Genomic DNA, 144,179 nt, shown 5'->3' with positions numbered 1-144,179 from the left:
TAAAACCAATGCGAGAATCAATAAGATGCAACAGAGTATGAATAAACTTTGATTTCTTCTAGGATTTATATGATCTGGAGATTCAGCATTGAGCAATGATTCACATAGTACTACAAGGCCATAAGAAGGCTATTATAGAAGTGTTTAAACCCCAAACTGTTATCCTGTGGATAGGGGATTACAAGCCACAGCACTCCATTCTCCTATTCTCTGTTATATTGTCACTGGAGCTCCTGCAACCCACTTTCCGGGCCTCAGGCGCACCCATGCCCATCTCCGTGGCAGCTGCCCTCCCCGGCCTCACTTACCTCTCCACATTCCTGCTCCCGTTACAGTTTCCCATCACATGCGTTCCCGTTCCCTAGGGCGCACACGGCGGCGCTCAAAAATTCTCTACACCAAGCTTGAGAAATGTCAATTTCACCAATGGAGCCTTCCATTCCTCGGCTATATTATCTCCGACAGAGGGCTCCAGATGAATCCTGCCAAGCTGTTTGCGGTTCTACAATGGTCCATACGGATGTTCCTGGGTTTTGCCAACTATTACCGGAAGTTTATCTTGCCTTTCTCCACTCTTGAACCCCCATTGTGGAAGTTGATGAGTCCTCCCTAGGTGCAGGGGTGGTGCTCACCCAGAAAAGGCCAAAAGGCCGAAATCTCACTTTCGTTTTTTTCTTTGTCTGCGGAACCTTTTCTTCCGCAGAGAGGAATTACTCCATAGGAGATAGAGAACTTCTGGCCATCAAACTTGCCCTGGAAGAATGGCAATATCTTCTGGAGGAAGCTCACCAACACCATAAAAATCTCCTGTATCTCCAGACAGCCCATCTTAGCCCTGGGCAAGCCCGTTGGTCACTCTTCTTTTCACGTTTCAACCTTCTGATCCACTTCCGTCCTGCGGAGAAGAATATCAAGGCTGATGCCCTTTCCCATGCCTCTGATGTCATTGGAGAAGAGTTGGTCCCTTGGCATATTATTTCTCCCGAACAACTGGTTGTTGCTAGAGATGAGCGAGCACTAAAATGCTCGGGTGCTCGTTATTCGAGATGAACTTTTCCCGATGCTCGAGTGCTCGTCTCGAATAACGAGCCCCATTGAAGTCAATGGGAGACCCGAGCATTTTTCAAAGGGACCATGGTTCAGGAATAAAATGTGTTATTTAATTGAAAAAGAATGTCTTCTGATAAGTTAGCAGATGTATGCAAACATCTGCAATCTATTCTTCACTGTTCCGCGCATATATTATCTCCCGACAAGTTAACAGATGTGAAGAACAGTGAAGAATAGAATAAAACCAGTGAACACAGGATCATTTAAGTGAAAAACGCAGTGAAAAACACAGTAAAGAATAGATTACAGATGTTCGGCACATCTGCTTACTTGTCGGGGTGATACGTTGTCCCGGGATCGCTCCTCTTCTTCCACTGAAGTCTCCCCGTGCTGCCCGATGTCTCCCCGTGCTGCCCGATGTCTCCCCCGTGCTGCCCGATGTCTCCCCCGTGCTGCCCGATGTCTCCCCGTGCTGCCCGATGTCTCCCCCGTGCTGCCCGATGTCTCCCCCGTGCTGCCCGATGTCTCCCCCGTGCTGCCCGATGTCTCCCCCGTGCTGCCCGATGTCTCCCCCGTGCTGCCCGATGTCTCCCCCGTGCTGCCCGATGTCTCCCCCGTGCTGCCCGATGTCTGCCCTGTGCTGCCCGATGTCTCCCCGTGCTGCCCGATGTCTCCCCAGTGCTGCCCGATGTCTCCCCGCTGCCCGATGTCTCCCCGTGCTGCTTGATGTCTCCCTGCTGCTTGATGTCTCCCTGCTGCCGTTCCGCGCGTATCTTCCGACAAGTAAGCAGATGTGCCGAACATCTGTAATCTATTCTTCACTGTGTTCTTCACTGTCTTTTTCACTTAAATGATCCTGTGTTCACTGTGTTCACTGTTTTTATTCTATTCTTCATTGTTCTTCACTGTGTTTTTTTAATTAAATGCTCGATCTCGAGCAGGGGAAATACTCGTCCGAGCAACGAGCCGTTTCGAGTACCTTAATACTCGAACGAGCATCAAGCTCGGACGAGTATACTCGCTCATCTCTAGTTGTTGCCACTTCAGTAGATCTTCGCAACTTCCCCCGACAAGATGTACTGTATGTCTGACCGGCACTGGGAAAGAGGACATTGACTTGGGGACATTGGCTGGGCACCCTGGGGTGCAACAATCTGTGGCCCTCATCTCCCATTTCTACTGGTGGCCTGACCTGGTCAAAGATGTTGTGGATGATTTTGTGGGTTCCTGCACTTCCTGTGCCCGTAATAAGCCTTCTCTCCTTAAACCGGCTGGTCTGCTGCTGCCATTGCCGATAACCAGCCTCCCATGGTCGCACGTGGCAATGGACTTCGTCATTGACCTTCCGCCTTCACCTGGCAATACTGTCATCTGGGTGGTGACTGACCGGTTTTCCTAGATGTCCCATTTTGTTCCCCTTCAAGGTCTTCCGTCTGCCCCATGTCTTGCCAGTTTGTATCACATATTCTGGGTTCATGGACTTCCTCTATGCATCATTTCTGATTGGGGGGTTCAGTTTGTTCCTAAGTTCTGGTGATCCTTGTGTAACCAGCTGCAAGTGAATCTGGACTTTCCCTCCCCTTATCACCCACAGTCGAATGGTCAAGTAGAAAGGGTGAACCAAACTTTGGGCTGTTATCTCCGCCACATTGTCTCTGCCCATCAGAATGACTGGTCCAATCTGTTGCCTTGGGGCGGAGTTCTCCTATAACTCCCTGGACTCAGACTACTAGGGCAGTTCCTTTCTATGTTGTCTAAAAACAACTTCCACACCCTCCTCTTCCTCTGTCTGTTCCCTCGGATATCCCTGCGGTAGAGGAGTTTATGCAGGACCTCAAATCGATCTGGGGGCAGACTCGTCGGCCTCTGCCCGCACCAAGTTCCAGGCTGACAAAAAACGTAGGTCTCCTCCTGTCTTCTCTCCCAGTTACAAGGTGTGGCTATCATCCAGGTACGTCCGGCTTAAAACCCTGGCTACAAGCTTGGACCGCACTTTCTCGGGCCTTTCGAGGTGGTGAAGCGCTTAAATCCTGTGTCGTACAAACACGGTCTACCGTTCCGCTATGCGGCTGCCGAACAAAAAAGAATGCAGCATCGGCAGGAAACATAGATTTGTGGATGAACCTGTTCTGCAGATTCTCCTTAATATAGGCTGACATAGCCGTAGTCTTGGGTACGGACAATGGGTATACCCGACCTCTTAGCGGAGACATGCCTGGCAGAAGCTCTATAGGACAGTCGTAATGACGGTGTGGTAGCAGAGTCTCTGCTTGTTTCGCCGTGAAGATGTTGGCAAAGTCCGTATAAGCAGCAAGAAGACCCACCAGAGGCTTGGAGGATACCAAGCAGACATGGTGGACACTGGCTGAAGAAACGAGAGACATTGGCACTCTGGACCCCAGTGAAGAATCTCACAAGTCTGCCAGTTGAGCATTGGAGCATGTTGCTGCAACCACGGGAGACCCAACAGAATGGCAGACGTAGATCGGTCGAAGCACATAAAATGACAGTCTCTCCTTGTGCATATCCCCAACTTGCAGAGACAGAAGCTCGGTGCGATAGTATACTGGATTGCTGAGAATCTGCCGACTGATGGAGGAGATATCCAGCGGCTTCTCTTGGTGGACCACAGGAAGGTGATAATGGGAGACCAGAGCAGCATCCACGAAATTTCCTGCAGAACTAGAATCCAAGAAGGCTGCGGCTTGAAACTAAGTACCTGTCCCTGAGCTGAGTTGAACAGGCAAGTTTAGTCATGGAGAAGCTTTGGTCTCACCTAGGGACGTTCTTCCTTGAGGACGCTTGAGGACGGACTGGACAAAACTAAAGAAAGTGTTCCGTGCTGGCACAATAGAGGCTAAGGTTCTCCTGTCTTCGTCGGGCGTGCTCTTGGGGTGTCTGACAAGCTTTATCCACCTGCATGGATTCCTCAGCAGTAGACATGGAATGCAGCAGAGATGGTCTTTGGAAGACAGGGCAGGGCAGACGTCGGATCTTGACTTGAACTTGTTCAAGATGCTGCTCCTCAAAGTGCTCCAGAAAACCCCTTTTTAAAGGTTGCGATCAAGGCGACTTCATCCCAGGCTAGCTCAGAAGCCATGGTACAGAACTGAATCACATAGTGACCAACAGATGAGTCTCTTGACGCAAGTTCAGCAGAGCGGACTCAGCAGAAGATGCCTGGGCTGGTTCCTCAAAGACACACCAGGCTGAAGAGGAAAGACTCTTTAGACCATTCTGTGAATAACTGCATAAGCATGAGTTCAATGTGCAAGTCGCACTGAGTGATCAAGAGGTCAAGCATGTATAGGTTGTCAGGTGGCCAGTGCCAATTAGCTGTGTGCTGGCCCTTTAATTTACAGACAGCCAGCGCGCGCAACCTAGGAGACAGAGACGCTGAAGCAGGGAGACCGTTGCTGGAGCACGACTAGGTAAGTGAGGCTGCTGGCGTGAGGGGCACACGGAGGCACACGGGTGCACCTACGACACGAACATTGTTGCAGGAGCACCCTTGACAGGCAAGATGAGTATCTCACCTCAGGTCAACAGATAGCAGAGCTTATGGGGGCAGCAGAATGCCCTACTGTAATGAGGATGATTTGAGAATTTGTGGACACCCAAATCAACCACTACAAAAATCACTTTTGTCTGTGAGACGTTTTGTCTTTATCACATGCAGTTGATATGGAGAGCAGTGCAGTGCAGATCAAATTTACCATATATACCCCATGTACATATCTGATCACATGAAATCACAGCATACCATGAAATTCTGGTTCTCCCAATCTTCAATGTAGGCAGGCTGTGATCAGATACACAAATTTTAGGGGGAAATGGACATGAATGGCACCATGTAAAAAAATATGACACAATATTTCCTATACATAAACAGAGGATTTATATGTCTGTAGTTGAATATTGGCAGATGGTCCCCATCTCCTAGCAGTGAGATCTGTCAATCAAGAAGGAAGGAGGCAGGGCAATGCCTGAGATTTGAAAAGACACAACGCTGTCTGTTAAAATAAGGGGGAGTGGTTTACTGGCTGCCCAGAAGAAACAGAGTCATATTCGTGATAAAAGAGTAAATTATTCTAATTGCATATCAGAAAAATGGCTGTAATTAAGGTACAGTGCCCCACTGGCAGCTAATTTTAGTTGATATGGGGAGGATTTGTAACCCTTTACCAGCAGGCATTGTTGGTTTGGGGGCTAAAATTCTGGTAACAGGTCTTCTTGAAATACAAATTCAGGCAAAGAACAAACCTAAAGAATGTATCTTTTACATAATATATAGGAATATCAGTATATATAGCAAAACTTTTTTTTCTTTTCCTTTCTCTAGGAAATAAGAAATAAGTATGAAATAAAATAAAATATGAACAACTGATCTTAACTTTGCAGTTTCCAGCTAAATGGCTGAGAAAGAATAGTGACTGTGCACTGGCTGGTAAGATGTATAACTAACCGTATAGCTAATGACTGACAACTCCCCATTATGGGTGGCTTGGTAAGAAAGATTTGGAAGGCGTAAAAGTGATTCAGATATAAACCACTTCTATTGTGTCAAGGTTTTTCATCTCCTGCTCCTTCTGCTGCCAAGTTTGGCTGTCAAGGAAGATAATGTCAACTATTCATAAGCAGAAGCCATCGAGCCAAAGACTAGATGGGATCTAAGCCTTTTATCATCTTTTAAAAAAGCCTTTTAGAAATTAAAAAAAAAAAAAATTTAGACTTGAAATGAATTGTTGCTTGACAATACAAACAGAAATATTCCATATGAATTTATTTTGTAACGTGAAAACATAACATCTGTATCACGAAAGATACCACTTATTACAGGTGAAGCCCATATACACATAATTACAGAGATACAAAGGTGAGGCATCAGTCTGTTTCATCACATACTTTCCATTTTAGGGTCAGAAAAGATGAAAAACATGTCACATCACAGAAGAACAGTAACAAAAGAAAAAAAACATGAAATCTTAATAATGTCAAAAATTTGCCATAATCTTTGTGGTTGGAAGGCTGGAAAGCTAGGAGAAAATGTAAAATATATTCTTCTGATCTATAAATAATAACAAAGTAGCCCCTCCCAACTGACTGTTATTACTAAACTTGTAAGGAATACCATGACATCTATTATAGTAATACTTCAAACTACCGTGTACAAAACACGGGGTTAGTGAACAACACAGAACCACACATTTTCTTTGTAAGAACCAGTATCACAGCACAGCACAACACAAGGCTCATAGTTGCGCAACTTTTTGACCTTAATCGGCTTGTCACAAAATTGAAGACAGGAGCAATTTCAGCCATTGAAGAGTTACAGCTGGAAAGTAATATAGGCTATTAGCCTGCAAATTACACTTATATACGTAAAACCTGAACTTAAAAGGAACCTGTCACCACAATTTCGCAAATACAGCTACTGACACCCTTCTCTTAGCTAAAAATTGTGTCCCTCAGATCCACATAAATCAGCTTTATTTTATATTACCTAGCATCTTGGTCTTGCTTGACCCAGACCCAGACAGTGCCCCCTAGTATATAGCCAGTGCCTGCCCCCTTGAATATAGCCAGCAACCTCCTGCCTCCAGTATACAGACAGCAGCCCCCTATTATATAGCCAGTGCCCCTTAGTATGCAGCCAGTGCCTGCCCCCGGTATATACAGTGCCTGCCCCTTCCATATATAGCAAGTGCTTGCACCCCTAGTGTATAGCCAGTGCCTGCACCCCCACCCCGTATATAGTCAGCAGCCCCCTCCCCAGCCTATGGCATCGCACGTACTATGATGTCGGCAAGTGGCTGATGTAGTCATGTATGCGACGGTACCGCACAGGGAGCCAAAGACGGAGACAGAGCTGAAGACAGAGGACAGAAGAGGACCTGTGGGGGCATCGGAAAGGTGCGTACAGAGGTTTTTTTTCATTGACTCGAGCATAAGCTGAAAAACTCGGCTAATACTCGAGTATGTATGGTAATAGATTGTAATGACATGGAAATGCTGTGATAAGCTGTAGCAGTATTGAGCATATACTTAAAGGAGAAGGGAGGAATGGGTGAGGCAGCGTATGGGGAGGAGGTGGGCTATTTGTAGTGTGTGGGTAATGGGACTAATAAAAGAAGAAAAAGACTTTCTATCGGTGTGTCCCATGCTCTATTTTTACTAGTCAGCTTTTTTTGATCTGTGACAGTTTATCTATTTCGTGAATGGAAAAACCTCTGTTTTGTATCCTGCTGTTCCTTTTGGGGATGAGAAGACGTCCTTTGGTAAGGAACCCTACGAGGTGGATGGCCACTGACTGGCTATCCACCTACTGCATATTAAACACACATTTATATAACTATATACATAAACATACAGTTCACACAAACATTTATACACTCTTAAATACATACACCTACACATAGAGAACATACACATCACATATACACACACATACAGTGCCATATACAGACGTACAGCATATTTACACACCATACACAAATACATCACAAATACACACACACCCTGAATGTAATTGCTGAGCCATCTAGTTATGTGAAGCTGGGGGCACACCATGTGTTGTTTAAAGGAAATCTACCACCAGGATGAACACTGACATACTGGTGTGTACCCCCTCTGCCAGGATCTGCCCTACTTTAAGCTTCCTATGCCCTTGTTTTTAGGGAAAAAAAAGCTTTAAAAATTATGCAAATATTCCTGAGGGGTTCAAGGCTCCATTAACATCTCTGTAGCCTGGAGCCCCTCAGGCTCATTTGCATAATTTTAAAAGTGTTTTTTTTTTTTTTGCAAAAAACAGGGCATAAGATGCTAAGAGAAGAGCAGATCCTGCCAGAGGGGGCACACATTAGCATAGCAATGTGCTTGGTTTACAATCCTTGATTCTGGTGGTAGATGTCCTTTAAAGACATTTAGTGGAACAACATCATCTGTAAAGGTAAACAACATATATGTGGAAGCCAGCTCATCAATAACGGGATATAAACAGCCCCGGGCTTGGAGAAACTGTTGATACATCAGGTAGAACATAGTGAACCAGATCCATAGATCCAAATCCAGCAACCAGCAGGGCGGCAATAAAATATAGAGTTTATTCCAAAAAGAAAATAAATCCAAAAGGTGGATATAGGGACAGTGCATCATCCTGCACCTTTCAGCTAGCCCTAGTCATGGTCCTTTGTATCTTTTTACTTTTTGGAAACATCATTTAGATTTTAATTCCCACCGCTGGATGCTGGATTTTGATTTTCAAATCTGGTTTACAATACAGCATAGACTTCTAGAAATTTGACTATATTAAGGTTTCCTGCCCATAAACTCTGTTATTCATGTACATGGCAATAGGAAAAGCAGAGTATAATGATGACAAAATGATCATTACTAAATGTGGAAGTGGCATGGCTTTTAAATGGCACTTGGAAGGCTGAAGACTGCCTTTCCATTAGTAGCCTGCTGCTGCTATTGGTGGGGAGACTGGTGCCTACAGTCATGGGCATAACAAAGAGAGGCAGGGCGCCATAGTAGACTTCTGAATGGGGCCTCCTACCAACTCAGAAAATATGCACATGCTCCATTCTTTAGTGTGTCAGGTCATATGCCGGACCCCTGACACTGCAGGCCCCATAGCAAATGCTATGGCTGCTACCACTGCAGTTACGCCCCTGCCTGCAGTGCTGCTGCTTGTATGTGCACAACTGACAATCACTTGCTGGCAGATGTTGGTGCAGGTGCTTACTGTAATATGACTCTGTATTTTGCTACTCTATCTTTACCAGACATTTTGACAAAACTCAGCTTAAACGCTTGGAGATGTTTCCTTTAAATGCATGTAACAGCAGTGAATTACTGTTTAGCATCTGTACCAGAGAAAACTATCCAGTATTGGCTACTTCACCAAAGAAAATAGGCTAAAATACTATATAGAGGTTTCCTCAAAACTGTATATAACAGTTGGAGAGATTTCACAAGACGTGGCAGTTTATGTTGTAGACAGGGCTTTGTGTACATGGTGTCACGGGTGTCCCCATGACTCACGTCCCTGCCTCGCTCCGGTCCCTCTGTGCCTCTGGTCTTACCTCTCCATGCTCCTGCTCAGGATTCGGCAGCGCTGGAAGATTTAAAGGGTCAGCACACCGCTAATTGGTACAGGCCATATCCAGGCATTTTATAAAAGCCGGCCACTATTTGCATTCCCTGCCGGATCTTTGTGCTTCATGCTTCTGAGAAAGCTCCCCTGCGATATTCCTGCATTCCTGTCTGTTTCTGAGTTCCTGTTTTCCTCCTTTCCTGTTCCCATCTGCCTGGACCTCCCGTTGCTGACCCCAGATTGGACTTGACCTTGCATCTCTGCCGCCTGCCCTGACCCTGAGCCCTGACCTGGCCGCGAGATTGTCTCCTGCTATGATACCTTGGCCTCGCCTGCCACCGCGGGCTTGTCGCACCTGTGGAACGACCTGGTGGTATCCTGCCGCAGCAAGTCCAACCCGCTTTGCAGCGGCCTCTGGAGAAAACCAGGTGCCACTTAGATTCTGGTGCCAGGTGTCGGCTAGTACCACCTTCCCTGGTGGTCCAGAGTATCCACTGATCCTGAATGCTGACACATGGTTCTTTGTACATTAATAAAAGGATTAATATAAGTTAGGAACATGATTAGAGATGAGCGAACACTAAAATGCTCGGGTACTCGTTATTCGAGACGAACTTTTCCCGATGCTCGAGTGCTCGTCTCGAATAACGAACCCCATTGAAGTCAATGGGAGACTCGAGCATTTTTCAAGGGGACCAAGGCTCTGCACAGGGAAGCTTGGCCAAACACCTGGGAACCTCAGAAAAGGATGGAAACACCACGGAAATGGACAGGAAACAGCAGGGGCAGCATGCATGGATGCCTCTGAGGCTGCTTAAACGCACCATTATGCCAAAATTATGGGCAACAGCATGGCCATGACAGAGTGACAGAATGAAGCTAGATAGCATCTAAAACATCCAATAATTGACCCTGACACTATAGGGGACGGCATGCAGAGGCAGCGGCAGCAGCGGCAGGCTAGAGAGTGGCATGGCGACATACTCTAAATGGACTCAGGCTTCAAACCAATGGGTGGCAGAGAGGAACCAAAGGAGGTGAGCAAGAAGTGCTCAAATAATATCGGTACATGATAAAAGTTTGCCAGTATATTTTGTGGATTACACAGCAGGGTGGCGACAAAGTTAACATGGAAGCCATGAAAACAACCCAAAATTCTGCCTGACACAGCTCGTTTGATAAGGGGACCATGTATGGAGGCAGTGAACTAGTAGTAGATTAAAGGTGCTGCAGTTAAAACTATGTTAGTTGGATCTTGGCATGGAGCTGGCGCTCCGCTGCCAGACGAGCTTTCGCCAATCCAAGCCCCTGTCTCTAGGCTACTCCCCAAACAGCACTTTTGTATAAGATCAAGTGTAGTAGCGTTCTTATAAGTTTAGGATATGCCGGGTGAGGGGAATGTAAACAGATGCGCAAGAAGCGCATGATGCGCATGGAGCTGGCGCTCCGCTGCCAGGCGAGCTTTCGCAAATCCAAGCCCCTGTCTCTAGGCTACTCCCCAAACAGCACTTTTGTATAAGATCAAGTGTAGTAGCGTCCTTATAAGTTTAGGATATGGCGGGTGAGGGGAATGTAAACAGATGCGCAAGAAGCGCTGAAATAATATCCCTAAATGGTCAAAGTTTGCAAGTATATTTTGTGGATTACACAGCAGGGTGGCGACAAAGTTAACAACTTTGATGTGGAATGCCCTGTAATAGCTCTTGGGCGGTGTGCCTTTTATCGCCTAGGCTCAGCAGTTTCAGCACCGCCTGCTGTCGCTTAGCGACGGCACTGCTGCTGTGCCTAGAGCTACCGACTGATGGCGCCATGCCCACGGATGGTAATTCGGAGGAGGAGGAGGTGGAGGAGGGGTGGGAGGAGGTATAGTAGGCCTTTGAGACCTGGACCGAGGTAGGCCCCGCAATTCTCTGCGTCGGCAGTATATGACCAGCCCCAGGGTCAGACTCGGTCCCAGCCTGCACCAAGTTAAGTGTAGTAGCGTTCTTATAAGTTTGGGATATGGCGGGTTAGGGGAATGTAAACAGATGCGCAAGAAGCGCATGATGCGCATGGAGCTGGCGTTCCGCTGCCAGGCAAGCTTTCGCCAATCCAAGCCCCTGTCTCTAGGCTACTCCCCAAACAGCACTTCTAAGAACCTTTTGTATAAGATCAAGTGTAGTAGCGTTCTTATAAGTTTAGGATATGCCGGGTGAGGGGAATGTAAACAGATGCGCAAGAAGCGCTGAAATAATATCCCTAAATGGTAAAAGTTTGCCAGTATATTTTGTGGATAACACAGCAGGGTGGCGACAAAGTTAACAACTTTGATGTGGAATCCATGAAAACAACCCAAATTTCTGCCTGACACACCTCGTTTGATAAAGGGACGATGTATGGAGGCAGCTATATGGACGACTTTTGGAGGTAGCAATGGAGACAACGTGTGGAGGCTGCTATGGAGACAATTTAATTTGGATAGTGCCTGTATGTGGCAGTCCCAAACATTTTTCAAACCAGAGGAGCAGGTAGGTGGCCCTCCAGTAAAATGGAATAGATTGAGTGCCTGTATGTGGCAGTCCCAAAAATTCTTCAAACCAGAGGAGCAGGTAGGTGGCCCTCCAGTAAAATGGAATAGATTGAGTGCCTGTATGTGGCAGTCCCAAAAATTGTTCAAACCAGAGGAGCAGGTAGGTGGCCCTCCAGTAAAATGGAATAGATTGAGTGCCTGTATGTGGCAGTCCCAAAAATTCTTCAAACCAGAGGAGCAGGTAGGTGGCCCTCCAGTAAAATGGAATAGATTGAGTGCCTGTATGTGGCAGTCCCAAAAATTCTTCAAACCAGAGGAGCAGGTAGGTGGCCCTCCAGTAAAATGGAATAGATTGAGTGCCTGTATGTGGCAGTCCCAAAAATTCTTCAAACCAGAGGAGCAGGTAGGTGGCCCTCCAGTAAAATGGAATAGATTGAGTGCCTGTATGTGGCAGTCCCAAAAATTGTTCAAACCAGAGGACCGGGTAGGTGGCCCTCCAGAAAAATGGAATAGATTGAGTGCCTGTATGTGGCACTCACAAAAATTGTTTCAAACAGAGGACCGGGTAGGTGGCCCTCCAGAAAAATTAAATGCATGAAGTACTATAGCAAGAGCCAGTGGGCCCTGTCAAAAAATAGCCATTTTCCTCTGCTTTACTGTACAAAGAGGAGGAGAAGGAGGAAAATGAGGAGGAGGAGGAGGAGTGGATCAATTATTCAGGTTGAGCTTCCTTCACCTGGTGGAGATTGGAAATTCTGAGAAATCCAGCCTTTATTCATTTTAATAAGCGTCAGCCTGTCAGCGCTGTCAGTCGACAGGCGTGTACGCTTATCGGTGATGATGCCACCAGCTGCACTGAAAACCCGCTCGGACAAGACGCTAGCGGCAGGGCAGGCAAGAACCTCCAAGGCGTACAGCGCCAGTTCGTGCCACATGTCCAGCTTTGAAACCCAGTAGTTGTAGGGAGCTGTGTGATCATTTAGGACGATGGTATGGTCAGCTACGTACTCCCTCACCATCTTTCTGTAAAGATCAGCCCTACTCTGCCGAGACTGGGGACAGGTGACAGTGTCTTGCTGGGGTGACATAAAGCTGGCAAAAGCCTTGTAAAGCGTACCCTTGCCAGTGCTGGACAAGCTGCCTGCTTGCCTACTCTCCCTCGCTACTTGTCCCGCAGAACTACGCACTCTGCCGCTAGCGCTGTCAGAAGGGAAATACTGTTTCAGCTTGTGCACCAGGGCCTGCTGGTATTCATGCATTCTCACACTCCTTTCCTCTGCAGGGATGAGAGTGGCAAGATTTTGCTTGTACCGTGGGTCCAGGAGAGTGAACACCCAGTAATCGGTGCTGGAATAAATTCTTTGAACGCGAGGGTCACGGGATAGGCAGCCTAGCATGAAATCTGCCATATGCGCCAGAGTACCAACGCGTAAGAATTCACTCCCCTCACTGGCCTGACTGTCCATTTCCTCCTCCTCCAACTCCTCCAACTCCTCTTCTTCTGCCCATACACGCTGAACAGTGAAGGACTCAACAATGGTCCCCTCTTGTGTCTCGCCAACATTCTCCTCCTCTTCCTCCTCATCCTCCTCCACCTCCACCTCCTCCGATATGCGCTGAGAAACAGACCTCAGGGTGCTTTGGCTATCAACAAGGGAATATTCTTCCCCCGTCTCTTGTGACGAGCGCAAAGCTTCCGACTTCATGCTGACCAGAGAGTTTTTCAACAGGCCAAGCAGCGGGATGGTGAGGCTGATGATGGCGGCATCGCCACTGACCATCTGTGTTGACTCCTCAAAGTTACTCAGCACCTGACAGATATCAGACATCCACGTCCACTCCTCATTGTAGACTTGAGGAAGCTGACTGACCTGACTACCAGTTCTGGTGGAAGTTGACATCTGGCAGTCTACAATCGCTCTGCGCTGCTGGTAAACTCTGGATAACATGGTCAGTGTTGAATTCCACCTTGTGGGCACGTCGCACAACAGTCGGTGAGCGGGCAGTTGGAGGCGGCGCTGCGCTGCCCTGAGAGTGGCAGCATCTGGGCTGGACTTCCTGAAATGCGCACAGATGCGGCGCACCTTCGTGAGCAAATCAGACAGATTGGGGTATGTCTTGAGGAAACGCTGCACTATCAGATTTAACACATGGGCCAGGCATGGCACATGTGTCAGTCTGCCGAGTTGCAGAGCCGCCACCAGGTTACGGCCGTTGTCACACACAACCATTCCCGGCTTGAGGTTCAGCGGTGCCAGCCACAGATCAGTCTGCGCCGTGATGCCCTGTAATAGCTCTTGGGCGGTGTGCCTTTTGTCGCCTAGGCTCAGCAGTTTGAGCACCGCCTGCTGTCGCTTAGCGACTGCACTGCTGCTGTGCCTAGAGCTACCGACTGATGGCGCCGTGCCCACGGATGGTAGTTCGGAGGAGGAGGTGGAGGAGGGGTGGGAGGAGGAGGAGGCATAGTAGGCCTGAAACACCTGGAGCGAGGTAGGCCCCGCAATCCTCGGCGTCGGCAGTATATGAGCAGCCCCAGGGTCAGACTCGGTCCCAGCCTCCACCAAGTTAACCCAATGTGCCGTCAGCGATATATAGTGGCCCTGCCCGGCAGCACTCGTCCACGTGTCCGTGGTCAGGTGGACCTTGTCAGAAACGGCGTTGGTCAGGGCACGGATGATGTTGTCTGACACGTGCTGGTGCAGGGCTGGGACGGCACATCGGGAAAAGTAGTGGCGGCTGGGGACCGAATACCGAGGGGCGGCCGCCGCCATGAGGTTGCGAAAGGCCTCGGTCTCTACTAGCCTATAGGGCAGCATCTCCAGGCTAAGCAATCTGGAGATGTGCACATTAAGGGCTTGGGCGTGCGGGTGGGTTGCACTATATTTGCGTTTCCGCTCCAGCGTCTGGGGTATGGAGAGCTGAACGCTGGTGGATGCTGTGGAGGATCGTGGAGGCGACGATGGGGTTTTTGTGGCAGGGTCCTGGGCAGGGGGCTGACTAGCAGCTGACACAGGGGAAGGAGCAGTGGTGTGCACGGCCGGAGGTGAACGGGCTTGTTGCCACTGAGTGGGGTGCTTAGCATTCATATGCCTGCGCATACTGGTGGTAGTTAAGCTAGTAGTGGTGGAACCCCTGCTGAGCCTGGTTTGGCAAATGTTGCACACCACAGTCCGTCGGTCATCCGGTGTTTCCTTAAAGAACCTCCACACTTCTGAAGATCTAGCCCTCGCCGCAAGAGCCCTCACCACGGGAGCTTCACTAGTTGACAGTGGCGCTGATGCACCAGCTCTGGCCCTGCCTCTCCGTCTGGCCCCACCACTGCCTCTTCCAACCTGTTCAGGTCGAGGACTCTCCTCCGTCTCAGAAGCACTGTGTTCACCCGGCCTCTCAACCCAGCTTGGGTCTGTCACCTCATCATCCTCCGATCCCTCAGTCTGCTCCCCCCTCGGACTTCCTGCCCTGACAACAACTTCCCCACTGTCTGACAACCGTGTCTCCTCATCGTCGGACACCTCTTTACACACTTCCACTACGTCAAGAAGGTCATCATCACCCACAGACTGTGACTGGTGGAAAACCTGGGCATCGGAAAATTGCTCAGCAGCAACCGGACAAGTGGTTTGTGACTGTGGGAAGGGTCCAGAAAACAGTTCCTCAGAGTATGCCGGTTCAAATGGCAAATTTTCCTGGGAGGGGGCAGACTGGGGGGGAGGAGGCTGAGGTGCAGGAGCTGGAGGAGTGGGGATTTCGGTGACATGGGTGGACTGCGTGGAAGACTGACTGGTGGTGGACAAATTGCTCGAAGCATTGTCAGCAATCCACGACATCACCTGTTCGCACTGTTCTGGCCTCAACAGTGCTCTACCACGAGTCCCAGTAACTTCAGACATGAACCTAGGGAGTGTAGCTCTGCGGCGTTCCCCTGCTCCCTCATCAGCAGGTGGTGTCTCACCCCGCCCAGGACCACGGCCTCTGACCCCTGCAGTAGTTGGACGCCCACGTCCCCGCCCTCGTCCTCTACCCCTAGCCCTGGGGTTAAACATTTTTAAAATGAGAGTTATAACTTTTTTTTTTTTTTTACTTTTTTTTTTTTTTTTTTGTGTTTTTTTGTGTTTTTTGTTTTTTTTTGTGTTTTTTGTTTTTTTTTGAGTTTTTAGAACCAAACAATCCTATCCTATTGCTATGGCTATTTTCTAGCCAAGTATCAAAGGAAGCACACTACTATGCCAGATGAGATGACACTGAGTTATTGCCTAATAGAAATCCAACCCCTACTGAATTTTGCCACTTCAGCCTTTGCTATGGATATGTGCGCCACTAAGCGCAGAACACAGCGGTCGCAAGTCTCACTACAAATTGCTCAGAATTGGCAAGTACATGCACTGCAGAAACTACAGCCACCAGCAGATCAACCAGAAATCAAATATATAGAACGCTACTGTAGGCTTCAAGAAGCTATTTGTATTCTCCTATGGCTATTTTCTAGCCAAGTATCAAAGGAAGCACACTACTATGCCAGATGAGATGACACTGAGTTATTGCCTAATAGAAATCCAACCCCTACTGAATTTTCCCACTTCAGCCTTTGCTATGGATATGTGCGCCACTAAGCGCAGAACACAGCGGTCGCAAGTCTCACTACAAATTGCTCAGAATTGGCAAGTACATGCACTGCAGAAACTAAAGCCACCAGCAGATCAACCAGAAATCAAATATATAGAACGCTACTGTAGGCTTCAAGAAGCTATTTGTATTCTCCTATGGCTATTTTCTAGCCAAGTATCAAAGGAAGCACACTACTATGCCAGATGAGATGACACTGAGTTATTGCCTAATAGAAATCCAACCCCTACTGAATTTTCCCACTTCAGCCTTTGCTATGGATATGTGCGCCACTAAGCGCAGAACACAGCGGTCGCAAGTCTCACTACAAATTGCTCAGAATTGGCAAGTACATGCACTGCAGAAACTAAAGCCACCAGCAGATCAACCAGAAATCAAATATATAGAACGCTACTGTAGGCTTCAAGAAGCTGTTTGTATTCTCCTATGGCTATTTTCTAGCCAAGTATCAAAGGAAGCACACTACTATGCCAGATGAGATGACACTGAGTTATTGCCTAATAGAAATCCAACCCCTACTGAATTTTCCCACTTCGGTCTTTGCTATGGATATGTGTGCCACTAAGAGCTAAACACAACGGTAGCAAGTCCCCCTGCTAATTCCTCACAAAATGGTAAAAGATGCAAATTAAAATAAAAAAAGTAGAACGTTATTGTAGCCCTAAGAAGGGCTGTTGGGTTCTTTGAGAATCACTCCTGCCTAACAGTAAGCTAATAGAACACCCTAACGCTTTCCCTGACCAGCAGCAGCTCTCTCCCTAGCGGCATCCAGACACAGAATGATCCGAGCAGCACGGGCAGCGGCTAGTCTATCCCAGGGTCACCTGATCTGGCCAGCCAACCACTGCTATCGACGTGTAAGGGTACCACGTCATGCTGGGTGGAGTGCAGAGTCTCCTGGCTTGTGATTGGCTCTGTTTCTGGCCGCCAAAAAGCAAAACGGCGGGAGCTGCCATTTTCTCGAGCGGGCAAAGTATTCGTCCGAGCAACGAGCAGTTTCGAGTACCCTAATGCTCGACCGAGCATCAAGCTCGGACGAGCATGTTCGCTCATCTCTAAACATGATCCATCATGTGACTTTTATAAAGTATGACATAAAGAAGATATAAACCAGAAAAATGGAGGCCTACTAGATTGTGCCTAAGATTACTTAGCCTATAAGGAATGCTTTCACGTTACAGCATTCAACTCCAATGACTACACTAGTGATTTACCAGCTCATCGTATCTATGTGATAATGTTCTTGGAATAATCACAATGGTTAAAGACAAAACTAATTCTCGAACTAGGACAATAATTTTATCAGCAACCTGACCTGCTACATTCAATTCTTGGAAAAATTTTGATCTTGGAAATATAAAAAAAATTGTCACCACTGACAATCTTCAACTATTTGTTGAAGAAAATAAGTGTGTATGTATCTAGATGATACTTAGGCCCACATTTATCAAAACTAGTGCAGTATGTACTATGTGCAGTATGATTGTGGATTGTGCAGAGTGCTCCAGATTAATCAAAATTGGCGCATGGTCTTCATTAATCTGCACTGCTCTGGAAATGTGCACCAAATTTTTTTGTGCCATTTGCTCATGCGGCAGAATTGTGGCGCAGAAAGAATTGTGGCAACACGTCAGTAATAAATGTGGCGCAAACGCCGACTAATTTGTTTGCACATTTTTTTGGTCTTGTCGGACGCAGTGCAGCCGCGACACAAAACTGGTGCAGACACTTGTGGGCCAATGTGTTGATCTTGCTAATAATATAATGGATTCACTGTACAGGCGGTCCCCTACTTAAGGACACCCGACTTACAGACAACTCATAGTTACAGACAGACCCCTCTGACCTCTGGTGAAGCTCTCTGGATGCTTTACTATAGTCCCAGGCTGCAATGATCAGCTGTAAGGGGTCTGTAATGAAGCTTTATTGATAATACTTGGTCCCATTACAGCAAAAAATGTTTAAATTGCAATTGTCACTGGGGCCAAATTTTTTTTTTGTCTGGATCTACAATTATAAAATATACAGTTTCGACTTACATACAAATTCAACTTAAGAACAAACCTCCAGACCCTATCTTGTACGTAACCCGGAGACTGCCTGTATTAATCTCAGGATACAATTTATCAACTCACTTGTCTCAACAGATGTACAGTATATATCCTGTATACTGCAGCCCCCCTGTGGTTAACTGAGGAAATACAGTCAAGTCCTCTTCATTTGAAATGAATGAATACAACATGGATCCATTTGTAGAATCGGCTTTAGTAATTTTGTGTATTTTCTTTATTGTTTTTATGGTGATTTATATATAAATTAGGGAAGATATGTGTATGTTTACCATTTTAAAGGGGTATTCCCACAAAGACAAGATTCTTAAATATACTCAGCATAAGAAAATAACACATTCTCATTAACAAAAATACAGCATTTCACAGATATAATTCCACCTGTCTCTATCAGTCCTGGTGTATAAAATTTGGTTATGACCAAAAACTTCTGACTATGGTTTGGCAGATGTCTCTTACATGAATACCTTCTCTTGTGCTGCAGGGGGAGGGGCAGGAGGTGAGAGCACTACAGACAGAGGCACTTCCTGTCAGCTCTACAGACAAGATAAGCTCTTGATCCTAGGGGAGGGGATGACATAGCAGTGTTGACTTTGTGCTTTATTGATTTGTCGAGGTAGCAGAGATGAGTGTTTCATTGTGTCTTATATCCATCACATGACTCTGATCTGTCTCATCTCTGTTTTTCTATGTGTCAGATATTAATAGAAACATAAGAAGGTAAATGAAAAATCCCTGTACTATGATTATCTAAGCACATTATCAGCACACAGCATCTCATGAAGTGTCTGCTCAGCTAGTGCCCTTTCATACTGCTGAATATTACACCGATCATCACTGAGTGATAGGAGCAAAACAGCAATAAAATGGAGTAAAATTGTAAAAGAAAGAATTAAAATGATCTTTATTGAGTAAACGTCACTAGGGGATTGAAAACCAGGTGCCACTTGGATTCCGGTCCCAGGTGTCGGCTAGTTCCATCTCCCGCGGTGGTCCAGAGGATCCACTGATCCTGACAGTAAGATCCGGCCATGGATCCCGCCGAGGCTCCTCCTCCCAGTCAGCCTGATCTCGCCACCATTGTGATCCACCAGTCCCGGCAGATTGCAGCACAGCGGAATCAGCTAGAGCAAGTCACCGCCATGCTACAACAGCTACTAGCTACCCAACATCAGCAACAGTCTCCTGAAGCGGCCGCTGCGACTCCTGCTACCCCGGCTTATCTTCCTGCTGCTGAACCCAGGCTACGCCTCTCTTTGCCCGGCAAGTATGATGGAGATCCCAAGATGTGCAGGGGCTTCATAACCCAGTGCTCCTTGCACATAGAACTCATGCCGTCGCAATTTGCCACCGAGCGGTCCAAGGTGGCATTTGTCCTCAGCCTTCTTTCTGGGAAAGCCCTGGCTACTCCGCTTTGGGACAGAGATGGCCCGGTTATGTCTATCCTCACCGCGTTTCTGTCAGAGTTCCGGTCAGTCTTCGAGGAACCAGCACGAGCCTCCTCTGCGGAGTATGCATTGTTGAACCTGCGTTAGGGCAACTCATCTGTGGGAGAGTACGCAGTTCAATTCCGCACCCTGGCTTCCGAACTTGCTTGGATGATGCAGCCCTCATCACTACATTTAAGAAAGGGCTCTCTGCGCAGGTCAAGGACGCACTGGGAGCTCGGGACCTTCCATCTACCCTGAGTGGCCTCATCTCCTTGGCCACTCGAATTGACGTTCGGTTTAAGGAGCGCGCTGAGGAACTACGCTCCGAGTATCCCCAAGGCCGTGTTAGACGCCTTCCTCGCCTGGCACCAGTCTTCCAAAGGCCGCTCCAGCCCCCACCAGAATCTTCTGCTGAGGAACCCATGCAGGTTGACCGAACCCGGCTCACTCTACAAGAGCATTCCAGACGACGTCAGGAGAACTTGTGCATGTATTGTGCCAACCCACAGCACTTCGTCGGGACTTGTCCTGTACGTCCCCAACGCCCGGGAAACGCCAGCACCTAGGCTTCTCAGGAGAAGCATCCCTAGGTGTGAATAAAGCTTCTCCACGCCTGATTCTCCCCGTGCTCCTCAGCATTGGCACCGGTACTCCGGTCCAGGTTTCCGCTTTCCTGGATTCAGGCTCCACATTGAACTTTGTAGATGCTGCACTGGGTGCCCTGCATCACTTCCCGGTGGTTCGTCTTGAGAAGCCCTTGTCCATTGCCTCAGTCAGTGGCCAGATTCTCTCCGTGCCCATCTGGTTTCGCACTGAACCCCTGCTCCTTCAAGTTGGTGCATTACATAAAGAGAGACTCTCCTTTTTTGTGCTGCCACAGTGCACTTCCACTCTCCTGCTGGGTCTCCCCTGGTTGCAGCATCATGCCCCTGTTCTGGACTGGTCTTCTGGGGAGATTCTCCGTTGGGGTCCGGATTGTTCCTTACGCTGCATGACGGTTCCACATCCGCTCCCTGTCACGACTGCTACCTTGTCTCCCAAGCCTCTGGAGGGACTTCCAGCTCCGTACCTGGACTTTGCAGAAGTGTTTTCTAAAAAAGCAAGCCGAGACCCTTCCTCCACATCGTCCCTATGATTGCCCCATTTACCTGCTGCCTGGCTCTTCTCCACCACGGGGTCGGGTGTATCCGCTCTCGGTTCCTGAGACTGCCGCTATGTCGGAATATGTTAAGGAAAATCTGCAAAGAGGTTTCATCCGCAAATCCTCCTCGCCAGCTGGCGCTGGTTTCTTTTTTGTCACTAAAAAGGATGGCTCTCTCCGCCCCTGTCTTAACAAGGTCACTGTAACAAGGTCACTGTGAATCGCTATCCTCTGCCGCTTATCACGGAGCTATTTGATCGTCTGCAGGGTGCAAGAATTTTTTCCAAATTGGATCTTCGTGGGGCCTACAACCTCATCCGCATCAGGAAGGGTGACGAGTAGAAGACCGCCTTTAACACCCGTGATGGGCATTCTGAATATCTAGTAATGCCTTTCAGACTTTGTAATGTGCCAGCCGTTTTCCAGGAATTTGTGAATGATATTTTCCGGGACTTATTGTACAGTTGTGTTGTGGTTTACCTGGATGACATCCTTGAGTATTCTGCCGATCTGGAGTCCCACCAGTGTCATGTACGCCAAGTTCTCAGCCGCCTCAGGATGAACCACCTCTATGCCAAGCTGGAGAAGTGCCAGTTTCATCAGAAGAGCCTTCCATTCCTCGGCTACATAATTTCAGATAAAGGTTTGCAGATGGATCCTGCCAAGTTATCTGCGGTTCTTCCGTGGCCACGCCCAGTGGGACTGCGAGCTATACAAAGAGTTCTGGGCTTTGCTAATTAGTATAGACAATTTATACCACATTTCTCACCTCTGGTCGCGCCGATGGTGGCGCTTACAATAAAGGGTGCTAATCCCCGTGTCTGGCCACCAGCGGCAGAAGAAGCCTTCACGAAATTAAAAACTGCTTTTTCCTCCGCTTCAGTCCTTACCCGACCGGATACTGAAAAGCCGTTCCTGGTGGAGGTTGATGCCTCCTCCGTGGGCGCTGGGGCAGTCCTTACCCAGAAGAGTTCCAGGGGACGAACACTCACTTGTGGTTTCTTCTCCAAAACCTTCTCCTCCGCAGAGAGAAATTATTCCATTGGAGATTGGGAGCTTCTAGCCATCAAGCTGGCTTTGGAGGAGTGGCGTCATCTGCTGGAGGGAGCCCGATTTTCAGTCAGCATTTTCACGGACCACAAAAACCTTCAGTATCTACAGACGGCTCAGTGTTTGAATCCACGTCAAGCCCGGTGCTCCCTCTTCTTTTCTCGCTCTGACTTCCGAATCCATTTTCGTCCTGCAGAGAAAAACATCAAGGCTGACGCCTTGTCCCGTGCTTCTGATGTTATGGGGGAGGACTCTGCTCCGAGGCATATTGTTCCTCCAGAGAGACTTGTGCTTGCCGCGCCGGTGGACCTCCGGCAGCTGCCTCCCGGCAAGACTTATGTGCGACCTGGTCTCCGAAAGAGGATCCTGACCTGGGGACATTCTTCTCGTGTGGCTGGGCACCCTGGGGTGCAGAGCTCTGTGGCCTTAATTTGCCGATTCTACTGGTGGCCTGATTTGGTCAAGGACGTTCGGGATTTTGTGGGTTCCTGTGCCTCTTGTGCCCGCAACAAGCCCTCACGACTAAAACCTGCTGGTCTTCTGTTGCCGTTACCTGTGCCTACCAGCCCATGGTCTTATGTGGCTATGGACTTTGTTACGGATCTACCGCCATCTTCTGGCAACACCGTTATCTGGGTGGTGACTGACCGCTTTTCGAAGATGTCTCACTTTGTCCCTCTACCAGGTTTGCCTTCTGCTCCACGTCTCGCCAGCCTCTTCTTCCAGCATATTTTCCGGCTTCATGGTCTCCCTCGGCACATCGTCTCAGATCGAGGAGTTCAGTTTGTGTCCAAATTCTGGAGATCTCTGTGCAACCAGTTGCAGGTGAACTTGGACTTCTCTTCTGCCTATCACCCACAGACTAACGGCCAAGTGGAGAGGGTGAATCAGACTTTAGGTTGCTATCTCCGCCACTTCGTCTCTGCAAGTCAGGACGTCTGGGCCTCTCTTCTACCATGGGCGGAGTTCTCTTACAATTCCCTGGACTCCACTTCTGCCGGTTCTGCTCCCTTTTTTATTAACTACGGACTGCATCCTCGGCCTCCTCTTCCGTTACCCATGTCTGCAGATGTTCCTGCTGTGGAGGACCTGGTACATGATCTGAAAGCCATCTGGGAGCAAGTCCACACCTCATTGCTCCAAGCTACAGCCCAGACCAAGCATCAAGCAGACAAAAGACGCCGACCATTTCCTGTATTAGCTTGTGGTGATAGGGTCTGGCTGTCCGCCAAGTATGTTCGGCTGAAGATCCCGAGCTATAAATTGGGACCCCGGTTCTTGGGTCCATTTGAAATTCTCAGCCGCATCAACCCGGTGGCTTACAAGTTGCGTCTGCCTCCCAGCATGCACATTCCTAACTCTTTTCACGTTTCTCTCCTTAAGCCAGTCATCTTCAACCGCTTCAACTGACAAATTACTCCTCCTCCGGCACCACAAGCTGATTCCACCGATGTCTTCGAGGTGAAAGAGATCCTGGATACTAAGACAGTGAGAGGTAGGCAGTTGTTTCTGGTAGACTGGAAAGGATTTGGTCCTAAGGAGAGATCTTGGGAGCCAGAGGATAACATCCTGGACAAGAGCCTGCTCCAACATTTTCTCAGGCCCAAGAAGAGAGGGAGGCCAAAGGGCGCATCCGTGCTCCTCCGTGTGCTCCCGCTGCTGCCCCATCTCACTTACCTCTCCCGGCTCCTGCTCTTTCCCGGAATGCCGTGCGTGCGCGTCCCCGCCTCCTAGGGCGCGCGCGCGGCTCCTGCCGAAAATTTAAAGGGCCAGCGCACCGCAAATTGGTGCACTGGCTGAACACCTCACCTTTAAGAATCCTGCCTCTTCCTGTGTTCCCTGCCAGATCTTTGTGCCTCACAGCCTAAGAGAAAGCTTCCTGGTGATTATCTGCGTTCCTGTGTATTCCTGCGTTCCTTTGTATTCCTGCGTTCCTGTGTATTCCTGCGTTCCTGTATGTCTCCGCTCCTGAGTCCTGTGTAGCCGTGTTACCCGAGTCCCTCCGTGTTGCTGTGTTCCATGTGTCTGTGTTCCCGTTCCCACCTGCCTGAACCTCCCGTTGCTGACCCCGGATTTGGACTTGACCTCGCATCTCTGCCGCCTGCCCTGACCCCAAGCCTGGACCTGACTACGAGTAGGTACCTCGACCTCGGCTGCCACCGCGGGCTGGTCGCGCCTGGGAACGACCTGGTGGTATCCTGCCGCAGCAAGTCCAACCCGTTTTGCGGCGGGCTCTGGTGAAAACCAGGTGCCACTTGGATTCCGGTCCAAGGTGTCGGCTAGTCCCATCTCCCGCGGTGGTCCAGAAGATCCACTGATCCTGACACCCCCCAGGCCTTGTGTTCCATCCTTACCTTGTGTCCCCCGTTACCTGGCTGCTGCACAATGAAGTAGCCGGCAGGTCCTTTAGCTGGCAAGCTGTAGCAGCTGTATATTTGTATTTATAGCTGCTATAGCTCCCCCTGCAGCGAGACCTTGACCAATGTTATTAACGGTCCTTCAGCACACGTGTGAACAATGCACACGTTTTATCATGGCCCAGCTTTCAACTTTATAGTACCTACATTAGCGTCCGAGCCCCTATTGTGTATTTAGTGCAGGGAGACTATGCCTCTATTTTGTTACTTCTACAAACTACCCAAACAAAAAAAATGGGAAGGTATGAACCCTACAATAAGGATTCCCCCCTAAAACATTTGCCAAAAAGAAGAGGTACAACAATAAATACCTCCAGGTTATCAATCAACATTCACAGGCAGCTACCAGTCATGGGGGTGGGCTTCAGGGTCCAGCAGGTAAGCGTTCACCAAGTCTCCGGCCAGCCGATTCCTGCCTTGCCTTCTTTCGTTCAAAACCTCGGACATGCGCGTACACGTAGGGAGAAAAGCTCACTGCACACGTGCATGCACGTGCATGAGGCAGCGCAGCCGGATATCAATTAAGCAACGGCAAATTGCACAACATTTTTGGGGTCTCCAAGGCTCACGTATTTGTGCAAGGAAACGGGAAGGGACCTCAAGTGTTGGTCCATTACAACCCGCTCCACCATCTGAGTCAGGATTTCTGTCTGTAACCACGTCTTTGTTAGGTGAATGAGGTCATGCATCTGTGAACGTGGATGTTTCTCCATTTATAGTCCCAGTTGTGGACACGTTGTGCATGGACAGAGATGGTAACTCCAAGACGAGTTAGGATCTCCTTTTTGAGCTTTCTGTAGTCCATTGCAGGTGAAAGTATGCATTTTGAGGTTTACCTGTAAAGGAAAGGTGCCAAAAGTCCTGCCCACTTTTCTTTTGCCCATTCTTCTCGCTCAGCCATTCTTTCAAACGTGGTCAGGTAGGCTTCCACATCATCTGCCGCTGTCATCTTTTGGAGAAAAAGGGTATCCCTTGTGGAGTTGTGAGTAGCTTCAGCATTACCCAGGACCTGTCCAGCGACCCTGGTCAGTTTCAGCATAACATCCTTTAATGCATAACATCCTTTAGGTAGCATGGTATTCGTCTCCTGGGGTAGCCAGGCACTTTTCGAGACGCCACAACAACAGAGTTCATTTGGTTTAACTGGCCATAACCAGTTTTATTTTCCATAAAAAATAGCAGTCAAAACAAAGGAAAGACAAAAATAAATCCTAGGCTGTCTGGCCACTAACTAGACATCAGGCTCCTGACTACAAGAGACTGTGCCTACTGCACAGCCTCCCAAACATCACAGCAGTAGTTTCCCCATGTACAGAGAGCCCGGAGTGTTATCATTGGTCTCCTTAAAGGGCATCTACCACCAGGATGAAGGATTGTATGCAAATAAGCCTAAGGTGCTCCAGGCTCCATTAACATCTATGGAGCCTGGAGCCCCTTGGGCTCATGTGCATACAATCCTTCATCTTGGTGGTAGATGCCCTTTAAATTAGCCCAGTAGTCTTGTAGACCAGGCAATGAGGACAGCCAAAACACAGGTCCCTAGTAGGTTTTTCCAAAAACCTAAATACAGAGGAGTCTGCAAAGAACTGACATACATCCTGGTTGCTATTCTAGAAACCTGTAGATGTGAGGTACCTTAGGCAAATCTATACTCCATCCACCACTTCTCCAGACACTATATATAAGATACAGCTCCCATCCCTTTAACACCCTATGGATCACTTACAGGAGGCAAGGGTTGGGGTTCCATTACTGATGCCTCCCTAGGGAAGGGTTCACCGTGAGATGTCGGAGGAGGTGGTGTAGGGATAGGAAGACACTGGAGATTTGGATGGGGCATTTCATTTCCTGTCCCCACAGAGGTCAAGGAGTCTTCCTCCAGGTGGGGCCGTCATGGGGGTTGCAAGGGAAAAGTAAAGCGTTATTAGGACATAATGCTAAAATTATAGATTTCTAAATTCTGCTTCTAGCAATGGAATTCTAAAATCCACTGTACCCCCTATCCATACATAATAAACCACATTGTATTTCTGCACATGTACCCAGGCGACTTAAAGAGAACCCGTCATGCAAAATAACCCCCCTAAACTAAATATATTTTCATAAACTGCTATTATAGAGCATTGCCTCTATCTCTTCATTGTCCCTATACATGCCTGTAAACCTAAGCAATGAGGTCCTAAAGCTGTATGCAAATGACCTGTGAAATGTCCAATGAAGCATTAGCATATTCAAGCTGTCCACTCTATTCATGAGTGGGAGGCACAGCCACACCCCCAGTGCATGACTGACAGCCTGTATAATGGTGTGAGGCTGTATAATGATGTGCTTCCTGGTGCTGGCGCCCCCTGCTGCCTGTGTGTGCATGTGTGTATGTTTAGGAGAGATACAGCAGCTCCAGGCAGCCATGTTACAGCAGAACATGTCAGGTTCATGTGTAGCTGATGTCTGTGTCTCTCACCTGTATATTAGGAGGATGCAGCATGTCAGCAGATGCAGCACACACACTAGCCATGCTTTACTATACATTACACACAGACATGAGCAGGGGGAGGAGAGGGGAGGGGTAACAGGGGTGACATCACTGCCTCTGACCATGTACCAGCCTCATTTACATGATAAAGAAAAGATGATTTTACAATGAATAATGTATGAAATAACTAGATAAAGACTGGGATGGATCCTTGTGAGCTGCTCCAACAGGTAGAGGTGACAGGTGTCCTTTAATATGCCAATATCACAAATCAATATAATATAAGGCGCAAGGAACATATGCCACACAGGCAGGGCCGGCACCAGCACTGGGCATACCTGTGCATAAGGCTGTACATAAGAAATTCATCGGGGGTGAAGTTTTTTTTTTTATAAAATAAAATCACGAGGAGGCTGTGTGGGATGATAAACTAGGGAATATTTTAGGGAACAGGAGTCTGTTTTAGTTTCTGATGCTGTGTATATATGTGTTACTGGGGGTGCCGCTTTGTATATATGTGTTACTGGGGGTGACGCTGTATAAATAAATGTGTTACTGGGGGTGACGCTGTGTATATAAATGTGTTACTGGGGGTGAGGCTGTATATATACTGTGTACATATCACCAGCAACATTTACCCAGGGGCCCCCACAGCAAATATAGAACAAAAATCATCAGGAAGGGGAGGGGGTATTGAAGGCTCCACCTTCTGGTCAGTGTTGTAAGTGCAGGGAAACTACAGCCCTGCTCCCACTGAAGACGAGAATAATTCACCAGACCCCTGCAAATTCTAAAAACATACCTAAGGATACAGCATATCATGATGTTCCCCATCTTTAATGATAGCAATATCCAGAATGACCACAAGGTGGCACAATAACGTCATGGTTCACTTTCGGCACATAAGCTGCAGATGTTTTGAGCAGAGTGGAATGGAAAAATCAATGAGGTGATAAATACTTTTAAGTGAAAAAAGTTTTCCCCTGAAAAAGTTTATTAGCATCACAAAGCCAAGAAAAAAATAATGTCCGGCTTTAATGCAAGATTTATATTCAGTCAGAAGGTTGGGAAACTAATACTTGTACATGAAGTAGCAGCTTCCTAATGCTGTTTTAGGCGTCAATGCAGAAGCTGTGCAGGCCGCGCTCTGTTCCTGACACAAGTGAAATGGTTTATTGTACTTGGCTCATGTATTATATTTGCGTAGACCTGGGCTTGTTTGTATAGTCTGTGCGTATGTTTTCTTTATATCTCTGTTCTTTGGCATAGAAAGTTCCTGTCACTACCACTAATGTGAACGGTAAGTTTTCCGTTTGCTGACGGTAGAATTGGGTCACGTGACTCCTGTGAGGACTCAGGACTTCCTGTCCCATGTCCTGCTGCCTACCTGCGGATATAGGGACCTATTAGACATTACTGTCTGCACGCTACATCCTTCAGGACCACTGGTCGGAGGGTCGTGCGGATACATCTACACGTTCATCCAACCGCTCAAAGTGAAGTGCTACTGATGGAGGGGGCAACAGACTGGAAAATCTGCTAGGTCCCCTTTATTTGCGCTATTCATTTTCATTTTAATATTGCTGTCTATGATGACAGAACAAAGGCAAAATCTTCTACCACACTACACTAAAAGAAGCAAAACAGTAAATGTAACACTATAAGTGTCCATATATACAGGAGAAAAGTAGTAATACTGTGCTGTGCCCATATATACAGGATGATAGTAGTAATACTGTGCTGTGCCCATATAAACAGGATAAGAGTAATAGTACTGTGTTGCTGTAAGATTATATCAGATGGGGGGGGGGGGGTGTGAGACAGGGTAACAGCTTGTGAAGTTGCAGCAGCGAAGGGCTCTGGTAACAACCTCCCCCCACCACCTACCGGCCTTCGGATGAGGGGAACGTGTAAAAGCAGGTAAAGAACTATTTTACGAACTTTTGCATTTCATGCTCAATCTTATCATGTAGAGAGCGGTGGGCACAAGACAGAAAGCAGGAATTATCCAGCCCTACATCTTGTTCAGCTGCTTAGTATGCTGCTAAGTCTAACGAAAAGAAGCTGAACCCAAGAAGAAGTAAATTGTGGCTGAGTTAACTTTACATTGGTTGGTCTTCTTAACCTTTGAGGCTTATTATTACATTAGACTCCGGACCCGCTGAAGGACCTATATCAATGTAATATACTCCTGGCACAAAGTTTGGTTTTTGTATGCAAGTAAACACAACCTGATGTTTCCATCATAAGCCGTTCTGCCAGCTAATAACATTCAATGCCAGCAGTTGAGTTGATGACTAGAGATGAGCGAGCACTAAAATGCTCGGGTACTCGTTATTCGAGACGAACTTTTCCCGATGCTCGAGTGCTCGTCTCGAATAACGAACCCCATTGAAGTCAATGGGAGACTCGAGCATTTTTCAAGGGGACCAAGGCTCTGCACAGGGAAGCTTGGCCAAACACCTGGGAACCTCAGAAAAGGATGGAAACACCACGGAAATGGACAGGAAACAGCAGGGGCAGCATGCATGGATGCCTCTGAGGCTGCATAATCGCACCATTATGCCAAAATTATGGGCAACAGCATGGCCATGACAGAGTGACAGAATGAAGCTAGATAGCATCTAAAACATCCAATAATTGACCCTGACACTATAGGGGACGGCATGCAGAGGCAGCAGCAGCAGGCTAGAGAGTGGCATGGCGACATACCCTAAATGGACTCAGGCTTCAAACCAATGGGTGGCAGAGAGGAACCAAAGGAGGTGAGCAAGAAGCGCTCAAATAATATCGGTACTTGATAAAAGTTTGCCAGTATATTTTGTGGATTACACAGCAGGGTGGCGACAAAGTTAACATGGAAGCCATGAAAACAACCCAAAATTCTGCCTGACACAGCTCGTTTGATAAGGGGACCATGTATGGAGGCAGTGAACTAGTAGTAGATTAAAGGTGCTGCAGTTAAAACTATGTTAGTTGGATCTTGGCATGGAGCTGGCGCTCCGCTGCCAGGCGAGCTTTCGCCAATCCAAGCCCCTGTCTCTAGGCTACTCCCCAAACAGCACTTCTAAGAACCTTTTGTATAAGATCAAGTGTAGTAGCGTTCTTATAAGTTTAGGATATGCCGGGTGAGGGGAATGTAAACAGATGCGCAAGAAGCGCTGAAATAATATCGGTAAATGATAAAAGTTTGCAAGTATATTTTGTGGATTACACAGCAGGGTGGCGACAAAGTTAACAAGTTTGATGTGGAATGCCCTGTAATAGCTCTTGGGCGGTGTGCCTTTTATCGCCTAGGCTCAGCAGTTTGAGCACCGCCTGCTGTCGCTTAGCGACGGCACTGCTGCTGTGCCTAGAGCTACCGACTGATGGCGCCATGCCCACGGATGGTAATTCGGAGGAGGAGGAGGGTTGGGAGGAGGTATAGTAGGCCTTTGAGACCTGGACCGAGGTAGGCCCCGCAATTCTCTGCGTCGGCAGTATATGACCAGCCCCAGGGTCAGACTCGGTCCCAGCCTGCACCAAGTTAAGTGTAGTAGCGTTCTTATAAGTTTGGGATATGGCGGGTGAGGGGAATGTAAACAGATGCGCAAGAAGCGGCTGATGCGCATGGAGCTGGCGCTCCGCTGCCAGGCGAGCTTTCGCCAATCCAAGCCCCTGTCTCTAGGCTACTCCCCAAACAGCACTTCTAAGAACCTTTTGTATAAGATCAAGTGTAGTAGCGTTCTTATAAGTTTAGGATATGCCGGGTGAGGGGAATGTAAACAGATGCGCAAGAAGCGCTGAAATAATATTGGTAAATGATAAAAGTTTGCCAGTATATTTTGTGGATAACACAGCAGGGTGGCGACAAAGTTAACAACTTTGATGTGGAATCCATGAAAACAACCCAAATTTCTGCCTGACACACCTCGTTTGATAAAGGGACGATGTATGGAGGCAGCTATATGGACGACTTTTGGAGGTAGCAATGGAGACAACGTGTGGAGGCTGCTATGGAGACAATTTAATTTGGATAGTGCCTGTATGTGGCAGTCCCAAAAATTTTTCAAACCAGAGGAGCAGGTAGGTGGCCCTCCAGTAAAATGGAATAGATTGAGTGCCTGTATGTGGCAGTCCAAAAAAATTTTCAAACCAGAGGAGCAGGTAGGTGGCCCTCCAGAAAAATTGAATAGATTGAGTGCCTGTATGTGGCACTCCCAAAAATTGTTTAAAACAGAGGACCGGGTAGGTGGCCCTCCAGAAAAATTGAATAGATTGAGTGCCTGTATGTGGCACTCCCAGAAATTGTTTAAAACAGAGGACCGGGTAGGTGGCCCTCCAGAAAAATTAAATGCATAAAGTACTATAGCTAGAGCCAGTGGGCCCTGTCAAAAAATAGCCAGTTTCCTCTGCTTTACTGTACAAAGAGGAGGAGAAGGAGGAAAATGAGGAGGAGGAGGAGTGGATAAATTATTCAGGTTGAGCTTCCTTCACCTGGTGGAGATTGGAAATTATGAGAAATCCAGGCTTTATTCATCTTAATAAGCGTCAGCCTGTCAGCGCTGTCAGTCGACAGGCGTGTACGCTTATCGGTGATGATGCCACCAGCTGCACTGAAAACCCGCTCGGACAAGACGCTAGCGGCAGGGCAGGCAAGAACCTCCAAGGCGTACAGCGCCAGTTCGTGCCACATGTCCAGCTTTGAAACCCAGTAGTTGTAGGGAGCTGTGTGATCATTTAGGACGATGGTATGGTCAGCTACGTACTCCCTCACCATCTTTCTGTAAAGATCAGCCCTACTCTGCCGAGACTGGGGACAGGTGACAGTGTCTTGCTGGGGTGACATAAAGCTGGCAAAAGCCTTGTAAAGCGTACCCTTGCCAGTGCTGGACAAGCTGCCTGCTCGCCTACTCTCCCTCGCTACTTGTCCCGCAGAACTACGCACTCTGCCGCTAGCGCTGTCAGAAGGGAAATACTGTTTCAGCTTGTGCACCAAAGGCTCAAAGGGCCTGCTGGTATTCATGCATTCTCACACTCCTTTCCTCTGCAGGGATGAGAGTGGAAAGATTTTGCTTGTACCGTGGGTCCAGGAGAGTGAACACCCAGTAATCGGTGCTGGAATAAATTCTTTGAACGCGAGGGTCACGGGATAGGCAGCCTAGCATGAAATCTGCCATATGCGCCAGAGTACCAACGCGTAAGAATTCACTCCCCTCACTGGCCTGACTGTCCATTTCCTCCTCCTCCAACTCCTCCAACTCCTCTTCTTCTGCCCATACACGCTGAACAGTGAAGGACTCAACAATGGTCCCCTCTTGTGTCTCGCCAACATTCTCCTCCTCTTCCTCCTCCACCTCCACCTCCTCCGATATGCGCTGAGAAACAGACCTGAGGGTGCTTTGGCTATCAACAAGGGAATCTTCTTCCCCCGTCTCTTGTGACGAGCGCAAAGCTTCCGACTTCATGCTGATCAGAGAGTTTTTCAACAGGCCAAGCAGCGGGATGGTGAGGCTGATGATGGCGGCATCGCCACTGACCATCTGTGTTGACTCCTCAAAGTTACTCAGCACCTGACAGATATCAGACATCCACGTCCACTCCTCATTGTAGACTTGAGGAAGCTGACTGACCTGACTACCAGTTCTGGTGGAAGTTGACATCTGGCAGTCTACAATCGCTCGGCGCTGCTGGTAAACTCTGGATAACATGGTCAGTGTTGAATTCCACCTCGTGGGCACGTCGCACAACAGTCGGTGAGCGGGCAGTTGGAGGCGGCGCTGCGCTGCCCTGAGAGTGGCAGCATCTGTGCTGGACTTCCTGAAATGCGCGCAGATGCGGCGCACCTTCGTGAGCAAATCAGACAGATTGGGGTATGTCTTGAGGAAACGCTGAACTATCAGATTTAACACATGGGCCAGGCATGGCACATGTGTCAGTCTGCCGAGTTGCAGAGCCGCCACCAGGTTACGGCCGTTGTCACACACAACCATGCCTGGCTTCAGGTTCAGCGGTGCCAGCCACAGATCAGTCTGCGCCGTGATGCCCTGTAATAGCTCTTGGGCGGTGTGCCTTTTATCGCCTAGGCTCAGCAGTTTGAGCACCGCCTGCTGTCGCTTAGCGACGGCACTGCTGCTGTGCCTAGAGCTACCGACTGATGGCGCCGTGCCCACGGATGGTAGTTCAGAGGAGGAGGTGGAGGAGGGGTGGGAGGAGGAGGAGGCATAGTAGGCCTGAAACACCTGGACCGAGGTAGGCCCCGCAATCCTCGGCGTCGGCAGTATATGACCAGCCGCAGGGTCAGACTCGCTCCCAGCCTCCACCAAGTTAACCCAATGTGCCGTCAGCGATATATAGTGGCCCTGCCCGGCAGCACTCGTCCACGTGTCCGTGGTCAGGTGGACCTTGTCAGAAACGGCATTGGTCAGGGCACGGATGATGTTGTCTGACACGTGCTGGTGCAGGGCTGGGACGGCACATCGGGAAAAGTAGTGGCGGCTGGGGACCGAATACCGAGGGGCGGCCGCCGCCATGAGGTTGCGAAAGGCCTCGGTCTCTACTAGCCTATAGGGCAGCATCTCCAGGCTAAGCAATCTGGAGATGTGCACATTAAGGGCTTGGGCGTGCGGGTGGGTTGCACTATATTTGCGTTTCCGCTCCAGCGTCTGGGGTATGGAGAGCTGAACGCTGGTGGATGCTGTGGAGGATCGTGGAGGCGACGATGGGGTTTTTGTGGCAGGGTCCTGGGCAGGGGGCTGACTATCAGCTGACACAGGGGAAGGAGCAGTGGTGTGCACGGCCGGAGGTGAACGGGCTTGTTGCCACTGAGTGGGGTGTTTAGCATTCATATGCCTGCGCATACTGGTGGTAGTTAAGCTAGTAGTGGTGGAACCCCTGCTGAGCCTGGTTTGGCAAATGTTGCACACCACAGTCCGTCGGTCATCCGGTGTTTCCTTAAAGAACCTCCAGACTTCTGAAGATCTAGCCCTCGCCGCAAGAGCCCTCGCCACGGGAGCTTCACTAGTTGACACATTTGGCGCTGATGCACCAGCTCTGGCCCTGCCTCTCCGTCTGGCCCCACCACTGCCTCTTCCAACCTGTTCTGGTCGAGGACTCTCCTCCGTCTCAGAAGCGCTGTGTTCACCCGGCCTCTCAACCCAGCTTGGGTCTGTCACCTCATCATCCTCCGATCCCTCAGTCTGCTCCCCCCTCGGACTTCCTGCCCTGACAACAACTTCCCCACTGTCTGACAACCGTGTCTCCTCATCGTCGGACACCTCTTTACACACTTCCACTACGTCAAGAAGGTCATCATCACCCACAGACTGTGACTGGTGGAAAACCTGGGCATCGGAAAATTGCTCAGCAGCAACCGGACAAGTGGTTTGTGACTGTGGGAAGGGTCCAGAAAACAGTTCCTCAGAGTATGCCGGTTCAAATGCCAAATTTTCCTGGGAGGGGGCAGACTGGGGGGGAGGAGGCTGAGGTGCAGGAGCTGGAGGAGTGGCGATTTCGGTGACATGGGTGGACTGCGTGGAAGACTGACTGGTGGACAAATTGCTCGAAGCATTGTCAGCAATCCACGACATCACCTGTTCGCACTGTTCTGGCCTCAACAGTGCTCTACCACGAGTCCCAGTAACTTCAGACATGAACCTAGGGAGTGTAGCTCTGCGGCGTTCCCCTGCTCCCTCATAAGCAGGTGGTGTCTCACCCCGGCCAGGACCACGGCCTCTGACCCCTGCAGTAGTTGGACGCCCACGTCCCCGCCCTCGTCCTCTACCCCTAGCCCTCGGGTTAAACATTTTTAAAATGAGAGTTATAACTTTAATTTTTTTTTAACTTTTTTTTGTGTTTTTTGTTTTTTTTTGTGTTTTTGAGTTTTTAAAACCAAACGATGCTATCCTATTGCTATGGCTATTTTCTAGCCAAGTATGAAAGCACACTACTATGCCAGATGAGATGACGCAGAGTTATGAAACAAAATAAACGTAAAATAAAAAAGGAAAAATGGCAGACTGTGCCTAATTGAAATCCCCTACTAAATTTTCCCACTTCGGTCTTTGCAATGGATATGTGCGTCACTAAGCGCAAAACACAGCGGTCGCAAGTCTCACTACAAATTGCTCACAATTGGCTAGTAGATGCACTGCAGCAAGTACAGCCACCAGCAGATCAACCAGAAATCAAATATATATAACGCTACTGTAGGCGTAAGTAAGCCGTTTAGATTCTCCTATGGCTATTTTCTAGCCAAGTATGAAAGCACACTACTATGCCAGATGAGATGACGCAGAGTTATGAAACAAAATAAACGTAAAATAAAAAAGGAAAAATGGCAGACTGTGCCTAATTGAAATCCAACCCCTACTAAATTTTCCCACTTCGGTCTTTGCAATGGATATGTGCGTCACTAAGCGCAAAACACAGCGGTCGCAAGTCTCACTACAAATTGCTCACAATTGGCTAGTAGATGCACTGCAGCAAGTACAGCCATCAGCAGATCAACCAGAAATCAAATATATATAACGCTACTGTAGGCGTAAGTAAGCTGTTTGGATTCTCCTATGGCTATTTTCTAGCCAAGTATGAAAGCACACTACTATGCCAGATGAGATGACACTGAGTTATTAAAAAAATAAACGTAAAATAAAAAGTAAATGGCAGACTGTGCCTAATTGAAATCAAACCCCTAATAAATTTTCCCACTTCGGTCTTTGCTATGGATATGTGTGTCACTAAGAGCTAAACACAACGGTAGCAAGTCCCCCTGCAAATTCCTCACAATATGGTACTAGCTGCAAATAAAAAAAAAAAAGTATAACGTTATTGTAGCCCTAAGAAGGGCTGTTGGGTTCTTGGAGAATCACTCCTGCCTAACAGTAAGCTAATAGAACACCCTAACGCTTTCCCTGACCAGCAGCAGCTCTCTCCCTAGCGGCATCCAGACACAGAATGATCCGAGCAGCGCGGGCAGCGGCTAGTCTATCCCAGGGTCACCTGATCTGGCCAGCCAACCACTGCTATCGACGTGTAAGGGTACCACGTCATGCTGGGTGGAGTGCAGAGTCTCCTGGCTTGTGATTGGCTCTGTTTCTGGCCGCCAAAAAGCAAAACGGCGGGAGCTGCCATTTTCTCGAGCGGGCGAAGTATTCGTCCGAGCAACGAGCAGTTTCGAGTACGCTAATGCTCGACCGAGCATCAAGCTCGGACGAGCATGTTCGCTCATCTCTATTGATGACCAAATAGTGAGATGTACACACAAAATGTACATTCATATAGCTTACAAAAGCAATCAACGAGAAAAAAAACAAGTATTCCAGTATTTGCTACAAAAACTATAGGTTTCTTGAAGAAAGACGCTTCTATATGATCCCTTTAATGGAGAGAATGACAAGCAAGAAGCCTGCTCTCTATTGAATCCTATACAGGTAGTCCCTAATTTTACAACACCCGACCCCTAGTTACAAAAGTACATCTGGATGTTTTGTACTTTAGCCCCAGGCTAAAATGATCAGCTGTAACAGTTACCAAAGATGTCTGCAATGAATATTTATAGTTAATCCTTGTCCTTATGGTAACCCAATAGTTTTAAAATCCAATTCAAGGTTACAGAGACCAAAAAACATTTTAAAAACTCAAAACTACAAATTCAACTTAAAGGGGTTTTCCCACAAACTAAAGTAAGGCCCTATCCACGGTATAGGGCCCAACTTGCTCATCATTGGGGGTCTCAGTGCTGAGACCCCCACAGATCGCGAGGTCTGATAGACCCCGCGTCGCTCGGTCAGATTAATGGAGCAGAAGGCTGCACATGGCCGTTCTGCTCCATTAACCTCTATGGAGCTTGCAGAAATTGCCAAGCACTGGACCCCTCGTTCTCGTAATCTTTGGGGGGCCTCCCACGTATTCCCATTCCAGCAAATTAATGTTATTGTTTTTATTATAAAAAAGTTCCACAACTTTCCAATATACTTTCCATATCAATTCCTCATGGTTTTCTAGATCTCTGCTTGCTTTCATTCTATAGAAAAGCTTCTATATTTACTTCCTGTGGACAGAAATCTTCTCATGGTCACAAAGGTGCGCGACTCGTTATGACGAACAGCTCTGATTCCTCTCTATGATACTAATGTACAATATACTTGTGTGACCACAATTGCTGAGGGTGCGGTCACATGTCGCGTTTAACGCATGCGTTTACAATAGCTGGAGAGAGATTTGCCTAATTAAACAACTGTTAACATGTGTGTATACAAATAGCAACCATTAATGCATTGTTAACAAATATGTTTGTTAACGTAAACATTAACATTAGCGTTTTGTAAACGCAAGTATTAATAGCTGTTGCAATGCGTTTTTAGACACATGCGTTGAATGTGATGCATGACTGCACCCTGAAATGGGAATCCCCCTTTAACATGAAGTGAAACTTGACTTGGTGTTGAAGGCTCTGAAATCAAGAAGCTTCAGTGACAAACTGATGAAACTCACATCACCCGGTGACCTTTTCCTCCCAATAAGGAACTAGGAAGTTGTTAAGTGCGAATCATTCATCCCTTACACTTCAATAATTTCCTCTAAATTTTTATCTTGGGAGATTAGAACTGAAAGCCGAGAGGCAATTAGTCTGAAATGTTCTGACATAGGAAAGGATAAATCAATGCGTTCACTTCCTGAGTTGGCGGGGAAAAAAAAAAAAGATCTAGTCTAGCACTGTACAAGTAGAACTGAATTTGTAGTTTGGTTATAGACCTCTCTGCATGCTGGTTATGGAAAGTAACAGCTGGAAGAACTGCCTGCACGATGATGAAGCTGGCGCTGACCAGCATGTACGGAGTGCCAGAGGTCACAGACCTCATATACACTCAGTGATGGTGTTAGGAGAAAGATTCCCCCTTGGATCTGCTGCAAGTGATTTCACCTTAAAGGGAACCTGTCACCAGAAGACCCATTTTTAGCACTCCCCCAGTCCCCACAGAGCATGGTACATACATTGCCAAAGTGTTTTTGCATAAAAAATAGGTTTTACAGAAAAAAAAAAAAGTTATATTGTACCTTTCAATACCATGTTCTGTGTATAGGCACCCGTCACCTGGGAGTGGGGGGGGGGGGGGGGGGGGGGGAAAGTGCTCCTCCATGTGTTCTTTTCAAATAAATTAATAACTGCCATCACTCGGGATTGGCTGTAGAGGAGGAGCGGGTGTCGCTAAGCCAAGTGATGGGTGTTTTCATATATTTGAAAAGGACATGAAAACAGACTCCACTCCTTGAAAACTGCATCTGAAAAAAGGGTGATGGCACACATGGTGTTTTGAATGTTTTTGGACAGTTCTTGGTGTGTTTTTTGTAAGCTTACCATGCGTTTGGTAACGTTCTTGGAAGTGGGAGGGGGTTTGGCCAAAACATATGCGTTTCATTATAATAGCATATGCGTTTTGGCCAAACCCTCTCTCACTTGCGTTTTAGATGCATTTTAAAACATGACAAAAATGCCACATGAGAATCCGCCAGAGTCGGAGGGCAGCAATGCATCATAAAGGGATAGATTTTCCCTCTTTACTTCACATAGTGATTAGTCTTGAACTTAATTAACATTTACCAAGGATCCTATGTATGAACATGAAGTTATGTAGCCAGATGTTGAGCCATGGCTAGGTTGATCGCATGTGTAGCCCTAACATTTGCCACATGGACCTAACATGCCTATAAACCATCATGCACAGCTGCTGTATTCACACTTGGAAAAAATGTTATCCTCGTTCTCGTGTGGATACGTCAGAGGGATCACCAGTTAACTGAAGGGGGTCTGACTACTTGTGTGGTTCCCTTATGAATGAAATGGTAGGTCGGGATGTTTCACCAATGATTGTCACCTGAGCTGTTGCCAACTTGGTTAAAAACCATTAAATATAAAGTCAAAGCAAGAAATAACCCAGTAGTTGGGTAGAACGAAAATACAACTTTGTCTCCACAGTCTCTTGAAATAAGGGGCGCAATAGGTGGGGACAATTGCTGCAGTATAATAAGTGATCTCCAGTTTATTTGGGGATAGATGTATGCTACCAGGTGAGGGCACATATAGAGGCACCGCCAGTTACCTGAAAACAAATATTACCTGCAAGACATCACCGCTATTGAGCACGGGGTGTGTGAAAACAAAAACAAAGGCAACATAACATACAACACAACACACTTGTTTTGACATTTTAGGTAAATTTTTAGATAAAAAAAAATTCAGCATGCTACAGGTGAACATTTTGTTTCCAGCAACAGAATACACAAACAAAAAAGGAAGAATTGTGGGTTTAAAGTATTGTGAGGTGTCTTCTAAAAAGCCAACCCCCCCCCCCATTATATATCTTTAAATGGAACCTACCACCACGATTCTACCTATAAAAGGTAGAAAAAAGAGCTATCCTCACATCCCATCATCCACCTTCCACCCGATCTACCTTTATAGGTTGAATTGTGGTGGTAGGTTGCCTTTAAAGTCCTAATTAATGTGAATGAAATAAGACATGTATTTAGCAGTTTTCTGGATCTTTACAACAGATGGTCTTCCCCAGAATCCTTGCCCCACTGACTGGGCTGCAGTGATCAGGAAGAGCCGCAGCTTCTTTACGAGGCACCGCTCCACACAATGTATAGTGGAAGAGCTTACCCAGGGATTGATGCTACAAAATAAATTGCACGCAGAGGCTCACAATGATCAAAAACAGTGCAAATTGTACTACGTGCACTTTGCCTGTGAAGTGTTCACCACATTCATGGATTGTGTTGCACATTCATGAATTTGGCTCGGCAAGCGTGCATCATTTTTTTGTTGTACTTTGTTCATACTGCAGAATTGTAGCGCACGGTGCGACTAAGCACCAACACACCCCTGGTGCACATTTTTTCTTGTAAGGCACAGTGCAGCCGCGACACAGTCTGCTCGTTCTTTCTAGGGCAAGATCAGACAGAAAACTGGTGCAAACACTTTAATAAACGTGGGCCCAAATGCTCAACACTTGAATAGAGGCTTGGTGACCTCCAAGTCCAGAACTATACCGAAGTTAAATAGTAGTGTGAAAGGTGGGAGGGGGAAGCTACAAATTAAACCAGGAAAAAAAATCCTTTAAAAGCTAACAATACACTGTTAATAGCCTATATGTATTTCTCCTGACTTCCCCCCCCCCCCCCCCCAATAACATGCTCCAGCCAGTTCCCCAACTTCTCCCAATAACATGCCCCAGCCAGCTCCCTAACTTCCCCCAATAACGTGCTCCAGCCAGTTATCCTGACTTCCCCCAATAACATGCTCCAGCTAGTTCCCCAACATCTCCCAATCACATGCTCCAGCCAGTTCTCCTGACTTCTCCCAATAACATGCTCCAGCCAGTCGCCTTACAGACAGACACGTCAGCAAGGAGAATGGGAGACATGGCTGACTCACATACAATGAATTCCTTACATTTCTCAGCTTTAATTTTAACATACAAGGAAGAGAATAATTAAAGGACGTTCTAAGATATTCTTATTTTTTGTGCAATTTTGTATATGTGGGGTTTCTTTATAAAAAAAAAAAAAAAAAAAAAAAAGAGAGCTGCTACCCCTAGGAGCTCTTTTTTTCGGAATCGTACCGTTTGTGCAGTGTGTTTATACATTGCTTTTAAATAATCATTACAAAGGTGAATCCACATGTCTCGCTGACTTCAATGTGATTATGCGCCTATGACACATAAGATATATTTTTTTCCTGATCCACAAATAATTTGAGATAAAATGAATAAAATAAAAATAAATCTTTGCATGTGCAGCACTGAATCCATGGTAGCTACACACAAGCAGACTTCATAAAAAGTTTAGACAATACGTCATGTGAACATAAGCTAAAGGTATATCCTATATGCCATAAAACGCATTTGTTGGAAAATGTGCTTCACCCCAATATGCAAGGGATTATGTCAAAATCTGCCTTATAGATTCTAGGTAGATACTATTAAGTTCTTCAGTCGATTTCTTTCAAAATAAGGTCGGAATCAGGTTTTCAATCTATCTCTGAGCTTAAAGGGAACCTGTCACCTACTTTTAGCCCACTAGAGGGGCAGCCCCATCCAAGTAGGGAAGATATGTCCTTTCTAGATATGTCCTTTCTTGTTATGTGAAGTCTTGCCCATTTACCTAAAAAAATTATCTCCTTCAAAATCATGCAAGAATAAGCAGAAATGGTCATCTTTTGCAAGACAGGAGTCAGGTTGGGTTCCATAGAAGATTAAATAATTTTATCTTTGAAACCCCATCCAGTTTGTGGTTCTGTGATGTACAAAGATATGGGCCGGTCAAGTCATAGTTGGGAATCCAAAACGATAAAAACCAATTTCTCCTGACTCCCCCCAATAACATGTTCCAGCCAGTTCCCTAACTTCCCCCGATAACATGCCCCAGCCAGTTCCCCAACTTCCCCCAATAACATGTCTCAGCCAGTTCCCCAACTTCCCCCAATAATATGCTCCAGCCAGTCGCCTTACAGACAGACACGTCAGTGAGGAGAATGGGAGACATGGCTGACTCACATACAATGAATTCCTTATACATTCCTCAGCTTTAATGTCAACATACAAGGAAGAGAATAATTGAAGGACGTTCTAAGATATTCTTATTTTTTGTGCAATTTTGTGAGCTGCTACCCCTAGGAACTTTTTTTTTGTGTAAAAATCCAATATCCTCCTCTCTCTTAACTGCCTGCATCTCCACTTATGCAGCTAAAAGAAGCAGAGGTGTGATGCGATTTGAAAGATGAGATTCTTATTTTTAATCTCATACCAACTGCTACTGATACTCAGCTGCTATAGAACCCAAGATATAGGCATCTAAACTGACACTTCCCTCCCACGTCCTCTGGAGCCGACTCATCTATGCCCGGTTGGAGGGGCCGTGTCATTTATTGCCATAAACTCATAGCTTCATACTTCTGGTATCAGATAAAAGAAGATAATCTCATCTTTTTAATTTCATCAGGTGCTTTTGTGAACTATAGAACCTGAGATAAAAGAGTGTTACCAGCGTAGCGGGGAATAGGATCTTTATAGGCATCTTACATTTCCCAGCTATGACTATATCTCTGATTATGTAGCTCACTTATGCAGTTTGAAAGATGAAATTCTCTTCTTTAATACTGTACCAGAACCTTGGTTCTAGCTTCTGTATCCCAATATTTAGGTATCTGAATTAATGCTCCCCCTCTAGTCTATGGGTCTCATTTCTGGCAAAAGATGACAGTTTTCTGCTCATTTTATGTGACTCTAAAATAAAAATATCCTCCAGAGGTAAATGGGTAAGATTTCACAAAAAGAGGGAATTCTAGAAAGGACATTTCATATCATACCTTATGGGGCTGCTAGGTTAGTGGAGTAAACACCCATTATGGTAAACCTCCAGTATGGTGACAGGTTCCCTTTAAAAGGTTAGCTGCAGCGCACCAGACCCACAAGAGACACTAAATATGGTCAAGAGGAGATGGTGGGCTGTAATACCAACCTATTTGTAACCGCCTCCTATGGATATTATATGTACAGATACAAATAATGTTTGTAATGTTCGACATATTGATCCCAGTTTAGCACCAAAATAGAAAATGCATAACCCCCGGAAGGATACAAATTATGTTGTATATCATAAGAAACATCGCACATAGTTGTTAAATAGAAAAAAAAAATATTATATATAAATATTTTTACGCTGTACATTTTTCACAGTCCCACCCGACCCATTATATTCACATTTAATAATTTTTTTTTATTTTCTTTTTTTTTCTTAAAAAACATCAATCCAAATTATCTTTAAAATCATAAAATATATATAATATATATATATTTATATATTTGTTCTTTCGTTCATATTTAAATTATTTACAATTTTGAGGGGAGCAGGTTCCTTCAGTTTGGGTCATGAAGAGTCTGTACATGGTGAGGGGGGAGGAGGGTAGAGGTGGAAGTAGCTTCTTTCTGTTGTTGGGGAAGGGGGGCAGCTTTCTTCAGCTGACATGTATTGACTTCTGGGAGTAGGAGGTGGTGGGTATGGGTCTGAATCAGAATTTAAATCCATGTAATATTTATTAGCTTTCCATCTGCTTGTAGTGTAGTCGCTGTCGCAAACATCTGTGCTGCATGGAGTAGTTGGAGGGGCAATGCCCCGTATAAGATACGGCCTGAAAACAAACAAAACAGGTTTCTTTTTGAGAATAGTAGATAAGAAATACTTACATTAATGAACACGAGCGAAATGTAAAGGCAGCAGGGAAACTAAACATGTATTAGCAAGATGCTTTAAATTAGGAGGTTATTTTTATAACATGCATTGGTGCTTCCCCAGACAACCCCTTTAAAGCGTAACTAAAAACTTTCAACATTTTATAAATGAACAGTGTGGATAAGAGTAACCTTTATAATAAACTTTATTAAAGAAATCTGTTCCTGTGTCCTTTTTTCTGCATTTCTTCCCTTTAAACAATTGTTTAAATCATCTTTCTGTTCTGTATCCACTGACAGCTGAGAAAAGGAGCCTGATAAGGTGTCTAATGGCTTAACTCTTTACAGAGACAGTCCCTGGACAGTCTAATCTTAGAGAGCTACATCATCAAGTGAAATATTTTCTAAGAAAGAGTTAATCCTTAGTCTTCTTATCTGTCTGAAATGGAAAAATCTCAGTAGGCTTTCAGATGCACTGCTCACTACAGGAGAAAGAGCAGAAAATAGGCACAGAAAAGATGCTTTACTTGATGAAGTATATTACAAAGTTTACTATTAATATCTGCAGTATTCATTTCTGTAATCTTCAGAGGTTTAGAGATTGTAAGTGTCTAAAAAGTAGTGCAGTTTTAGAATGCCTAGTTTGGCTTTACACAAATGTTGGCTTGGCTTATGCCAGGAAAAAAAAGTAAATAAAAAAAATTCATCCTAAGAATAGTAACAGTCTTTAAAATAACCTTTAACACAAATGCAGATTGAATATAGTGCAAATTAAAAGTTACCTGTAAGACCTAGTGGTGGATGGACTATTTGAGGAGTAAAACACTTCCGTGTTATAGAAGGAACGATCTGTAGCTGGCGATGGGGGTGGGTTCAATATCTACAATAAAAACCAAAAGTGAATGATTTTGTTCCATGAAATCATCAAATTAATGAGAAAATTATTCTGTATTTTATCAGACTTCTTGATACAAGGTTCAATTGCGCAAGTTGCTCTTGCTCTTCTGTCAGGCACTCGCTACAGGTCATATGTTTGACATTTATATGTACATACACACTAGTGGCTATGGCACATGGAGAATATACATCTCATGTATAATAGTACAAGTGATGGAACGTTTCCACTTAAGATTATGTCGCTGAGCAGCAGAATGCCTTTTTCAGCCATAAAGACCAACTAGCAGCGGTTATGGAAATAGCTATCATTAAAGGGAACCTGTCACCAGAGACCTCATTTTCACTAAAGACAGGTTGCAAGAGGCCATCACACCTTCAGTGCAATCTGCCTTTGTGCCTTTTATAAGAATATGCATTATAATATAATTGTGTGTTATAACTTACCTTGCTCCTTGACAAAATCCTGGGGTAGTCACAGAAGCTGGGCTTTGGTTTGGATGGATTTTTAAAAAACAACATGTAACTTGTCTGTGTTACTCACTCCTCAGATCTTAGCCCCCACCTTTGTGCTCCAGTACAGCTCCCATCCCCACTGATGTCATCTCACCAGGCTGTGACCTCTGTGAAGAGGCCGGAGGGAGGAGCTGTACAGGAGCAAAAAGGTGGGGGGCTAAGATCTGAGGAGTGAGTAACACAGACAAGTTACATGTTGTTTTTTGAAAGGCATCCAAACCAAATCCCAGCCCCTGTGACTACCCCGGGATTTTGCCAGGGTGCAAGGTAAGTTATAACACACAATTATACTGTAATGCTTATAAAAGGTAGAAAGGCATTTTTGATGGTGTGATGGACTACTGCAACCTGTCTTTAGTGAAAATGAGGTCTCTGATGACAGTTTCCATTTAAGAAAAGATAAAAGTCATGTGTGCAGCACGTCTCTTAGGTGTGGGAGGTTTATAACTGGTGCCCTTATGTATCCTAACTAGTTTTATTATTTTGTCCATTTACCTGTGGGTAGAGGGTGGCCTTGGTACTTGAAGAGCTACTGGAGGAAGCACCGGTCACGTGATTTCGGTCATAAAGTGGAGCTCCACTACTACCACCGCCTATGATGCTCATGGAGCTGATCATTTGCTTTCCACAAGGTATACCTGAGCAGAGAAGAGAGGTCTTACATTAATTATATATGGAAATATTCTGCATGTGAAGGTTTATGTACTATGGAGGTGCTCTGCATCCAAATTATTCATGCAGTTGTAAGCAGATTTATAAAGCTTCATAATGTATAAAGCATATTACCCATATAGAAATCATAGACAGAAATCAAAAGACAATTACTCTATCCAATGAACAATTAGGATTGTTTTATTGGATCATAAAAGAAAGGTATTTAAAGTAATTCTACCGTTTTTATGTACTGTGAACCAAACATACCTCGAGAATGCTGTAGCTACACTGATGCAGAAACATATCTTGTTTAATCCCTGATCTGAGCGGTTTTGCTCAAAAAACAATTATAAATTTAAGGCCTTGGAAAAGCTGGGTGCAAACCTGAGCTGGAATACAGCAGTTGGTGCAATGATTAATTACTTCTGCCTGTCAGGGACAACACAGTCAATACAGCGTTCTCTGGAGCGGTTCATTGTTAGGTTAAGAGGAGAAGCCCTGTAGGAGCGACAGGAGCCAAATTGTCATAATTTTATTATTGTTTTTTTGAGCAAAACCACTAGGATCAGTGATTAAACAAGATATGTTTCTGCATCAGTGTATCTTCAGCGTTCTCAAGTTATGTATGGTTCATAATGCATAAAAGAAAATAGTAGATTTCATTTAAATCATTACATGTAAAGTTATACTAAATCTTTTTACAGAAATCAACACAGTGTTGAACTGGTCCACCAGAGAACCAGTGGGCCCCCCAGTGGACCCAAGCTCTATCCCAATTCTGGTCTCCAGTGTTACAGTATAACACAACCTAATTTAGATGCTACTAGGGTCTATTTCCTAGGGAATACTGAAGGGTGGGCCCCCCCCAAAAAAATTTCAATCTGTCACCGAACCAATAAACATAAATATACTAGATCCTCCTGCTTTTCTGAAGTGAATTTAAAATGGGCGAATTAAATAAGACTGGTGCCGATTTCCATAAATTAAACAGAACGCGTGATAAGGATAACATATCTAATATCCTTACTTTTGGCTTCTCCCACCCTTAGGTAAATTACTTTGTCATCAGCATTTAGTAAACTCAATTCCACTTCAGCTTCTGAACAAGAAATAAAAGATAAAATCAATACATGGTCTCCATATGGAAAAAGGTACCTTATTTATTACCGAAACACTTAACCTAAAAATGTATAAGGGTAAACAGGAAATATTGCCTCGTTCAGGAATCCTGCAGAGAACATAGAAGCTATTGGACTGTGCTGAGTTTTTGGCTTTGGAATGACAAGAGTAGACGGGGGATTTACACTCTTGGCATAGAAGCGACTCTCCTGTGTATGGCTGCAAGACTACTGGCTGGAGCAGGACAGTAAGTAGAGGGGTATGAGGGAGTTCCTGGTACACAGAGGGAAGAATTCTTTGACAGTTTTAATATAGTTCATCAGATAGGATTAAATAAGATTAAAGGAAAAAGTTTTGGGATAATTTTTATGCATTTTCTATGTTTTTTTTTTTTTTTTAAAGATGCACTTGACAAAAATCGTAAAACGAATACGATATTTTTATTCCAACAGTCAATGCAAAACCAAAGTCTGGGGAGTGTCCAAAGCTTAGCGAGTAATCCATATGACTCAGTGCTTTACATTTTATTGGATCACATTTCAGCTGATCCCATGGTTCTATTTTCCAGGGTATTTTCCAGCTGCCAGGGTAGATTCTTCAGGAGCTACACAAGCAGAGCCTTCATTATAACAACCGCTATCACAGTGTGTCTAACAGTAAAACTTCTTAACAGATTCATTGCCACTAAAGAAAATGAGTGAGAAGCTGATCAGATTGAGTTGGAATGAAATGTTTGATCTTTACCAAAGGAGTCTTAAAAGTGATATACAGAGCCCACGCTGTATGTTAATGTTACATACTAATTACATCTCTTAATACAGGTATTGGATTCATGATTAGTGCTCAACTCCTGATTCTGAAGCGTCAGTCATGATGCAATTCAAGAAAGTCAGTCACACCAATACATGAAGTAAAGAATAGAGAATTTTGGATTCAGAAGATCAGATCTCGCACGCTAAGCCATGATATGTAACGTGCAAGTATTGAGGAGAATCGATTTGATGGTGGTAAGGGGACTAGTCCCAAAATTCCCTCCACTTTTGACTTGGAGTGGAGAGTGACTTGCTTGAATTGCACCCTTGTTGATACTTTAAAATCCAGTTGCTTTTGTGATAACTTGATATAGTTGCTTCCCCTACTGAACGCTTTCAACTGTCTATATCTTTTTAGTGATATTTAAATGATCGAGACTTACCCGTGTAGGTGCCAGGCTGAGAACTTCTAGTTGTGATAAAGTTGAGAGGAACATGAGGAGTTCCACTTATGTATTCGTGTGGGAAAGGTCCATTCGGCCCAGTGTATCTCTGACACACTACCCTCTGGCACACAAAATACACCCCACCAAACACGAAGACACACAAAATAATTCCAATCACAGGTAGAATCGCACTGCTGTGTGAAGGAGTCTCCTCAGATGGGGTCCTTTTCAGTTCTTGAACGAAAAAAAAAAAAATTTTTGGTAATGATGTAATCTACAAATGTGTAGATTTTTTTTAAGAAACACAAGGTTGTCCAATGACTTATACCCATATCTAGACATGTGCTGCTTACCACAAAGGATATCTTCAGAGTTATCACCACAATCCACAAAGGAATCACACTGCTGCTTTGTGGTGACGCACTGACCATTGTCACAGCGGACCTGATTTGGTGGGCAGATCGCTGAAATATATACAGAAAACATATCCACTCAATATGAATCTGAGCTTAAGGCATTTATCATCAAGTTCTAAACACTAGACTGGAATAGCTTGTTCTTCACCAAACACTCCTTAGATATTTAGGCTGGAATCAGACAAAATACTCCATCGTCTACACAATTTTGCTAATAGCAGAAGTATTCATCCACCTTCAGACACGCAATAAGTAGTTCTCATCAACATAATTAACACTTTGCAGGGAATAGCAGTTTGTATACAGCATAGAGCTAGGAAGCTCATTTCCGCACCTTCACAGTCCAATTCGTCAGACTTGTCCTGACAATCATATTCTCCATCACACTTCTTCCGAGCATCAATACACTGACCCTTCTCACACTGGAACTGATTGTCAGAACAAAGCGGACAGTTCTCCTCGTCACTCTTGTCCTCACATTCTGAAAATCCATCGCAACGCCATGCCATGGGAATGCAGTCGATCTCGCCTGTGGCACATGTAAACTGCTCTGGAGTGCAAGTTGGTGGCTCTGCGCAACACAAAAGACAGATATTAAAAGGGGAAAAAAAAAAAAGCAGATAAAGATAGTTAACTGAGCACAAAAGCATATAAGCAGTACCTCCGCACGTCAATAGGTTTTCTGATAGGACAAAATGCACAGGACAGGAGCATCGAGGGGTGCCGTCTCCTTTGGCGATGCAGATATGAGAACACCCTCCATTATCCTTTGAGCATGGGTGTGCAGCTGCAAAATTACATTTGCAAATAAATGTAAGTTGTAGATGTAAAACACTGATATACACATCTGTGTGGTCCTTCATGCTTTTACACTACAAGAAATACTTTGGCTTGAGTCTAAAACACCCTCAATACCTACTTACTGTGGTCCTTCCTTTGACCTGCAATCAAATGTGACATGTGGCTACAAGAATGATCTACTTAGATGGACACAGGCAACACTCATTAGCAGTGGCTATAGACTGCTGGGATCTTAAAATGTTGTCCGAGTCCAGTTAGTTTCAATACTTAGCCTAGTATGAAAGGAACTTACAGAACTCCTTGGAGTCAAGAGGCTCAACTGCATGAATTCCAGTAAGATGGGTGATGCGACCTTGAATCCTTGTCCTTCGCAAACCATTGGTCTTATCTACTCGTTCAATCATCTGCTGTTGTCGGTCAATCCAATACAGATGATCACCCAAAACAGAAAGTCCCATTGGCTGAAGGATATTTGAATCTTCCAAAGTAATTCTGTTTGCTCCTGTAATAAGAAGGTAAAACATTTTAAAAGGTGAATTTCAGATATTTAATACTGATGACCTATTTATATCTTTGACAAAGTGCCTGAAGATGGACCATCACAATCAGATATTGACAAGCTATCCCAAGGTCACCCACACCAAAATCCTAGTAACACCTTATAAACAAATGGGACATGCTAAGCAACACATCTCTGTAGGTTCTTCAGGCTCAGAATTCCAATGAAATGTACATAGGATCCGGGAACATCCATTATGGATGGAGGAAAGGAGATTTGGACATATAAGAAGGGATACAGTATGAATAGTTCACTTATCGAATGTCTTGCCCCAAAAGCTAGTAATGGCATTAAACATTAGCAAAGCATCTAGCTCTTGTTTCAATGTGCCATAAACTGTTGTTACTAATAAGAGGCAGGCAACTGCTAATAAAACAAATAGAATTATGGAATGTATGAAGAGAGGAATAGATTCTCATGATAAAGACATAGTTTTGCCCTTATACAAATCCCTGGTCAGGCCACACATGGAATATTGTACACAGTTTTGGGCACCAGTGTATAAAAAGGACATAGTAGAACTGCAATGGGCGCAATCAAGATTATAACGGGAATGGGGGGGGTCATAAAATACAATGATAGATTACTAGACTTGGGGTTATTCAGCTTAAAGAAAAAAAAGACGACTGAGGGGAGACCTCATTACAATGTACAATACCTAAATAGTAAATCTCTAAATTTCATGAACGGTGAAGGGTGGGGAATTAATACTTAGAAAGACTATGTCACATCTTTACCAATGCTTTAGTCAGGATATTTGAAGAGTTGATTATGTGAGTTTTTTTTTATAAGTGGGGAATAAAAGAGTTAAAAGAGTATCTGACTACAGACTCCTCTATTGGTACTTGGTGGAAGATGTTTTTTGTGCCAGGTTCTGTCTTTTTCCAACCTTATAAAGACGGTCCCATACTTAAAGACACCAGACTTACAGATGCCCCTTAGTGACATATGGACCTCTCTGCCCCCTGTGACCTCTGGTGAAGCTCTCTGGATGCTATTACTTTATCCCCAGGCTGCAATAATCAGATGTAAAGCGTCTGTAATGAAGCTTTATTGATAATCCTTTGTACCATTACAACAAAAAAAATTATGCTACAATTATAAAATATACAGTTCCAAGTTACATAACAATTCAACTTAAGAACACAAACCCAAAGAACTTTTCTTGTACGTAACCAAGGGACTGCCTGTATACCAAGTCTAACAATTAATGTTGGAAAGCACAAATTTGTCGGGACCCTTGCTTTGGCAGTAAAGGTTAGTCTTGGACTGTGTTTTTTCAGTATTATAAACTATGTAACTAAAAACATGAAAAACAAAATATGTGGTCAAATGATATTCCAACCCAACCCAATTACCATAACGCCAACCACTGATTGACACTGAGCACTAAGCCAGTCTGTATTTTTTGCTTATCTTGAGAATTCCATTACCATTCCCTTCCTGAGAAGATCACCTAGAGGCTAGACTATGTGATGAAGTCCAGGATTAGCTCTGACACAACGTCAAGGCAGCCAACATGTTCAGAGTTCTACCAAACATCTCAGATTACCATTAATAGCTCTAGCTAAGTGATTATTTTATACGAAAAGGAAGTTTAGAGTTTTTTTTACTCGTAATTTCATTTCAATATCATATGAAATTGGTGGCTGCCATGAAAAACCATGCTCCTCAGGAGGTAATGCACATGCCTGAACTCTCCTTATACTCTAGAGAGAATCATGTCCAAGAATAACATAGGAATTCTGGAGGAAGCCAAAAGTGATTAAATAAGTTACACTAATATAGCCATCCAAACACAGACTGTTCCTCATTATCCTGTCCCTAAACTTCACATACTTCCTGCCGGAGGTAAGCTCTGGTGACTTAAGAAGATTGAGTACGGAGATGGAGAAATTAGGGGTAAAAACTACAGCAATATGTTGTCTCCTAGATACTAATGGGCCATTGAAGTAACAGTCAGTGAAGATGGTGCATAAGATCCCAGTACCCCTGTCAGTTTTGTACATATGACCTAGTATTCTTGGTATGCGCATATGTACAAAGCTTTTTCCTACATGTCAAGATGTTTTCCAGTGCCGCAAGGGGTCTTAATGAAGACTGCATAATTACTACAGCCCCTGGGGTTGTCATTGCATACTTGGAATTAATAAAAACCTTTCTTTCTATAGAAGTGCGGGTTTTTAGTTGCAAACTGCCAAATATATTAGTTAATGACATGGAACAAAGGAGAGGAGGGATAAATCATTCAATTTTCTTCTTCAAGGCGTCTTGCGTCCTTCAAGCATAAAAGTTCCACTACAGCGAGTATGCTCATTACATCCAGTCTTGGTTGTCAAGTAGTAAACAAACAAAACGCTAAACTCACGCTACTAACCCCTTAAAGCGGTTTTCCCCACGAATAAAAGTTACCCCACAGATCACTAAAAAGGGATCTAACCGAGTCCCACTTACCTCAGTCGGACCCCTCGTTGCTCCGTCAGAGTAATGGAGTAGACGGCAGGGCATGACCATTCTGCTCCATTAATCTCTATGGAGCAGAAAGGTCATGCATGGCTGTTTGCTCCTACGGAGCAACGAGGGGTTCATCAGAGGTACGCGAATCCCCATCAGACCACTGGTTTTCGTGATCTGTGGGGGTCTCATCACTAAGACACCCACCGATCAGCCAGATAGGCCCTATCCACAGGATAGGGCCTAACTTGTGTTTGTGAGAAAACCCCTTTAAGGACACAGCCCTTTTTCATTTTTTGGGTTTATATTTTTTCACTCTCTTTCAAAATTCCATAAAACTTTTTTATTTGTCTGCATACAGAGGTGTATAAAGGCCTGTTCTCTGCGTAACAAATTGTACTTCCTAGTGACTGTATTTAATATTCCATACCATGTATTGAGAAGGTGGAAAAAGTTTTACATGCAGCGAAATTGACAAAACAAAAAAAACGTTTGCACTATTTTGTTTTGGTTCCCGTTTTCGCAGCTTTCACTGTGAACTCCAAATGACACATCTACTTAATTCTTTGGGTCAGAACTATTATGAAGATACCAAATTTAGATAGATTTTTAAAAAATGTAAACCATTTGCACAAAAAAGAAAACAAAACAAACAAAAAACCCCCCTTCATTTTGCCATATTCTGAGGCCAATAGCTTTTTCATATGTTCTTATACGGAGCTGTGTAAGGCGTCGTTTTTGCTGACATTGCTAATTTTTATTGCTACCATTTTGGAGATGGTACGACCTTTTGATCACCTTTTATTAAAATGTTTACACGTTGCAAAATGGCAAAAAAAGTGGCGATTCTGACATTTTCCATTACGGGGTTCACTTCCGGGAATAACCATTTTTATATTTTTATAGATCGGGCATTTTAAGATGCAACAATACTGAACGGGATCATGATTTTATTTGTCGTCTGTCAGTCGGCTGTGCTTAAATCGGGGATTGCCTAGATTCTGTTCTAAGGCCCAGCATTGAGACAGTCTCTCTAAAGTGCATTTGTTCTGGATAATTTTCTGCAGCTTGATTTTTTGGGCCAGATTTACTATTGAAGATGCACCAGAATTCTCTAGCCATTACCACATGTCGTATACCACATAACAATTGTTTTCTATTGAGCCAAAGAATGGTGTGGATTCAAAAGCCATAACTATTTTTTCCCATTTACAGAGCCATATGAGGGCTGGTTATCTGTGAGACTAGTTATACTCCTTAGTAGCACTGTGTAATATTCTGTGCAATGTACTGGAAAGCTGGAGAGGAAAAAAGGCAGGTGCACCATTTTATTATGGGCCCTGCTATGAGACACCAAATGTATATAGTTTTGTTATTTCTTACTAAAAAAAAACATTAGCAAAATAAGAAAGGAAAAAAGAAATCTTGTAACACCAATAATTTTTTTTCACACTTATGCATATGGATATGTGCAAGGTGTCTTTATTTGTGGCATGATCTTTTCATTGATACCATTTTGGAAGCTGTAAAGTGTTGAGACGAGTCTGCTTTTTACTTCTTCTCAAATACGAGTCATATGCAAAGTGTACAGAATGTGGGGTCGGACAACATACAGTCCCGATTTCATGTGCTGCTAACGGTGGTGTGTAGCCCGCCTAAAGGCAAACAAAATTCTCACATGTCAAGTCTTAAGTATCATTTGTGGGCACAGCACAGCTGAAAATAATAAAAGAGAGTTTGGGTGCTGGGTCAACTTCCTATATTATCAGTCACTAATGATTATGAGCAATTTATCAAAACAGGTTTAGCATTTCTTTCTAAATCTGTTGCTTTGTTGCTAAATTTCTAAATATAAAATTTAGAAAGTTTTCTATTCCAGGTCCTGTGTTTGTTGGGAGAAATACAACATGTGGAGGATCTTGCATTTGTCCCAACCGGTGCGGGTCTGTCAGTTTCGGTTTTTTTCCATTTTGCAGGCCCTGCAGATATAAACTCATGCCTGGCAGCTGTGCAGCTCTCATGTTTGGCACTACATTCACTATAGTCTGCTGCTGAATTCTTTCACTTGTGTTCATTATTCGCTAAATAGGATGGATTACAAAACAAGCGTGAATGGATCAAACGGGAAAACATCATTGTCTCATTAAGCGATAGGAGTCTTCTCATCTCTTGCCGATCGCTCGCCTTTCATCTTTTTGCAGTAAATGATCACTAGCAGAACCAGGGATTTGGATCTCAAAGGGCCCATCCCAAACAGCAGAGGACCATTACCGATGGGCAACCAGAACTTGACTTTTTACGTACCAAAGTTTATGAAAAGTGTGCAAATGTATGCAAAAAAAAATTAAAAAATTAAGAAAACATATCTATTTCTTGAATAGAAAAGCAACAAATATTGTAGTGTCTGAATTACTTAACCCTGCTGTACAACTTGATTTTTTCTGATCCGAAAAAGAGGTTGATAATAGGGCCACATAACATGCCGACAATGAGGCTCTTGTGATCAGTAGCTCTTATTATTGATCAAAGAAATCTGTGACGTGCAACATTGAGATGTCGAATTTAAGCATTGAAGTCTTATAGATTGACATTAATAGGTTATCAATCTTCAATGATTGGCCATAAATCAGATTTAAACATTAAGATGGAAATTTCTGTGTTATAGGGGGTATAATTAAAACATAATGTGTGGGTGCAGCTCTGAGCAATATTGGAGAGGAAAAAACTTGTTTTGACAAAACTGGCCGGTAGTCCCAACTTTTTCAAAGGCCAGGAAGATTATAAGGGTTGTTTCATACGTTTTAGAACTTTTTGGGACTAATAAACGGTTTTAGTAATCTGAATAGAATTATTCTTGAATTAATCCCATGAATATCTGCCAGTTTTATTCAGATGAATGGGAAAGTAGCAAGAAGTTTATGCAGAAATGATGTTGTACATGAATATACTACAAAAAAATATCAACAGGAAATGATTAGCAAATGTAATGTCAAGCTAGAAGGATTGTAATAACCGTGACCAAGACCTAACTGCAAATGCTCTCTAGAATACGACTGACTAGCTTGTAAAAGCTCAGGTACCACCTCCGTTGGGGGGTTCAGTTTATTGCTTTAGACTCTTAAATGGCAAAGTATAACCGAACAGAAAGTTTTCTGTTCACCTTCCGTAATCATAAACTTCAATGTAAGGATGGTTACCTTCAGGGGTTGGTCACCTTGGAGCCCCGAGCTGTGCAGTCATTACTGTTTGTATTCCCTCTCCGATTGTTGGCTAGCACGTCATAGAGGCTTCCAGGAAGATTTAACGAGGCAAGTATAATAAGGGTGACCCACTTGTTAAATTTTCCTAAAGGTGGCCAACCCATTTAAGCTTCCGTTATAAATAGCTGGGGCGGCTGTGCTATTATTTCCACTATTTCATAATGGAGGGGGAACAAAACCTGCCAAACTTATGTGTTAACTTAGTGTTACTTGGTCCATCCCTTTAAGATGACCATATAACCATAAGTCATGGCCAACTTTATTTTGGGACTTTTTATTACTTTGTAGAGATCTATACAGAGAAATAAATGGAAAACTTCCGCTAACAAGCAGACTATGTGCGGTGGTGAGAACGACTATTGCAAAGCAATGGAAATCTGTTAGCCATGTTAATTCAGATTCAATAATAGAGAGTATGAATGAATGCCAACGCTACAAAATGTATATGTGGGAACAAGGCATAATAAGAAGTAAACATTTTAAAGATAACTGGAGTGCGTGGCTAAGTTTGAATATATGAACTTAAATATGCCGCTTCGACCATAGTTATGAGGAAACTTTGCATTAGATCATATATATCCTCCTGTTGTAGCAACCCGCCCCTGTATCTTCCTTCCCTGTTAGTATATTAGGATAGTAGTATACCATATACATCCTTTCCTTCTTTTCTTCTTTATTTATTTATTTATTTTTTTTAATTTCTTTGGTTAACATGTGCCATATTAAAGTATTTGGAGAAGTACGTTGAAGGGAGGATTTCTCCTCCCAAAACATATCTTGCCGACATTTTCATGTTTAGGAAATAATGTTGATCTCCTTTATATATTGTAATAATCAGCAACTTATTGTAAGATTCGTTGTTTTGTTTGTTTGAATTAATCTATGTATACTCATGATTGATCAATAACCATGTTTTTGTCATCAAAATAAATGGAAAACTTCCCATGGTTGATTTTCCCAGTCAATATTGAAACTCTTACCAGAGAAGTCGGAGCTCTCTATACGCTTCAAGTCTGCGTCCACCCAAAATAGTTTCCCCAATTTGTTGTCCACAACAAGGGCCACGGGCCTGATGAGACCAGTGGTGAAGAGAACTTCTCGTTCTGTCCCATCTAAGGCGGCACGTTCGATTTTGGGGGATCTTTCTTGCATGTTTGTGAAGTACATATATCTAAAAAGAAGGACAAAAATATATCACTTGCATAAGGCAACAGATCTTTTAATACAAGTGAGAAACAGAAAATCTGAAGGAGGGCACAATTATTCTTTACAGAGATACAAATTCTTCATCTGCAACAAAGAGCTTTGACTGTGTCCAATGACCAACTACTAAAGTGATTGCAAAATCTCCAGTCTCTGCACGATCACACATTACCGGTCACAAAAATAAAAACTTCTATTAAGGCTTCAGTCAGGCTGAGAAATCCCTTGTGCAATAGGATGCTGATCGCTTTCTTATGTACATAACAGACTGGAAAAAGACTGCAAATGGATCCAACGTTTTGTAAGACTGAATAGTAAATATATCCTGATAAGTCTAACATGACAGGTCAATCTTGTAAAAAATAACATCAACAGATTTCTTTATCAAAGAAGGTGTATTATAATAGTGTAAGTAAGCAGATGTAAAAGCTCCTAACATTGTGCAGGTAAAGACCTAGTCCTTAATGGGTTGTCCAGGATTTTGTGATTGTTGGCCCCTGTATGGATCAGCTGTTTAGGTCTGTAGTCCAGCCTGGCTATACAAGCAGTCCCTAGCTCAAGTACAAATAGGTTTCCAAGTTGAATTTTTTAAAAACATTTTTTTTGTCCCAGTGACAACTGGATTTTCAAAATTTTGTGCCATTATGGGACCAAGGTTTATCAATAAAGCTTCATTACAGACACAGCTGATCATATTTTATCCTAAAATAAAGTATCAAGAGAGCTTTACCAGACTTCACAGTGGGCAGAGAGGTCCGTCTATAAGTTGAGTGTCCTTAAAGAGAACCCTGGCCCAACCCAAGTAAAAGGAGTGTTAAAACCGCTAGGCCCGAGGAGGGGGTGACTGTCGTTGAAGCTTAGCAGTCACCGCCGGCATATGGTGTGGGAGGGGTGGGAGGGGGAGGAAGAGGAAAGGGAGTGCCTCGGACCACCCCCTCATGAATATGTCAGACCGCTGTAAGTGGTAAGGGCTATGTACTCCAGTGTTTCCTAGCTTTATCGGTATGTTCCAATAAAGTTAGCCCCCTTTGAGGCATATGGCCCCCTTTGAGGTGTTGCGACTAAGCTGCTATTGCAGCTCAGTTCCCACCAAAGTGAATAGGATGTAAACTGCAGTAACACTGCTTGGCCATTACACAGTGCATGGAGCCTTCTCCTTACAGCATAATACACTGTAAAGTACCCGGAAAGAGCACAGCTGATAACAGTGTTCCCCCTCTAATCAGATATTGCGGGTAGGCCGTCAAAACAAACAAGACCCAAGACCCCCATATGTTTGTCCACCGGTCAGAGTCCACAAATTATTGTTCCTAAAACAATCATAAGCGGAAATGTCACATTTTGTTAATGAAAACATTACTTTGTACCCAATTTGGTAATACCAGTAGGTTTCAATTGTTCTTTTCCTCCACTTTTAATTAGAAAAAATCCATTTGCTTTCCTCAAGGTTTTAGAAATTCATCTTAATAACGGAAATTAAAATGTACAAAGCTTTCTGCGGTTTGCAAAGTTGTTTATAAGAAAGCCAACATGTTTTTCTTCATCTGCTTAGTCGTCGTGTTGAGTGAATCATAAGATTTTCTTCAAAAATTATAGAGACAACCAAAATGCCTGCTGAATTCTCTAAACATATGTTTGACAAACCCATCTGTAGCTCCTCACCAGATGTGTCACACATGGTTCCCATTTTGCCCGCTTGTTTATCTGTCTTTAAGGACTTCACCAGCAGAACATATTGGAAAAAAAAAATGTCAAGTTTCTAACATTCAGCCCTGACAGGCAGAAAAGCATAACCAGACACCTAACAGAAGATGGGCTTCTACATGATCACATGGTGTTACAAATATCAACATGAAAAAGGTATAGCCAATCTTTATAGAGGACTGTTTCAATAAATTATTCTATTCACCCTGTCAGAGGATCAAAAAAAAAAAAAAAAAATAGCTATTCCCTCGCTGGGGGGTTTAAAACAACAAAAGTACTCCCCCCTCCTATGTGCTCACGTTCTCCTGCTGTGTCCATTGTCAGAACTCCTCACTCATGCCCCTCCCTCAGCCTCTCCCCTGCTACCTCAATAGACCACCACAAGCAATTCTCATTTAAACTCACCTCCTCCCCGGGTCTCAACCACACACTGCTACGAAAGAGACAGGTAACGTTTGAAAGCCTGTCATAATGTAAAAATTTCCATCCTGATGACAGGTTCCCTTTAAAGGGTTGTTTTTATTTTTTGTAATATAAACAAAAAAAGAAAACCCTTTAAATTCTATATTTTCAAATTCTAATGGCCCTAACAAATTTGCAAAGGTCAGCGTGCCACCTCCTGTGATGAGGTGTTCTTGGACATTGCCTGGATGCGCTAACCGTATCATCCATCATATGTGTATCCCATCATCTACTGTATGGTTCTTCCATTGTATTTGTATTGTAATGTAAAGGCTCAATATCTCAAACTAGAGCTGCTAGAAAGAAATGGAAGATTTTTTTGGAATCTGCAGCTCAAAAAAAAACATAACCCCCTCCTAATACATATGTACATGTATTCCCATCTTTAAGATGCTTATTCATTTTGGTTAATACCCAATCTCAACCTTACCCTCGTTCAGCATTCAGAGCAATAGCCCTCGGCTTGTCATGTTCTCCAGATAAAACTGTGCCAATGTAATCTCCGGAAATCCTCTTGACATGGATGCTGTTGGTGGCCTCACATGTCCAGTATAAGGTGCGACTGTATACATCAATGCTCAGATCATGGGGCTGTTTTTCTACAGATTGGCTTTGGTTTGGAGTGGATACTACAACAAGAGGCTGTAGAAGGAAAACAAAAATGTAGCGGATAAACAGAAAAATATACATAAAAATGATAGAAAGGAGCAGATTTACCATAGGTTTTATTGCACGGTCCTGGGCTCAGATACAAACATTAGAATAAGCTCCTCAAACCTACTATGTGCCACCTTTCACACAAAGGGGTTGTCCATTTTCAGAAAATGATTGATATTGTGTACAACTTTTCAATATACTTTCTGTATCAATTCCTCACTGTTTTCTCCATCTCTGCTCGCGGTCATTAAACAGGAAGCTTCATTCTTTACTTCCTGGGGCTATATAGCGGTCCCTGGTCATGTGACGTCACACAAGTGCATGGCTCGTTATATCACAGAGTAATTAGAGTTGTGTGTTATAATGAGACATGGTCACATGTCATGACCATGGAGCGGTTATATATCGACAGGAAGTCAACATAGAAACATCCTATAGAATGACAGCAAGCAGAGATCTAGAAACCGTGAGGAATTTATAAAGAAAAATGTATCGAAAATTTTTATTACTAACTTTTCATTTCATTAAACAAGCAATATTGTTTATTTGCCAAAAGTGGACGACCCCTTTTGACCTTTACGTCCTACATCATTTTATCATTACTCTACCCACATCTCTTTTTATTATTTTATCCCACAGCGCACATGAGGTAATATTTTTTACCTTAAACATGATGAACCCCCCCTCCACCCCTCAACTCCTACAAACCTCTATCACAGACATATATTATGTTAGGTTATGTTGTACAATAGAAACGTTTCAACATAGCCCTTCAACATAGCCCTTAGGGCCATGATCACAAAAAACATGAGAATTAAATACTGCCAAAAAACCTTAATTAAATATTAAGCAGAAAACACAAATCTTCCCATCGGATGCCAACCGCTGAAAATATTTTCTTATATTACTTGGCCGTTTCGTCTTCCTTGGCTCAATGTAAGTGGAGATTACTTGGCATCCATCCCAGAAAGAAGTGTCCTTGACCTCAGATGTAGTATTTGGCCCTCAGCGATTGAGCACAATAGAAAGCGAAATTAACCGGATGAGGAGCCGGTTTTGGAGGTCTAATAGCTGCACTTTACTTTCAGCCGTCCATTTCGATTTAATTACGCCAGAGAGATATGTAAATCAGACAGCAGATTCCAGTATTTTAGGTCATAACCTGTTGTCAATATTTAAAGGGGGTACTCCCAAAAAGGATAACATATTCTCTAAAAGCACAGGCAGTCTCATTGGAAGACACCTACTACTTCCTCCCATTGGCTATAAACACCCAATCCTCTCCATCAAACAAACATTGGTCAATTGCATTAAAAGGAGAGGTCATAAAAAAGCCGCTGTCATAAGAAGCAGCTCATGGCAAAGGGTCATACATGTTGGGTTATCGCCAGAAATGTCACTGAAACTGAGATTACTTTAAATGAGCATTTACTGAAACAGGGGATTGAAATATCGGCCTTCAAAAGGTCAGTATTTAATCTACTAGCCTCAGAAATCTACCTATAAGTATTCTCATCAAAAGTCACAAAAATGAGCTGGTGGAGAGATATTTTACCGGAGAGGAGACTCACTTGGAGGCTGAAGGAGAAGCATCCTTTCAGGCGCCCCTCTCTTGGTTCTATAGCACCTAGAAACATGCTATTGGTGTCGTATGAAAGATAAAATATAATCTACCATTTGCTTTTATACATTATAAACCAAACATACCTTGAGAATCCTGTAGCGACACTGATGCTGAAACATATATGTCATTTAATCCCAGAACCAAGTGGTTTTTCTCAAAAACAATTATAAGATTCAAGTCCTTGGGTGCAGACTGAATGCCGCACACAACAGAACTATCTGAACTGTCCAGACAGGACTAATCAACCTGAGCTGGATGACTCATACACAGCAGCTGGGGGATGGCACAGCTATTGATTACTTCTGTCCGTCAGTGACAACACAGTGATTTCTCATTTCCTCAGCAAATACTGGGCAGGAAAAGGCAGAAGCAGTGCATAACTGGGGTAAAGAGGAGAAACAGCAGGGAAGCCACAGTAGATACAGAGTCTCATTATCATAATTTTATAATTGTGTTTTCAGCAAACCATTCAGCTCAGGAAATTAACAAGATATGTTTCTGCATCAGTACAGCTACAGCATTCTCAAGCTATGTTTGGTTCATAATGCATAAAACCAAAAATAGTAGATTTCCTTTAAACATCAGGCTTGTGGTTCTGTGAGCTATAAAAACCAGAGTTATTAACAGCAAGGTGGGAACACATGGAGATTGGATCTTTAACTGCAGCTTGCATTGTCAACTTTAAGTGATTGTATCTCCAGTACTTTAGCCCACAGAGCCAAAAGCCTGTCTCTAGACACTATAGAAGCTAAAATAGGGGTGTCTGAAGTGACATTTCCCCTGCAGCCTCTAAACTTGACTCACCTTGGGTAAAATATGATTCTTCTCTACTCATTTGACTTGAAAAATTTTGTCTTTTTACCTACTTAAAAAAAATTCATTTTTAAATTTAAAAGAGGGAATCCTTGAAAGGACATTTCATAACCCAACTGTGGGTGCTAATAGATTAATGGGGTAAATACCAGCATCCTATAAATTAAGCTTCAACAAACACCCTGTGTGCGGCCATTACACCAAAGTACAACGGCAGTGTACAAAGTAAAGCGGCTTGAATGGAACAGAGTTGCAAAATAACCAATAGATGTGATGTCTCAAGCTTGTGAAGAAGCTGCGCTGAGTGGAATAACTTTGTGGCAGTGATGTTGTCGGGCTCATACTAAAGTCTGACAATGGCAGAATTAGCCACATCAGCCAAGTTATGCTTTCTAGGAAAGTAAGCAATGTCCTGGCTCTCACATTATTAGAAATGACACCTCCATACAGACAATTTTATAGCACCAATCTAGTACAGGGAGAAGCAAAACTGATCCTTTATGCAAATCTCAAGGTAAAGAAGAAAAAAATACAACCCCTCGCTCAATGTGATTTCACAGTATGAAATCTGTTCCATATATCATCCATTTAGGCCGTTAAATATGAAAATAAAGGAGCAATTCGGGTTGCTGACACATACAGTGAACATGGTCTCTCTCCAGCTCCATCCCAAGAGATCCATCTGTTCTTTGGCTTACACCCCATAAAATCTGGCATCCTTTCAACTCAGATTCATTTCAATTGCAATTCTATTCGAATGATGGCATGTTTGTTTTTAGAGCGTGTGAAATACCAAGCATGCAAAACTAATAACTTTGGGACTGGCCAAAATACCTCCACATGGAAAGAGTCTTTGATTTCTGTCCACTGAGACTTTACCTTTGAAAGAACCCAGCCTTGAAGTGCCATGCACAAAGGTCTAAGAAGTGAAAAGATGACTCCTGCTAAGGGAAGTATCCATTTCATTCGCGATATAACAGAGGGAAAATTCCTAGAAACCATTAAAGGGTTTTCCCACAATAGGCATTTATCACCCATAATAGAAATTATTGCATTGGAAAAGTAAATATGTCTAAAATGCCAGGAGGTTGCTGTTAGAACCCCCACAAGAACAGGGGTCCCCTTTTTCTCCATTCACCATTTATGAGCATGGCATTTCAAAACCCCCTTGAAAATTAGAAATGTGATCATATTAAAGGGAACCTGCTAGTAATAGGTTCCAATAGAGCCCTAGTAACTGACAGACTTTTAGCTAAAAATGGTTTCCCTCAGATGCCCATAAATTTAACTCTATAACCTTACCTTGCATATAGACAAAACGAATGCAAGTCAGATGGGGAATGGCGTCCTCGGGCTGAATCCAGCAGCTCCTCCCCTGCCTTGTCAGCATTTGGTAAATAATGTCATAACCAGGGTGACATCATCTAAGGTAATTAGCAAAATTAACCTCCTGTATGTATCTGATCACATGAAATCACAGCATGCCTGCATGAAGGATGGGGAGGAATAGAATTCCATGTAGGCGTGATTTCATGTGATCAGATACATGCATAGGATACAGTTTGCTAATGTTAGAAGGCTAAAGGAACTTAGATGTGGTCACTTGACATTACTTGCTGAATGCTGAGAAGGCATGGGAAGGGGGACAGCTGGATTCAGCCTAAATAAAATCACACCCTGTCTGACTCGCTCTAGAGGTCGCTATATGCAAGGCAAGGTTATAACGTTGATTTATTGGGATCCAAGGTAAACAATTTTTAGCGACAGAAAGGGTGTACGTTGGTTAAAAGGGCTTTATGGGAACCTCTTACCAGCTGTATTTGTGAAAACGCTGGTGACGGGTTCCCTTTAACTTAAAATAAACTCTGTCTATCTCTACATTGCGAACAATGTAGCATCTTGACTTGGAGTTTAACATATCATTCAGTATCAAAATTGGAAAAAACTGTTCAGCCAACTGTAAAAAAAAAAAAAAAAATCAAACATAGAAAAACCTTAGAACCTTCAAGTTTTACCTGTGTCCCATCATCCTTGGCCCTTTTAATGATATTCTGGCGCCCATCCACCCAGTAGATGAGTTTATCTAAAGGGTCATAGACAATGGCTTTCACATTCCTGAGGCCGTGGATTGGAAGAATGATGTCCGGACTCTGCTGTTCATCTACCAACATTCGGTTGATTGCCGTTTTCTGACTAAACAACAGGAAGCTGGAAGGCACTGGAATATACAACACGGGATGCCATTTAGTACTATGGAATCACTCCCTGGCCAATAATTATCAAGAAATTGATTTCCTAATTTAGCTTTCCCCAGTTTATATCAGGTCCTGATTTGTAGAGGAGATATAATAAGCGTTTATTTCTTAAGTTTTTCCATGACTTTATACTGAATGTCACTAGGAATGTAATTTTTAGGTGGTGACGGGTTCAAATACCCCATGTTATTTTGAATTTAAAAATGCCTTTTGTCAGCATTCGGAATCATTTCATTGGTTTATAATAGTTTGTTTTACATTACCAGGCTACTTACCAGCAGCGAGTGGCGAGTCCCTGGGGGAGGGGCAGTTTTTGTGTGCCTGCATGAGTTACCTATCCTCTACACTCATCCAACTCCCTCCCCACTTCCTGTCACGTGCATTGAGCAGGCAGGGGAGAGAGGGGGGATGGTGTGGAGAGGAGGAAGAATATATCAAAAAGCCTGAGACACAGTTGGTTGCATCAGCGTATGCACAGTCAGTGAATCGGGAGTAGTATGCCCCTGTCACACAGTACATGTGCTGAAGGTCTGCCACAAAACTAAGGCGATGGACTTGAAATCCATTGGGGTTTCCCCGCGCAGGTTCGAATCCTGCCGACTACGAATTTTTTTTTATTTTGTGTTTTGTTTCTAAATTTGTCTAACAACTGGGAGGAACACTGGGTGTGAATGAATTGCAGCTGCACTAGAATCAGTGGAGCGATCCAAATGATCCTTGGATCGGAAGGAAGTTGTGAATGTTCCACTTTAAACGTGAGGTCTCCTCTCATATGCCATTTCTGGTAGTTATTTGTCTTGTGTATATTTAGGCACATGGTGGCACTTAACAATATGCGCGCTGAATACTATCGTAATCAACAATGTTCAAGTCATTTCGAGCTGTAAATAAAGTCGTGAACACCCCTGGTACGTACAGCTGCAGTTCCTGTGGTTGGAGTCCAGAGTGTAATGAGAGGAGCAGCTACATCTGTATCCATTTGGCACAGCGAGGCAGAGCTGACTGCAATGTCCATTGTTCTGCATACACTCATTGGATCCGTCCTGCCGGGAGGAGTGGAATACCAGGATGTCCATAACAAAGTCCAAGTGACCTTGGATCAAAGTCCGATTCTTGCCATTCACTTTGTCTGCCCTTTCAATGCTGTGCAGGTTCCAGTCCGTCCAGTAGATGTAGTCACTGTACTGGGTAAGTCCAAAAGGGTGTGGCAGATCATCCGCAATGATCACCCTGTCATGGCCTGTTGAGTAGAGGGAGTCAAAGGTCATTTGGCAGCTTACAGAAAAACTCAAACATACCAAACACCACATATATGTGTTAAGTTACTTGAGATGAACGATACATAGAAGAGAAAACCTGTCAAAAATCCTTATGCAGGTTTTACAAAATACTTGCATTTTACTTGTAATATCATATTACTCTTTTATCTCCTCTAACTACTCTACTGTAACTACTACCTGCCGCTACTTCTTATTGAAAAGGAGAATGTAAAGATTTAGGAAGAACTTTTCTGCGATTCCATTTATTGTATTGCTGACCAGTGTTCTTCATTTTACTTTCAGTTCAAACAGTATTCCAAAATGTGTTCCCCTTACTTTATTTAACATGGTTGCTCAACAAGGATGGATATGATGATGGCCCTGAAGCACATTAATTGTAGAGACTGCTCTTGTTGCATCATAAATACAGCCATACAGTATAGAAGACTTCGGAAAACACAATACTGACATGAACCCTTATTCAGCCATACATCTGTCTGGAGACCAATGTTCACAACAGGGGTGGATTCATAGTGGACATAGAAAACAATTGCAGGACTAAATGTAATGTTCATGTAAAGATCAGGATCAGAGAAAATTGTTTATGTTATAAAGTGTTCCAACCCAACCCCAAAATATAACTATTGAATACGTAAATCTAAACTTTCTCATCGGGGGTTTAACGCAAGTCCTTCCAGATTAAATCAAATCAAAAGACAAGGGGGCACGGTCTCAGTCTGGAGAAAACAAGGTTTAATCACCAGAGGCGACAGGGCTTTTTTTACTATGAGAACTGTGAATTTGTGGAACAGCCTGACTCAGGGACTGGTCACTGATCCCTTCCTCATCCAATCCCCTCCCTTTGGTTGAACTTGATGGACATGTGTCTGTAGACTTTAACCCTAGAGGGTCTGATCATTCCTACCATAAACTCCAATACAGCAGGATTTCAGTACATGGTGGATTTGCTGAAGATCTCTTACATTATGGCACTGTAAGGAATCTTCAGAAATGACAAGGCCTGGAGTCTCTTACAGACTCCTGGAAGAGAGCCAAGATGTCAGTGCCCATGCACCACAAGAGATATACATGGCCCTGGCATTTAACTGGTTAACACAAGAGATCGGTGGTGCATAATGCAGCAAACACCCTGTATGCTTAAAGAGGTTTCAGCCGGGGAGCACTCTTCAAACATCCTTAATGATGTTAAGGTGCTAATACATTCAGATTCCAAAAGCTAGTAGAAAATATCCAACCCACGGAAGAACCTTAACTGCAAAAAGTTTAAGGAGTCTAAATATAACAGGAAAATGTGGCACATCAAATGTTCCATGCAAGATGAAAATCTAAACCCTCCTTATAAAGTGCAGAGTGTCCAAGTGCTAGCACATTCGTCATATGTGACCATTGGGAACATGTATGACCCTTCTGTGCTCCAGTCTGCATACAGCTTATATCACAGCTATATGTGAGGAATGACCATAAAACGCATGAAGTCATAATATTCTCAGACAGCCGCTGAAAGGAGGAATTAATAAAGTGCCATGAGACAACAGCTGGCTTTCTGCTTAAAACTTCGCCTTACATCATCGACTTTATATTTAGGTTGGGGTGCCATGTCTATTTCTTGTATAAAGTTACTGACAGAAAAAGAATATTCTGGTGCAATAAACTAATGAGACAATAGAACAGAATTAGATTCCATAGTATTAAGGGGGACCTGTCACCACAGATCTCCCCTACAATCCTCAACCAGTATTCTTTTAGTTCAGTTTTATTTATGCTTTATTTCTATAATTGCTAGAACCATTTGTTTAAAAATAACATTCATTCACTTGCATTCGGAAGAGAAAGTCAAGGAGGTGGGGGATCTCCAACATACAGTCAAGCTGGCTTGCCTTCTCCCAGGCAGGCAGCGCATGCACGGTGTGCCCATGATGGAGACCATTGCAAGCTGGGGCACACAAGGGCGCAACGGCCCACTGCACATGAGCGGAAACTCTGCTGGATTAGGAGTGTGGATTATGAGAGAAGGCAGGCACAGCTAGTCAGCTAGACTTTATCCGAATGCCAGTGGAGGTATCTGACTACATTCGCATGACCGACATGGGGATGTACATATGGCCAAATATACGTCCCCATAGACTGCAATAGGCTCCTGGCGGCGGTTCCATCTTTCCCCGTGTGCACGGCGAGTGACGTCACTGGATCTCTGCACAGAGGATGGGCAGGAGGTGGATGGGATGGGGAGGGGAGTAGTAATCATCAACCATCAGGGAATTTGATTGTAGTTGACCTTTAATAAATATGCCCCAAAATGTGTTAACAAAACAGTAGAAGTCTCCTACCCTGGTGCCATAAATCCTTACCTGTATCTATTATTTTGTGGAAGCATTTCACTCAGTGCCAACAAGTCTAAATCACAAAAACAATGGGGGAGATGTTTCCAGGGCCAAGGCCAGCGCTGGGCCCATATAAGGCTGTACATAATGAATCCATAAGGGGTGAGGGGTGCTTTATATAAAACAAACAAGACAGGGCTGTATGGGATAATAAACTAGTGAATATTTTAGGGAACAGGAGACCATTTTAGTTTCTGAATATTTAATGCTGCCACATGCATTCACTGCAAAGTGGCCCACTGAGGCTCTGTTGCCCAGGGGCCTACTGAAACCTGGAGCCGACCCTTGATGTATCAATCTGCCTACGCCAGAAAACTGAAGTAATTTTCATCAGAAATGCTGTGCGCCACATTTACTAAAGGCGTTAGACCGTTTTTTAGGCTGTTTACCGATTTCTCTAAAAAGGGTCTTGTCCTCGGTAACTAGGGAGAAATGAACAGACAGAAAATAGCCCGTATGCCAGAAAATTCAATATTGTGGTGCAGCAAACTAGACCAACTAATAGGAGATGCAAAGTACAACTCTCCAGTCTTATACTGCACCAAATTTATCATCCAGCATCAGACACAGGGATTACTCTGGGGCAGCAGAGTACTGGTCTAAAAACATTAATTAACATTAAAAACATTAATACATCTCCCCCATTAAGTACTTTGTCCCTTTTTGATCTGAGGTGAATTCGTTTTACCCAGCATGTTGGATGATTGAATCATGTTTGTGTCCAGGTCTGTCCAATAAAGCCTTTGGTCGGCGTAGTCAATAGTCAGATCATTGGCGCGGCCTAGTTTATCAACCAAAGTGATGATGTTGGTCCCATCCATGTAAGCACGGACTATCCTGGGCATTCCACCCCATTCTGTCCAATACATGTAACTGTAATGATTAGAAAGAAGAAATTAACAAAGTTTATACTACTACTACTCAACATGAATCATGATGGCACAAGCTGAGGTTCCAACACACATGTGAAGAAGGCCTAATATACCATAACAAGCAAAGAGTCACATTGAGACGTTGTGCTGGCCTAGTTGAGGAGGCATGGTCTTATCCGCAGCATGTTATAGAGCAGTGCTGTGCAGATTCATCTATAGTTTGTGAAGAAGCAGATTTATAGGTTTGTATTTTATGTGCCAAGGAGTCCAGTGGGTGGTCTCATTGAATACTTGTATGAGAAAGAATATAGAAAGGACTGTTCACACACTGAGAATCATCTGCTGAACTCCGAAGTAAAGAGAAAATATACATTTTAAGAAATAAGGTACCAGTTACGTTGGACTTTTCACACACTAATTTACAGTAAATTCAAATCTGCTCAACTCACAAATCAGACTGCATTTACAGTTTCCAAGCAACACTTGAGTGAGTGAATGAATGCAAATTGATTTCATAACTTAAGGGAGTTATACCACATTTGCAAGCTATCCCCAATCCTGAGGGCATAGGAAGCAGATCGGTGAGGGTCCGGCTTCTGATATTTGGAGTGGCAGGACAAGCAGTCCTGCTGCTCCATTTAGCAATACGGGAAGGTTGGAAATTTCCAAGCACAGCACTCTGCCATCTCAACACTTCCATTTATTACAATATCACTTGCAGACATGGTACAAGCCCTTTAAAATACTTTCTCCAGCATTTTTTGGATTTTTCATCTCCAATCTCCACTCCTGCCAAGCAAAAATAGGTTAACAGGATGCATCATTAATATTGTCAGTAACTTACCCCTGTGCTGGATCCAATGCAAGTGATCTTGGGTTTTCGAGATCCTTCCATACTAAAACTTGCCTGAACTGTCCATCAAGACGAGACACTTCTATGCGATTGGTACCAGTGTCAGCCCAGTAAAGGTTCTTTCCCATCCAGTCAACGGCCATTCCCTCTGGGTAGTCGAGACCAAACTCAATAACATGTTCTACCGAGCTCCCGTTCATAAATGCCCTGCTTATGGTCTGCAGAAACAAAGAAAAAAAAGAGCTTTCACTTTCAGAACTCCGTTATATCCAAGAAAGCGTTATGAGGATATGTAATTGATAATGCAGCAGATTATGGTACCTTAAGTGTAATATCTGTCCAGTAGATCCTATTATCGGACACATCAAAGTCCAGAGCTGATGCATCTTTAACACCCGTAAGTGGAATGGCCACATTATTGTTGTTGGTCTCTAAAGAAATCCTATGAATTGCTGCCCTACTTGTGAAAACCAAGAAGGCCTCAGGAATGATGCAGGTCTTCATGTCACTCAACAGTTCTAGACCCATTGGGCAGGAACATCGTACGGCACGGGGAGTGAAGAAACATAGGTGACTGCAGCCTCCATTATGATCTGCACAAGGGTTTGTTCCTGGAGTGATAGACGTAAATTACTAAATGCTGAAATTTTACATAAGAGTAGTTAACAGACTTTCAACAACAAAAGTTTTTCATACTAAGCGGATAGCCCTGATGGGAATAATAAAAGTCATTTCGGTAAAGCTCTGTAAATATGTAACTAATCAACAGAATTGTAGGCGGGCAAAGTTATAAAATGAGAAGAAAAAAAAACAGTCGATCTATAAGTTCCTTGTCGAAAATGTTTCTTGTACTGGGTTTTTTGTCAAGTATTATTCAGGATGCCAATAATAATAGTAGTAATAGAAAAATGCCACTGGTAATTAAACTAAAGTATACCTTAAAGAGGACCCTTCACCCATAAAAAAGGAGCTGCTTACTCCTGGTGCTACCCCATTCCGATAAAGCTAGCAGACACTACCACGCAGCACAATAGGAACGCTGGAGGCATTGCTTCTCCCCAAGACCACCCCTACTACGCCATAGGCCGTCACCGCCTCCTAGTCCGGTGCCCTCATTAATACGCCGGACCATTTTGAGCGTGGTCCCATGTTGCTATTGTACTGCGCGGCAGTGTCTGCTAGCTTTATCGGAGGGTTCCGATAAAGCTAGCACTGCTAAAAATGGGTGACAGGTCCTCTTTAACTCTACAATTATGTATAGGACACATTATGAAAAATACAACAAAAAACTACAACTGCCCGAAGCCAGTATCACACACGAGCATATTGCCATATTGCCGTAGAGGCCGGAAGGAGCGCTATCATGTATGCATGTTTTTTTTTTTTTTTTTTTTACACCAAATACAGTAAGAAAATAATCAGAAGATTGGAGAGTACCATCCATTTCCTATGGTTCTAGTTCAATGAATAAGTTTGCAATGTGTATACAGTGGACATAAAGCACCACTATATTCTTGAAGTAAAGTTGTGGTTATACCATATGTCTATTCTATGTATTAAAGGAAGAAACATTTTGGAAGAAACCAAGTCCCACTTTCAATTACCGTATATACTAAAGTGTAAGCCGACCCGAGTATAAGCCGAGACCCCCAATTTTACCACCAAAAACTGGGAAAAACTATTGACTCGAGTATAAGCCGAGGGTGGAAAACGCATTGGTCACAGACCCCCCCCCCCCCAGTATATAGCCAACCAGCCCCCTATAGTATACAGCCAGCCCAGCCTGCCCCCAGTGGTATACAGCCTGCCCCCAGCATTAAAAAAAATAAATAAACTTATATACTCACCCTCCTGTGGCCCCGATGTGCAGCGCTGCTCCCCCGATGTCTGCGCCGCTTGTCTTCAGGCTTCCGTGCCAGTCTTCTTTCTTCTGCTGGGCGCCTAGTATGAGGCGCGGACGCCTGAAGACAAGCGGCGCGGACGCCTGAAGACAAGCGGCGCGGACATCAGGGGAGCAGCGCTGCACATCGGGGCCACAGGAGGGTGAGTATATAAGTTTATTATTTTTTAAGTATTTTGTACTCTTGACTCTTGTGTATTGACTCGTGTATAAGCAGAGGGGACGTTTTTCAGCATATTTTTGTGCTGAAAAACTCGGCTTATACATGAGTATATACGGTATAGGTTTTTTTTCGAATAAGAAAAAAAGGACACTAATATTCTTTATTAAATGAATAATATTACTAAGTTTACTTTTATCTTCCGCACCATTGAGTTACACAATTTTTTCGAAAGTTTAGTTGCGTTGAGTAAAAAAACATTGTGAAAAACTAATATTCACTGCATTTCTATAAAAAGATAAATCCTAGTTAAAAAGAAAAGAAAAAACAGTCCTAAAACAGGACACACTACAAGATTGTGCCCAACATATAAGTACATTGATGTTTACTTGTAAAGCAAGCTGAGTAAGAAAACAAAATCCTTTAATTGTTAAGGGAACAAATAAAGGCTTCTCTTTGAAGGTGCATGTATGTACCTGCAATCTGAAGCTAATGTGACATGCTGTTGGACAATTATGAGCTTTTTCGGAGAAGGGGTGTGCGCTGGTATTGTAAATGATCTCTGCAAGTAGAAGTTTTCTGCTTTCTGTCCATCAGCAGGAATATTCCTAAAACCCTTTTGTGTCGATCCACAAAGCCGCCTGCAGACTATAGATGTTTAGTGCAGCTTCTACTTCACTAATGGACGTCTAGATTTTCAATCTGCACTGTGGGTCTGTATCTGCTGTGGATTTTCTTCCATATCATTTGGTTGGCATTTATCCAAATCCCATCCGCTAGAATTTTACTGGAAAAATGATGCAGATCTCCTCCCACAATTACACAGTGGAAAACCTGCAGCATTTACACCACCTTAAACCAGTTAGTATGTGCACATAATAGAGGTGAATGGAATATCCACTGTATAAATAAATATGTTCTGCTGGTGAAGTGCACTAAACTGATGTATACAGTATAAATGAACTGTCATCTATACAATACATAAACGTATAATATAAAGCATACTCGAATCAGGGTTTTTACAGTCATAAACTTACCAAAAGTATTGGTAACACTGGCTGCCTTCAGCCCCATTAGATCGGGCAGCTGATCGATTATGATTTCTCGACTTGCTCTCACTTTGTGAACCCTTTCAATGCTTCTCCTTTGCCAGTCCGTCCAGTATATGTAATCTCCAAGGAGGGTAAAACCAAATATATGAGGCAGCTTGTCTTCTATGAGGGTTTTTCTCATTGTTCCATCCACATTAATTACCTAACCAATAAAAGATATATGGAATGAGGACATGATCATAGAAGTCTCAATGTATCTCATATATAGAAACCTAAAAGCATAAAGTAACTTTTACAACATACAAGATTGACTTGTGTGAACAAGAGTCCTTGTGGGGCTTACAGTTTGGTGTGCTAGCTATGACAAACACTAGTAAAATGGGTTCACATTTCGTCATTTCATAAGGCAGAAGTGAGTCGCCTAGAACCAATTCCTTAAAGTAGTGTAAAAGTTCACACATCTGTGAAACGTACATAAACCATGAAGGAGTCAAACAAAGATTTAAGAAGTTACTGGTGACTTTCCAATATACCCCACTTTACAAAAGGTTTGTGGTTATACTCTTTAATCACCAGCAGCCATGTTTAAAAGGGAACCGGTCGGCACCTTCCAGATCATGTTTCTTTCATGGACCACTGTGGTGGCATCATCCAGAAAATTGAGATGTACATTGGTTGTATAAAGTCAAGGAGGTGGTGATTGTACCACTGAAGTCAAGCTCTCTCTTCCTCAGAAACCCCCTTCAGTGCAATTGATGGTCCGGCATCCAGAGACATCACTAACAAGATATCCTGAAGTCTGATGCAAGATGTCCATGAGGAGTTGTTCAGAGCTCCCTACCTTGACTTCAGTGTTAAACTCTCCGCCTCCTTGACAATTTGATTTTCAGGTAGATGCCACAACACTGGACAATTAAAAAAAAAAAAAAAAAAAAGGAAAACTAGAAGGTGTTATGCTGTTTGACAATATACTAATAGTGGCTTAGGCCAGTTTCTAATGATAGGTTCCCTTTAAGATGTTACCCAGTTCTTAACCAAACAAGGAATAAAGTCTTGAAATGTTAATCACTGTATATGGTAGTGGAGCAGCGGGAGTCATTATAAAATTAATTGACATTTTAGCAATTAGTTTTTGGTGAAACATGTTCTGACTGGAGAACTAGATATCTATCCTTTTGGGGACTTTGCTGGCTTTTGATGTAAAATTCAGAGCATCCAGCTCCATCTCTCTTGGCCGAAGAAGTCTCCAGCAAACAAGTCTATTCTATCAGAATTCATCTATCCCAGTGCTGTATAATATAAATATGGAAATAAGTTCCTCAGAGCAAATGACACATTTTCCTGCAGGCTTTGTTTAATTTCTCTCAATAAGTCCACCTCCAGCAAATAATGCCCTGTGGCCTCACAAACATGCCTCTTCATGCCGGCCATCCATAAACCAGCGGTGTACATTATACTACCTGATACCGGGATAGAATATTGCAAAAGAAAGAAAATGATTTTTTTTCTGTATTTAATAACAAGGATTACAGCTTTTAAGTCAGCGGGAATGGAAGACTATTGGGTAATTACGGATATTATAGCAGAGAGGCACCAGAATGTACCTTGATATGTCTAATCCTATTTTCCTTGAATGATGGAAACATGTTAAGCTCCTGGGAGCTGAATCACCACACCTTATACTCCGGTGGAGACTGACATGGGGCTTCTAGTGAATGAAATTTACACTCATCACCTCAGGGACAGAAAATGAATGGGTGTCTTACAGCAGAAAAACGACAGAGGGGTGTGGAGCTGGGTGATGTCTTCAACTACTACCGAGAGGAATCCGTCACATCTGATGTATTATCAATGAATGAAAATTGGGGAGAGGGTTCTGCAACAAACAGATTCTTTTCATTCTGGTCCTGCTTGTACATTATTAAACTGTTTTGCTGCCTTCAGATAAGACACTTTATACAATCTGTTCAGATCCTCCTGCCATATAATATGCTGCCTTCAGATAAGACACTATATACAATCTGCTCAGCTCCTCCTGCTCTATAATATGCTGCCGACAGACAAGGGTATGTACTGCTGGACATCACTAGAGCCTTTAAAATAGAGCAGCAAGTGAACCTTTCTTGCCTAAATTCTCTGGGCACTTAGTGGGAGGTGAAGGGAATGGAGAATGCACTAGACCGTGCAGCTAGAATGGTGCAGAGAAATGCTCACTTTCATATTAAAATTAAAAAAAAGTGAAGTGTACTTAGCAGACAGATTCCCTTCAACATAATTTCCCCTTACTAATCAGGACATTTTTGGAAATGTAAACTGTTAATGCAGATATAATTTATTGAATATTTGAGGAGTAAACTTTTTGTACTGATGCCTCATCAGGTTTAATATAGTGAGTGGCGGGGCCTACTCTGGTCACCACGGTCTCCACAGCTAAGCTCCATCAATAACAGGGGGGCATCAGAACCACTTTATTACCTAATGTTTGCCAACTTCCATAGGAAATGTAATGAATTCATTGAGCAAACAGAGCGGTTCTGAAGGAATTTCCTTAAGCAGTTATTAATGTTCATTCAGGGGAGAGTATGAAAACTATTTTTGAATGAGAACGGAAAAGGATAGACATTTGGCGCTCAGCAGGACATATCCTACATGAATCCATCAGCACATTTTACGCCGTGCCTTGAGATTTGGATTTAAAGCTTAGGGGGCATTAGACAAAGCTGTTTTCAAGTAATACTGAAGGGCAATCTCCGTACAGCCCGGCATCAGGACCCAGGATTTAGCGGTACAAGGATCAAAGATGACGGCTCAGTATCGCGCAAGGAGCAGAAGAGTATCGATGAGAGGATTAATGTTATTTGTGTGCTCTGGGGTCTCTACAATTTATTATTTGGTCTTGGGTCTCAATTTTTATTTATTGCCTGGATTGGGTAGAAGGGGGCATCTAGTCATCAAACTTTAATCTAATCCCTTTTTTTGAGAGGAGCAAATTGCACATCAGAATCTTACAAGGTTAAGACACCCTCTCCACCGCCCACCTACCTGTTGTAGTACTGCTTTAACTTGTACCAAACAATCACAACATTGAAGCAGGAGTTCAGCCACTACTGCTCCCCATGATGCCAAATATATGCGAGCCATAAACCGCTACATCCAATTCCTCTTTCACTCTTGACACAGTCACACAGGAGACATGAGCGGAGCAGAGAAACCAGCAAGTTTATTTTGAAAAATTTTCAAGTCTTGCACTATTTAGACGCTGTGGTTAATGTTCCCGGAGGGTCCTGTCCTCTCTATAACCTCTGCAAATCCATATTGAGTGGTTTTCTAGCAGTCTGTCTCCATTTATTAGACAAGTCTTCTGCTGATCGAAAATAAAGATTGGCAGCCATTCTTCTATGTGCAGTACAGTCCAGCTAAGTGCAGAACAGTTATGCTAGTTATTAGTCTTAAAGGGGTTGTCCCTTTCTTAAGTTTACCCTTTTAAAACAAAAAAATTCTATCTGTTCCCGTTTGTCTATATGGCACGTACAGACGTATTGTGGCTGTTCTTAGTATTGTAGATTACCTGGATGGACTTGTAGTTTATGCGGGCCATGTAGCTACATCTGCTGATGGCCAAGGTCCACTTTTTGGATGGTGGACCAGTCCTCATACATCACATTTGTATCGATGTGTGGCAGTATTAAATGTTCTCTTATATTTAAGCAATATGATCATTTAACCCTTCCAGATCATATATATAACCCTTCCATTTAATATTTTACAGACGAAACAGCTGGGAGAAAAATGTACGGCAGGTGCACAGATCTCCACTAAATCACGTCTTCTCTTGCCCTGAATCTCTATTGCATGTGTCTGCATCATCTCCACAAAACTCAAGGAGTAAGCAGAGGAAGCAATTAACCATCTATAAGGATCTTGTTACGTTTCTGCAAGAGATTTTCTCTCTGTTGCCACAAGACTCCAAACACAATGATATTTTTGACCAACAATTTACATATTCATAGCATATGGATTAGTAGAACACAAAATCATTCATCGCCCCCTACTTTGCTCTTTTACCAACTTCAACCAACTTTATTTACAAAAACACTTCAATAAACTTAACACAGTCCAACTGCCATAATTGTTTTAACTGCTTCTTTTATATTTTAAAATCATCAAAAAAAAAATAGTTAAAAAAAAAAAATAATAATCTGTGGGGCTTAAATGGAAGTTCAGCCTTAACTAAAAGGCATCCAAGACCCATAATAGTGCTTTAAAGGGACATGTTAAGTATGTTTAAAATAAATAGGAGGGGAATAGGAGGTGGTAAAAGGATTAAAGGTGTTTTCCAGGATTACAGAAATCCTACCCCCATTCCAGCTCTCGTGTTGCTCTGAGAGTTCCCTTTCATGGCCGGAAGTGTCTGAGGTTGATGGGACACGCTTCTGCCAATGAGTGGCCTCCACAGACCAATAAACAACAAATACAACCAAGTCATGTGGAAAACCATGGCAGCCACGCAGAGGATGAATAGTGTCCAGTGACCCCACGCTGGAAGTGTTGACCAGACGCAGACCCGTACTTGGACAGTGGCCTCAGATATTATGGTGGTAGTCCACATTCGAAACGTGCAAACAAATAATAAAAATAAATCCTTAGTGATGGTAGAAGTGTGGACCCCTATTCCAAACACGGAAAATAACCAAACTTCCCATTCTGATGCTGGTCTATTCTATCTTCTGGTTTTACTATGTCTAATATCAAGTGCCAGCCCAGGAGACAATGGCTGACTGTTGGAAGGCTGAATCTTCAGGGAAAAAAAATCAAGGCTTTGTACAAAAGAGCACCTCAGGCAAGCCTCCACCTTTAGGGTGTGGGCAAGAGCGCCCTCTGGTATTCCAGAAAACTACCTTAAGGGGGCGCTATCCCATATTTCCATTCTATAATCACAGCTAAAGGGATGATAGTCCACAGGAGAGTTGAGGCACTTACATCTGAAGGCAAATGAGGACCATTTTGGATTTAAATGTCCTACATTGAGGGGGGGGGGGGGGGGAAGGGTGATGCATCCGCCAGTCAGATGTCTTGCAGATTGTCAGGACTATATATTCTTAAGCGTTTATTCAAGAAAATACTATAACTTAAATGCAGAGTTCAATTGCATAGTTAGCCATGGATTGGGGGAAATCGCGATCCACATAGGGTCGGATTATCATTCTGTGGCGATCCACAAAATTTTGCCCCAGGGGCCCCAAACTTCCTAGTGGTGGCCCTGGAGGAAATGAGCTTCAGAAGCCATGAGACAAAACAAAGTTGTGGCGTGAACTGAATCTTTCAAGTGAAAGCTGTAACAGGATCCGTCCATATACTATATACCATTTACACTACAGTACTTGTGCACTAGTAAGCGGCAGGTCCCTCTCACACCCCAGAGTCTGTAAAAACATAAAAGGCATATATATGTATAAATATATACATGTAAAATGTTACTTTACAGTATATACACAATTGTAAGACAAGTGAAGACTGTAAGACTGTAGCTGCTTATTTGTGCTGCTACTCAGTGATGGGATGACATACAAATTTAGATAACTGTAGTATTCTCACATGGGAATCCCACAAGCCACAGGCCTATTCCGATATGGGGGAGAGTGTCATACTGGGAGAGGATGGTTTTGTCTGTGGCTCATTTACATAATTGCAGCAAAACTCAGATTGGATTCTATCCTGTCGTACACCAATGTTGTGGTCGGAGGCAGCTGACAGCTGCTGAGAAACGTCTTACACAATACATCCCATATGTGGGACAGATCGCACACTGGATGGCACAGGGCAGTGATAAAATGGCTCAGAAATACTTTGAATGCATCCAATTCCTTGACTCCACATCCAGCAGATGAATATAAAAAGGGTGGAATGTGACCCTTGATCCATGGGCTGTGAACGCCTGCCAGCGACTACACATTCTGCTATTAGAGCAGCATAATATAGGGACGGGAGACCTGCTCTCTAGCATATGGACCAAAGTAGGTTAGGAAGCCTATGCACAGCGTGGTGCAGAGAGACCTGAACAAACACGGCTCATGTCTTTCATCATGTGAAATTGTACTGCCATTGTTTTACCCCACCAAACACAAATTTCTCAGGCTGAGATCACACAGTGCATGAATCAAATTTTAAAATGATGCGAATGTGCCTAAAGGGCTGTGGGCGAGTTACAGAAATGCCTCACAAGCTGTTATACTGTACAGCAGCAGGTCTCAGTCTCTAGTGCTCCTTCAGAATGTAATAACGTGAATCTGCAGCACGGAGGAGCTCTGATAACACACCCATATAGCCTTTGTGGCTCATTTGCATAATTTTAAAAATGTAAAATTTTGATGGAAGCAAGCCATGGATAACAAATATAAGAAGATTACCACAGTCACGGTGCCTGGATCTATGAGTAAGTATCCCTGATTTATCATGATGGATTTTGTTGGTAAATTAAGCCCTGCTCAAGGCTGGCCAGGATATCTCTACATAATTCCAGCATGGGCATCTTTCCATGATTTCCGCCTTCAAAATTCCTAGACGCTCTACCTCATGTTTATCCTATCATACATGGACTTGCTAACCAACTCTTGATGTGCTGTAAACTTAGACTAGAAGTCGCCCTCTATAATGGCTTTCCACGTGATTTAACAAAAAATAACTTAAAAATTATGTGGCAAAATTCTATTTTTCTCCAACTGGCATTCACAGGAATTCAAGCAATTTTCCAATTAAAAAATCCAAAGCTCCTCGTAATACAAAACATGAGATAGTAACTATTTCTTAAGACTCATCAAGCTGAGCAGTTTGTGTAGGAAAACCCAAACAAGCGCATTCCTAATTTTGGCAGTATTTCCCCTTCTATTGGGGTCTTTTGCTGGACTTCACATACCAGCATGCCGCCTCTCCTGACAAAGATCCACCCAGGGCTGCAGGAGAAAGAAAGCTAAACAATACCAGATGCCATCAATCAAAGCGGGTTGCGCCATATTAGCATCAAAGAGTATTACTCAATCACTGTTAATAGCCCTCACTTTACTCTTGTTGAGGCCAATTTTAACATAAAAACAAAACAAAAAAAAAAACTTCCATAAAAAGTAAAACTGCATATATTAGCAACCTTCTTTAAGACAGGACTGTAGCATCTGAAGCCAGAAAACATAATAATAAACTAGGATTAGCGGGGGCGGAGGCTACTTTTTACATATCTTTCCGTTCTTATATACAACTTATAGCTATATATACAGGATTTCAAAATGCAGTCAGATCTGCAGGGAGTGTGTATAAAGCACACCATTACCATGGGTGTGAAAATGACCAGGTTCTACAGGAGAGCTACAGCTCAATCTTTATGGTTTGTAATTTACGGATCTAGAATCACCACTTCTAGGCTTAGGGGTCCAATGGGTGGTCACATTGACTGATTGACAATTCTCTCTCTACACACACACACACACAAAGGCGGCAGTCAATGTGTAGGAACTCTCAACAGACTTCTAACTCTCTGCATATTAGGAGTCCAGCGAAATGTACAGACAGTTTTAAACCGTAACGACTTGGCCCTTTTTAGATTTTTCACTCACCACCTTCTAAAATCTATAACTTTTTTTAATTTTTCCACATAAAGAGCTGTGTGACGGCTTATTTTTTGCGTAACAAATTGCACATAGTGATGGTATTTAAATATTCAATGCCGTGTACTGGGAAGCGGGAAAAAAATTCCAAATGCACTGAAAATGGTAAAAAAAAAAAAACGCATTTGCACAGTTTTCTTGTAGGCTTGGATTTTACAGCTTTCACTCTGCGCCCCAAATGACATGTCTACTTTATTCTTTGGGTCGGTACAATTACGGGTATACCAAATTTGTATAGGTTTTATAATGTTTTCATACATTTACAAAAATTAAAACCTGTACAAAGCTTTTTTGATTTTGCCATCTTCTGGCGCCAATAACTTTTTCATACTTTGGTGTACGGAGCTGGGGTGGCAGGTAATTTTTTGCAAAGTTTTCATTTTTATACATTTTTCAAAGTGGCAAAAAAGTGCAATTTTTTACTTTGTGCGCTATTTTCCGTTACGGGTAAAACGCAGTGAAAAACCGTTATTATATTTTGATAGAACGGGCATTTTTGGACGCGGTGATACCTAATGTGTTTATGATTTTTACTGTTTATTAATATTTATATCAGTTATAGGGAAAGGGGGGGGGTGCTTAGAATTTTTAGGTTTTTTTATTATAATTTTTTTTAAACTTTTTTTTAATTTTTACTTTTACTATTTTTCAGACTACCTAGGGTACTTTAACCCTAGGTTGTTGGATCGATCCTATCATATACTGCCATACTGGCAGCATTGCCGGCGGCGATTGGCGAGTAAAGAGGATGTTACCAGTAAGTCTTTGCTGCAATATGCAGCAAAGACTTACAGGCCGATGAAGTACGGCGCAAGTCGGAAGGGGTTAAAGGAAGGCTACCATCAAAATAGAGCATAGTAAATGGGAAACACCAATTATGCTAATAAGCTAAAATGGCTGGGGAGGGTTGTTAGAGCCCATCTGTGCTGTAGATTCACAGGCAGTTACACTGTGCAGGAGAACTTTCCCCTCCCTGTGTGAGATCATCAGACAGAGAGGAATTGGTGAGGATGCGGATAGGGACAGTTTAACAGCCTGTAAAGCAGCACGGATGGGCTCTGGCAACGTTCCCCTTGTCCTTCAAGCTCATTGCCATTAACTTAAAAAGTTGATTTTGTCAGGAAGAAGACCTAACATAGCAGATATAAGAGGATTACCAGTGTCCCGGTGTCTTGATCTATGAGTAAGGCTGCATGTGTGCTTGGGCAGGCACAAGTTGGCGTGCTGGAGAGGAGGGGGGTTGATTGCTGCTCACCCCTCCCCTCTTCATAGGAGATAGCACTGCCTGGCCATACATACAGGGAAAGATGGAGCAGGTTGGCTGGCACCTTTGGCCCAAATGCTCAGTTTAGTTCTGGTCTTCAGTGTTGAGGCCGGAGGTTCTATCCAGCAAAACACTGCGAGTGTGATGTGAGCTCAACGGATCATGCTTGCAAGCGTGCAAGGGGCCCAAGTGTCCCTGGTCTATCATGCATGATTTTGATGGTAGATTCCCTTTAAAGAAGACCTGTCACCCATAAAAAAGCACAAGGAGCTGCTTAGTAAAGCAGCGTTATATCAGAGATAGCCGTGCTAGGAGAGGGTTCTGATAACGCTAGCAATGTAACACAGATGCAGCAAGAGGACCTGCTTCCTCAGATGCAGCAAAATCACTGGCTAGTACCATCTAATGGCAGATCCAGTCCATTCCATGGCTTGTGACTGTGCATACAGACATAGATGTCAAACATAGTTCACAGTAAACCACGTAATATGTCCAACTACTGGACATGTAAGCCTAAAAGAAAAAGATTTTAGGTCAAGAAATTAATCTTGAGGCACTTACTCATAGATCCAGGCACTATGACTGTGGTAATTTGTTATGGCCTTCCTACAAAAATCAACTTTTAATATTATATTGATAAGTTAAAAGGGCTTTGAGTGTATTACTAGAGCACCCCCGCAGCTTCACAGGCTGTCACACTGTGCTGGAGCACTCCACTGTGTGGTGAGATTACATCCGGCAAAGGGGGGAGCTGATGGAGCACGGGGAGGTTACGGCAGTGTAACAGCCTGTGGAGCTACACAGAGGTGCTCTGTTAAAGCCCCCAGGAGCCATACAGGTACATTAGCATAATTTTATAAGGAAGTCATGGATAACAAATATAAGAAGACTGTGCTTGGATTTCGTAGTAAGTAGTGAGTTTGGTAGTATATTTCCTTTAAATATCCATGTGCACAGTCACAAGGTTTCCTTTAAGTATAGGATGTTTTTGGAGATCTGAGCCACATGTCAGCTACAATATCGATGTTGAGCAGGCGGTGGTGTAAATGACACATAGTTAATGTGAAGCTTGTCAAGTCTGTATAAAAGCTGGAGCAAAGGTGGGACGTATTTTATCAAGAAACTTCTTTTTGTATCTGTTGACGGTCTAATTAGTGAAAAGTAAATGTTAGGTCCAATAAGCACAAGTTATCAGCGTGTTATAAAGATACTTGCACACAGATAAAGGCTATTCGGGAGGAGGGGACACAGTTTAAACTCTTACCATCACCAGGAATGGTTGGAGGCAGGTCAAGTACAGAGAAAAGAGGGAGAAATACAGAGAAAGCCATTTAGAGGAGTTGCCTTTGAAGGGCTCTCCTGAATAGAGGAGGGAAAAAAGCGCTTGTCAGATTTGCGTTGAAGTGAAAGCCACTTGTGCTGGTGAAGGCTACAGATGGCGGAGAAGAGGGGGCGTTAATGAGTTCTAGCTGAAGTTCTATTATGCTTTTATTGCCTAGTAAAGGCAATGTCTGTTCCTAGGATTGTGAAAAGTAAAAATTTTCCCACAGTGTTGGAGTTTACTTTCAATTCTAACACACTATGCACAAATCGATTTTCTTCCTTTAAAGTAAAATTTACATAAATTTTTTCTCAAAATCATTAAAAAAAAAAAAAAATTCTCTGTGCACCTAGTCAATAACAACATATCCCAAGGTCTTCGATATTTTCAATTAAAAAGGGAGGGGGCAAGAAAGACGGTGCACAGTTACACTACGCAGACTTAGGATAAATGTGCATTGGTATAATTTTTGATGCACAAAATTTTACTGGTGAAGCCACTCCCCTTTTAGTTGGACACACCCCTTTATCAAAATAGTTGTAAAAATGCCTTAAACCCTTGATACTAAACAATTTTTTATTACATTATAAATGACTTTAAAAGATTTGCAAAATAAAATGTTAAATCTCTTCAAATACTATACAAGGTCCCATGCATAGAACCTTCTCCATGAGCCAGAATAGAGAGTTGCAGCAGCTCTCCAGTTTTATAGACCCCGCTCCATTCAAGGGAAAGATGTAATGTAACATGACCCGTAGCAGTCTCTGTATAGGAAACGGATGGATTTGGACTTGCATCTATTTTCAACCTTACTGACAAAGTACCTAGGATGAGACAACTAATGACCATAAGAATGGTGGTGGGATTATGCAGACAGCTAGGATGGAAGAAGGGGCCATACAAAAGAAATCTTGCCATTTACACGAACATCTGCCCAACGGGCCACAGCCGGACAAGCAGACATCCGGCGCGATGGAGGGGTGATCCCTCCCATCTCCATTGTAATCCACAGCGTATGGGGCCATGGCACACGAGGAAAGATAGGACATGTCATATGTTTTTCCTGCGTCTGGCACCGTATGGCTCCATGTAGGCACCATATGGCTCTGTGTCGCCATTACCATCTAAGGGGGACGCATGCTTGCGGCCGTACATACCGTATTTTTCGGACTATAAGGCGCACCAAAAACCCTTTGAATTTCTCAGAAATCAAGGATGCGCCTTATAGTCCAGTGTGCCTTATATATGAACCATACTTACAGACAACAGCTGCCTTGAACTGTGCACCGGTCTGCCACCTGCTGGTCATTCATCCTTATAATCAGGTGCGCCTTATATATGAACCTAGACATTTTAGCAGGTATTTATTGATATCGCGCCTTATGCTCCAGTGCACCTTATAGTCCGAAAAATACAGTACCTCCCCCATGCGGTCGTGTGAATGCAGTCTAAATCAAACGTTTTCCGATGATAAAGGGGTCTTGCTGATTTTTTTCATGGTGTCTGGCTCTTTACCAGACAAAACGGTGCAGAAAATTACCCTAATATGTGCAGCACTTTGAGAGGTTCACAACTTGAATTAATACTTGATTGTTAATAAAATATTCCGATGCCAAAGAATTCATCAAAATTACACAAGCTCACTAAAAGAGGACCTGTCACCCATAAAGTTAGTAGCTCCTAGCGCTATCTTACACTGCTAGTTTTATCGGAACCCTCCAATGACGTTAGCAGACACTGCTGCAAAGTACAATAGAAATGCCGGACCGTGCTGAAAACCGGTAAGCCATATTCATGAGGGGATACGCCTTACCACTTTGAACATGGTGCGGTGTTCCCATTGTATTTTTTTTTTTTTTTTAAATCGGCGACAGATCCTCTTAACCTCCTCACAGTGACGTTGCTTTAGTGGGTCCCTAGGTTAGTGGATGCAGCCCCTATCACAGGTAGGTGACCCTTTAAGATTTGTTAACATGGTTCTGTACTGCTGTGGTTCATGCATTTGGGGCAATGGAGCCTAGAGTAATAGGAACTTAGCTGGTAATCAGGGTACTGCTGAATTAAGAATAATAATTAATTATTATCATCATTATTTAAATAGTGCCATCAAATTCCGTAGCGCTTTACAAATGATATTACTGGGTCTTGGTGTGTTCTGGTGTCCGCCATATGATGCCACAACCTTTAGTGTAGAGAGCCACTAAAACGCGGTCACTGAAGAAGTGGGCTTATGTCATGAAACTTGAGTTTGATGTATTACTGCTAGGCTTAATTTATTCATACAAAGTACTTGGATGTGTGGTCCAGATTTTTATCCCAAAACGTTTGAAATATTTGGTGTGATTCAATTCAAAACAGGAATACAATTCAGGGCATCTCCATGCTAAATGGGCATGGAGAGGGCGTGAAGGAGGAGATGGGGCATGCTGTTCCCTGCATATGTGCTAATAACCTACAACACAATAAAGCAATGACTCCCCACGCGTGCTTGTGGCAACTCTCCGCTTTCCTCTCTGCTTGAATCTTGTAATCCCCACTAATCTACCGAGTGTCCATTAAAGACCCTCAAAGCACAAACGTGATAAGGCTCCCCTTCCTGACATGAGCTGTTCTCACACAGAATTACAGTGACCATGAATCTCTGCCAATTACCGTACACATCTATAAATCTTCCCTCACAAAGTGTAAAACCATATGTTGAAGAAGCGGACTCATTTTCCCAAGTGCCTGCCAAAGAGACAAGCGAGACATTTAGAGGCCGGGAACAATGTTGCCACAGGGTGCCAAATTTACAGGAAAAAGGCCTATAGGCTGCTGTCACGCAAACGTTTGACAAGTGTTGCCAAATGGCTCCATAGGCTACGAGTGCCGTGACTGAGCTCATTGTATTCTAGCTTAACACTGCAGATGGGAATTGAAAAAAAAAAAAAAACTAAATTACAAAAAAAAAAAAAAAAAAGCTGGTTTCTACAAGTAAAATTTTACACAAGCAGTTCATATTGCTCTCAGTCCTGGGAATCTTTCTGGAGATCTCAGACTCCTAAAAGAATTAAATGTTGCTGTTATTGAGATAGATATATATACATACATACATACATACATACATATACACACACACATATATAAATGTATAAATATATACACATTTGTATATGTGTGTGTTAAAAAAAAAAAAAAAAAAAATTACAAGACCTGAATCACCTGAGTTACATTTAGAGGAAACACTACTGACACTACGTCAACATGCAAATGACGATGTTTAGTAGAAAATAGTACTAAACGTTCCTCCTGAAGAAACATCCATGAGAGAACCCTTTCACATAACCTTTGTGGGGACGTATATCTGGCTGAACAATTTGTGGCTGGCTATCAATTCCCATAGACGCCTAAGACGTCCGTCCGTGGTATGATGAGCACACGGCCGGGTACAAGGCTTCCTATGGAGAGGGGAGGGGGGTGTAACGCTAATCCCCTTGCCTGGATCCCGGCCTGGGGGTAGCACACGTTTGTATGAGAGAAGCTGAAGAATGATACAAAAAAATGAGACCATGTGCATAATTCGTTATTACTTCAAGTTAGATTTCTTATAGCATCCGATTCTCAGCGCTTCATCTGTGATCAGCGTATGACACATGGAGAAAAAGAGAGCTTATCACACAGCTCAGCTTCTCTGTCTCCAACTTCTGCATCTGACAAAACAAGCAGCCATTTTACCAACCTCTATTTTATCTGTCCTGGCATCACCCCAGTAAAGTTTTCCTTCTTGAAGATCCAAAGCCAATCCATTAGGCCAACCCAAAGACGAGTTAACAAGAACAGTCCTTTCTGATCCATCTAAATAAGCAGACTCTATCTTTGGTTTCTCTCCCCAATCTGTCCAATACATGTACCTAGATAAAGAAATTAAAAAAACTCATTAAAATAATATATTTTGGAACCCCTGCCCCCCTTCCCAATTTTTAATGCTCATTACTTGTATCCAAAAAATACAACTTACTTACCCAGTTAGGGGATTTAACACAATGGCTCTTGGTTCATCCAGGTTCTCAGATATTAAGATTTTTCTGCACGTCCCATTAAGGTGGGTTACTTCTATACGGTCAGTCCCAGTGTCCGTCCAATAAAGATTTCGGGCCACCCAGTCAACTGCTATTCCATCAGGATGTTGGATCTCTGTGGTCACCAACGTCTGTGCTCCAGAACCATCCAGATAAGCACGACGAATGGCTCTCACCTCATCATCAGTCCAGTAGATGTATCCGTCCACTGGGTCATAGTCGATAGCAATGGCATGCCTTATATCATCAATCTGGAGTACGATATCTGTGAAATCCGGCATGTCTAAAGAGATCCTTCGCAGATCTGTCCTTCTAGCAAGCAGTAGAACATCATCTGCACCTACAATAACCAAAAACAGAACGACGTAATGATCAAAGACAATATTTTATTACAAAGTTGCAAGAAAATGCTTAATATTAAAATCTCGCTTGTCACAGTTAAGTTATTCTATTTTAAATAGGTTTCATCAAGCTGGTGGATGCAGGTTCTGAAATATGTTGAACGAGTAGGTTGTAGGTGTTCCGACAAATAACTCCTATTTTCAATCATCCCTTGAAAATAAGTGGATTACAAACCATCCAAAACGTGGTCATCTATGGGGGTAACGTGCAGTCAGTATGTAGCCTCCCAGCATCATAATCACTGAGGTAATAGCACTTATTCAATGTGTTGCTCATGAAGGCTACAACTGGGGGCAGCCTTTAATACTTGACATTTTCCTTAAAAGGGTTAACAGCTTTTCCTCATGTTTTTTTGTCCTGTGTGTTAGTATGTGTATCAATATACATTAATTAAAAGCTCTTCACTACTTGCTTGGTATGTAAAAAGTTTCCTCATCAGCCGGACCATAAAAGTGCTGCAGATGGAAGGTCATATAATATCCAATGTTCCATGAACAATCATCCTGCCAGGACCTTTAACTTATGGACAGACTGATCACATGACCCTCCATCTGCAGCCATTTTATGGACAGAGAATGCCTATCTGATGAGGTAAAAGACAGGAGGCTTCACTTTATATATATCTCCTAATATTCTGCAACCAAAACATTACAAAGACATGAGGTCATGTGGTCAACCCCATTGTAGCAACGGAGAGGGATTTACTACATTACCCCACAGCATAATCAGAAGGTCAGCCCCCAACTCTCCCACTAGTAACCTAAGAGGGGGTCTTAAGAGTTACCCATTAGATGCCCAAATGCTGGTATCAGGCAATTGCTCCTGCTTCAGGACGGGGATCGCATTTATAATTTACTTTTAACGGTTTTGGTGCTACAGATTCATAAGATTATTTTTGGGAGAAATAGAATTATAGTATCGCTTTTGGCTAAAACTGTTATGCATTTCCCATCATTTGAACGGCAGAGAAAACCCAATCTGAAGCATTCAGCAGAATGATAAAAAGAAAACTTCTGAAACCATTCAACAAAAACAACAAATATAAAAAAATCTGCATAAGAATGAACCACTGTGCAGTCTTCTAAACATAGCCCATCACACATACCGTACAATGGTGGGGGAGGTACAGAGAATCCCTCCCTGAGAGAATTAATACGCTTTTAAGTTACAAATCTCTGATCAAAGATGAAATATACCGCTACATTGTGCGACGGCGGTGTTTAATTATCATAAGCCATAAACAGCGTGTGAGGGACAGGGAGAACATGAAAGGGACATCAATCACATCAGCAAGGACCAAGGGATGAGGCTATACTCAAAGCTTCATTCATAAAAATATGGAAACCCTTGCTCTCTAGTGAAGCCGTCTCTAAATGATACAAAGTGATTCTATAAAGCTGGAATCACCAACTTGAAATCAATGGTGAGGTTGAGCATCTGTAGTAATGTTCACACTTCAGCCTCTCAAAGTGACTCATCTGAGGCACAAAGTGACTCTTTTCAGCTCATTTTCACATAAAAGAGGGAACTCTAGAAAGGACATTTCTTACCTTACCCTACACCTGAGGGTGTTAGTAGGGTTTAACAGGATAAAATCTGGTGATTGTGTCCCTTTAAGAATGCAACCCACAACTATGATTTAGGACAGTGGTGGCGAACCTATGGCACGGGTGCCAGAGGTGGCACTCAGAGCCATTTCAGTGGCTCTTTCTTCACCCCAGCACACAGCTTTCCAGAGAGGACTCAAGTCTTCCTCCTGTGGTCCAAAGCAGCGAGGACGTGCCATGCTCAGTGCCATTTTAAAGCGACACATAAAGAACAATGTAATTAATTATAATGATTTTGTTTAAGGAATTCCCTAAATCTCTGTTAGCACTCGACAAAGATAACAGATCTGTAATAGTATTTTCTCATAACTGACCCACTATTAGGAATACATTCTAATACAAGTAATGTCTAATTACTGGACACAAATGTGTGCACAGAAATAAGTCATAAACTGAAATAATTAATACTAATCTGTAAATTATTCAGCACCGCTGCCATCAATACTCCCCCATTAACATTTGTTTAATTTATCCATGGCAGACATTGTTTTGCTTGTCCCAAAACTGAAATGGGTTTAGCTTGTGCAAACCCCTTCTTTAAAAAGTTGGTAGGGGATAAAACTAAACTTTAAATAAATAAATAAAATAATATATAGTGCATACGATAGTAGTAAAATTTGCTACTTAAATAAATCTGTTCCCGTGTTCTCCTCCTGCCTTTCTTCCATATTTAAGTAGTTTGTGTAAATCAACTTTCTGTCCGGTATCCAATGACAGTCAAGTAATAAAGGAACCTCATAATTGTGTCTAATGACTTAACTCTTTGCAAACCAAGTACTGAAGAGACCCAACCAGGTCAAAACAACTGTCTACAGTTCGAAGTCTGTTCCTTCTGGTATAGATATGACATGATACAGGGTTAAAACCAAAGCAGTATAAGGCTTCCCGAAAGTCATGCTTGATGTTAAGGGAGCTGCCTTACAAGGTAGCTAATAGAGGCGTGGTTTTCCTTATCCTATCATGGAAAACTTATTTGCATGTTTTCCCAGAATCCCCCTAGTGGAGCGTCCATGTCTATACATTTCCACATACCTACACAGCGGACCTAGTTGGAAGTCTCCATAAGGAGTACTCTTACTTTCAGACCTCAACTTTTTGCAGACAGTCTCAGGATAGCCTAAATATGCTCTAGGTATGGATTCATTAGGCCTCCTTATTGGACAAGCTCTCAATACTTTCAGATACACTGCTCACTGCGAGAAAGAGCAGAAAAAAAGAACTTGCTTTACTTCTAGAAGTATTTTACAAAATTTAGTATTATCAATCTATTAATTTCTGAAATAAAAAAAAAAAAAGTTTTATTTTAGTAGTTTGGTTATGCTTAAAATACCTTGACTTTAGTAACTGTGTAATAGTAAGCAAGGAGAGGGGAACGGGTTCCCAAATGTAACAGCATGGAAGACCAAGCAGTCACAGGATGTTTACCGGTAAATAGAAACCCAAATAACATGTAATAACTTTAGGTCAGTGGTGGCACTCCGAGCCCTCTTTGTGGGCACCCACTGCACTCCAAGGAAGCCCAGAACGTAGTACTCTATGGGCTATTTCAAACTTTAACAATGTTGGCTGCCTGGGACTACAGGGTGTGGAGAGGGCTGGATTATCATTGGAGCTCATACTCTAGGCACCCGATTTTTCCGGTTCATGAGAACCTGGATGGAAGCTACAATGAGAATCTCCATTTTTCCTCTTTCGTTCTACTGTATTGGTGTCCTCAAGACGCTGATGCGGTTGAAGCAGTGAAAGGATAAAGCGGGAATGCTTAAATTACCATGTAGACACTTTACAATAATTAAGTGGGTTATGGTTGTAGTTTGGGCACTCTGTTTCTAAAAGGTTTGCCACCGCTGTTCGAGGTGAATTTGGGCATCAGTAACCATGAAGCTGGGAACGGAAGCAATGGGCTTGTGGCAGAACTTTAAAAATAGGCTATTTAGAAAGTTCTGTAAATTCTTGCTTTTATCAAGCGACGTAGAGACAACTCGAACATCCCCTTTAAATGCAACAGCATCCCTCTGTTTCTCAAGACTACCAAAGAAAAGCCCTTATATAGTAAAAAGCTGCAGATGAAAACAAAATTCATACGAATGTGGAAACTCCCTTAGATAATAGGCAAAATTATTTTCACACGTAATGCAGAAATGATGATTTTGTTTCGGCTCATTTGATACATTTTTTTATTTTTATTTGTAGCATTCAATTAATCTAGTGGAAGGAAGTCAAGCACATTCCCAGACACTACAGATTCGCCTGGGGTCTGTTTACAAAACGCATTCCAAGTGTTTGAAATCTGATCCGAAATCCATCCAATGCAATCATTCTGTACATAGACTGTACTGCGCCATCTGTAATAGCTAGTGGTCCCATGAGTAATAATCCATCCGATCTAACAATACACAAGACGAGGACAACTACCCTCACTCCTCACACAAATAACAGAAGGAGTGACAGCCAGACGGATTACACATCCCGTTATGGATTTCTGTATGCTTGTAGCAGATTCCGCAGTTCTGTACACAGATCCCATCAGTCCCTAATAAATATTTTAATAAATATCCAAAAACAATCAAACAAGCTCTGCCCCTGCTCCAGTGCATCTACAAGCTAGTGTTCACAAAGTAAAAACATTTTACATTATAGATCACTAAGAAACAGGATGCGTCCATCACATGATTATCACATGACAGATTTTTATCTGCTGGAAGCATACAATGCTGCTTCCTATTGCAGGACAGCAAGTAGACATCTAGAAAACTATAAGGAATGGATACAGAAATTATATTGAGAAGAAATGTATCATAAATAAACAAGATTCTGGTTTAAAAGGACACAGTCACCTTATTTTACTCAAAGGATCTTCTACCAGGATGAAGGATTGTAAACCAAGTACAAACAAAAAAACCTATTTGAGATTATGCAAATGAGGGGCTCAGGGTTTCATAGGTGTTAATAGAGCCTGGAGCCCCTCAGGCTCATATACATAATTTTTAAAGCCTTTTTGTAAAAACAAGGGCACAAGAGTTTAAATGAATTGCAGAACCTTTCAGAGGGGGCACACACCAGTAGGTTAGTTTGCTTGGTTCACAATTCTTGATCCTGGTGGTAAGTTTCCTTTAAACTACTAACCCTCTTAGGTAGGGTATGAAGTGTCCTTTCTAGAATTCCCATATTTTATGTAAAATCTCATCCTTTTATTTATGTAAGAAAAACTCCTCAAAAGTCATGTGAGAATGACAAGAATCACCTTCTGCCTGAAATGAGTCAGGCAAGAGGGTAAGTGTCACTTCAGACACCCCTATCTTCTGATCCATAGCACCTAGTCTGATGTGATCAGAGAGAAGAGATTCTTATCTTTAATATGACACCAAAGATGTGGTTATAGGTACTATGACTCTCTTCTAGATGGGTTTGGAGTAGATTTTCTTTATAGGCGTTTATATGTGCATTCTACTTCCATTTCCGATATGCCAACACTATATAGCTTTATAACATACACAGAATCATAGGTTGGCCATACCATGTAGAACAACAGATCAGAGAATAGGTATGAAGTCACGAGGGCGTGGACTGTAAGCCCTTTGAAGAGCCATAGCTGCAATTCATGAAGCAGACATGATGAAAATGAAAGGTGCTTAGCATATTTAATACTGGTATATTGCTTCGTTATAACATGGATAATAGGTTGTCAAGTATGAAACATTTAAAAAAAAATTAGGGGGGGGGAGGGGGATATTCTGCAAATAGTCATAAATGTGGCATAAAATAAAAACTAAAAGTTACCCCCAAAAAACCAAACACTATAGTGGAGTATTTCTTATATATATTTTTTTATTTTACACATGGACAAAATCCTATATTCTGTACAAATTTATATATTTAAGCCAAATATAAATAGATGTATCTAGAGCAGTATTACAGTTTCTATAGAACTAGTCCGATCCTCCACGGATACAATGAATGTTTCCCTGGGACTGTGAGAAAAGTACAGCCTGTAAACTAAAGTTAAGCTTTCTTTTAAAGTGTCACTCCACACCCCAATTTAAAGATTTCAAAAACAAAGGCAAAAAAGGCATTTGCTTCACAGAAGGTATGCATAAATTTTTTGCTAGACAAAAACATCCACTCTGACAATTTCACCCGGGCCCGTAAATTCTGAGAGGGTAGCTACGGACAACTATGGAAGGAAAATAAGCAGCGCTTTGGAGCAATTATACAGACTGACAAATGACTGCAAACCATTGCCGCTGCACAACGGAGCTGTTCACTTGTAAATGAGCTGTCCATGGCCTTGATCAAGAAGACTTGCTGGACGAGGCATAGAAATTAGCCGTTTGATTTCTAAAGCAAATGTTTACAGCTCACAGACATGTATATTAATGGCGTCAATGTCATCCTCTGACCTTGGAACCGCAGAAGAATAGGAAGGTTTAAATGGAAGGGCTTTGTTCCAGTTGTGGGCATCATTGTGTGTGCCTATAGAAAAGTGGGCAGTTCATGGGGTCATTTTTGCCAGAAAACAAAATCTTCTAAATCACAGCAAATAACAAAACTCTGATTTGAGTCATTTACCTACTAAGAGGCAAGTCAAAAATAGATGTTGCCCTTTTACATCATAACGTTCAATTCTGATACGATTTACTCCCCTGATGACAATCAGACTTTAGATATAAAGCAGAACTGGAACGTACGTTGTGTCCTAGCTGTATGCAGCATGTTATAGAGCAAGAGGAGCCAAGCAAACTGTACATAGTGTCCTAGCTGTATGCAGCATGTTATAGAGCAAGAGGAGCCAAGCAAACTGTACACAGTGTCCTAGCAGTGTGCAGTATGTTATAGAGCAAGAGGAGCCGAGCAAACTGTACATAGTGTTCTAGCAGTGTGCAGTATGTTATAGAGCAGGAGGAGGAGGAAAAGAGCCGACTGTGCATAGTATCTGTACCTGTATGCAGTAGGTTATAGAGCACTTATATCTGCACTATTTTGAGACATGTTTACTTTAAAAGAGCTTAATAACTTTGTAAGTGTCATTATTTCTTATGTATGTAAATATAGTATATCAAGCATTATATTACACATCATATTTATAAGACAAAAACATTATCTAGCAAGAACATATTGGACAGACAGACTTGTGGGAATAGGATTTGTTAACGCCTCCCCCTAAATGAAACGTTTATTCCCCTTACAGCAAATAACTGTTAAAGTTTGTATAGGGTAAAGTTAAAACGTTTTCCAATCTGTTTTGTCTCTATGAATTCTTTGTGGTTTTCTAGATCTCTGCTTGCTGTCGTTCCATAGGAAGCATTACTGTGTATAGTCAGTGGATAACGATCGGTTCAAGGCATTTTTTATTACAGTCGCTATGTTCACAACTGAAATGCCTAATGAACCCTAGAAAAAAAAAAAGACGTCCAAACAAAAGCCTGATGGGACCTTTAGGGCTTTGTTGGTCCCAGTACATTTACACATCTAGTTCTCTTATTTGTTGTTGTTCTGCTTTTATAAACGATCAACATTTCTTGCTGTAGGTGTGCCAAGTAAATTACATTCCTGCGATGTGATAAAAAAATACAACAGATTTACCTATTTTGCATGATTTTCCATCTTCCATTAGCATGACACCGGTAGGGCAGGCACAGCTGTAAAAGGGGTCTCTTGGTGACAACAGGCAAAGATGAGAACATCCTCCATTATTGTCATCACATGGTGTTTTAACTGGGCGAAAAAAAAAAATATATCAATATTAGGGACACATTACAATCAACCATGACTCATAAGTGCAACGTTAAAAAAAATTATTTAAGAAGGAAGATGGATAAGAAACATAAGAAGATTACCACAGTCACAGTGCCTGCATATATGAGCAAGTGCCCCTGGTTTATCTATGCTTGAATTCGATGACTATCCATCCTACCACACCATTCATCAGTACAGGCGTGTCAGAAACGGCTGAGCACAACACTGTGCCATCTCCGACCTAGACCGTAAATGGGAGTGCCGTATATATAGCCGAGAAATTTCCAACACTCTAGTGCAGTGGTGGCGAACCTATTGCACGGGTGCCAGAGGTGGCACTCCAAGCTCTTTCTGTTGGCACCTGAACCATCGCCCCAGCACACCAGACAGGACTCAAAGAATTTTCCTGCAATCCCAAACAACTTAAAAGATGCTGCTTTCATTGATATTTTAAAGTGATACTTATAGGCTACATGGGACTGTAGGAAGAGGGAGAATGAGTAGAAAGGGCCAAATTATCTTTGGAGGACCTCCTGCTGGCCCCACGATTCTCTGTGAACAGAGGGACACTGGAAAGAAGCTAAATTGATGCAAATTTTCCATCTTTTTTCTACTATGTTGGTGTCTGCAGGAGGCCAATATGATTGAACGTTGTTGAAGAACAGGGAACAATAAGTTAGTGCTTTATTTTTGGATGGCACCTCACGATAAACGAGGGGGCTTTGGGGTTGCAGTTTGGGCACTCTGTCCAGAAAAGGTTCGCCATCACTGCTCTAGTGCTATAGAATTGTCACAGCCGGTTGGCCATGCATCTCGCCAATCCATCCACTAGTGAGAATGAGACCCCGACCCTTCAGATTGCAGGGGGTCCCATTCTCAGGTGAGCTTCCCTACAGTCAAGCCTTTACTGATCAGCTTGTTATCCCCTACCCTGTGGATACGGAATAAACTTTCTAACTTGGTACCACCCCTTTCAAAAAAAGGTCACAAATCCACAGATAAAACTTACAATGTGGCTGTCGTTCCAGGCTAAACACTTGAATGTCCATTGGAGAGTAGAGTGCGCTAAGGATCTCCCTTCTTTTATCTCCGGTATGCTTATTACAGGCATGTATGGAGCGAGTCTGCCAATCAGTCCAATACAACATATCTCCTGCCAGCGTTAACGCAAATGGATGCGTTAGGCTTCCCTCGACAACCTTTTGCCTGTAAGTGGATTGAGCAGATCACAATGCATGAAAAGACAACCCCCAGCAGATTACCTTAGAAAAAGTTTTTGGCGCACTACTTATGCTTGAGAATGAATGCTGTGAACTTTAATTTCAGGAACATTTACATAACCGAAAATCTAAATATTTCATATTTTTGACTCTTCAAGCAAAACCACAAAAAAACTTAACAGACTTAAGTGTAAAATTCCTTTTAAAACAGGAACGATCCCAATATCTGCCCCCACAGAGAGTGACCCAGAGCTCTGCAGCTGTTTGCTTTATAAATACATTGTGAGACGCTGAAAATTGAATCTTAAAATGTAATTAATGGATTTTATACAATCCTACATTCTAGCATTTCTTCATTTTCTCCCTCTGTTTGCTCTGAGCTAGGACTCCTTGGAATTGTTTTTCCTTCTGTCAGTAAGGTTTGCAGAAGCTAATGTGAAAATTCTTGTGAAATTCCACACCAGAACAGGCTAAACAGTGGTGCTGAACCATGGGAAAGGGTCGGAGTTTGACTTGGTCACCACACCCTGAACTCTGCAGTTAAAGGCACTCCAGTCTTCAGACAGCGGGTTATAAAGTAGGAGCCCAGCAGATTGATATATAGTTTTCCTAAGAAACAAGTTATGCACTATCCACAGATCACGCGAACGCAGAGTCCGAGGTACCTCCATCATACCCCACTTCGCTCCACAACATAAGCGGAGCAGCCAGCCATGGCTGGCTAAGGGAGGTACTTTGGACCTTTTGGACCCCTCCTTTCTCTTGATCTGTAGAGGTGGATAGGGCCAAAATTGTTTTGTGGGAAAACCCGCAAGTCACAACATATAAATGCAGTAAATGGAAGGAACATGATTGTGTATAATCTGCTTGTTTTATAAAGAGCGTCTTGCTTAAATTTGGACTTTACAAAAGGGAGTGTTGCGCTCCCAAAACGTGTTGTCCCTTCCATTAAATGGTTGTTCCGATCTTGGTTGTGGCTGATCTAGTAAAATACGTTTGACAGGAGTTAATGAAACTCCAAACAGAAGTTAAATTGGTCATTTAAAGCAGTATACCATGTCGTTTCCATAGCTCATGTACACTTGGCTTCTTCTGTAACTCCCAGCCCACTGAGCATATGCTAATCCTATCTGAGCTGTGACTGCCTACAAGGGGGACTACCCCTTTAAGCTAGACCCACCACTTTTGTATTGAACATGAATAATCTCGTCAAGTTACTGAAATTGTGTTGGCTATGATACCAGCTTACTACTGGGTACATTTTCTATAGAGTGATTATGCTGTAAATAATTGACAACACCTACTGTGCCATTAAACTCATTGAGGCTACTATTAGTTTGGGCCTTAAAGGGGAGATCCAAATTATCGATACCTATCCATAGAATAGTGGGTTCCGACTCTCAAGACACCCACACCAGCCAATTAGGTCTAGAATCAACAAAGAGAACAGGGCCAGAATCATAGCACTGTTCTACATGTAGGGGCCAGGCTGAGTAATTGCAGCTTATATCCCATCCAAGTGACTGGTACCTGAGAACCGCCCTACACAAAGAAATTGCTATTCTAATGCAGCGCTGGAGTCACCGAAAGGGTGGGTGTCCCCAATTATCAAACCCCCACTGATCTGATATAAATTACTTTCTAAACTAAAAATAAAAGCAGAATTTACCTGAATGAACCATCCAAATTAGCTCTGTGGATAAAACTAAGTTTGGCATCTGCCCAGTACAGTTTCTGCTCATCAAGGTCAATAGTGAGCCCATTGGGCCAATATATTTCGGAGTCCACTATGATTTTGCGGGTGTATCCATCCATTCCAGCCCGTTCAATTCTGGGCGTTTCTCCCCAGTCAGTCCAATACATGTATCTGGGGAAAGAACCGATAAAAAGACTGAGTAACGAGACACAGATGAAAACAACAGCAATGAAACAGGTTACATACACGGTGTTACAGGGTCCATTCAGGAGTTTCATCCACAATGATCCGCTTTACACATTGCAGCAGGAGATTTACACTAGCATAAAAAAAGGGGCCCTCAAGTACTACAGGCAGTCCCAAACTTAAAAACACCTGACTACAGACGACCCCTAGTTACAAACGGACCTCTGGATGTTGGTAGTTTACTGTACTTTAGCCCTAGGCTACAATGATCATCTGTAACAGTTATCAAAGGCGTCTGCAATGAAGCTTTATTGTTAATCCTGGTTCTTGTCACAGAGACCAAAAAAACATTTGGCTGGGGTTACAATTATAAAATATACAGTTATGACTTACATACAAATTCAAGTTAAGAACCCATCATGTACATAACCCAGGGACTGCCTGTATTCATCCAACAAGCAGACAGTCCTGAGCTTCCAACCTGCTCCAGTCAACAAGTTATTCTGTATTATTAACCTTGACCAACTCATAGCACAAAAAAACCAGGAGGAAATATTTTCTTAATAAAAGGTAATCGGCATAAGTTGTGCAACACGAGACCAATCATAGCAAATGATGAGAAAGAGAACAGTAAGTGTTCTGTTGTAAGTTAGTGGTGCGAAAGGGAAGGAGGAAGGAAGGTATGCGGAGGATGGTGTAATGGTGTACCGAGAAGATATCCAAAAGACATATCTCCATGGGAAAGAAGTCCTACACGGAAAACACTGAACAACTATGAGCTCATCTACACACACACACGAACAATTGTATTCATAATTACCTCAGGAACTGTAGTTTTACGACCTGGGAGAGAACAGTGGGTGAGAAGATAAAAGTGAAAGCTTGGCACTGTAGCATCACTCCCAAAATGTCTTTAATTTTCATTTAATGACTCACGGCCAACTTATTCTTATAAAACTTGCTATGAGCACTTAGAAAAAGGTCTTAATGGTCTAAAGTGGCTGCATTAGGAGATAGCCCTCAGTATTACATCAAGAACTATAATGGATTGTCCCAGACGTCACATGCGTAATAAAACAGACGGGCCACCGGAAGCATTAGTGAGACCTCAATTGCTTCAGGAGCAAGGGACGCCCTGCGAAGGGGTCAGTACACTTTTTTCATTCAAATTCCCTCTCCGAAAATCTCAGGCAGAAAAGCCCTTTACAGGTTTCCCAGGAATTACTATTAAAAGGCTGCATTCACACAACCGTAGGGGGCATAGACACGGCCGCAAGCTTGCGGTCATACATATGCCCCCCCCCCCATAGGCCGGCAATGGACGCATGGAGCAATACGTTGCAGCTCACGTGTCCCATCTTTTCCCGAGTTACCGCGCCGTGCATCGCTATGGAGAGGGGAGGGGTCACCACTCCTCCCATCCAGTGCGGCGAACGCGGTCTAACAGAAAACTGAAACAAGTTTAAACTGATCCCAATTTGTAATGGTGTTTGGAGTTCTGATTGTTGGAGTCTTATAGGACCTCAGTGAATCTCAAGGAAAATCTACCAGTTCAAAGCTCACTGGACACAAACTAACTTTCCATGTGTCAAAGATCTCCAGCGCCTTCTAATGATCATGGCAGATTTTTGGTATTTCACTTAGAAATGAAAGGCAATGAAATTATTATTTTTTGGCCAAGCAATTTCACTAAGTTAAAACTATTTTACATAAGTATTGGCACTGTCAAGGATAATTATTACGGTAATTCTGATTAATTATTACAGCCATGTTCCAAAAACGTATGAGGCAAGTCTATAAATTACATAATGGAGCTGCCAAAAGGAAAAAAAAAGGTTTGTCGGATAGCCAAAAATCAATTGCTAGGTAAACCATTACCACAACTGAGGATATAAAAAGTTTTGCAAAAATTACAATAAATCTGGACAATCTTAAAATCTCACTAGGTCCTCTCACTTCAGAAAATAGGAGATCCTCCCCCAAATAACCATCATGCTCACTATTGAGTGACTGTTCTACTTATCCAGCTATGGTGATTGACTTTCCAAAGTTTTTGGATTCATTATAGTACAGCTGTAGTGACAAGTTCACAAATGGTCTCCTTTAATAGGAACCTGTCAGCAGAAAATGACCTAATAAACTGCTGCCAGTATATCGTCCAGAAGATAACACTTTCTACAATGAGGCCTTCTCCTTTAATTCTTCGCTGTGCAGATGGTCTCCGGACTTGAAATACATTACAATTATAAATATGAAGACGACTCGTAGGGCTCAGAGCAGTACGAGAGACATGTTCTGTATCTCGTTGTGCATACGGCTGGGGACCTGGTAGTTTGAGAAACCTCACTAACTGTGGTTGAGCTTAAAATAGAGGCCCCCTCTCACTAGCATATGTTCATTCCCCACAAGCCAAAATGCAATGTCAACAATCTCCACAAGACGAATCTGTTTAGAGTAACTTTTGTCAGGGCCGAGGAGATCCTCTATAAACAGAGAAATCACTTAGCATCACCTTGTGTACCTTCAACACAGTGAGAAGAAGCGGCCATGTAAATTAACATACAGAAGGAACTTAAAGGGCACCTACCACCACAAATCTACCTACCTTATATACTCGAGTATAAGCCTAGTTTTTCAGCACAAAAAAAATGTGCTGAAACCCCAAACTCGGCTTATACTCGAGTAAAAATATATAGGTTTTACCAGGTTTTTGTGGTAAAATTAGGGGCCTCGGCTTATACTCGAGGTAGATCGGGTGGTAGGTGAATCAATGGGACGTGAGGATAGCCCTTTTAAGGGCTAATCCTCACGTCCCCGCACTTTTTTGTAAACTTTTATTACCCTAATATGTTAATTTTGTTATGCGGCTACTTGGGCGTGGAGTAGCCGCATCTGAGGTTACACGAGGCGGCTACTCCACGCCCCGGTAGCCACTTTACCCCTCCTACTCACCGTCTGCGCGGGCCTGCTGTTCTGCGCATGCGCAGACGGAAGGATCGGCGGACGAGGGCGCGCAGCTGCGCGCCGAACATGGTGAGTAGGAGGGGTAAAGTTGCTACCGGGACGTGGAGTAGCCGCCTCGTGTAACCTCAGATGCGGCTACTCCACGCCCAAGTAGCCGCATAACAAAATTAACATATTAGGGTAATAAAAGTTTACAAAAAAGTGCGGGGACGTGAGGATTAGCCCTTAAAAGGGCTATCCTCACGTCCCATTGATTCACCTACCACCCGATCTACCTTTATAGGTAGATTTGTGGTGGTAGGTTTCCTTTAAAGACTTTGGTTTTAATATTTATGGAACTTAAACTTAAATACAGGCAGTCCCCGGGTTACATACAAGATAGGGTCTGTAGGTTTGTACTTAAGTTGAATTTGTATGTAAGTTGGAACTGTATATTTTATCATTGTAATCCCAGCCAGAACTTTTTTGGTCTCTGTGACAATTGGATTTTAAAAATGTTGGGTTGTCACAAGAATCAATATTAACACTAAAGCTTCATTACAGACACCTGTGATAACTGTTACAGCTGATCATTGTAGCCTAGGACTAAAGTACAATAAATTACCAATATCCATAGGTCCGTTTGTAACTATGGGTCATATGCAAGTCGAGTGTTCTTAAGTAGGGGACCGCCTTTACCATTGTTTTCTTAACTAAACAAGACAGAGAAAAAGAGAAAAAAATACATCCTTCACTCTCTGCACTTGGGTGTTTGGAGCTTCAGGACTAGTTGGCCATAATGATCACAATGTCGATAGGGTTGATAAAATTGGATACCAAGGGCTACAGCTTGAGCTTTGGTGCCCTCCAGAGAGGCAAGTACAGTATGGTTTTTTAATCTACATTTTAACAAATAATAATTATTATTATTCTTTATTTATGTAACGCACAGATTACGCAGCGCTGCACAAAGCTGCCAAAATGGTCCCTGTCCCCAAAGGAGATCACAATCTAATCAACCTACCAGTATGTTTTGTAGTGTGGGAGGAAACCAGAGGAAACCCACTTGCCCATTTCCTCCAGTTACAGAAAAGGTTGTATATTCACATTTACGAATGATACACTTTTCATGGGATTTCCAATTTGCAAAGCAAAACCCCAACCAATCGAAAATAATTCTGACAACCATTGAACATCACCTACCCATGAGCTGGATCCAATGCTATGGCCCGGGGCTGGTCCAAATCTTGCCAAAAAAGGACTTTTCTATAAGTGCCATTGAGGTTAGCAACCTCTATCCGGTTGGTTTCAGAATCTGTCCAATAAAGTTTTTTACCAATCCAGTCACAAGCCAGGCCATCCGGTGATACCAGGCCAGAGATGATGACACGCTGCGAGCTCCCGCTCTGGTTATACGAGATTTCTTTTATCGACTCCTCGCTGACATCTGTCCAATAAATGAGTCCTTGAGAGTAAAAGAAATCCACAGCAGCTGCGTCCTCCAGGCCGCTCACCACCACCACGGAATCCAACTTTGCTCCCTCAGGATCTACCAATCGGACGTCTCGGCGGTTGGCAAATAGAAGTAAAGGGGATCCTGAAATTACAAAAAGGTATTACCATTTTTTTTTTTCGCAAAAAGACACAGTTTTGTCTAAACATTCATTCATTCTATGCAATAACTCACTGGCTTACAAATAAAGTCCAGCTATATGTGAACACAGCATTCTATAGGTCAATAGCTTATGGATATACATGTGATGGAAAAGCCTTTACCAAATTCAAACACAATTTAACCTGAATACCCCATGGCATCCGTACCTTTCTTACCCCCATGGCATCCGTACCTTTCTTACCCCCATGGCACCCGTACCTTTCTTACCCCCATGGCATCCGTACCTTTCTTAAAGGAGTTTGCCCATGGAAGAAAGCTCTCAACATTTCAATCCCCTAGTGATGTTTACACAATAAAAGTCATTTTTAATCCCCTTACTTTACAATTTTACTCAGTTTTATTGCCATGTTACCGCCTATAACTCAGTGATATACAGTGCAAGAGTGGTAATCTCTAAGCAGACCCATTATGATCCCTGTGTGCTATGAGATTCAGTGTTATGAAAATGTACTCAAATTATCAGGGTGCAGGTTTATATAAACACTCATATAGCTTCTGAACTTTGTACTGGTATGTGACATAGAGACTGATCAAAGATGAGAGATGATGAGATCCATGACATGGCATTCTCAGCTCTGCTATAACAGTGTTTCCTCCGTGTCCTCCCACACTCCAAAACATACTGGTAAGTGGATTAGCTTGTGAGCCCATTGGGGACAGGGATCAATTTCACAGTAATCTGTGTGCGCTATATAAATAAAAGGAATTACTATAACAGCCATGACATACACTATTAGCTCTGCTATATGCCTGATAGACCTTATCTGTCTGTAGCTTGCAGCTTTACTCTCCTCACAATGTGTTGCTTGCCGGCAGTAAATCTGTGTGTGTGAGCTTGTCTTGGAATGCAAGGTTGGGGGCTGGAGGCAGAAAGGAGCTCCGTGCAGAGTCAGACAGAAGAACATTATGTCCTCCTGACCCTAAAGTTAGAAGATTCATGGTCCGATACAGGGGTAGCTGAAATTGTGTACAGCAGGACTGATAGAGGCAGGCTGGAATAATATCTGTGAAATGCTGTATTTTTGTTAACAGTGAATTAGAGAATGTATTATTTGGTTATCCTGAGTATATTTAGGAATCTTGTCTTAGTGGGAATAGTATCATACCCATTCCCCTGCAACAGATTTAGCACTCTCCAGTAGTTTCAGTGTACCCTCTTACGTTCTGTATTCCTTTCTGCATCTCCACAGTTATAGTGCCCTCTTGTCCAATAGCTTCAGTGCTCCCAACCCCAAGGACACCGGTACAGTTGAAAGAAGAGGAAACTGAATGAAGTGTTGCTTTAAAATAGTGCCGAGCATTGCGTGTACTGTTGTAACTGGACTGCAGGAGGATTTTGGGAGCCAAACAACCTGTCTGGCGAACTCTGTGCTGGGGCGACAATGCACATGCCCACCGAGAGCACCCATGCCATAGGTTCAGCAATCCTAGTCTAGGCCCTTATTTTTTGCAGCAATTGCATCATTTTCCTATGGTAAGCCATGATTTCCTGGATCTGTAAGTAGTTGTTCCCGATTTACCATGATGCATTTTGATGGTAGATTTCATTTCACAGGAAAACCTAAATGTAAATCTAAATTGGTTTGGTTACCCGTGCAAAGGGAACACAAAGTACCTGCGGTGGCACAAGATGAAAAGAAAAGATACAAAGTGAATGAACAAGTGACTGATTACTCATCCGCACTGTTTACACATAGTAGGATATGGCCTACATGGTGTAAAATATAATCACTGTACAAAGTTCATTTAGGGTTTTATCATAAGCATCCGGTAATAAACAAAAAAAATTATATCAAACATAGGGCGAGGTGCAACAAGCAACCAGACCATGAAAAATGTCACACACAAGACTACATGTAGTCCAAGTGTCAATGGGCGGCTTCGCAAACACCAATCCGAAAGACTGAATCCACATCTAGCAATAGGGCTGGACCTATGGAAATTAAAAAATGATGGCTACAACTTCTATCATGCAACGAAAAACCATCTGTGACAAGCGAATGACTGCAACTCATCGCGCCGTGAGAAATCGTCTGTGAAAAAACTTGGACATCAACATCCCTTTAATCATGGCTGACGTGCATAGGGCTCCCTCGCTTTTTGTTTTTAAATGGACACGTGCCATCTGTAATTTTTTTTAAAAGGATCAGTTAAAAAAAGTTATTTTAAAAAAAGTGTATCCTAACGAACAGCACTATCCAAGAGCTGTCCTGTTTTGTCACTGATCCATTGACTGCTATTGGACAGATCTGACGAGGACATGCTTTACTTTTTGATGGAACAGATACAGTCTTTGGCTAGATCCATTGAGAAGAACTGCATTTAGTGCATGAATGTCACGTGGAGCTGCCCTTACTGGCGGGTACTAGCCTCTGCATACCAAAAACACCTGTCATTATACAGACCTTCTGACTCAATTGTCTCACCATCACAATTTGACCTTTGTCAAACTCCCTCAGAGGCTTACACTGTTACCTGGGTTTCCTACTTCCAAAATATCAACAGGCCTATAGAAATAGCAACCAAATTTATTTCAACTGGCAACAAGCACCATTATCATTGGCTAATCCATGTTACATTGACACGGCCTTATAACAGTAATGGCTGGTTGGAATATTTACACACATAAAAAGGTGGAGGTTCATCAGAAGGGTCTGAGGTAAAACTGTTCTAGTTGCCCATGGAAACCAATCAGAACTCATCTTTCAACTTATAAAACAGCTGTGGGAAAATGGAAGCGGAGCTTTGATTGGTTGTTATGGGCAACTAAAACAGATCCGCTCCTTCCGATAAATCTCCCCCATATACTATTAACAAGATTTACCAGAAGTGTCTGAGATTGGTAACCAATCAGAGCTCAGCTTTTATTTTTCCACAGTTGTTTGTAAAATTAAAGCTAAGCTCTGATTGGCTTCCATGGGCACCCAGAACAGTTCTGCTCTCAGACACTTCGGATAAATCTATATCTCTATGGCTGTACACGCATAGTAGTTTGTGTGCCAGACAAAGCAACTCATGCGGCCAACATGTACTCAGGTGAAGGCGTTATGCAGTCAACTAGTAATAATGTAGGCGGCAAATGAGGGAAGAAGGCAAAAAGCCAAGAGCTAGACAACACTTGTACTATTAAAGTGAGAGCACTGAAGAGCAAACGGTACATCCACGTTTACTAGATTTCTCCACCAAACAATTCATCATTGTTATACAATTCACAGTGTATCTTTTTTTTTTTTTAAGTTCTCTACGAATTGGAGCGATAAAAGGGAAAATCAGAGTACACCTGGTGAGAGAGAATGTGTAATCTGCCCCCAAACAATGATCTCATAGATATCAGGCTACACAGGCTGCAGGATAACGGGGGACGTGTCCCGAGACCAATGCATGGGTACTGGGGAAACATCAGTACACACCAAAATTGGAATCAACAGAATCTGGTGGTTAAGCAGGAGAAGCAGAGACACAGGGAGAGAGGCATCAATGCTTCTGGTGTAAAGCACTGAAATGAATGCAAATTGCATACTGCAGCTACACCACCTCCACGTCATGTAGGTGTGCCCGTCAGTAGAGTGGGTGGGTGGGTAGGCATGGGGGGGGGGGGTAAGGTAAGCACATTAATGGGTAGGCAGTTGGACCCACAATCGTCTAGTTATCCTCTATCCTGTGTATTGCATACAACTTCTAAACTTGGGGCAAAAAAAAAATGAAATAAAATAAATAGTACAACGTTCATTTACCCAACAACTGAAATACAGGAGGGTATATAAAACAACTCTAAAAAAAAAGATTTCATTTAAATTATAATTATTTCAGCAACTCGCACGTGTCTCTATGAATTGAAAGCTATGCACCGTCAAACCTGCTGAAAACCTCAAGCTAAAATATCTAGAATGGATTATAATCAAATAAAAGTCGATCAATAGGAAAAAAAAAAACAAAACATAAAATTACGTAGTGTTCATTACTAAGTTATGATGGGTAGGGCACCCAATAATACTCGGTACACGGGAGCTTGTCAATCATGTAGGACAGGCCGTCACTCAGAGAGTATGCCTCGTCTTCAGACTCCTAGTGTATCACTAAATGACTGACAATCTTCCATGTCAGCTCAATAATAGAGGACAGGCTGTCATTCACAGATCTTACCTTACCTGCAGCCTCGGGATAAGTTATAACAATCTATGAGAACAGGGCCAGTAAAGAAATATATACAATGTGTCGGATTTACTTCAGACTGAATGTCCTCAATGTGAACAGCGCACAAAGTGCAGTCCTCCCTTTGAGTGCATACAAGGTAGATGCCAGTTCTAAAATCAAACATCTATTGTTTGATCAGAAGCCACTGGCACTCCGGGTTCTTTATACTTCAAGCCAAGGGGGAAAACAAGGCTGATCAAAGCGCGCAAGCACGGGGGAAAGACATCACTGCCAGTCAATAGTCTGTGCAAGACCCAAACATCTGGATTCATCATGCATGAGTGCAAAAACAGTAAAAACACTTTCATTAGCTCAAAAAAATAAAACTAGGTGTGGATTTTCCAGGAGGAGAAAGGTGTCAGGAGTCTCTTTACGCCGCTAATATTTTATACAATGAGTAGAACACACAAAAATACTCTATCTGGATATCACCATTGTTCTTGCTTTTACTATGGGTGCAGGTGGTAGATGACACCCTCCCCTTTATACTCCGGTGTCACGCAACTGCGAAACAGCACATTTAACTTGAATACTATCCCAGGAAAACACCGGCGTACAGGCAAAGAGTTCCACAAAAGGAATCTTGCTTCATTGTCTGCAGGTCATTAATTCCAATTTTATTCAGTATCTAAGGCTCTTCCTTACTATGGTGGTCTACAAGGACTATATGTCAGAAGCGGGACTGCAATGTTAGATCCCCCACTCACATTTCTATCATTTATTATTTTTTTCTGAAAAACTTTTTTTTTTTTACAAACATGATAATGGTTACTCAATGAAAAATCCTTACTTATTCCTTATGGGAGCAGATTTGACTTCATGTCTATGGGATGACATGATGTCCATAGAGGGGACACATCATGTGAACCAGACGGCCAACTGGCCTGCTTGCTATATGATCAACGTCCCATAGTAACGGAGACAGATGCTAAAAGAGCTCCAAAATGCACCAGGGAGGAAACTGTGATAACTTCACAGAATATTGCTTACATAAAACTAACAAAAAATACATGGTTACATGTTCTAGTCGTGGAAACTATGTGTTGAAAAAAAAAAAAAAAAAAAAAGTTGGTTTGCAGGAGGCCTTTAGCAGAGATTCAATGCTGAATATGTATTTAAAAAAAAAAAAAAAAAAAAAAAGATTAAAAAGGGGTTGTCCACTTTCAGTAAATAAATGATATATACAATTTTCCAATATACTTACTATATCAACTCCTCATGGTTTTATAGATCTTTGCTTCCTGTCGGCTTATGGGAAGGCTTCTATGTTTACTTCTTCGGGAACAGAAATTTGTCCATAGTCAAGTGGTGTCACACAAGTGCACAGCTCTCATTACTTTCTGTGCACTTGTGTAACATCACATGACCAGGGAAGCTTTCCATAGACTGACAGCAAGCAGAGATCTAGAAAACTGAGGAATTGATACAAAAAGTATATTGGAAAATTGTATAAGTGATATGGTGTAACCAGTCGTGGGGCACAATTAGTGTGCAGCATTTTCGCCCAAGAGTCAGAACAGAAGTCTACTATGGTGTACAGCCCCGCAATGCAATAATGTTTATGCTCGAGCAGCAATAAAAGTTGCCGTCACTGGATCAGCCAAATATTTTTCTTTCCACGATAACCAATAGCTTTAAACAGAACAAAAAACACTGTAAATAATAACAAGTGAGTAGATCGCAACACGCAAAACCTGGAAAAACAAGTTACAACAATTAGTGAAGGCAGCCATTCTGGAACAATAGTCTCTTATTTCACTTACTGCCTCCAATCTGTTCACCTTTCAGCGGATGCCGAAAAAAGACATTCCATTGAGAGGGTGGGAGGGATGGGTGGAGCGCGCCAATCTTCAGTGCATGGTAAGCCACAAGGTATGTGTGAACCTGATCACACAATATACTTGAACCTAGAGACCTGTTCATAATAAGAGCAGATGGGCTTTGTTCTCTCTCGGAAAAAAAAAAAACAATAATAAAAAAATTATAACAAGGAAATCAGGTCAACGATGACATCAAGAGAATAATTTCTGGGACCTCTTACAGTAGCACATATTCCTACTAGTAACCCACATAAAAGTAGTGATCAGATGACAAATGAGATGAGCACTAGGCCATTCACACAGGCCATGACTTCCTGCAATCCACTTCCACTTGTTGGCTTAAAGGAAAATCAGCCACCAAAATCCATCACGATAAATCAGGGACACTTACTCATAGATCCAGGTACTGTGACTGCAGTAATCTTATGTTTGTGACCCATGGCCTCCTTTCTCTGTAAACTCAACTTTTACATTTATGCTAATGAGCCATAAGGGCTCTGGGGGAGGGGGCATTACAACATGCCCCTCTGTACTGCAGCTTCGCTGCCTGTTATACTGTGCAAGGAGCACTTCCTCCTGTGTGCTGAATTTTCCTCCGCTGATGTGAAAATACAGAAGGCAGTGTAACAGCCTGTGAAGCCAGAACACGGTAGAGCTCTTCTGGTTTATTGGCTTCATCAGAACGGAATAACAAATATAAGAAGAATATGTCTGGATCTATGAGTGAATGTCCCTGGTTAACATGCTTGATTATGATGCTAGATTTCCATCAAGCAAAAGAGCCTGTGGATAACTTGGATTCTATAACATTCAGCGTAACCTTTTATTACTGTAGCAAATTATTGCCCACCATAGGCCACTTCAGAAGTGAGGACTGACAAAACAAAAGAAATGAATGTATACTGTAGATCATTCTTCCTGGATAAAAGGGAAGCGCAAAAGAGTTTGTAAAGAAAAGGCCATAAGGTAAGATCTGTTCACAAGACTCCTTTATACAAACCCTTTCAGTCGAGAGCCAGAATAGAACACCATCCAGCTTCTTGGATTACCAGGAAGGCTTAAGAAACAGACTAAACTGCCACATTCAGATGCAAAAATGGGGCCCAGCTGTTATTTTTACGCATTGGAGATGAAAGACCTGCTTGAATAAATATTTTTGGAGCCCATGTTAAGTCTAATATGATCTCCAGACACATACTAACCATCTCAACACCAAGGAACCACTTAGTATCATGTGTGTAAAGAAAAAAAAAAAGAAAGAAAGAAAACAACACACACCACACATTAGTAGGGAGTACTATCACTCCTTCTACAGCAGTTTTCTGGCGGAGAAGCAGTGAAATATTGCAAACCCGCCACTTTCACGCCATGTGGGAATGGAGAGGGCGGTCGCGGGACCGCCTGCGCTCTTTTGCAACTTGGCCGACATGATGTATCCGACACGAAGTGTAACATATAGTAACTGAAGAGCAATTACACAAAACATGATAGAAGGGAACAATAGTAAATAAGAGGCTAATGGAAATAAACAAAAAACTGAAAATAAGCTAAATCGAGGTACTAAGATCTGGAATGGATTGCAGACTTTTAAAGAAAGTCTACCAAAACCTACTATCAGAAGTAGAACTGATGGTAGATTTGTCTTGCCTGCCCTCTGCCCTAATCTGTAATTTAATAATCCTAGAACCTAATTTATTAAAATTTATTTTAGTAATATAAATACAAATTACCTGCAGAGCCTACTGGGGCGTGTACTAGCCCAGCCCGGGCACTGGGAGCCAAGGCTACTCCACGCCTCAGTAGCCTCTGCAGTTAATTTACATATTACTAAAATTAAGCTTTTTATCAAGCTAGGTTAGGTTTTAAGATTATTAAATTACAGATTAGGGCAGAGGCAGACAGGAGGAATCTACCAGATCTACGTCTGATATTGCTCATGGTAGGTTTCCTTAAAAAAAAAAAAAAAAAACCTGCCTTGTGAATTAGAACATGCAAAAATTTGGGGACAACTTTATAACTCCCCACTCCCATTCCATTGCCTTCAGTAAGGTCATAGAGATATTGGACTCCCATTTTCACATTACATTTTTCCCAGTACCTAGGGCAACTATGGATATACAGGGTGCAGCTGTCAAGCCCAGCACCCAGCAGAGCAAGGTAGTACAACTTCGGAATCTGGTACCGTAGTGATGGGGTTTCCCAGGAATCCTATAACCATGTTGTCCGCATACTACTTTTTGAGACTTCTTTGCCGCAGTAGTCTCAACTGAGGAAAAAAAAAAAAAAAAAAAGAGGCCTAAAGTGGACTTTCACCTGAAGACCATGTGTGGTGAAATTTAGTGGTAAATTTTGGTGGTATTGTTTTGTAACTTATCTGTCCTAGGGTAAAACACTTGTGCAATAGAGCATGAAATGGAACATGACACAATCCTCAGAACCATATCTGACCACATCTCTGTTATACTTTGTAAGAAGCCATAATAAACCTTCGTGTATGCGTTGTGATGCCAAGTATTGGCAAGACCACAAATAGTCACAAGAAAGCAAGAATAAAATAATTTCCAAAATGTGTTTGTATACAGAAACCGTGACAAGAAACCTCCATCATTCTCCAAGGGTGAATCACGAATGTATTAGAAAATCCAGAAGACCGAGGTGCCTCCTCTCCAGATGTATAATGAATTTATTAGATCTACATAAACAAATGTGCCTGCAAAAGTCCAGGCCGTAAAATCTGTGTTCCATTAACAAGTCAAGCTATTAAAAGAAACATCTGTGCAAAGTCTGTATCCCAGAAAGTAAAACAGGATACCACATTGTCTAAAAATACAGCAGAAACCAGCAGTGCCACTATGTTTATTGGCTTGTTAAGCTGAATGAACACAGGCTTTGTGTGGCAACGCGCTGCCCATCTCTGCCATGTTACAGGACATTCCCTCCTTACGTTGTAGGGGACAATCCAAAAAAAATGTATTTTCTGATGGGTTGGTTCGACCAAGAATCTCCTCAACCATAGTCAAAAACGTAGCTCAAAATAGCCAATCAAGGGCAGAGGATTTCAAGCATAAAGTAACACAAGAAAAATTTAGTATGAAGTTTTAAAGGGAACCCATCACCAGATTTTCTCAAATACAGCTAGTGACAACTAAATGGTTTCTCATACATTTCCCATAAATCAACTTTGACATCCATGGAGAAGAACCATTTTGCATTTATTGTACAAGCATTTATTTTGGGTGGGTTAATTTGTGTCAGGTTCCCCTTTCTTACACAATCTCAGGTATTCTAATAATTTCCATAGGCTTCTGAGTGAGCGAGTGGAGTGAGTGTGGTATAAAGATCTTCCTCAGCAGTTCTGTCCTTAATTGATGACACATAACATATACATTACAATAATAGTAATAATTTCTTTATTTATATAGCGCACACAGATAACGCAGCGCTGCACAGAGATTGCCGAAGCGGTCCCTGTCCACAATCTAATCAACCAACCAGTAAGTTTTGGAGAGTGGGAGGAAACCGGAGAACCTGGAGGAAACCCACGCAAAGAGAGAACATACAAACTCTTTGCAGAAGTTGACCCTGGGACTTGAACCCAGGACCCCAGCGATGCAAGGCATTATATACAAACTTCTTTGGGGAGGGCACTTCACAGTTAGTAATGAGTGACTTCATAGACGATTGGTTGTCTCATCATCACATGCTCATTGCAAAAGCAGGTAGCACTGTAGCATCATTTCCCCATAGAAGGCTGTGATAGTTCCAATCATGCTCAGTGGATCTGTGACATTGGTAGCAGAACTTCTCTGTAGCAAGTCTGACCCAATCTATTCATAAAGATCTCAGGGTGACAGAAGGACATCTCGACCCAGAAGGGCCATTTCAGGAGTCAAACGCAAAACCAACATCATGGGATATAGTGATTTTCCCGATTTTCTCCCAACAGCTGAAATACAAAGATTTCCATATTTGTCCAATATGAGTATTATACAAAGGTCATATAATGCAAGGCGTCATTAAAGGAAGATCGTACAATGACTTATCAGGGAACAAGTGGTCGTTCTGCCATTGTCCAGATGCAGATTTCCACAACAAATCAACTAATTTCAGATCACTTTAAACCAAATCTGAGTTTTTGGCGTTGAATTGATATTCTGTTATTATTCTCTACTTTACATATTCATTTCAGAAAAAAAGCCAAGGAGAAGCAAAGGCCCTGGTGAGCTACGCTTATTCATACCGCAAATATGTACATAGGTTCATGTAACCACATGCCAGCAAAATGCTGGAGACTCCAACCAAGTCAAGGAGAATGGCCAAAGTACACACCAAAGTTCACACCTAAAGCAAAAAAAAGATTATATAGACTTTAGGAGCCAGTTGGACCACTCTTGTTGCTCTATTTTTTTGTGTGGCCTGGGCATTCCCCTGACCAAGCCTTCCAACATACAACCCCAGCTAAGCCAATGGCCAAAAAACATATTACAGCATGACCAAATACCAGGAGCAACAAGGGACCAGGAACACTGGATTTCAATCCAACTAAACCCTTCATTCCTCCAAAACGTGGCGTGGCATGACATGATCCTATAACAGACCACCAGAAGCCGCCTACACTGATGGGATGCGTGTGGCCAGCTTTACCGCTGCATGCAAGACATACTGTGGTTACACATCATCCTCAAACTCAACAGGGGAAGAAAAATACAAGGCAGTATGTGCACATGCAAGTTATGGAACAGTTATGATATCTTTGTCGAACATTCTCATCACAGATGGGAAATTTTCCAATATTTTTACTCGTGTTGCGCAATAGATTCTAATCTTTTGAATTCTGTCAAAAAAGTAGGCAGGCCCCTCACCACCCAGTAGATTTATTATAATGTATGCCCGAAATTAGAGCTCAAGTCGATGCCAGCTCCTAGGTTTCAGTGTGTGGTAGACTGCCAGCCGAGAGATGCACAACATATATTAGGAGACAGGAGGGGGTTTTTTTTGGTCCAGCAAACGCTTACCCAGACTAGTATATAAATCATAAAGCCATTAAACAGCATATTCTTACAATACTTACTGTAATACAGTAAACTAAATCAGCTTGTGTGAACACTGACTAAAACAAAAAATATTTCGCTATTGTGACAGCAACAAGAAGGGAACAGAGACAGAGACAAACGTAGCAAATCAGAATTCAGTTTATTATTTCAGGTAACTTCTCCACAAAAATAGGTCCACATAGGTTTCACTGTCCTTATTGTTGAGACTTTAACTTTTTTTTTTAGCTTCAGAAAAGTTAAATTTTTTCAAGGTTCACCAACTTATCCATAAAAGTTATCCAAAAATAAAGAATAGGGGATGCCATTTCATCCTCTCCCATCACACACAGGTGTAATTAAACAAGCAGATGTATAACCAAAAAAGAGACTCATGTCAATGGACATTCACCCGAACAATGGAGATCACAGTGCTTGAACCCTACAAAAACACATAATGCTATAAAAAAAATGAATGAATGAATGTCATTGATCACAAAATGGAGCTTAAATAGTTAGCAATAACTGTAGAAACCCCATAAAATTTTGTCAATCATAAATGCAAAGATGTCAACCACAGGATACAATAACTCCCATAATCCCTCAGTTCTCAGTAACAGCTCCTCCCTCTGATGCTCTGCACCCAGTGATGATGTAACAGACTGTCCTGCTTTGTTACCATAGTAACTGCCATCACTGTACATTACCTCAGCCCCACTGAGATGGCATCTCACCACAACAATGGCCATACTGGATGTGTCACATACCGTATATACTCGAGTATAAGTCAAGTTGTTCAGTACAAAAAATGTGCTGAAAAACACTTACGCGACTTTTTTCTATGGAAAAAAAAAAACCCTATGTACTCACCTTTCTGATGGCCCCAGCAAGCCTTCGGTCTTCAGCTCCGGCTTCGGGTAACTGTGTGCTGCGTTGCACACAAATCATGACGTCAGACGCCATCGGCCTGCACGCGTTATGATGTCAGCAAGCGGCTGATGTTATGGTATATATGCGACAGCACGCGCTGGGACTCGAAGACGGAGCCGAAGCTGAAGACCGAAGAGAAGACCTGGATGGGATGGGGGGGTGCATAAGAAAGGAGAGTACAGATAGTTTTTTTAGGCTGGGAAGGGAGCAGGCACTGGCTATATACAAGGGGGCTTCTGGCCATATACTAGAGGACAAGCGCTGGCTATATACTGGGGAGGCTGTGACCAATGTATTTCCTACACTAGGCTTATTCTCGAGTCAATAGGTTTGCCCATTTTTTTGTGTCAAAATTAGCTCTCTCTTCTTTTACTTGGGTCGGCTTATACTTGAGTATATACGGTACTTTGCTGGTGTACCATGCGCCAGGACATGATAAATCACCACTGTATCAGTATGATCTGCTATGTTACGATTGCTACCATGTACATCATCATCATCATCGAGTCCCATCATTCACAGCGTTTTTCCACAAACATCGCTACACCGTTTATGGAAGGAAGCAGTTTTTTTTTTTTTCAAATCCGAGACAACCCCTTTAAATCCACCAAATAAACTTATTAAAAAAATAAATCAATCACTTGCTCAACATACAGTGCTACATTTAAAGCACTCCCTTCAAACATAGCCCCATGTAAATATATCCCTCCTGTCCCCTCTGCAAACATGCAGTCCCATGTAAATGCATCCCCCAGCCTCCTAGCGTAGTCCTATGTAAATGCACTCCTCCTGTGCCTCTGCAGTGCTATGCAACTACATCCCTCCAGCCACTTACATGCAGCCCCATGTAAATACAACCCAATAAATGACAACACTACTGTTGTCTTGTCCGGCTTTACACACCTTCATTTCTCTCCTCCATGAACTGACCCCTCAGCACAGATATCGGAGGCTACTCTACTCCTTGATGATGGCTCTGCCCCCTAATTGGGATAGACCCTGCCCACTCACTTACATCCATCCCACTACAAGCAACTGACTATGGCCAAACACGGTGATGATCACATGACCTGCCCAGGCAGATGCAGGACAAGCGATATTGACATGTGACCGGCGTCCATCTTCATTCTTGTGTCTACGCAACTGGGACAAAATCACCTAACTGATTAAAAGGCCTGTAGCACTGCAATGCTAAGAAGTGCAAACTTTTAAATAACAACTAATTATATATTACCTTAAAGTAATAATATTTAATGACTCATTTGTATATTAATTATGCTTATTCCTGGAATACCCCTTAAGAAAGCAACTGGAAAAGTAGATTGGACTCAAATCATCATAAAACATAACTTCAAAAATCGGCCTCCAAAGACACGGGAAACTAAACGCCCCGTGGCAGCCCACTTCCCGGTGTAGCCACAAAAATCATTTAAACTTCTTGCTGTGTGCGAGAAATTGGTCTATGACAGGTTACTGCTATAGAAGAGCATAAAGAGCGTACCCACAAAATGTTTAGCATACAAACCAATCACTTTACAGAAACACCTTTAATAACTACAATAACAGCGATTTGACGACACAAATCTGAAATGTTCTCTCCCATCTTTGAAATTTTTTATAGGAATCTCATAGTTGATTGAAATATGCTGCAAACCATCAAACAAACCATCCCTGTGCCATCACGGTACCGTGTGGCCAAGCGCTAGATCGTAACTCCAACAGTTTGTGCCAAACATGACTTTTCTAAAAATGAGTCACACTATGTATTTGGAATAAAAGGAATGCGCCTTGTGCACAGAGAGGCAAATAATATGTCTGGAAAGGAGCAGAGTTAGTCACCCATTTACATTTTATTGAATTGCTTCATTAAACCTATCAGTCATCGGCTGGCGGCTTACGCAATGGGGTTAATAAAACTGTTTTGACAGATTTAAGAACAATAACTCAGCAGCAGAAAAGGGAGAGGATCCTCATTAAAATGCAGCACCTGGAGACAGTACAAGTGAAATATTTCAGTCACACTCCATACCAGAAGGCATGGATATCAGCAGCGGTAGGGAGATTCATTTTAGTTTAAGTGATATCCGTTTTCCTCGTCATACGCGTGTCACGGGGCAGGACATACGTGGAGTAGACTAGGGAAAAGGGGGTACAGACATATAGAGGACCCATAGCCCTCCACCAGCTTACTATAAACCATATCCACTTGGGTTTCTTTACCTGTAGCGTTGTTTGGGGACATGTGCTAGCCATCGTTTCAATGGTTAGCCCAAGCTCACAGGCTTCCACCACCCAGTGTATGATCAGACTACCATAGCTGCAGGTCCTATTCCTGCAAAGTTTGTGGCTCATGATATGCATACGTCTACAAGTATTAAGTCTCAAGCTCTGTTCATACAATGCATTTAGAAACCGAATTCAAGCGAAGAGGGGAGGAGTTGCTCCTGTTGGCAGATACGATTACACGTAAACGCTTGCGCACCACATATTTCACATGTAAACCATGAAAACGTGTCGTGCTCATTGCTGATGGCAAACTGCACAAAAAGAAGCATCATAGGTTGGGATCAGTTGTGTCCGACCAGCAGTAAAGTTCTGGACTTGCCATTCATAAACCAAAGGTGTACAGGTGTGATAGATAGATAGATAGATAGATAGATAGATAGATAGATAGATAGATAGATAGATAGATAGATAGATAACTATGGCAATTTCTTATATAGCCATGGAGAACATTCTGGCAATATACAAGTGAGGTAAAATAAAACACTGTAATTTAATGTAATTTATCAATGAAGATATATTTGCGTCGGCCAACATAGTACCTCATGTTTACAATAAAATGCCAAATAACATCCTGATAACCAAGTAGTTTACTTTAGAATGAAGGTATCCAGAATCCGTGTCACAATTGGCCACCTTCTCAATGTCAGGAGGCTGCCCTGCATAAACATGGCGAATGTCTGGCAAAGAATGACAGATCTCCTAATGAAAAAGGCTAGCCTGGACCGTGGGTGGCCCATGCTGAAAGAAAACATGCCCTAAGGAGAAGTTTGGCCAATGTTGGTCGCTGCCGTAAATTGTACATACTGCGATATTCCTCGTCTATTTGTAGAACTATTTTAAATCTTCCCTTTATCCAGAAAACTCTAAGGGTGAAGACACACATGGCGTTTTTGGGCCGTTTTTACTAAGTGCGTTTTCAGATCGTTAAAAATGCATGCGTTAAAAAACGCATCAGTTTTTTAAAAACGCATCCGTTTTTGTCCGTTTTTCATTGCGCAATTTCGAAAAACCGGACAAAAACACATGCGTTTTTAACGATCTGAAAACGCACTTAGTGAAAACGGCCCAAAAACGGCCCAAAAACGCCATGTGTGTCTTCACCCTAAGGTGAAGTCAACTTTTTCTATTTTTACTCTTGCTCACTGCTGGATGAAATAAGAGGGATTGTCCCAGCAATGTTGCTTCTTTGGTGCAACGTGAGAAACCATCCCGGCAGCGCTACAGGGTAGGGGGATAAGTAACACTGGTATGACAAGCCCCTTAAACTTCTGGCAGGTCAGCGTATTACTCTGCAAGGACATTTTAAATGTCATTGCAAAGTCTGTAGTTGATCGGAGACAGACTAACTCCCCATAGCAAAGGCAACATTTATTACTGTACCTGCCTTGTAGACCACTGCATACAAAAATACTTCACAAGCCCAGTGTATACAGCGCTGAAGGTGGCCATGACACTTCCGTCTCCTATCCCAAATGTCTTAATTAAGTCTAACCTGGGTTCAGTAGGTTCTGCTCCACTCCAGTATTAACAATGGAAGAGCGCAGTAGTCTATCTTTTATTATATATATTATATATTACGGATGGTCCGCTGAAGTCCACGGATTACAGAAGGTAAACAAATGACTAGCGCCACATGTAAACACAGCCAGGCGCTCCTAAAACGGAGGATGTAATAAAAAGCCTCAATGCAGGTGTGAACTAGGCTCATGTGCTGGGGTTGACTAGAGCCATCTAGAACATCTCCAGCAAACTCCTAATACAGACTGCACAATTACAATAACATTAGGAAACAGGGAAAAGATGATTCACTTGATGCTGTGAGTTTAAGCAATAAAATATCACGCTTCATGAAGATGTGTTCTTTAGATGGAACACATGCCTTTTTTGGAATATTTTCAGAGATTTTTAACAAAAGCAGAAGAGTAGGGGGGTGATGCTAAATCTACAACACGTGTAAATTGACAAAAAAATTTGGCCCTCAGTATAAGGCTACATTCAAACGGCTGCATACGGCCGTGCAGCCATAGACGGCAATGGGCGCACAGCGCTGTATGGGAGCGGTACAAACGCTTTCACACCAGTGAAATACATGGTAACATGTTCATAGGAGGAGAAATAAGAATATTTGGGGACCATGATTGGATGCCTCAGGGTGAAGACACACATGGCGTTTTTGGGCCGTTTTTGGGCCGTTTTTACTAAGTGCGTTTTCAGATCGTTAAAAACGCATGCGTTAAAAAACGCATCCGTTTTTTAAAAACGCATGCGTTTTTCGAAAACGCACGCGTTTTTGTCCGTTTTTCATTGCGCAATTTCGGAAAAACGGACAAAAACGCATGCGTTTTCAAAAAACGCATGCGTTTTTAAAAAACGGATGCGTTTTTTAACGCATGCGTTTTTAACGATCTGAAAACGCACTTAGTAAAAACGGCCCAAAAACGGCCCAAAAACACCATGTGTGTCTTCACCCTCAGGGATGGCTCCACTAACCCTAACCAGAGACAGGTTATTTAGAGGGTTCTAGATTAGGGATATAGTCATTTTATGGATGGTGATTAATGTCACCTCTTACTTGTGACAGGTCAAAGACATTAACTGAACGAGTGAATTTGATTTTGAGGGTGCTGTCACACGTCGCGTTTACCGCATGCGTTTAAAAACGCATTGCAATAGCTGGAGAGTGATTTGCCTAATTAAACAGCTGCTAACACCTGTGTTTACAAAACGCAACCGTTAACGCATTGTTAACGCGTGCGTTAACATCGCGGTTAACGCATGCGGTTGTTAACGCATTGTTAACACATGCGTTAACATTGCGGTTAACGCATGCGTTTTGTAAACACAAGTGTTAAGAGTTGTTTAATTAGGCAAATCACTCTCCAGCTATTCCAATGCGTTTTTTAACGCATGCGGTAAACGCGACGTGTGACCGCACCCTGAAGGGGAAACCTGCTCCACAAATGTCATTCACCCATTCAGTTCATGTCTTTCACCTGTTCAATTGACAAAACTTCACCTAAAACCACCTCAAAGCTGATTGCGATGTAGTTTTAAAGGAAACCTACCACTTGTAGTGGCAGGTTTCTGATGGAAATAACGGGCACCAGCTAAACTTTATAGCCGGCGCAGGCAGGTACGCGCTCGGCGCTTACCATGCGCGCGGCTCTCATTCACTTCCTATGTAGCCGCGCGCATGGTAAGCGCCGAGCGCGTACCTGCCTGCGCCGGCTATAAAGTTTAAAAAGTGTTTTAAACCGCGATACCGCGGTTTAAAACACTAACGAAAATAAGCTCCGGCACCAGCTCACCCTGAGCTGGTGCCCGGTATTTCCATCAGAAACCTGCCACTACAAGTGGTAGGTTTCCTTTAACTGCGACGTGTGACTGTACCCTAAGGGTGAAGACACACATGGCGTTTTTATGCGTTTTCAGATCGTTAAAAATGCATGCGTTTTTGACAGGTTTGAGCAATTATCTTAATTCAAACTGATCAAAAACGCATGCGTTTTCAAAAAACGCATGCGTTTTTAACGATCTGAAAACGCACTAACTAAAAACGGCCCAAAAACGCCATGTGTGTCTTCACCCTAAGGGCACATAGGCCGACTGCTTAAAAACGGCCCAAAAAACGCCACGTTTTGAACCTGTTTTTGGGCCGTTTTTAAGCAGTCTGTTAAAATTGCATGCATGCATGCGTTTTTGACCGGTTTTACCAATTATCTTAATTAAAACAGGTCAAAAACTTATACGTTTTCAAAAACACCCCAAAAAAAGGGCTCAAAAACGGGTACAAAACGCCAAGTGTGCCTCAGTCTACAGATGAAGATTTCTACAATTGTATTGACTCTATTTAAAGATTGACGAATTCTGTGGGGAATAGTTTTGACGTACCATATTTTATCTTTGTTCTGCTTGAATGTTATGTTTACTTTTGTCAAAAAACGGAGTCTGGTTTAAGAGCGATGTCACACATGGCGTTTTTTGGGCCATTTTTAGTTAGTGCTTTTCAGATCATAAAACCGCAACCTTAGGCCTGTTACACAAGAACGTGTGCAGCCTGTGTAAAACTTGTTGTAGAAAACAAATAAAGTAAAATAAAAAAAAAAAAAAAAGTGAAAATGTTCCCCAGGGGTCTTTTAGGACTTCATGGGGGACATATAACGTAAAAACACACACACACACACAACAAATATTAATAAATAGTCATAAAAATACAATGACATTTACCCATATAATAAAAGAAAATCCCCCGCTACACTACAAAAAGCATCGCCATAGTCGTCCGCTTTGCCCGAGACTATGCATATTATATATCAAAATGACGAAAACAAAATAGGGAATTCATTAATAATGTTCATTTTGAGTTTATTTGAAAATCAAAAAGTACTATAAAGTGACAAAAAAAGCCTAACCCCAAATAAAAATGAAAATAAGAATGTTTAAACTTTTATTACCTTTTTAACTGGTTCTAGGTGTCCCAAAAAAACCAACACATTTTAAGGTGTCATGCAAATAAAAAAAAAGTTTTGGCCCTTAAACCGGCGCTTACAAAAATTCGCTAAAAAGGCATCACTAAGGGGTTAAGTCGGGGAACGTCTGTATAGAAACAGTACAAAATGATAGGACAGAGAGGATATTGGGTGTCAGCACCATCTGATCACATTATCTTATTGATGCACATATTTACTAGAGTGACCCTCATAACGCGCATGAGAAGAAGGAAGAAGAATACTTCAAGGGGAAGTAAAAGTTGCAGACTTTGAGAAAGGGTATTTTACACTGTGCGTGTAATGCCCGACACAGAATAATCCCCTGAAGCCGATCATTTCTACCCTTTGTTTATAGAGACTGTGTTTGCTCCGATTTCAAAGTAGAAAGCTCCTTCTTTCCGAACACTCCCTCTGCTGGGCTCGGGAAAAGATCCCTAACCCCCCCCCCATCTTACAGCTAGTCAAAGTTTATCTTGGCCACTCTCTGCAGCAGTGGAGTAAGGTTTATGTAGACAACTATTGTTTGCCATTTGCAAAACTTAAATTCATTTCAAGAAAAGGGGCCTGACAGCAGACATTCCCATGGGCATTGCCAACCATACAACGCCGAGACCCACTCCCCCTCTCCTCAACCCTTGTGTCTGCCAAGAGGCCTGAGCACTAAAAACACATATGGATTTCAGAACAGTCGGAGCATTGTAATACACTGGATTCCTAACATTTGTTATTCAGGATATGAAAGTTTTCTGAAAAGCGTATGAGCAGTATAGAGGAGAAGTTTTACTTTTTTTAGTCAATGTGCAGTAATCGAAAATCTTTCCAAGGGCAAGAACAACGCTGCAGGAAAATGGCCAGACTTGATAAAAAAATACAAAAAAAAAAAAAAAAAAAAAACACTTATGTAAGTATATAGTCCATTGTCAACAACAACCACAGCACCAAAAGGGCTTTGGAAGTAGGGAGCCCTCTCTAAAACTGGCACCCCACTAAAGCAACTGTGGGGTGCTATAGCGGTTATACTTCCCTTCCATCCCCAAAAATAAAATGTATGTTATATGCCCTGGCATCAAAGAGGGCGTGTCCTGCTAGACAAGTCCCTCCCATCGACTCCTCCCCATGTTGCAAGCCTCTTCTAAGTATTCAACGCTTCATGTCATGTGAGCAGGATGATGACACAGAAGGTCCTATTAACATCTGCAACTTCTACCCCATTTATGCATCCGATCACATGAAATCACAGCATCAGGAAGTTTAGACACCCATGTAGGAAAGCTGTGCTTTCATGTGATCAGATACGTACATGGGGTAGACGTTGCAGATGTAACAGGACCTATAAGGGCGGCACGGTGGCTGAGTGTGTAGCACTTCTGCCTTGCAGCACTGGGGTCCTGGGTTCGAATCCCACCCAGGTCAACATCTGCAAAGAGTTTGTATGTTCTCTCCGTGTTTGCGTGGGTTTCCTCCGGGTACTCCGGTTTCCTCCCACACTTCAAAAACATACTGTTAGGTTGTTTAGATTGTGAGCCCCATGGGGACAGGGACCAATTTGATATGCTTGTGCAGCGCTGCGTAATCTGTGTGCGCTATATAAATAAAGAATTATTATTATTATTATTATTAAATTACCTTCGTCACATGACATGAAGTGCCCAATGATGTAACAGAGCTCTCTCTCTCTTTCTCTCAATGTTCCACACAATCTGGAACAAGGAGGCAGGAAAATGCAGTAACCACTGAATATGCTGGGTCTGATTGGACTAACATCAGGTCAGTTGCATGGAAAAAAGACATTTAGGGATAAGGGCAATACTTTTTAATAATAGTTTTTAATGAAGTCTTTATTTTGGGTGGGTTAATTTCAATGGCAGGTTCTTTTTAAAGAGTAACTTTAAAGGGGTTTTTTTGCCACAAATCAATAGCTCTTGGGACATAAAACAACTATTATCTTTGTTACCTATATGCAGCAGTTTTCTTGCTATCCCCCTCAGAGTCCATAGTTTGTTTATAGTTTTTTCATCAGTCAGTTTAATGGGAGGGGGAGGGGCTGCTGCTCCCTGCTCACAGAGGAGGAGGTCATGCGACAGAGCTCTCTGTGTATGTAGCAGAGCTGGATGTGTTCAGAACAGTGGATACAGATGTATCCTGTAGTGAAGTACAAGCTCTCCTTGTTCCCCTTCAGCCTCTCCATCCCAGTCTGTGATTCTATCTGCACCTGGTGCTGCAGCCCTTCTCCCACCTTGAACTGCTTCTGTGCAGATAAGCTATTAACCCTTAGTGCTCACACAGCACAGACTATAGACTTCCTGTAACTGGCTTACTTATGATTTCTCTCACTTAGTACGTGTTCCCTGATCCTCCGTGTGATGGAGGCTGCCAGGCTAGTCACCATATGCATCCTGTATGTGCACTGTGCGGTGTTCAGTGCATTCACTTGTGGGAAACTAAATTGATTTAATGCTAAATTACTTTGGGAGAGAATGCAAGGCATTATAAGATCTGTGGGCAATCTAACTGGCCTCAGCTTGAGGGAATAGACTGACAGACATTAGTCTCCGCCCACTTCACCTCTGGTGAGAAACATTTCAGAACAGAAAATGCCATAACTTTGGAAAGAAAAGGATGAGCAGCACAAAATAGGCATCATTGTGTTTGATGTAAAGGGGGAAATCACATAATAATTTGGTAAAAAAAAAAAAAAAATCACTATAACTTTATAGTTACACTTTATGGATTAAATCCAGGTATAGTAATGAAATAAGGGAGGAGAAGCACTTTTCTTTGTGAAATGGTTAAGGAGCATAAATATGCTTATCTGAAGTAGTCAAATCTAGGTGGCATATGGCACAACTTTCAAGATATAAAGTTATATCCTCCATTGACTGCCAATGAAGTCTCCTCCTTTCCAGATGCCTTCTGAGAAACTCAATCACGTTGCGAGACTAACACATGGCCACAAGTGAAACTGTAGAACCCACTGGACCCCATCACAACTGTTACTAACATCAGGGCGAATGTGAGAGCCATTAATATATTATCAAATACAGAAGTCAAATGTCAAAAGCCAAAAAAATGATACTGAAAGGTTATGTGGTGATCAAGTGGCATTTTAATCAAGACGTGGAAAATATTGGTGCTTTAGGGTTGTAGGACCCGTACACAAAAGTACAGGTTGTAATCCAGTAAATTAGGAGTTCTCTATATTCTTCAGAGATAAAATGATTCAGGATAATCTTAGCCATATGATATTAGTATAACAGTGTGCCTTAGATATGTAACATGTTTAATTGATAATTCTATTATAGAAGAAAAACATCAAATCCAGACTACAATGCTGTGGTGCCATTTTACAAGTTCTATGCATAAGCTCCAAATCAAAACTAGCTCCTATTATAGAATATAGTTATACTATACACCACTAAACTGGCCCCCTCTGGTAGGGTGTGAAATATCCTTTCTAGCATTACCCCTTTAAAATGCGCCCATTTACCTATAAAATAAAATCACTTCAAAGGTTATATGGAAATGAGCCGAGAGGAGTCACTTTTTTCACTATTTAGAGACTTTATACAGCCATATATTAAGCTCTACAGTACCTCTAAACATGAACTTGGTAACCTATTAAGGGTAAGAATCTCCTCTTTAAATTTGCGCCAAGATTGTAGTTCCGGAACTGGAGATGCACGCAGTTAAAGACATATTCGGGGAATGTGAGCTTCAGATAAAAATGCAATCCACCTTTGCCTTTAACTGCAATTATCATCGATTCTGTAACTCACAAAGGCATATCAAAGACGAGAATCATATCTTTAAGCACCTTGTGCTGAAGGTTTTTTTTTCCTTTTATTCAAACAGCAGATGGATGGAAAGTTTTTATTGCTTTCCAAAGTACTTCACAAAAAAATAAAAATGTAAAAATTCACTTAAGACAATTGGTTCCCCAAGACTTTAATGTGCAGGACCCCCTATGGTTCCCTTGCATTTCAACTGGAAGCGGCTCTTTAAATCTTACATAATTAACAACTGTATCAATAAATTCTCTCTGTATGTAAAATGGAAAATCTTCTGAGTCAGCTCCAGTCACAATATTTTGCAGCAAAACTTTAAACACTTTAATTAGAAGCATAAACACGTTTTTTTACAGGATTTACCCAAAGCCCTTACTTATCCTCAAACACATAAAGAGGCCTTCTGACAGCGTCAGCTTCCATGGAAAGATTATATGGCAAGAAATGATTACGAGAGGCCGAGGTGTAGCAGGAGGGACAACATTCATTACATAACATGCCTTCTCTGAAATAGGCTTTAGACCCATATGACCAGCAGGCTTAAGGGTAACCCGTCACATTGAGAATGTAGACCCATTTGCAGAAAGCATGTTATAGTGCAGGAAGAGCAGCGCATATTCATAGGACACAATGTACAATCTGACCAGTTACTCCTGCTCCATAACAAGCTGCCTGAAGCTAGTACACTATCTACAAACTGCTCAGCTCCTTCTGCTCTATAGCAATCCTACAAAGGAAACACTAGCCACAACACAACAAGTAATGTAAAAATCTAAATCTTCACTGTTTTAATTCAAAATGCATGCATAAAAACCAGTGACTGAGGAAATAAATGCAGATATACAGGAGTCATCCCAGAGTTCCTGTACGCTCACCGGTGTCTAAGACAGTGATGGGCAACCTTTTGAGCTTGGCGTGTCAAAATTCGCCAAAAAAAAGAGCATAACTCGGGTGGTGTGTCACCTTTAGAAAAAAACCCAAATTTTGTGATATTTAGAGTTTAAATAACAAATATGTATAGTTCTTTAACTTACCTGCTTAGTGACTTCTTTGTTAATCTGTCAGTTGGTTTCTTTTGTTGGTCTTGCTGTTATTTAACTTGTGTGGGGTGCCATGAACTAAGATACGTGAGGGGGATGGGGAATTCTTCCAGTGATGGCGAACCTGTGGCAGTCCAGCGACAGCCCCCCCAGTATAGTCACAGGGCCCCCCCCTCCCCAATATTGTCATAGGGCCCCCAGTATAGTCACAGGGCCTCCCCCCTCCCCAATAATGTCATATGGCCCCCCAGTATAGTCACAGGACCTCCCCCCTCCCCAATAATGTCATAGGGCCCCCCAGTATAGTTACAGGCCCCCCCAGTATAGTCACAGGGCCCCCCCACAGTATAGTCACAGGGCCTCCCCCCTCCCCAATAATGTCATAGGGCCCCCCAGTATAGTCACAGGGCCTCCCCCCTCCCCAATAATGTCATAGGGCCCCCCAGTATAGTCACAGGGCCTCCCCCCTCCCCAATAATGTCATATGGCCCCCCAGTATAGTCACAGGGCCTCCCCCCTCCCCAATAGTGTCATAGGGCCCCCCAGTATAGTCACAGGGCCCCCCCCAGTATAGTCACAGGGCCTCCCCCTCCCCAATATTGTCATAGGGCCCCCCAGTATAGTTACAGGGCCAAATCACAACCCTCCACATCAGTAGATAAAAAATATATATTTACTTGTGCATGTGCAGCAGCCGCGGGCCGGAATGCAGCAGTGAAGTGCAGGACTGACTGAGACTGAGTGCTGGTGCGATGATGTCACCGCGCAGGAAATCAGGCGCCGCCGGGGAGAGGTATTTTGTGCTCCGCTGCGGGCTGACTATTTCTCATCCCGGAGCGCAGGGCATCAGGGCCAGGAGCAGAGGCTGGAGCTGAGTGGGCTGCAGCAGGCACAGCACAGGTTGCCGGGGCTGCTCTGTCTCCACGCTCTGACGTGCGGAGTGCGCGGCCTCCGCAGAGCAGGCTGGGAGGACAGAAGCAGCGCTGTATCACCGAGTGCCCGCCCACCTGCCCGCTCGCCCACCTGCACGGCCGACCGCTCGCCCACCTGCACGGCCAACCGCCCACAGACAATGGCGACCGGCCACACAGCCACGACCAGCGTGTCAGCGAACATGACTACGCGTGTCAGTGCTGACACGCGTGTCATAGGTTCGCCATCACTGGTCTAAGTCCTTTGGTAGCATTGCCTGCAACTACTGGCACTGGTATAAATTACAGTGACATACAAGACACTGTCCAATACCTCATATCAATATCCTGTTTATACTTATTTAAGTAACTTTGCTACATAATAACTGATTGTATTGATAATGACTACCATATAACAGCTCTATGGGGCACATTTACTAAGAACATTGCAAAATGCAATGTGAAGATTCAGGATTTTTGGCGAACATTCTGTACGATTCTGGAACCCCCTTGCACTGCCCCGACAGAGTGCACCTTTGACATAGGGTGCGAGACATTTTTTTTTGGACTTATGTTAAATATGGCACGGAGCACCAGAACACCCCCTTCAGTGCAGAAATTTGTGTTGCATGATGCCTAACGCAGCTGTGTAACAAAAAACTTGCGTGCCAAAAAAAACAAAAAAACACACATGGACAGTACTTAAATACCTGCACAAGCAGTTTGCGCCTAAAAAGATGTGCAAAGTCCAAAACTGGCGCATGGCCCTTAGTAAACGAGCCCTTAAGTCTTGTTCTGCTCTATAAGATGCTGCCTGCAGACGCAACACAAAGAACAAGCTCAGCTCCTCCTGCTTTATAACATGCTGCCTGCAGATAGGACACCAAGGACAAACTAAAGAAAGCAAATGACAGATTATGCATAGTAATCCAGCAGGGGTGAACAGAGTGAGCTAGGACTTGGATCAATACATTAAAGTTTTGTCAAATTCAGGAAAAAAATATATATTTATCTCCAGCTATGATATAGCTTTTGCATTACTGCTGGACATTCAACCCAATTCCCACATGTACAACTGATTTTACTCCATCGAAAGGAAAATACAATCCACTCAAAGCTGGATTTAGGGCCACCAAATCAAAATATGAAACTTTATTCATATTTTGATAAAATCCCAAATAGAAAAAACACTAAGAAACATATTACTACCCCCAACAGTGAGAAAGTGCCAGTGCGGATGGCAAGTATTCAAGCAAATACATATGGCCAAATCAAAACTGTAGAGCCACTGGAAGGCGTCCAGCCATACAACGCTGATAAGACAGATGCTACATTTTTAGTATTTTTTTAATTTACTTTTTTTTATTTTATTGTGCAACTATAAGGCGCGCAAAAAATCTGTTGATTTTCTCAGAAATCAAAAGGTGCGCCTTATAGTCCAGTGCGCCTTATATATGAACGGTACTTACAGACAACAGCTGCCTTGAACTGTGCACAGGTCTCTTTATAATCAGGTGCGCCTTATATATGAACCTAGACGTTTTAGCAGGCATTTATTGATGATGCTCTTATAGTCCGAAATATACGGTAATATGGTGATCAGGGCATATTGTTTTCTTAAACAGAGCATAATCCAAGTATGATGCATTTTACTAAGGCTTCACTGTATTACCCAAATAACATATGGGAATATGTGTCTAGAAAAAATAAAATATAAACACTTATTAATAATTCTAAGTGATCTCACATGTAATATTTTAGATGCAGATTATAGACTTTTTTTTTGGGGGGGGGGGGGGGGGGATTTTTTCCCCTCCTTCACCAATTCAGATGAACATAAACAAAATCAAAATGACAAACAATATTTTCAGCAAGAAATATTTCTCTGAATGAAAAAAAAAATGGAGTTTATTATGATTATTTGCATGTTTCATAATTAGAGATGAGCGAGCACTAAAATGCTCGGGTGCTCGTTATTCGAGACAAACTTTTCCAGATGCTCGAGTGCTCGTCTCGAATAACGAGCCCCATTGAAGTCAATGGGAGACCCAAGCATTTTTTTAATAAAACTGAACAGTAAAAGAACAGTGCAAAAAAAAAATTCCAGATGTTTGCAGATGTTTTACTTGTAAGAACACATTGAAATAACACTATTCTTCACTTTGCAGGTGTTCGCGCGTGTCTCCCGTTAAGTTAGGAGATGTGCACGAACATCTGGAATGTGAAGAATAGTGTTCTTTCAATGTGTTCTGCACTTAAATGGTCCTGTGTTCACTGTTTTTAATGTTTTAATTCTATTCTTCACATTGCAGGTGTGCGCGCGTGTCTCCCGATAGGTTCGGAGATACGCGCGCACAGCTGCAAAGTGAAGAATAGAATTAAAACATTAAAAACAGTGAACACAGGACCATTTAAGTGCAGAACACATTGAAAGAACAATATTCTTCACATTCCAGATGTTCCGAACATCTCCGAACCTAGCGGGAGACACGCACGAACACCTGGAAAGTGAAGAATAGTGTTATTTCAATGTGTTCTTAAAAGTAAAACATCTGCAAACATGTGTGATATTTTTTTTTTACAATAAAAATACTTTTATTCAATTTATTTTATTAATTTACTGCTCGATCTCGAGCCGGCGAGATACTCGTCCGAGTAACGAGCCGGTCCGAGTATGCTAATACTCGACCGAGCAGTATACTCGGACGAGTATACTCGCTCATCTCTAATCATAATATTTAACGTGTGATGCAGGTCTAAAGGGTTATTATGGCCGCCAAAAGCTGACTACATTAGTTAAACGTCACAAATAATATAGAAGGAAAACACGTCATCACTAAGTAACATGAAGCCCAGCACAGAATGGGACTAAAATGTATGTATACACGTTGTATACACTAAACTATGACTGTTAAACTCTCATTATAATAGATGAAACCACAAAAGTGTCTTACCATATGGAAATGCTGGATCCTTATAAGACTTATGACAGCTGTGTAGGCACAGCGCAGAACATCCTGTGCAATGCAAATCTAACAGCCCAGCCAGGTGCTCACGAGCTTACTACAACTATCATTTATAATAGACAAGAATATAAAAGTGTCAGCTCTTGGGTCCAGGCAATAGCCATCTTTCCAAATGCAGTCTTATGGTGATCAGGAATTCCTACTCCATAATATCCATATAAAGGCAGTCCCCGGGTTACATACAAGATAGGGTCTGTAGGTTTGTTCTTAAGTTGAATTTGTATGCAAGTCAGAACTGTATATTTTATCATTGTAATCCCAGCCAGAACTTTTTTGGTCTCTGAGACAATTGGATTTTAAAAATGTTGGGTTGTCATAAGAATCAGGATTAACACTAAAGCTTCATTACAGACACCAGTGATAACTGTAACAGCTGATCTTTGTAGCCTAGGACTAAAGTACAATAAATTACCAATATCCAGATGGCCGTTTGTAACTAGGGGTCGTATGCAAGTCGTGTGTTCTTAAGTACCGCCTGTATATCCTAACAGACAATAGAATGAGCAACTCAGCACTCAGGTTGTACATAATGTCATGATTCTATGATCAGAAAATGGTGATATGGAATCATAAATATTCGAGAGAAGCGAGATTAATGTATGCATTAATGCATGAAAACAATCACATTTTTGCCATAATACTGCAGCAATGTGTGAACCAATTATTGACAGGTAATAGTTTCATGTCAATTTTTCTGGCATCAAAGCAAAACGTAAAAGTTTTTTGAGCAGTTAAAAAGTGTGATGAACCTTCCATATGTCACCGGAGGATCAGAACAGTCTCACATCTGGTCTGTTACTCAATTTACATAAATGTAATGAAAATATGAAATATCCATCAGAAAATTATTAGTAGATGGAGCAATTCACTAATCAGAAATCATAAAAGTCGCGTTTTCTCCTCCGTGGGGCAGATACAGTCAGCGACGCAAACACTAGTCTGGTTTTATTTGCACATCTATGGCAAAAGGTTTCTTCATCAGCAGCAAAGATGATACAGATGTTCTACTGCACGGGGGGGGGGGGATGATTTCTGCGAAACTCATTGAGAGATTGCGTGCAAGAGTTAAGGGGCCTCAAAAAGTTCTGGAGTTCCTACCACAGCGATCATGAATAGTGACTATAGGGATAAACCCAGGGAGACGTAGAATCATTTATACACCAATACGCAGCCAATAGAAGTATTAGGAATTAGAGACGCACCTTATATGGACCAGGACAATGCAGGACCCTCTCCCCAACTAAGGCACAAGAAAACAATGCAATGTACATACAGAAGTTTCAGTGACCCAAAAGAATCAGCAGTACTACGGAGAATGTACAACATATGCCGCACAGTCCAATCCAGATGGCGAGACTATAACTAGTTTAAGGCTCCGTTCACACTGGGGTCAGGGTTTCTATTTTTACACGATTTGTGATGGATCTGTTGTGATCCGCACCCATCCCCCCCTGGTGATCTCTTGTAACACTATGTCACAGTTTACCAGGCAAGAAACAGGTCTCTGTATTGTCCGCACTAAACACAAAGCTATGAAACAATACATGTGCTGAGCGCCGAGGACTCCTCTATAGACAGGGGCCACATCCTAAGAAGTGGTGTAACCAACCGAGTCACAGCCTCCAAACAATTCACCAGGACCAAGCCAAGAGCCAACGCACACAAGCTGGGAATACTAGAATCATCGGAAATCTACAGAATTGTATGTCCTTGTAGGGAATAATACAATTACAACTCACACAGAGAAATCAGCAGCAAAACTTCAGCAAAACTTAGAAAAAGTTTTGATAGTTGATGGATTTTATGGACAGGCGGCAAGTGTTGGAGAATTTTTGATGTGTGGAATATGGGATGATCCATACATCATATATGTAACAACACTGAGGTGACATTATAGAATTACACCCATATGTCACGTGAAGAGAATCGCAGCTGCAGAAATATTGCTCAAATAGCAATCACACACAGAACTGTTCTAACTCTTACTACAAGTACCAACCCCTGCCAGTCACAGCAGAGGTGGCACCACGACCCCCAGCATGTCCTGCCAGTCACAGCTGTGGCGGCACTACTACTCCCAGCATGCCCTGCCCGTCACAGCTGTGGCGGCACTACTACTCCCAGCATGCCCTGCCAGTCACAGCTGTTGGGGCACTACTACTCCCAGCATGCCCTGCCAGTCACAGCTGTTGGGGCACTACTACCCCCAACATGCCCTGCCAGTCACAGCTGTTGGGGCACTACTACCCCCAGCATGAACTACCAGTTACAGCTGTGGTTGCACTACTACTGCCAGCATGCCCTGCCACTTACAGCTGTGGCGGCACTACTACCCCCAGCATGTCCAGTCAGTTACAGCTGTGGCGGCACTACTACCCCCAGCATGCCCTGCCAGTTACAGCTGTGTTGGAACTACTACCCCCAGCATGCCCAGTCAGTTACAGCTGTGGCGGCACTACTACCCCCAGCATGCCCAGTCAGTTACAGCTGTGGCGGCACTACTACCCCCAGCATGCCCAGTCAGTTACAGCTGTGGCGGCACTACTACCCCCAGCATGCCCAGTCAGTTACAGCTGTGGCGGCACTACTACCCCCAGCATGCCCAGTCAGTTACAGCTGTGGCGGCACTACTACCCCCAGCATGCCCAGTCAGTTACAGCTGTGGCGGCACTACTACCCCCAGCATGCCCAGTCAGTTACAGCTGTGGCGGCACTACTACCCCCAGCATGCCCAGTCAGTCACAGCTGTGTCGGCACTACTACCCCCAGCATGCCCCGTTGTTGCACTGCCCCCGCCTGTTTCTCCCAGTCGTGCAGCAGGAGATGAGGATCAGGCTGTGACTTGTGCATAGTTTACTTTTTATGGCCCTGTGCACACAGGCAGCCCCCCTCCGCTCCCCGCACACATCAGCTGCGGCGCAGCGGACACATGGCACACAGCACCCGGAGGACTCACCCTGTACGGAGGCCAGGCAGCAGCAGAGCAGGAGCACAGCGTCCAGCGGAGGAGCTCCCATGTTCTTCCCGGCCGCGCGTCCCCCCACCCTCCCCGCAGTCCGCTCCGGGAGCTTCTGTCTCAGGCAGATCCCATGGCCCCGAGCCCCCTCCTCCAATCCCTCCTTCTCCTTCTCCGACTGCTTCATGGACTCTGGAAGGACACGCCCCCTCCTCTGTACACCTTACCCGGGACTAGCCACGCCTCTCGGTCAGGCACACGCCCCTTGCCCTATCATAATGGACACTCGTCTGCCAATCCACGTAGCCACGCTTTTGTTCGATTGACATTGCCCAAAGGTTGACGCCCACATTCCAAGCGCTGGCTCTCGATGCGCGGGGCACGCCCACACAGCCCGCCTTTTCCATTAAGCCCGCCCGTCTCCCCAACTTGGAAAGTAAGTGGAGAGGCGGAAACTTCCCTCCTTCCCTGAGTGTTCTGTCTTTCCCTGGAGCTTTCCGTTACACGGGAGTCGGGACGAGTTATTCCGCTGAATTCTGTCTGTCACATCTGCATTCATTTCTGTATTAACCTCTGTTCAGACTACGTTTTCATACTTGTGAATGTATGCTATTTGTTACTGTTGTGTTAAACTTAACGACTGTCACTGAAAAATCTCAACACATGATCACAGATAAATCGGTCCAGGGATGAGACAGGTGTAGGATTCCTAAAAGAGAGTGGAGGTCATGCAAATATCCCTCTGATAGGGTCACAGGTCACAGAGCTGTCATTATGTCACTCCTTCACCCAGGGTACAGGTCATCTCTGTAACTTACAGTATTAGATACAGTTGCACACAATACAAGGTCTGAAAGTACAGCTCAGCTGTAAGAAACACAACCATTGGGTTATAATTTAGGCGGTTTGGGCAGTAGCTCGGGGGACAACGATCACCCAGCTAATTTTTTACCCACAAAATTCACGTACATCTGTTCCTGCTCTCAATACACATGTACTCAAGAGCCATTTCAGGACCTTTGAAGGTCCTGAAACCACAGATTGAAAATAGGCAGAAGCATGATTCGAGTACCATATGTACGAAGTGAATTCCACACATGGATAATATTCTTACAGCCCAGGACCCAAAGCAGTCTTAATCCTCCCCTGGACACAACATAGACTCTATATAACTCTTACATGATTGCTAGATCTGATCTCTTTTCCTGATCACTCTAGCAGTGATGAGATTAAACTCCAAGATAAGCCGGATACAGTATGGGGATGAGGCCGATAGTATAAACCTACCATCGGATCTACCTTATTAGGTAGATCCCTGATGGTAGGCTTCCCGTAAATTCTGGCAGGAAAATGTGTTACGTTATTTTGGATGAAATCGTCGCCACCAAAAGTGAGGTCATCATATGTAAGACTCCCAGGCCTGTCATTCAGCATGACATTTGGAGATCACTAGCAAAACTCCCATATGCCGCACTAACATAGTATTGTAGTATATGATAGAAGCAATCAGACCTATAGAGTTAAAGTACCTAGGGGGTCTAAAAAAATATAGTACTTTTTTTTTTAAGTTGCAAAAAATATTAAAAACCTTAAAGTTCAAATCACCCCCTTTCCCTAAAACGGATATAAAAATAAACAAAAATCATAAACATGTTAACTATCCTGGTGCCCTTATATACCTGGTCTATCAAAATATGAGAATGGTTATTGCTGGCAGTGAACCCAAATATATTTTGGCATTGAACAACCTGGTCCTTCTGGATCTGGATCTTTCACATTGTCGTTGATGTTCAGCTTCATTTGCGCATCCTTTGCGTTTTGTCTCCATTCTCTATAAGCCGACTTTTTCAGGCCAATTTTTGTTCTGAAAAAGTCCCTCTCGGCTTATACTCCAGGATATAAAAAAAAGTAAGTTAGTACTTACCCTCTGGCGCTGTGCCCCGGCGTCCTCTTCTCCCCATAGGAGGTCTTCAGGTTTCCGGGCTGAGCGGGCAGATGCACGTCTATACGATCCGCCGGCACAGAACTATGACGTCAGCAGGCGGCGACACTGCTGCTCCTTAGTTTCTCTGCCAGCAGATCCCATAGAAATGCATCTGCTGGACCAGGAACCTGAAGACATGCTATGGGGAGAAGAGGACACAGGGGAACAGCGCCAGAGGAGTACTAACTTTATTTTTTTATCAGGCACTCTGCTGTGGACATTAAGGGAGCATTCTGCTGTGGACATTAAGGGAGCACTCTGCTGTGGACATAAAGGGGGCACTCTGCTGTGGACATAAAGGGGGCACTCTGCTGTGGACATAAATGGGGCAGTCTGCTGTGGACATAAAAGGGGCACTCTGCTGTGGACATAACATAAATGGGGCACTCTGCTGAGGACATAAAGGGGGCACTCTGCTGTGGACATAAATGGGGCAGTCTGCTGTGGATATAAAGGGGGCAATCTGCTGTGGACATATCTTAAAGGGGGCACTCTGCTTTGAACACAACATTAAGGGGGCTCTCTGCTGTGGACATTACACTAACGGGGGAACTCTGATTTGGATACTTTATTGATGAGGGGAAACTACTGGACATTTAGAGTAGAGGCTGCATTTCCCACCCTAGACTTATACTCAAGTCATTACGTTGTCCCAGTTTTTTGTGTTAAAATTAGGTACCTCAGATTATACGGTATATATGGTATGTAATTATACTGCTACTGTGAATGGGATAACAAATACAAAATACAATGTGAAAAATTGCCATTTCCTGCCATCCAAAATAAATGAATAATAAGTGTGTTCATTTTTTTGGGCAATTTTACACGTTTTTTATTTTATCCTCCTCTGTGTTATTTTTTCTGAAGCTACTAAGAGTGCTGTCACATGCGGTGCTTGCATTGTGTTTAGAAACATGATCCAAGCAACTGAGGATGGGGCTCAGCCCGATCACATCTGCGTTTTTGATTGCTGATGATCGCACTGCAGCTCCCCTCTATTTATATTTTAGGGCAAATTAGTATATTTGCCACCTGCTTTAACAGTACACCACAACAGAGTTTTTCTGTGTTGCGTCTGATTTATTTTTTAGAATCTGGTTGAGGACATTTCAAAAAGTCACAACTTTTTGCGTAATTGTTTAAAAAAAAGTTATTTTTTTTTGTTCAATTAAACTACTGGTGGTGTAAGAAAAAGTTTAGCAAGAATTTGCGACTTTTGTGCTAATTTAAAAAAGAAAAACACAAAAAAAAACAAAAGACTAATTTATCACCCCTTAGGAGTAGTCAAAAAAGCTAAACCTCTAGGGCAGTGATGGCGGACCTTTTAGAGACCGAGTGCCCAAACTGCAATCCAGACCCACTTATTTATTGCAAAGTGCCAACACAGCAGTTCTAGCATTAACTTATTAAAATCTTCTTACTCAGTGCTGCAGCTTTCAATGGTCCCGAGGACACCAATATCGTTGACAAAAGGAGAGAAAATTCAGATTGCCATTGGAGTTCCCTTTACAACCCACTAACCAGGAAGAATTGTGGAGCAAAGAGCAGGAACTTCAATGGCACCAATGATAATCCGCCCATGTCCACACCTTCTCTTCCTGCAGTCTCAGGTAGACCCAGATGCTTCACTTTAAAATAAATTTGAGTGTGTCACGCCCTGGGCTACCTGGGCCTGCAGGAGGATCTCTTAAGTCCTGTCTGGTGAATTCTGTGCTGGGGCAACAGCCCGAGTGCCCACTGAGAGGGCTCAGAGTGCCACCTCTGGCACCAGTGCCATAGGTTCGCCACCACTGCTCTAGGGTGTGTTCACACATGAGGTTTTGGATGCATCAAAATGCATGCTTTTTTTAAATGTTACGTTTTGCTACTCTGGAAGGAATTTTTCATTGCTGTAAGTGTAATCAGCTATTTATTACAGCTGACACCGCACTGTAACACCTGAGATCGGAGCCGGCTCAGATCGTGAGTGTTAACCCCTTACACGCGTGTAAAGGTCTTTCCCTTATGGATCGGATCCCCTAGTGCCGTTTACCGGAGGATCCGATCCACTTCTGGGCAGCCCCGAGGTCTGCCAAGTGTCCCGGGGTTGCCCGATGTTTCAGCAGTCAGGCCCCTTAAGGGTCTTACTGTAAACTGTCTGCACATGCGTTTGCGTGCTCAGAGAGCTTACACTGCTCTACAATGAATTAGTATTGTAGAGCAGTATATTAGACTTGAACCAGCGATCAGAGCATCACTGGTTCAAGTTCAAGTTTGTATAAGTAAAAAAAAAGTTTTACATAAAGTTTAAACATTAAAATACATTTAAAAAAATACATAAAAATATAAGCACCTAAAATGTTACTTTCCCATACAAACACTTAATAAAGTGGATAAATACACAAAAAATCCCCACGTATTTTGTATTGCCGGTTCCGTAACAATCTGTATAATAAAACAGAATTGTTACTGGACCAGAACGGTAAAGCCAAAACCCCCCCCCCGCAAAAAACGTTCCGAAAAATATATAATTTTTAATTAATACCTTTAGAAAAATATCTATAAAAGGGATAAAAAAGTGACACACTCTAAAATAAGACCAATAAAAAGAACAACTGTTCTCGCAAAAAATAAGCTCTTCATCAGATTTGTCAGCCGAAAATTAAAAAAAGTTATGCATATGAAAATATGGTGATGCTAAAATGAACAAGATTTTCTCCAAATTATTTTCTATTCAGTAAAATTTTATAAAATACACAAAACCCCCACATATTTGGTACCGCTGCATCCGGGACAATCTGCATAATAAAACAGAATCACTATTTGACGCTCAAAGTGAACTCCGTAAAAAACAACCCCAAAAAACGCTCCGAAAAAAAAAGAAAAGGATAATTTATACTCGAGTATAAGCCGACCCGAGTATAAGCCGAGACCCCTAATTTTACCACCAAAAAACTGGGAAAAACTACTGACTCGAGTATAAGCTGAGGGTGGGAAATGCATTAGTCAACCCCCCCCCCCTAGTAGTATACAGCCTGCCAGCCCCCAGTAGTATATGGCCTGCCAGCCCCCATATAGTATACAGCAGCCCCTAGTAGTATACAGTCTGACAGCCCCCAGTAGTATACAGCCTGCCAGCCCCCAGTAGTATAAGGCCTGCCAGCCCCCATGTAGTATACAGCAGCCCCTAGTAGTATACAGTCTGACAGCCCCCAGTAGTATACAGCCTGCCAGCCCCCAGTAGTATACAGCCTGCCAGCTCCCATGTAGTATACAGCAGTCCCTAGTAGTATACAGCCAACCTCCATGTAGTATACAGCAGCCCCTGTAGTATACAGCCTGTCAGCCCCCATGTAGTATACAGCAGCCCCTAGTAGTATACAGCCTGCCAGCCTCCATGTAGTATACAGCAAGCCCCTAGTAGTATACAGCAGCCCCTAGTAGTATACAGCAGCCCCTAGTAGTATACAGCAAGCCCCTAGTAGTATACAGCAGCCCCTAGTAGTATACAGCAAGCCCCTAGTAGTATACAGCAAGCCCCTAGTAGTATACAGCAGCCCCTAGTAGTATACAGCAAGCCCCTAGTAGTATACAGCAAGCCCCTAGTAGTATACAGAAGCCCCTAGTAGTATACAACAAGCCCCTAGTAGTATACAGCAGCCCCTAGTAGTATACAGCAGCCCCTAGTAGTATACAGCCAGCCTGCCCCCACAGCCCTTAAAAAACGAAACTTATATACTCACCCTCCGATGTCGGCGCGGCTTACCGATGTCCCCGCTGTCAGCGCGTCCCGTCTTCTTTCTTCTCCTCGGCTCCTCTTCTTTCTTCTTGCTTCTGTCAAGGACGCGGCCATGTTTTCTTCGTGGCCGTGCATACTATGACAGCGGCCGCGTCATAGTATGCACCTGCTAGAAGAAAACATGGCCATGTCCATGAAAGAAGCAAGAAGAAAGAAGAGGAGCCGCGGAGAAGAAAGAAGACAGGACGCGCTGACATCGGGGACATCGGTAAGCTGCGCTGACAACGGGGAGCCGCGTTGACATCGGAGGGTGAGTATATACGTTTATTTTTTTCAAGTGGGTAATTTTTTTTAATAGACTCGTGTATAAGCCAAAGGGGACGTTTTTCAGCACATTTTTTGTGCTGAAAAACTCGGCTTATAAACGAGTATATACGGTAATACCCTTTAAAAATGCTCTAAAAAGTGATGAAAAAGTTACGCAATCTTAAATAAGACCACCAAAAAGAATAACGCCCCATAACCAGATTTGTCAGCTGAAAAATAAAAAAGTAATGCATATGAAAGACGGTGATGCTAAAATTGACAACATTTTCGACAAATTACTTTTTTTTCAGTAAAAATGCAAAAAAATAAAATAAAATAATAAAAAAATAAATAAATATATATATATAAATGAGGTATTTTCATAATCGTGTCAACCCATAGAATAAAAATAATTTTTATGGTATGGTAAACAGCCAAAAAAAACACAAAAAAATCTTCCTAAAAATTGATGATTTTCATTTCCTCCACCAACAAAGAGTTAAAACACTAACAAAAGGCAATACCTTATAATTGTGCCTCACAAGAAGAAAAAAATGCTACAAGCATGCTATAACAATAATATTCATACATAAGAGCCACATAACAATTTCCACAATAAAACATTTGTATACTAAAAATACATTATGGGGGAGATACATCAGAACTGTTCTAATTGTCCATGGCAACCAATCAGAGCTCAGCTCTCATTTTCCCACAGCTGTTTATGAATGACATCTGAGCTCTGATTGGTTTTGAACAGTTTTACCTCAGACACTTGTGATAAATCTCTTCTCTTGTGGAATGAAGGTGTGAAGTCATTAGGACAGGTAGAGACACACAGACAGCACACTCCAAAGCCAACGGAAAGAAGAGATGCTGTAGCCTCGTGTGGGAATTTCCCATCACTGAAAGAGAAACTTATTTTATTCCCAGAGGAAAATGCATATCTCCTTATCAAATCTTACATACAGCTGACCTGCCACACGAAGTGCTGGAGCAATATAGTTCCATATGTTACAGAACTGATATGTCCTCCAAACAGATGGCACTGGAGTTCCATCAGGTGGCCATTAATAATTTAACCTCTTCACGACTGCTTCACATAAATATACAGCAGCTTTTCCTGTGACGGGTTGCCATTGTATGGTATATGGTATGCTCCACAGAGCCAAAGATATACACACTTAAATTTGTACTAAAAAAGTAGATTTTTAGGTATAGCTTTCTATTACAGATTGTACCTTTCAGAGTGGATATCTCCGGTTGTTTTAAGCATCCTGACACATATCCATATATCATATTAAAAGGGAGATTCAGCTGAAGGCAGAATGTAGAAGGAGCTGCAGGAAACCCTTTCACTTTTCATTATTGCAGAAGTACATGCACCCTCTGCATCTGTAGCTGAACCTGGGAAAGGGTGATGGAATAATACTGTACATATTTATAACATAGTTTGGTAAAAGTTACTACTTATTTAAAAAAACACTTTATGTATGTTTATATTATGTTTTAAATATGTAATTATTAAAAATATCAAGATAAAGTCTCACATGTCTTGAAAAAAACAAAGTAAAAATTGTTATGATATGTAAAGCTTTTCCAGAGATATCGTCATTTAATCTATGAGTGTGTGTTCCTGATTTATCATGATGGATTATGATTAGAGATGAGCGAACATGCTCGTCCGAGCTTGATGCTCGTTCGAGCATTAGCGTACTCGAAACTGCTCGTTGCTCGGACGAATACTTCGCCCGCTCGAGAAAATGGCAGCTCCCGCCGTTTTGCTTTTTGGCGGCCAGAAACAGAGCCAATCACAAGCCAGGAGACTCTGCACTCCACCCAGCATGACGTGGTACCCTTACACGTCGATAGCAGTGGTTGGCTGGCCAGATCAGGTGACCCTGGGATAGACTAGCCGCTGCCCGTGCTGCTCGGATCATTCTGTGTCTGGATGCCGCTAGGGAGAGAGCTGCTGCTGGTCAGGGAAAGCGTTAGGCTGTTCTATTAGAATAGTGTTAGGCAGGAGTGATTCTCCAAGAACCCAACAGCCCTTCTTAGGGCTACAATAACGTTCTACTTTTTTTTTTTTTATTTGCATCTAGTACCATTTTGTGAGGAATTAGCAGGGGGACTTGCTACCGTTGTGTTTAGCTCTTAGTGGCACACATATCCACCTCAAACACCATAGTGGGAAAATTTTGTAGGGGTTGGATTTCAATTAGGCACAGTCTGCCATTTTTCCTTTTTTATTTTACGTTTATTTTGTTTAATAACTCAGTGTCATCTCATCTGGCATAGTAGTGTGCTTTCATACTTGGCTAGAAAATAGCCATAGGAGAATCCAAACGGCTTACTTACGCCTACAGTAGCGTTATATATTTGATTTCTGGTTGATCTGCTGGTGGCTGTACTTGCTGCAGTGCATCTACTAGCCAATTGTGAGCAATTTGTAGTGAGACTTGCGACCGCTGTGTTTTGCGCTTAGTGACGCACATATCCATTGCAAAGACCGAAGTGGGAACATTTAGTAGGGGTTGGATTTCAATTAGGCACAGTCTGCCATTTGTCCTTTTTTATTTTACGTTTATTTTGTTTAATAACTCAGCGTCATCTCATCTGGCATAGTAGTGTGCTTTCATACTTGGCTAGAAAATAGCCATAGGAGAATCCAAACGGCTTACTTACGCCTACAGTAGCGTTATATATTTGATTTCTGGTTGATCTGCTGGTGGCTGTACTTGCTGCAGTGCATCTACTAGCCAATTGTGAGCAATTTGTAGTGAGACTTGCGACCGCTGTGTTTTGCGCTTAGTGACGCACATATCCATTGCAAAGACCGAAGTGGGAAAATTTAGTAGGGGTTGGATTTCAATTAGGCACAGTCTGCCATTTGTCCTTTTTTATTTTACGTTTATTTTGTTTAATAACTCAGTGTCATCTCATCTGGCATAGTAGTGTGCTTTCATACTTGGCTAGAAAATAGCCATAGCAATAGGATAGCATCGTTTGGTTTTAAAAACTCAAAAACACAAAAAAAAAAAAAAAACACAAAAAAAAGTAAAAAAAAAATTAAAGCTATAACTCTCATTTTAAAAATGTTTAACCCGAGGGCTAGGGGTAGAGGACGAGGGCGGGGACGTGGGCGTCCAACTACTGCAGGGGTCAGAGGCCGTGGTCCTGGCCGGGGTGAGACACCACCTGCTTATGAGGGAGCAGGGGAACGCCGCAGAGCTACACTCCCTAGGTTCATGTCTGAAGTTACTGGGACTCGTGGTAGAGCACTGTTGAGGCCAGAACAGTGCGAACAGGTGATGTCGTGGATTGCTGACAATGCTTCGAGCAATTTGTCCACCAGTCAGTCTTCCACGCAGTCCACCCATGTCACCGAAATCGCCACTCCTCCAGCTCCTGCACCTCAGCCTCCTCCCCCCCAGTCTGCCCCCTCCCAGGAAAATTTGGCATTTGAACCGGCATACTCTGAGGAACTGTTTTCTGGACCCTTCCCACAGTCACAAACCACTTGTCCGGTTGCTGCTGAGCAATTTTCCGATGCCCAGGTTTTCCACCAGTCACAGTCTGTGGGTGATGATGACCTTCTTGACGTAGTGGAAGTGTGTAAAGAGGTGTCCGACGATGAGGAGACACGGTTGTCAGACAGTGGGGAAGTTGTTGTCAGGGCAGGAAGTCCGAGGGGGGAGCAGACTGAGGGATCGGAGGATGATGAGGTGACAGACCCAAGCTGGGTTGAGAGGCCGGGTGAACACAGTGCTTCTGAGACGGAGGAGAGTCCTCGACCAGAACAGGTTGGAAGAGGCAGTGGTGGGGCCAGACGGAGAGGCAGGGCCAGAGCTGGTGCATCAGCGCCAAATGTGTCAACTAGTGAAGCTCCCGTGGCGAGGGCTCTTGCGGCGAGGGCTAGATCTTCAGAAGTCTGGAGGTTCTTTAAGGAAACACCGGATGACCGACGGACTGTGGTGTGCAACATTTGCCAAACCAGGCTCAGCAGGGTTTCCACCACTACTAGCTTAACTACCACCAGTATGCGCAGGCATATGAATGCTAAACACCCCACTCAGTGGCAACAAGCCCGTTCACCTCCGGCCGTGCACACCACTGCTCCTTCCCCTGTGTCAGCTGATAGTCAGCCCCCTGCCCAGGACCCTGCCACAAAAACCCCATCGTCGCTTCCACGATCCTCCACAGCATCCACCAGCGTTCAGCTCTCCATACCCCAGACGCTGGAGCGGAAACGCAAATATAGTGCAACCCACCCGCACGCCCAAGCCCTTAATGTGCACATCTCCAGATTGCTTAGCCTGGAGATGCTGCCCTATAGGCTAGTAGAGACCGAGGCCTTTCGCAACCTCATGGCGGCGGCCGCCCCTCGGTATTCGCTCCCCAGCCGCCACTACTTTTCCCGATGTGCCGTCCCAGCCCTGCACCAGCACGTGTCAGACAACATCATCCGTGCCCTGACCAACGCCGTTTCTGACAAGGTCGACCTGACCACGGACACGTGGACGAGTGCTGCCGGGCAGGGCCACTATATATCGCTGACGGCACATTGGGTTAACTTGGTGGAGGCTGGGAGCGAGTCTGACCCTGCGGCTGGTCATATACTGCCGACGCCGAGGATTGCGGGGCCTACCTCGGTCCAGGTGTTTCAGGCCTACTATGCCTCCTCCTCCTCCCACCCCTCCTCCACCTCCTCCTCCGAACTACCATCCGTGGGCACGGCGCCATCAGTCGGTAGCTCTAGGCACAGCAGCAGTGCCGTCGCTAAGCGACAGCAGGCGGTGCTCAAACTGCTGAGCCTAGGCGATAAAAGGCACACTGCCCAAGAGCTATTACAGGGCATCACGGCGCAGACTGATCTGTGGCTGGCACCGCTGAACCTGAAGCCAGGCATGGTTGTGTGTGACAACGGCCGTAACCTGGTGGCGGCTCTGCAACTCGGCAGACTGACACATGTGCCATGCCTGGCCCATGTGTTAAATCTGATAGTTCAGCGTTTCCTCAAGACATACCCCAATCTGTCTGATTTGCTCACGAAGGTGCGCCGCATCTGTGCGCATTTCAGGAAGTCCAGCACAGATGCTGCCACTCTCAGGGCAGCGCAGCGCCGCCTCCAACTGCCCGCTCACCGACTGTTGTGCGACGTGCCCACGAGGTGGAATTCAACACTGACCATGTTATCCAGAGTTTACCAGCAGCGCCGAGCGATTGTAGACTGCCAGATGTCAACTTCCACCAGAACTGGTAGTCAGGTCAGTCAGCTTCCTCAAGTCTACAATGAGGAGTGGACGTGGATGTCTGATATCTGTCAGGTGCTGAGTAACTTTGAGGAGTCAACACAGATGGTCAGTGGCGATGCCGCCATCATCAGCCTCACCATCCCGCTGCTTGGCCTGTTGAAAAACTCTCTGATCAGCATGAAGTCGGAAGCTTTGCGCTCGTCACAAGAGACGGGGGAAGAAGATTCCCTTGTTGATAGCCAAAGCACCCTCAGGTCTGTTTCTCAGCGCATATCGGAGGAGGTGGAGGTGGAGGAGGATGAGGAGGAAGAGGAGGAGAATGTTGGCGAGACACAAGAGGGGACCATTGTTGAGTCCTTCACTGTTCAGCGTGTATGGGCAGAAGAAGAGGAGTTGGAGGAGTTGGAGGAGGAGGAAATGGACAGTCAGGCCAGTGAGGGGAGTGAATTCTTACGCGTTGGTACTCTGGCGCATATGGCAGATTTCATGCTAGGCTGCCTATCCCGTGACCCTCGCGTTCAAAGAAT

General features: G+C 43.1%; 1 protein-coding gene across 2 annotated transcripts; it reads right to left on the bottom strand.

The window, feature by feature from the left end:
- Positions 1 to 39,035: 39,035 nt before the first annotated feature.
- Positions 39,036 to 132,591, bottom strand: LRP5 (LDL receptor related protein 5). 2 transcript variants are annotated; one of them, XM_072117992.1, is made up of 24 exons: positions 132,390 to 132,591; positions 101,450 to 101,843; positions 97,091 to 97,288; positions 95,211 to 95,407; positions 94,049 to 94,180; positions 86,400 to 86,796; positions 86,117 to 86,288; positions 72,144 to 72,360; positions 69,368 to 69,657; positions 69,038 to 69,264; positions 68,010 to 68,194; positions 64,577 to 64,900; positions 63,421 to 63,623; positions 58,742 to 58,953; positions 55,923 to 56,113; positions 48,962 to 49,171; positions 48,530 to 48,655; positions 48,203 to 48,439; positions 47,806 to 47,916; positions 47,450 to 47,686; positions 46,163 to 46,234; positions 44,977 to 45,119; positions 43,854 to 43,951; positions 39,036 to 43,031 (listed from the first exon to the last, which is right to left on the bottom strand). In XM_072117992.1, the coding sequence occupies exons 1-24, from the start codon at positions 132,574 to 132,576 to the stop codon at positions 42,770 to 42,772; spliced, it is 5,022 nt and encodes a 1,673-aa protein (XP_071974093.1). In that variant the 5' UTR covers positions 132,577 to 132,591; the 3' UTR covers positions 39,036 to 42,769. The 2 variants fall into 2 exon arrangements, with proteins under 2 accessions (XP_071974093.1, XP_071974094.1); XM_072117993.1 differs by lacking the exon at positions 46,163 to 46,234.
- Between the last annotated feature and the right edge of the window lie 11,588 nt (positions 132,592 to 144,179).

This window comes from Engystomops pustulosus, chromosome 7 (assembly GCF_040894005.1).
Source record: "Engystomops pustulosus chromosome 7, aEngPut4.maternal, whole genome shotgun sequence".
Classification (NCBI taxonomy): domain Eukaryota; kingdom Metazoa; phylum Chordata; class Amphibia; order Anura; family Leptodactylidae; genus Engystomops; species Engystomops pustulosus.
This window is presented reverse-complemented; position numbering and strand designations above follow the sequence as displayed.

Coding starts and splice junctions, on each gene's coding strand:
- LRP5 (XM_072117992.1), bottom strand. CDS start 132,576: ATGAAGCAGTCGGAGAAGGAGAAGGAGGGATTGGAGGAGGGGGCTCGG. Junction 69,265..69,367: donor GGACAGATATTACACTTAAG/GTACCATAATCT, acceptor TTGTTTCTGCAG/ACCATAAGCAGGGCATTTAT. Junction 47,917..48,202: donor TGACGAATTGGACTGTGAAG/GTGCGGAAATGA, acceptor TATATATTTCAG/CGATCTGCCCACCAAATCAG.